Here is a 142,569-nt window from a genome sequence, read left to right as displayed (position 1 = left end):
CTTGGCTCATGTGGTGGACATGACCTCAGCCATGCACGCCCAATTTGTATTCAGATCATATGGATCCATGCCCTACACAACTAGAGTTATCTTACTCCCTTGGTTGCCAGTTTGCTTTGTCGTAATGCTTCTGATGTGGGCTAAGTCCAAAACTTTCTTGGTCTCCTTCTACAAGCTCAGAGGCATGCTGCATCAAACTTGGTCTGTTCCTCGCTTTGGTTTTCAGGTTTGTGATCATTTATTAAGTTCAGTTGATGATATATAGCATTCTTTGCTGAATCCAGGAAAATCCCTGATTTGGGTGTTTCTTTCTTTCTGCAGTACTTTTTACCGTTTGCCGCTGATGGCATTAATAAACACATTGAGGAGGCTATTCTAAGGGCTAATAGATTGGGAGTCAAAGTTATCAGCCTTGCTGCATTGAATAAGGTCACATTGCCCTAACTTTTCGTACAGTTGTTTCACCTTTTTAGCTCATGCATGACAAAAGTTTTTCTGCATGGTGAAAGAAATATCGACTATAGATATGAGATTGAAATTGTTGACATTGCGTAATTAACTAGTCTCATGATCATCACTCATTTGTTAAATGTGGTTTTTTTTTTCTTGGGGCTGGATATTTTGGTAAGCTTAAAATCTTTTATTCCTGGCGTGAAAACTACTAGACCAGCAGGGTGTAGTAGGCTGGTCTAGTGGGAACAAGCTCAATGAAAACCTTTTCTTGTTTTCATCAAACATTTGATGTCAAAGGAGAATTAGATTGTAATATCAATCTCACAAGTTCAATGAAATTTTGTCCATGTGACAAAATAGGGGCCGTTGGGAACTTGTCTGGCATGAGTTAATGTTACTAAGGAAGCCACATGCAATGGCCTGCTGTATCTATGAGTACAGATTGTGATAGCTGAAACTATCTTCATTAGTTGTTGTTTGTTACTGTGGCTTGATTTGAGAAATGGCAAATCCAATTGAAGACATATAAGTATGAGATGTTTGTCCTTATCCCTATAAAAGAAAGGAATTCGTAATTTGGCCCTGCAAAATACAGTACCTATTGTGTCAGCATTGCCCTTCATACATTTATCTGTGATTTCATACAGTTTTGTGTCATATATACTCGTGTCATTTCAATGTTTCCCGCACTGCAGTGTTAAATTAGCCCATTGTAATTAAATAGAAGAGCCTATATTGAACAATTCTGACGTTGTCTTAATGAAGACAACGTTGAATCTAGATGGTTAGATCAGAAAATTTTGATCAAAACAATTTGCAAATTTTTGCAAAGTAATCTCAATCCATTGATAAACAATGTCGAAACCTTGACAAGAATGAGCTTTTTATCTGCAAAATGGACTGCCCGTTTATATTCTATTTGCAGATTGTAAATGAATGCTTGTATGAATTGTAAAAATATGTAATCGTAACGGTTTGGTTTAATTAACTATTCTAGTTTCCTAATCCATCTTCTTGCAGAATGAGGCTCTGAATGGCGGTGGTACACTGTTTGTGAACAAGCATCCAGACCTTGAAGTTAGAGTTGTTCATGGTAACACACTAACAGCAGCTGTGACTCTCAATGAGATTCCAGACGATGTGACAGAGGTATTCTTAAGCGGATCTACCTCCAAACTTGGAAGAGCAATTGCTCTTTACCTGTGCAGGAAAAGAGTTAGAGTTCTGGTAACTACACTTTCAAAGCTTATTATTTCTCTCAACAAGTCCTTATTGTCTCCTTCAACTTCATCCCCCCCCCCCCCCCCCCCCCCCCAACAAAAAAAAGAAGAAGTTATGCTGCGAATAATTTCATTTCCTACCTTTTGACTATGATAATAAGGGTGTTTCATGAACTGAAATATGTAAGAACACCATTGCAGATGTTGACATTATCAACAGAAAGATTTCAAAAGATTCAGAAGGAAGCCCCAACAGAATATCAGAAGTATCTAGTCCAAGTGTCAAAGTACCAAGCTGCTCAGAACTGTAAGGTATGATATTGTAGCTTCCCACAGAATTATCATTTCTATCGATTGCCTTGTGCAGCTAACTATTGCTAACAGAATCCGTGTATGATACCAATTATGAACCTTAAAAACCAAGTTCTGAAAGACCTATAAGCTTGTTACAGGAGTAAGAAAAACTTTTTGGCATCACAATAATGTATTACCATCGTTTTATAAGGTCCAATTCAGTTTCTTCTGTCCTGACAGACATGGATTGTTGGCAAGTGGATTACACCTAGAGAGCAAAGATTTGCACCACCAGGGACGCATTTTCATCAATTTGTGGTTCCACCAATTCTGCGGTTCAGAAGAGACTGCACGTATGGTGATCTAGCAGCTATGAAGTTACCTGAAGATGTTGAAGGACTAGGATGCTGTGAGGTAAGCAGTTTTATGCAAATCCCTCGAATTGATTGCCTAAGTCTTTAATTTGTTCTAACTTAATTCTTGTTTTCTGCTTAATTATCATAAAACAGTATACCATGGATAGAGGTGTTGTCCATGCATGTCATGCTGGTGGGCTGGTTCATTCCTTGGAAGGTTGGACTCACCATGAAGTTGGAGCAATTGATGTAGATAGAATTGATGTTGTATGGGAAGCAGCATTGAAGCATGGACTGAAACCAGTCTCAGGCGTCAGAAAATTGATTCAGCATTAGAACTGAATTGGTTTTTGGCAAAATTATTATGGCATTTCATTTTACAGGTTGCCAGCTATGGCAGAATTTGGCTCAAGTCAATACAACCTAAAATATTGAATTACAAATTATCAAGAAAGAACTTAAGGATTATATGTCTTGTTCGATTCTACCGTTTATACATTCCAGTGAATGAAATAGCATTTCAACCAGTCACTTTCCATTGATTCCACCTTTGCTTTCCTACTAGAATAAATTTACTAAAGCAAATTACACAATTCCAAAATTTTTGTTCTAAATGCCAAAAAAAAAAAAAAAAAAAGGATTTGGTGGATTTAGCTGCCTCCAAGCTATCAGACTAAGAAATGAAAGTAGTGCTTCCAAATCTTCAGAGGAATTAATCATCTTGTGTACAGCTTTTGCAGAGCCATCTGCTAGAGGTAGAGGGTCCATTAGCAATAAATAAATGTCTGAATTTGTCACTAGTAGCAACAGAAGTCCATCAAATTAATGTACAATTTCCTTCTGTAGTAATCCACTGGATTAGAATTGGCAGCAAAGGATCCTTTCTAGTAAACAAATATGGTTGTGATGCTGCACCCCTCCAGCTAATCTGTCTGCCAGCAAGTGGCAACCTTATCAGGGTCCTTAATTAGCCTTGTTCCTACCTGAAATTGACAATTCATTATAGACGAAAATGGAGTGGAAAAATTCCTCTCAAGCATACAAGAAAAAGAACAGAAAATGGTTCGTTTTGAGTGGAGGTACAGGAGAGGGGATAACCATTAAAAAAATCTCTTGGGCTGGAATTTTCCTGGACAGAGCTGGAGCAAACTCATCATAAATGGGACGGTGGGAGGGACTCTGGATTCGCTGGCGGAGAACTTCAAAATCAAAAGAAGTAAAGTGAAATAAATAGGACATACTCTGACTCGTGATAATAATTGAAATTAAATTTACTTAAATATTTTTTTTACTAAGAAAAGGTAAAATAAATTTTTAAAGATTGAAATATTAGATGATTATTGCATATTCAATTGCTCAAAATTCTCAAATAAATATGCAAAAAATTAGTCGTACAAAAATTGGAAGCAACCATGAATTCCTCTTAATTAGGCTCACCTCAGAATCTAAAGCTAATTAGGTCCCCAAATTAAAGATTAATCCACCAAAAAAATAGAAAAGACAAAAAAATTACGACTGAGTAAAGGAATATATTTCCTTTTAAGTTTTACAGATACAAGCAGAAAACAAATATCTTGATTTACTCTTAAAAATCAAAATAAGTGGTCCACTAGTAATTTTGGCAAATTTAAAATAAAAATTATAAATGCGTCTGTGGATAATATCCAAGCAAAGGAGTGGGAACTCAGAGACTTAGAACTGTGCTGCCACCTGTTGGTGGGATTTGCTGACATCTGTTTCTAACCGCCCCCAACTTCCTAGAAGCAGAAAAGCGCAAGGAACTGAATAAACAGAAACCGAATCTCTAGACTTTTAAGCACTAAATTCACGTAATCTACAACTTTGTGTTCGAAAATTCCTTGGAATTGTTGGATATGATCGAAACTATGGCCAAGAAAGTGGTTTCTTTTGTTCCAATTTACAACAAGAAGCTTACAAAATGGGACAACAAGAAGAAGAAAGTGCTGCATAAGCTGAAGAAAGTTTTAGAATTTCTCAAGTCAGATGTTTACATGTTTGCACCCTTAGTTTCCTCTCAGACTTCTGATCATGTTGACTCATGTTGTACTACCTCTATAGGTAAGTTGAGTAATGATTACTTCTTTCTTTAATCTGGAATTTATATATATATATATATATATATATATATATATATATATATCTATATTCAAGTATGGCTTGTGGGGTTGAATGAAATATTATATTGGTGCATTAGGGATTCAGGCATATGAACCCTTTGAGGTGAAAAACGAAGATATGTTTGGAAAGGTTAAGGATTACATGAAGTCTGATTGTTACATGTATGCCCCATTGGTCACTCATCAGCCATGGCTTCGTTCTCCAATTCATGCTGTCAGTCCTGCTACAGGTAATTTTGGTTCTGATGTAATTAAAATGGTGTGTTATCTTGTCTTTGTGAATTTAATTATGTATTATTAAGCGGTACGTGTATACTATTAATAATTTCTAGGGTGTACTGTTGGTACTTAGTGTGATCTCCATGTATACAGGACAACCTGACACCCCAAGTTTAACAATTGATGCTAGACATATGCCAAATGTGCCTTGGTCATCTCCGTAATTGCTAGTTAGCTTGCAAAGTATGGTTTTGAGTTCAAATTTGAAAGTGTGTTAGGAATGCAAAAGCTTTAAGGTGGAGCAACTTGGGGAAATCCATTAGACTGTATGAAGGGAGAGCTGGGTGCAATTAGACATTGAAGCCTCAATTGGATGCTCTTATTATCCTTCAACACTTTAATAACAAATTTTTAGCTTTCTTCTTTTAAGTACTTTCTTTTTTGGTGGGGTTGGGGATGGGGTGGTGTTATTATAAGAACAGATGGATTTATCTATTTGAAATTGGTAGGAAGTTTGTTAAGGATGAAGGGAGAGCTGGGTGCAATTAGACAATGAAGTCTCATGAGGATGCTCTTATTATCCTTCAACACTTTAATAACAAATTTTTAGCTTTCTTCTTTTAATTACTTTCTATTTTGGTGGGGTTGGGGATGGGGTGGTGTTATTATGAGCGGAGATGGATATATCTATTTGAAATTGGTAGGAATTTTGTAAAGGAAATTTTAAAGATATGACCGATATGCTGGTCTCATTTGAAATTGGTAGAATGGTAATCAGGTATGCTGGACTCATGCTTTTAAAGATTCTACCTGTGCCTTGGAAAAATCTTTTTCATGCCGTTTGGAACATTTTTTTCATCAATAGGAAAGTATTGAACCACTGCCTTGCGTGCAAAGATGATTTGTGATGATTCTGTGTTGGATGTACCTTGTTAATTGATTTGTTGGAATACAGGAATTTCATAATTTACTCAACTTCTGTTGGATTACATTGTATTATACCGCAGAGAGCTGTGTTGGCCAATGCATTATGTGGATCTATTGTTGCACTCTACTATGCTTGAATTCTGAAAAAAGTTTGCAATGCAGGCCTGAAAATTTTACAGTTGGAAAAGTTACTGGCAGATTTTTTAACTGAGACATGTTTTTCTGATTAACCTGGCACAGGAATAAGCTTCCTCTGTGGGGACTTGGTCGTTTAAAGTCCCAGTAATGGAGTCAACCTTTCTGCAGATTTCTTAACTGAGACATATTTTTCTACTTAACCTGGCACAAGAATGAGCTTGTTTGTGGGAAGTTCGTTGTTCAAAGTCCAGTAATGGAATCAACCTTTCTGCAGATTTCTTAACTGAGACATGTTTTTGTAATTAACCTGGCACAAGAATAAGCTTGTTCCATAGGAACTTCATTGTTTAAAGCCCAGTAATGGAATCAACCTTTCTGCTTATCCAAAAGCTTGGCTTTAAGTGAATAATAACTTCATACAGTCAAGTGTGTTATATGAACCCTTATGATTGTAATTGGTTTTTTAGGCATTTTAAGATTTTAGTATATCATGTGCCAATTAAGGTGTGGAATTGGTGATGAAACACTTGCTACGCTTTCATTACTTCTGCTATTGTGCTATACTTTCTGCTGCATTTCCTGTCATTGACTGCTGCATCTCGTCCATGATTTCCCCTTGATTGTGTCCCCAGTGTTTGTTGCGTTTATGCTGGTGGAGATGTAACCTTTGAACTTGATGCCATTACTATTGTTATGTATGGACCTTTCAATTATTTTCTCTAGTTCAGGAACAATTTCTTGCTCTGAAATGGCACTTACAGGCAGAAAGGGAGAATCAGTGAAGAATGTAGCTGAGGAGACTAGAGATATAGGACAAAAGATTAAAAGAATCAGCATTGCAGACCAGCATGTAGATGGATATTCTTATCCTAGAAGTACTATCATTAAGCATACTGTACTGCAGCAAGAAACATTGAAGCATGTAATTAAACAAAGTTGCTGGTCTGCTTCTGTGCAAGGTACACATTTTCAATGTGAACTTGTGCAAGGATTGCCTTGGATCAGTTTCCTTTATAATAACAGTTTCCTTTAGAATAAGGAAAAACTCGTCTGCCTTTATCTTTGGGGAGGTAGAAATTTAATTTGGTTCATCTATTGAACAGTTTGCAGTCAATTTTTTATTCTTTCTCTTCTTTTAGAGCTACATTTTTCTGTATCCTATCTTTGAGACTTGTTTCTGGATTTTATCGAATAATTGGAAGAAAACTTTTTTCCTTTCCTTTTAAAGTTGGAATGAATTACTTTTTTCCTTTCCATTCATACATATATGATTGTTTTTTGTTTATAGGAGACATGAGAAAGGAGAAAAAAGGACGAAAGTGGCCCAAACCAGACGGAAGCAACGCTATAAAGTTTGTCTTACTGTAGAAGTACTTTTTTTTTGTTTTTGGTTTTATTGATATTGGTAACGAGTAAGAAAGATGTAATGTTGTTTAATGTTTTCTGATTCAACAACTCTGCTAGAATTCACTGGAAAGGTTACCAGATTAATTCAGAGTTTAAGACAGAATAGGTGTGCTGAGCGCCTTTGATATGTAACTACTAACCTAGTTCGCCTTGGTAAACAATGAGTTTTTAGAATTATAGTGGAGTAACTTTTCATGTTATAGAGCATCTTTGAACATCTTGCCATTGTTCTCCATTCATGTCCATGATGACAAGGAACTTCTGGCTTTCCTATTTTTCTGTTGACCATTAGTAGTCTATGTAACGTTCGCTCTCTCTCATCTGATATTTGTCTGATATTTGGTTGGAGCTAGTGTCACAGTTTCATTTTGTAGATGCATTTGTATTTTGTAAATTCTGAAAAATACTCAAAAATGATATTTTTTTTGGTTCTTGTCACAGGAAAAGGATTGCTCGGGCCTAATGTCAGAAAACTTGTGCAGCAGTGAGCTGCACGTCTACCATAACTTTTGAAGACCGAAGTAGGTTTGATGTGAATTTCTAGAATTAGGTATCTGTCTGTGATGTTTCTGTGGTGGTTTAGGCTGTAGTTCTCAGTTCCTCTGTCTCAAAGCATCTTTCAGCACTGTTCCTATTTCCTTTCATATGTAGTACATGACTGATGATCTATGAATTAATACAGGTTTAGCTTAGTTTCCAACAACGGTTTGTTTAATTGCTCCATCTTTATTGGCATACGTTGCTCTAGCCTTTGCCAGCGAAGGACTGTAGTGGGTTGGTCATATCATATGGGATAACTTATAGGTTAACAATTTCATTAATAGTATTATTTACAATGGTACAGATTTGCGGCTCGTATATGAAGGAAATGAAATTGCTCCATATTATAGATTTGAAGGTTTATACTTGAAGATAATCTGGTCTAAGCACTCCTAACTGTGCACTGAATACCAGTACCTAAATAGTATGTCACAAGGATGGATTCTGACGTACATGGGCAAATAAAGAACACCCCTGAAAATCAAAGAGAATATTGATGATTTTCTGTGGTTAATGCCAAACAAAATGATGCTAACATGCAATGTTACATGTCGGCTCTTTCCAAAAGGCATCAATACAACCCCGGATAAGCCTTGTGCTGAGATGGTCTTCCTAATACACAAGTGACATTTGGCGATAAGCTTGTGCTTGTGGTACCAGAAGAGAGCTAGCTGGGAGTGTGAGCACTCATGAAAGTTGGGAACCATGTTAGGTTTAATGGAAATCTATTGGCAGGCCAGATATTCGAAAGGCAGTGAAAATTTTCAGAGAGAAGAAGAAGCTACGAAGAGAATTTAAAGGATAATGATAAGGGAGCCAAGCACATGGTTTTCAAATGTATCAATCGACTGCGCAAAAAATTTTCAAGCTTGAGAAAAATTACAGTTCTATAACAATCGGAATACTTTGGGATGCAGCTTCAAGTTATAAGCTTCTTATTGTCAAAATATTAATCATGCGTTTAGGACATCGAGTTGTGCTGATATCTCTAGCATACTCTTCAATGTGAAGGTCATTCAAAGGCTCGTTAACCTTCTTGTTGATATGTTTTACTAAGAACTATCAGTAATTGTGGTGAAAGCTGTGAAACTTATTGGACTGTGTTGCAAGTTGTTGCATATGTAAAACCTTAGCCACATTTCGAGTCTTGTCGATTCCAGGATGTTGCATCTTCTTTGTTCGGTTCCGTAAAATCAACATCCTCTGCATGCATTAGGAGGCCATATTCAGTTTCAATTTAGGGAGACTCTGTTGTCATGAAACTTTTGGTATCTTTAGTCAGATAATGATCGCCTATCCAAGAAGAAATTTGGATAAAAAGTCGAGTACATTGGATTTCTTCCTCAGATTCTCAGGAAGTTGTTACCAGACATGTACATTAATTACTGTTACAATTTCATATCTGACATCCGGTGCATCATTGTATCCAGACAGTTGATGTCTTTTTCAAGCGCTTCACTTTCGGCCGTTACTCTAGAAGAAAACCAAGGAAACCAGCAGCCCAAAGGCTGCCGGCCACCACCAATGCATTAAGGCTTGCCTCCTACCAATTTGTCACAATTAAATGTGACCTTGTTTAAAAAATTCCGGCGGGTGTGTAGTGCACTCGTCTGGTCTGATGGTAGTTCAGTCCCCTCTGAGTTATCCCAGAACCTCTTCAGACCGCCCCTCCCCATAAAATATAGGAAGCTATCGTATCGACAAAAAAAAAAAAGAAAAGAAGAAGAGAACCAAGGACACCTAGTAAGGTGCAGACTGAAACGGTACTGCTCAATTATTCATTAGTGAGGCAGAGAAGGGTCTTTTTCTTGAGGGGTCAATATTTAATGAGGCACACGTGCATGGATAGTTAGGTTCTTGATACGGATCATAACATTTTTCCAGTTGTTTTTGTTGAGTTCCACAAGTTGGTGCTGTCTTAGATTGTCAGCATGCATGTGGTTTTGTGGATGTTAGTTGTGGCCTTGCTTCTGTTTGGTAGAAATCCCACGAGGCCCCCATACTCTATTTCTATATCCAGTTGTGGATGCTAAGAATTGGTAATCCCTGCTCATGCCAAATCGTTTTGACCTCAAAACATGTAATAACAGAAAAGATTAAAAAGTTCATTTCTTCTTTCTCTTAGTACATGTCAACTCATCCAATCCCAGACGAATGCATGAGTGGAAGCCCGTGAGTTTTGGGAGATGTCACCTAAAAGCACATTTTTTGTGGTGTATACCGTCGGCAAAGGAATGGTTTATTGCGTAGCATTATTACTATCAGTGGTGGATTGACGTATGAGCGCTCGACATGCTTGGTAAGCTCAGTGGCAGGCAGTATCTAAGGGTCTCATTCATTCACAAATCCACCACTAATTGAGGTTGCTTCTTTGATTTTATCCATAACCATCTTCTTCAGCATCACGACCATTTCACTAGGTCAAAAATAGAGTGTTATAGCTGCAACATCAGGCACAGTTTCCTTTTGCGTTTTCTTTTTTTTCTTTTCATTTCTTTTTTTTTTTTTTTAAAGTGAAGTCTGCAACACAGGAAAAACTGACTGTTAAATTTTATCTATCTAGTTGTGTATAAAGTAAGCTGAGTACCACCACGAATCTCCTCTATCTTAAATTTATGATCAATACCTTTATTTTTAGCCTGTGATCAAGCCCTTTTTTTCATAGTCACGAATATCTGTTTGCGGTGTCAATCTTAAAGAACGACCTCATGTTTTCTGTAATAGGACGCTACCTTTCAGGTAGTGAAAACTATTTCTTTTTAACTAAAAATGTCTAATCGTAAACGGGGTTGATTGGATTATTTTCTTGGTGAAGATATTATTATCATTTCTTTGCTTAAGGTTACAGTCCATAAGGGCTGGTATATATTCATCATGCAAACTACCATTGTTCTTGTCAAGAAAAGACGTTTCATGGTGACATTTGCGTTTCCCCACTTCTTGTTCTTCTTTAAGATCATGCAGTAAAATGAATAGAGAACGACCTCCCTCTTGCATAATAAACAAATAGGTATACATGCATTAACAAATACATTACGCTTAAACGGAAACAGTTAGATCAAGCAGTCTTAAAATACTTTAACTGATTTGTAAAAAAAAAAAAAAAATACTTTAACTGACTTGAGCTGTAGCTTATAATAATGTCTTTAGTGTTCTAGAAGTCTATGCGAATATGGTGAAACGAGAGAAAAGTAGTAGTATCTTAGTTCAAAAAGTGAAACACCGAACAAAAAAATTCAGTAGCTTTTTCGACACCAGAGTTTGTGGAGTCGATGGAGATATTGCAATCGTAAATCGGCCAAATAGTTGAAGAACTAAATAAGATAATTTATCTTCGGGAAAAGCATTTGAATCAAGAGTTGTTACTCAACTGTTAATTAGAAATAAAAAAAAAATATATATAAGAACACTGTTAATAAGACACATGATTCAACATAATCATGATCAGTAGTAGCTTGCATCATTGCATACAGGCGGTCAGTTGGCGTCTCTTTCTACTTCTGTGTATACTATGTGAAATTGATAATACTACTGCTTCTCAACTATTTATTGACAAGAGAAAAATTGAAAGGAGGTTTCTCCCTCGACCTCGAGGGGTCGTCGTTTAATGGGAACGCACGTGCGTAGCTATCCTAGATTAGTTCTCTGGATAATGGATATCGAGCTTAGTACTGGGATTCATGGTAGAGTTGCTTTCATATATGAGGCTGCTGTCCTAAGTTTTTAAGGTGTGGTAGTTAGTTGTGACCGTCCTTTGTTTTTGCTTCCAATACTCTTCCTCTCTATGTATTTCTACTTGTAAGAATGACCTGAATATTTTTCTACTAAGTTTTTTTTTAAAAAAAAAAAAAAATTTGGCTGACAAGAAAAGAGTGGGGTTCAAGAAATGGGGAGGGAGAGAAGAGCATTAGAATTCAGAACCTCTAAATCTTGAGATCTTAATTGATTAGCCATTAATCCGAGGTCTCCTTTGCAATTAAGATTTTCTGATATTATAAATATTGTGGTATATATTTCCTGCCAGAAATATTTTGCTCATAAACCAAAATATTATCCACATTTTGTTTCGCCTGCAAATTATTTAACCAAAAAGATTTTATTTGTCCATCTCTTCCTCTTGATAAATATTCATGGCTCTATATCTCGTGTATCTCAATTCATGTAGCCCAAGAAAATTACATGTGGGAACCATTAGATATGTTATCTGGACGGAACTTTGGCATTGCCATGAAATGCTGTCGACAATGGCCTCTTTAGCTTTCAATCGATGCATAAACTGCAATGTGCTGTGTGATCGGTTGAAATTTATCCAACATCCAGGGCCTTATCTCCTTTGAAAAATCTTTATACATAGACATCAAGATTCACATCTTTCCTTTGTGGATAAACCTCTTATTCTCCTAACAATCTGTCTTAATCTAAAAAATATTTTTTTTTTTGTTAAAAAATGTTGGTAAATTTTCTCAGTATAAATCAATGATCAATCACGTCCTCGTCAATCATGCAAACTAGTAACTGCGTACCAGTTGGCCAAGCATCAAAGAGAAACAGCCCTAGTTACGCAAGCATGGTATCTATAAAATTCAAACTTTTATAATGCTCAAGAACCACCTAACTTTTTTTTTGGTCAATAATCTATTTCTTTTGACGTCAAATAATAACTTCAGTTTATTTCCTTTGGAGGTGCAGAATTGAATTCTAACTTTTAATTCAGTCTGGTCCTTAGTCGGTTAGTTGAACACAAGGAGTCAACAAAACTTTATAGCTCTCAGCTGTCCAATTCTTACAAATACCTTGAAATATTGGAGTCAAGTAAATATAACAACGATGACATACATATGAATTCTCATTTTACGAAAGAACCAAACAGATCTTAAGATCTTTAATGCCCCATGTAAATCCTGTTTGCCACAAGCTTTGACAAAATGGAAGTGTTATCTCGATTGGAGAAAAGTACTTAGCTTCAATAATATGGGATTATTTAAATAGCATTTTAGTCAATGTTCATTTTTGTGTTTGACTTGAGCACCACAAATGCTAATTTTGAGTTAGTAACCAAACATGTTAAAAATACAGTTGAGATTCTGGATGTGCCTTTTTACCATTAGTGGTAAATATATATATGACAATCTCATTGATGTTTGTGGGAGTACATACTAATTTGCTCTCTTTTTCTGTTCTTGTGAATATAACAAGGGAAACGGGTCATAGGAATCAAACGCTTACATTTGGACGTGACAATGAAGAAATGGTCGAACATAAAAAAGGCTATGGAAAACGAAAGGCTGAAAGAAAATAATAAATGTAGAGCAAAATTCAGACTAGTACGTGTATTAGCCGTTCACTGAATTGGTGGAAGAAAAGTAATAAGAAAAGAAGTTCTAAGAGATGCTTATATAATTAATAGAAGTAGGAAAAAAGGACTCATTAAGAAAGAATGGTACCTTGTCCTTATTGGTGTATTAGCAACTAAAATTGTATCCACAAATAAGAAAACAGGAAAAATTAATTGCCCATGTTATCCGTTTGACGTTTTGCAGTTACACCACTACTTCTTTAACTTTTTTTTTTTTTTTTGGCGTTAGTTGTCAGCACATCTTTAATTTCTTTCACTGCTTTTTTGAACAGGAAAAAACAATCAGAAATAGAAAATACCATTTTCTTTTTGAACCAAAGGGTTTCAATTTGTGTTTTTCAACAGTGTGAAACCTTCAATACCCTAGTTTTGATGTAAGTTTGGCCACAGTAAAACTTCAGCCACAAATAATTTGTTTTCCTTCGGTTAATAATAGAAGGGGTTTATGTTGAATTTTCTTTTTTAATCTCTGTGTTAATTAATGGGGGATGATTTAACAAATATGATAGCAAGAAGCTGCTGCAAAATCTTTTAGACCCAAAAAAAGGAGTTGAATGCAGCTGGGGGCTGCCTAATGATTGAATATTGTAGCGCTTGTTTACCTTTCTTGAAACAGTTCAAGGCCCCATCCATGTGTGTCACATGCCGTCTTGTTGATGCTGCCATTGCAATTCTGCTATTACTTCTAGCTGTTCGAGTTCGTCCACAATTGCTCAGGCATACATGGCATGGCATACCCTTCCCCACTTCCTCTGGCCAGGTACTGATCTCATCTCCAAAATCTCAAGACCCAATAGCCTAGTTTGTAGATTATTGAAATTTTTTAATTGTACTTGATTTGTCAATTCCGTAATGTATGGGCCAGCTTTTCTGCTGTTGTACGTCCATTTAATCTAACGGCAAATGTTGTTTAGCTCATTTGTATGTGGCTTGTCTTGTTTCTTCTTTCAGCTTTTTCCATACTTCCGGCAATCAAGAACGCTATAAAATTTAACCAACATGAAATTTCAAAAGCAAAAAAAAAAAAAAAAAAAAAAAAAGGAAACAGAAAGAAGAAGAAGAAGAAGAAGAATTGCATATATTTGGGGTTTCTTGTAGGTTTACTTGTGTTGCATGTAGATGCCACAGCCAACATTTTGGAAGAATGTGTTTTTAGTCCCAAATGTCAATAATATATTTTTTTAATGAGATGGTAGTCAATCGATTGGTTAAGTTGAACACATCCAAAATAAATTAAGGATATAAAAACAGCCTAAAATTTTTTCTTGATTTAGCATTCTTTATTTTAAACTAAAAAAAAAAAACCTTCTCCCCGAATAGGGAAAATAGCCCTCTCTCAACTGATCTTTTGCACCTATTTTTGTTTCTAATTCTAGAATATCAGTTATGTGATGTTCTCAATTAGAGGTGTCAAAATGGGTGACTTGGGCGGGTTTGGGTTGGGTAAAATGGATAATGGGTATAACCCATTTATTTTAATTTTTTGTAAACTCATTTAAATTCATTTTTGCAAACTAAGTTATCAATTTATACCGCTCTTTGTATCCATCATTAGTTTTAAATATTTACTTGTAATGTTCAATAAGCCTAATTACCAATTTTTTTCCATTTATACTTTATGAAGCAAAATTACATATTATTTAATAATAAAAGTTAATATAAAACTTAAACAAAAAATTTTGAATCCTTAACATTATTTTCATTTATAAATTTAAAATTTCATTTTAGAAAGATAAGAAAAGAGCCTAAAATTTATCATAAATTGGTAATGCTGAAAAATGAGCAAGTTAACAAACTAAGATAAAATAAAATAATAAGATAAAACCAACAAATAATAATAATAATGAAACAAAAGTAGTTAACATCATGACAAAATGAAAATTTAAAAAAAAAATGGGTGGGGGAAGAGAAGAGATTTGAGGGAAGAGAATTTTAAATGGGTTAATTGTGTTTAATGGGTTATTCAATAATACCCATTTAATAAATGGGTATTATTGGGTAACCCATTTATACTCATATACAAAAATTTAAGATATCCATACCCATCTATTCATGGACGGGTATGGGTAAATTTAGTTAAATGGGTTGATTTGCCACCTATATTCTCAATTGATTTTTCTTTCAACTTTTGGCTTTATTTGAAGCTTTAAAACAAAGCCAAAAAAAAGAAGTTAATTACAAGAGTTGTTTTTGGATTCGAATTTTAAAATTTCAAAAATCAACTTTTAAAAAATTTAGAAACAAATGAAAACATTACACAACTGATTTTTGCTGATAGACGGCACAATAGATTACTAGTGGGGTAAACTTTTGTTCTCTACATGTCCATTTAGTGGTTGTTAATAGTCATGTGCGTACATAGTAAGTCAAACAATTCCATTGAAGAGCATAATTAAACTCACACCTTATTATTATTAATGTATTAATCTTTCATATACTGATAATATATCCACCATCAAGAGCAAATACATATTATACGTATAAAATTCAAAGTTCGAGCTCAAATTTAATTTACTTATCATGCATCTAAACCTTCTAGTGTATACAATATTAATATAAGAATATTTGATTAATTATTAATTATCCAAGCTACTACTGCTAATAGGTCACGAGTTTAACAGATTTCTCTAGCTTTCATGTGTGCACATTCATTAATCATTGAAGGATGAAAAATTTTCTTTCTTTCGGTGCAAAAAAATTTCCTTTTGTTTTTTTTGTAAGGAGTTTTTTTTTTTTTTTATTAAGGGGATGGGGCTTTAATTGGGCGGAAGTGCGAACGTGCGAGGGGCAGCGGAGTCGTGATCCAGCCGAGTACCAAATTGATAATTCATCAATGCTAGCATGGTACGCTGCTGAAAACGAGTTAAGAACGAACAAAACCGCAAATCACGGGGGTTGACCCTTTCCCTAATTTATTGGACCGCAACCCCTTTTCTGTAGGAGCATGTGAATTTGGAATTTAAGAATAACAACAATTCTAAATCATAATTCTACGGCCAATAAATTTTTGTGTCCCACTTTGGAAAAAGTTAAAACCTAAGGGGAAAAAACTTTAGCTTAATTGAATTGCCATTTTTCTTTCAAAATTTTTTTTTCATTTTTTGTGAAACTCATTTTTCAATCATCTTTTTTTTTACCTTATATATATATATATATATATATCAAATTGTTATAATAGATTTATTTATAAAAAAATTTAAAAAAATAGCAATCCAAACGAACAATTCTTACTGCCCTAAAGAAAGGTTTTCTTTTTCATCCGGATGAGGTCAGAATGAAATTTCACGTAATTTTCCCAATAATAGTTCAACTTTTTCTTTATATTTTGAGTTTCCGTTATTTGTCTGACAGGATTGGCCACGAAAATATACTCACTTGTTCCAAACAAAGTGGAAAGTATTTAAAGCCAAGCAAACTATACGTACCCTTCTAATGACTACTACAACTGAGTTTTCGCAATTTATATGTGTTACAGAAAAGAAACTAATTAGCTAGTCTCTTGCCCAAAAAAGTGAAATTTAAGCCACAAATTATTAAAGGAAAAAGTTTGCATGTACATCTTTTATTGGAATCAATTCGTGTTAGGCTTGATGAGTTGAAAACTAGAATTTTGGAAAAGAAGTCAAAATTGATCTAGAGTAACATATTATTATTACTTTGGAAATGAAGTGCTAGTTCAGAATACTGTTCAAAAGGTTTGCTTGGTAAATTAAGTTTGTTTTTCCTGAAAGATTAGAGGAATTCACCAGAAAGAAAGTTATTCTGAATAAGATATTAAACAATTGTCCATATAAAATTGATAACCAGAATCACTAGTTTTTATCTTTCCTTTTTCTGTATTTTTTCCCAATCTGTTGCTTTGCTGATCGAATTTCTGTTTCTAGTCCACAAATGGTGGAGGGTTATCCACTGATGGTGCCGTGAAGACGGTCGTACTGGGTACATAAAATATGCCTACAAATCCATTTCTTCTTACTTATTTCATGAAAAATTTAGCTCACTCGATTCACACTCGGCCACTGTACAGTCTGTAGTCTGTACTCATCATGAAGAAAGATACCTTCTTGTGCCAATAGCTACTTCATCTGGCAGAAGAATTATTTGTCTGGCTAGTACGTAGCTTTCTACTATTTATTTATTCTTCTAAACATATTTTGCGCACTTCCCTTTTTTTTTTTTTTTTTTTTTTGCATTTTTCTGTCTTTTAAAGATGGAAAATCCAAGTCAAGATTTGAATTAATGACCTCCGTACAGCAACTATATACATATTAAGCCTTAGCTATGTAATCTTACGTCAAAATTAAGATCCTTTAATATTCGGTTTGACTCGCCAAGAGGAACATCATCAGGTGTTTACAAAAGTGTAATTTTTTTTGGAAAAACTGTTTGAATGCAGGGAGAGGTGCAATGATTGTTATTGTACATAATCACATACTAGTAACTTAGTTGTAAATTAACGGCGGCTAGATGAATCCTTTAATTTATTGTACACAAATTTTAATACGTACGTAGTTATGCAATTAAAATTTCTTTCTTCATTCTACCTAATATCTTGTAAGATTTATAAACGCGCGTTACATAATCTCACATGAGAGCTAGAGATGTCATATAATTAATCACAGCATCTATTGGACAAATATTGCTGCTGCTACACTTATATATAATTTTCTCGTTTGGACCCTTCACTTCACCTACCATATGTTGAACTTTAGTACGTGAGCGCTTCATTAAACAGCAGGCAATCCTGATCAAAGTGCTTCGAACCCCAAGAAGAGGAAACTACATATATATGACTGCAAAGCAATCTTTCAGAAAGATTTTGGTGGAATCCACCCAAAAAAAAAATTTATTATTTTTTTTTTAAAAAAAAGGAGAAGTTTTCTTGTGCTAGGTCGATACCTAGTTGGAATTACTATGGAAATTGGAAACCCCACACTCACATGCGCGGACACACTCAAAATATACACTAATTTGCATTTTGATCTCATGACCTTAACATATGACTGAGTGATTCCCATCCGTTTAATTTCTCTCTCGTTTTCCAATTCCAACTTGCCATTAATTAGCTCAATGCATGCAAGATTAATTCTCTCTCATATATCAACCTTATAAATTGTATATCTTCCCCAATTCTAAAAAGTTGTTTGCCCAATTCTGCAGTGCAGGAAAAGCGAAGCAACCACAAGATGGTCAAAAAGTTAATAATTAATATATTATGTTCCTCCTTCCTCGTAACAAAAAAATTAATCTTTTTCCTTTCAAGAAGTCTGTTATTTCTGTAAAAACGCAAGCTTAGATACATCTTTTCAAGTGATAGGAGATCGATCATATGTCCCTAGTCTAATTATTGGAAAAAGATTTGTACCTTGCGAAAGGCTTCAAAGCCACACTTTAGAAATCCCATGTGGAGACCATGTGAGTGATCTCTTTGTTTCTCGCCAAAGCCAAAACCTATGCCCTAAGAATTTTCCTTCTTTTAGGACCCACATTCTCCTCCAACTTCAGCATGTTTTCCGGATCCTGCCAAAAAATTTCCCCAGCGTTTCTTAACCAATTTTCTTGAAAGTCACTGTTGTGTTTTGGCATGGAGCATGTGCTTTTGATATGATATATCAAATGTTCATCATGTTACTATAAGATTTCATTATCGAAGGTACTGAGCTGCCTCGGATGTCCTTTTGCTTGATGATGTTTGAAATTTGACTCAGTACATGGTATATATCAGTTGATTGACTGTTCCCCATTCCATTCCATTCCATGGATAAAAGATACTTCCTAAAAGTGTAATTATATTGCTTACTCGAAAAAGCATAAAGTGTAATTAATTAATTAATTAGGAGCTTCTCTTTTACTAATTAATACTACTTTATTAATTTACATGGAAAAGTTTTACTCCTACTTTATATAGGCTTTTCACTAATCTCCTATCGTGAGATGACCATCAAATCATCATATTTTTAGCTTAGTTACGAGGAAACATTTTTTAGTAATAGCCGGTGCACAAAAATTAGAAGCATCTCATCTCATTGGAAGATATATTTTCTTACATAATAATTTCCTTCGGTTCAGGCAAGATATATAAGAGGTCATGTCAACTAACTTTTTTTTTTTTTCTTTCTGTTTATGTGGAGTATATATATGGAAATTAAGTTACTGTATATGTAAATGTAAATGCGGCATGCATGGTCCATTGTTAAATAAAAGGCAATCTACATATAATATATAATACTCTCGATCGAGGTAAATAGAAAAAACGTTAAAGAGTAATGTGTGTTTCTTGTCCTCATAGTCATAGCCTACATCAATATCAATATACAATAATACATGGGCATTATTAGCTCACGACAATTTTGTAGAAAATATGCATGTTTCAAGAAAAAGTCGTCTATATTAATTATCGCTATTTTCCTTGGTCTTAATATGTGGGAAATCCGGAAACGTTGTTCAGATCAACAATCGAAATTGTTTCCTGCGCTTCTGTTTTCAACGTATGGAAGTTGCGCTGTATAGCTGTTATTTCACGATCAATCTTGCTTTCATGTGAAGAATATTGTTATCTCCGGTAGTTTTCAAGCATTCATGTACGGATACTACAAATTGAAATTTCTGTTGCCGTCCTTCTTCTCTTTTTTTTTTTCTCGCGTAACTAGTTAGTTTCAACTAGCTAGCCAGGTATGATTTTTTTTTTCTTCTTTTTGGGGCTCATTTCCTTCTTTTTTCTTGGTTTCTTTCTCTAGTTATGCTGTTATAGCTCAAAAATAAGTATATATGGCGGTTTGGGCAAATCTTGAACATGCAAAGAAAGTTGTAGTATAAAATATCAATTCTTGAAACTGCACATTCAATAAATCCACGTCCAAGAAATAATAATAATAATAATATATTGATTGGCAGTAGCTACAAAGCCATAAAAGACGCTCTTTGCATAATCTCAAACCAAATGTTGGTTCTTTTGGGGATTCTTGTGGTCATTATCTTAAATCCACATGCGGATTTGGGAAATAGGGCCGAGTCTGTGTTTTATTTGGTGCATTGCAGCCGTATTAAGGTACTGATATTAGGTTTGTACAACGTTTGGGGGACCTTAATCTTGCCTGCAAACGCTTTAATTAGGCATCAGCTATGTCTTTGGGTCTTGTTTGGTGGACCCTTAATTCCATGTGCCTGCATGTGCTGTGTTTTTCCCGTATTGGCCCACCACTTCCCCTCCTTTGAGCAAATAAATGAGCTTTTTGCACATTCTGCTGCTTGCTTCTCATTCCTCTCCATCCTCTCTCTCTCTCTCTCTCTTGTAGTGTGTGAGTGTGAGTGTGTGATTCAATAACCTTCTTGTTCGTGGCCAGTACTGATACACTACTTTTTTATCCCAAGAGAATTGCAATTTGCTCCAACTTGTCCCTAGCCTCATTACCGGCATGATTTCCTCTTCCATTCTATAGAAGAATATCGGAAAGGTACCTGGCATTTTTGCATTGTTTTTCCTTGTCCCCTATCAGCTTCATTAAATCACACACACACACACACACCATTCTTCTATAAATCACCACTCCACTAACATCTAATTCTCCATATCCCGTTTTCTTTCAGTACATATAAACTATATACTTCCATCATGAAATTTACTTGTATTTTGGCCTCATGTTAAAGTTTGCCACAACACAGCATAGATTACTAGTAGCATTATTTGAATTTAAGTCCTTGGATTAAGGCTGATAGTGTAACCAAATTGTTTTATTGTTCCTCCTCAGAATGCGGTCTGCTAGCTCACTCAGGCAAGAGTTCCTCAAGAAATGGTTAAAGGGTCTACAAATTTACAGCGGCAGCAAGAAGGAAATGAGCATTCTTGAGCGGAAAAAGGCCATAAAATTATCAGCAGATATTGCTATGGCTTCCACCAGAATCTCAACATCTTCCTGGAGTCGTGCCCTTATGGCAAAAGCGTCCAATGATGCCACGAATAAGGTCCTCGTCCAGCATGTTTTAAGCCCCGAGGCTCAGAAACTAGTCCCAATAAAGAAAGATCCCAAGAAGTTGATGATCATTTCCAGGAGCACAAGCAGCATCAGCAAGAGAATTAGTAGCAAGAAAATCGTAAGAAGAAGTTGCTATGCTACGAGAAGGATGCGAAAGGCAGCAGCCCAGGTGGTTGAAGCTAGTTCTATTGCGAAAAGGCTGGTAATGAAGAGGACAGAAGTGCTTAAAAGTCTTGTACCGGGAGGAGAATACATGGATGACGTTTCTTTGATCAGGGAAACCCTAGATTACATTCTGTCACTGCGACTTCAGGTGGATGTAATGCGGCATTTTGCCAATGCTACCGAGGAAACGGATCATGGCAAAGGTTACAAATAGATAATATATTGCTTGAAATTTCTTGCTTTAGTTTTCTTTTTTTTTTTTCACTTTTTTTTGCCCCCCGGGGGGGGGGGTGTTGGGGGTGGGGAATCATAATATCTGTTTAAGTTACTTCGTTCTAATGTAGACGAAGGAGAAAAGCTGGCTGGTGTACGAAGGCCTTGTACAGACAAACAATGTCTAAATTAAGTAAATTGCAACTTTTATTAATTCTTCCTAAACTAATTTTCTTTATTATTATTATTATTATTGTTGTTGTTGTTGTTTATAATTTTATTGTTTGTGACAAATTGCTAAAAGCTTGTTCGACTTATATTGCAAATGCAAATATATCTACGTTAAAGCAAAAATGCAAATGGGAGGTCTAAATGGACATCAAAGAATTGAAGTTCTACGGAGAGGACAACAGCACATGCATAAAATGGATATATTTGTTTAAAGTTCATTTCGTTTTTTTTAATTCTAGTGTCAAATTTATGCGCCTTTAAATAGTAACTAAGTCTCCATCTGTTGTTTTGAGTAGCTTATACCATATTCCGACAAATTTGACAAGATTTATTAGATATGAAGTTTACGTGGATATGATAATGAATTTTGGAGTAATATTTAAGGAAATTCACTTCTTAATTTTTGATTAAAGATGGAAAGAACGCACGAGAGTTTGGGATTATTGTGCCCAATCCACGCCACTGTATATGTACTACCGTTATGCGAAATGAAGTAAGTTAGACCCTAGGCTAGAAACAAACTTATATCTCTTAATCAAATCTCTTTATATTTTTGTATTTTGTACAAAACTAGTGATAGTTTTAATGAAAACCAAAACAAACAGAGAAGAAAAGAAAAAGCGAAACAAAAAATGTAGCTGGTTAATTTAGATTTGTTAGACTATGAAATAAGAATACAACCAACCGGTTTGAGTACATACGTGCGTGTGTGTAATATCTCCAAATTAAAGGATCTGGATTACTGTTTTTAATTGGAGTAAAGCAATTATTAGTATTACATATATAAAGCTTTATCGTTAATTTCTCCTACTATTAAATTTAAGATCTTGTTTTAGGACAAATAAATAATCTAGCTAAACTATTTTAATAATGAAAAATGCATTTTTTTCAGTACATTTTTCTGTGATCTAATAGAGTGATGCAATGGTAGCAAAGAAAGTCAAACCTTGTTATGTTATGATATTAAAAATTGAGTTACTTTTGTTAGACAAAATGTACATATACATGTACATAAGCGGAATGTATGTTTAAAAAAAAAAATTACTTCTTACCATTATTGTCAAGAAATTGTTGAATTCCAGAGAGTTGCAATTGTTGAATCCCGTATAGTTGCTCTCTACATTTTAACTATGTAAGAAATATTAGCTGTAGCTTTTTATAAATGGAACTTGTAAGTATATATATATATATATACACTGTATAATGTATGAAGTATCACAGGCTATTCATTTAGCATTAAAAGAAGATATTATTCAATCATTAACAAAATATCAATCAATTCATTAGGATATCAAATTACTGCAAAATCATGTGATTGACAATAGCTTCTTAATTACAACTTTCTATCATTCAATCATTTAGTAGTAGTTATTAGCCACTTTTTAACACAGCTACCTAATTATTTGTTGAAGGATTAATGGCAATTTCTAGTTCAAGACTTACCTAAACCACTTTTGGTAAAATGAAGTTACTTTCTAATTTAAAAAAGGAATCGAGAAACTTGATTTATAATTGGCTACTCACAACTAAGATTCTTCCTACCCAAAATGGTTTCTCCACCACCTCGTAGTGCATCCCAAAAGAATAGTAAACTATGCTCTTCTGTTTTTCATTCTTCAAATGCGAAGAAAAATGTGCACTAGATAACGTGAGTGTGTTTTGACCAAACCAACAAAAAAAAAAAAAAAAAAAAAAAAGAGATTACTTTGGTGTGTAAATAGGTTTCATTCCATGCAAGTGCTGAAAATTCTCTATTGCGGTCATTAGTTGTAATCTTTCATTTGATTTTGTAACCATTTTGAAATCTAACCCTAATGCTTGACTTGACAGAAATGTGGTCGTTATCTTTTCTAAAGAAAGAGAGTTTTTGTGTTGGTGTACCCTGTTTTGATCATGATCATCCTAGAAAATTTGATTGTCATCCTTTATAAGTTTTCTTGTCATCGTGATTTTATGTGCTAGATTTACACCTTCACTTCTGTTTGCACGGGATAGAATTTTTAAACAAAAAATCAAAACGTAACAAAAATACGTCCTTCGGAGACAGTCTATATATAATATCGGAAATCACATAGCTGACTGAGTGCAAAATTGCTAATTAGTCTCTTCAAGTGACTAATTATTGAGGTAACGTGAGCCCACAATATGTGGGCTAGGTGAAAGTAGGCCGATGTTGACAATCGTAGTTCCTAATACAATTATGAATTTGGAACCCTTCCCCAAAGGAAAAAAAATAAAAAAGAAAAGGAAAAGCAAAAATATGCACGATATAGTGTGATGTATACATTACAACCTCAGACAGATTACTTAGCAAAGGTGTAAAGTAAAGGTATGCTCCTTCTTTGAAGAGAAGAGGTATGCTCCTTCTTTGAAGAGAACAGGTTTTATTTGCCGGAAAATATGAATCCAATGTCCATCACATTTTGTTGTTTGACTTTTCATTTCTTCACTTCCAAATGATGCATATATAAGTGAAATGCACCAATTTAGTTATAAAATCTAATTTTAATCTATTCCTTTTTTTTCTTTTTACGAAAAAACCGAGCGTAAGGGACCTATATAAAATGAATTTAAAGGGGTAAAAGAGTTGAATCTGAATTTTGAACCAATCCCATGGCTCGACCCATTTTACTTGATCCAAAAATAAATATTGTACGGAATAACGAATGTGGACAACACACAAACAACAATGAATTGTACAATGAAAATCGAATTTGGACCCATTTTGAACCACCCCCATGACTTCTATGGATAATTGTACAATGAAAACAATAATATTCTTTAATCAATTGATTTCTTCTCATAGATGGCACAATCAATTGATTGACAATTTTCCATCAAAAAGTTTATCTCTCTTATGTGCCATAGTCCATTCACTAAAAATTTATAGGTCAATTGCTTATTTGGGTTTGTCCAATCAATCAACTCAAATGTGATAACCATACTCTCTCTCCCTCAAATAATTTTTTCCTTTTGTTTTTCTTTTCTCTTGTCACACTTTTTCTTCTAAAATAACCTTTGAACTATAGAGAGAATAAAATGCAGCAAGGAATACTATAATGACATGCGGGTAGGGATGTAATCGAGCCAAATCAAGCTCGAGTATTGCTATACTCGAGCTCGACTCGACTCATATATATCTAGGCTTGAGCTCGACCGAGTACAAAAAATCGATACTCGAAGTTTGACTTGAAAAACTCACTTTAAACTCGAGACTCGACTCGATAAGGTTCGACCTTTAGTCAAAACCTTATCAAGTCGAGCCTAATCAAGTTTTTTGACTCGACTCGACCAATCTTCCCTTTTTTAGACATTTTTTCTTTTTAGGTCTTTTTACAATTATATTATTACTTTTTTGCCATTATGAAATTTTATTATAAAGAAGAGTTTATTGTAAATTCGGTAAAACTTATACCCATAATGGTCATTTTATAATTATAATACATATATATTATTTAAATTATAAATATATTATTTAAATACCCCTGGCTCGACGAGTAGTTCGACAAGTCTCGAGCCTTAAAATATTGGCTCGAAACTCGACTCGAATGACAATCGAGTAGCTCGAGACTCGGCTCGAACTCGGTCAACCCGAGTTCAAGCCAAGCCGTTGACCAAGCTACTCGCGAGCTACTCAATTATGACTCGACTCGCTTACATCCCTACATGCGGGTATATCTCTATTCACAAGATTGGGATGCATATACATGAAATCAGAATCTTTCACAATGTTTAGTTCAGGACTTGCCAGCTCCAAAGTTCAAGTTACTTGGCCTACAGCAAGTAAGGAATCAAAAGACTTGATTAATGTCACACTCGCAGCGAAGATGCTTTTATTCCTCGCATGCTTTCTCCATCCTTGTAGTGCATCCCAAAACAGACAAAAAGTAAATTTTGGTCTTTTCATTTTCATTAGCAAGATGCAAAAGAGCGTGCTTTGGGTATCATGTAACTTCAATAATATAAATAAGGTTTTCAAGGGTTAGCCACTATATTTTTCCTTTCATAGTAGCACCAAAACTTTTTCGCCATAATCATTGTAATCTTTCATTAGATTTATTAAACTTTTTTCTTAATCTAATCCCGATTTTTGAAAGAAATTGTGATTGTTACCTATTGGAGATTTTTCAATGAAAATCCCTTCCGATGGCATGTCTCATTTTCAATTACGATCAGAAATATAAAAGTAGGGATAATTTTAAAAGCCTTCGTTGAGATTTTTCATAATATCATTCAGCTTCCCTGGAATTTTTAAAATCTCACTTACCTTCCTTATCAGGCTGACAACACCAAATGTCACAAATTGATAATATTACCCTTGCACTCTTAATATCTATTTAACCAAAAAGCCAGAATCAAAATAGTACTTCTAAACAAAAAAAATATATATATATAAAGCCAAATCACTATCCAATATTGGTCCATATTTTTCTATATCGAGATGATGGTATACAGTAAAAGATGTGAATAAATTAAATCTATTCAAAATCAACCACTTAGAAGGATTTTGGTAGGTAATTAATACCTTAAAATTTTTCCTAGAATAGTTATAAGAAAGTCAAGAAATTATTTTAAAATATATTTTAATATATGATGTAATCTAAGTTATACTAAAAGCTAAAATAATCTCTTCATATGTGTGGTATTGGAATAAAATTTTTTGCTCTTTTAATTTCTTCTAAAGTGGCTAAAATGTTACAAAGATGTCAATCCAAGAAAGGTAAGTAAGATTTTAAAATTTTAAAAGATGCTAAATGACGTGATAAGAAACATCAGAGACGATTCTAAAATTACCCCCAAAAGGTAACATAAATGGTTCTCTTGGATACAGTCTATGTAGACTGAAATCATATCAAATTGAATTCTAATGGCCCGCAGGCGGCAGCTACGTCCTCTTCATGTGGACAGGGTGAGCCCGTTGCAAGTGGGCTTTGACAAGTCCAGCCGGGCACTAACAATCGCAGTGGTGGATTTGGGCATAACCTATTCTGGGGATTGACCAGTTTTGATGAACTTGGTTGTCTTTTGTCCCTAACAAAATTCCTTTTTGAAAGGAACATTTGCCCAATAAACAGAAAACATATGATCCACAATCCACGCTATGTGATGAATATTTTGAGCATAATTCATTAACAGCATTGCAGTTCTCTAGGAAACGTACGAGGATGCAAAAACTGTTGAAAAAATTGAGTGATGTAGTGAACACGTAGTCTACACTTTTTTGAATATGAATTTATTTTTAAGAAAACCAACCCACAATCATTTTTATGAAATATAAACTGTATATCTGAAGGGGCAGTAGCATGATCCCCCAAATTTTACCAGTTTTTAGTACATGAGTTACAATTTTTTTAAAAAAAAAATAAAAAAGAAAAGAAAGAGCCTTTCTTCGGTACCATTCAACCCAGCCTTGTGCATGCGCATATGTTCAGCACGCAATAAACGTATGACATAACTTACTTCCTCACCAGTAACAGCTACACGGAACTCGAGTACTTTCTTTGTTGGGTCAAGCAGCCTCCTGTACTTAATATTGATAAGTCGGTGCCGTATCAACCTCCTGTACCTAAGAATGTTGTGCTAAGTCTTGGACCTAAATTGTAGGCCAAAATCAATGTGAGTTGAGCCTCAAATCATTGGCCTGATTCAATGTGAACTGAGCTTGAATTGGGCTAAGCTCAGCTATACATATACACAGACAAGTGCATGCTCACACGTTGGACGTAGGCACTAAAGGTTAATAATGCATATATTGTTAATGCATGGAAAATTTAAACATGTATGATATGCATCAAAGGTTTACAATGAAGTATATAGAAAATTAATCGATAAACACACATGTATAGTAGAGTTTTGTTACATACTTTCTCTCTTGTGTGTGGCACCTCTAATAGATTACTAATATTAATGGTTTAATTTTTCGTTAAAATTCGAGCAGCGTAGTTTGTTTATTTACTCTTTGCAGAGCAGCAGAAGAAAACTTCTATCCTTTGGGTACTTTTATTATTTTTTTTAACAGTAGTCAAATTTCAGTCATCTCTAATCGATCTTTTCAAGTATATAATCGTTTAACTTAACATTCTTTTGAAATTCAAAAAAAAAAAAAAAAAAATCAAATTAGCTTAGTTCCTTACTATGCTTATCAATTTAGTTCCTTATCGGTTCCATCTTCACGAGTCTAGAGTACTTCATTAATCAACTTAAAAAAGTATCCATTTCATCAAAGGGAGGGGAACATATGTATACAACATTTCCAGGTACTTTCGCAAGTCTGTAATTTTTTTATTTCAGTATTTAATTACATGAATGATTGCTTTGTGCGACCTTACTGTGATTTATAGATTTTCAATTTAATGATTATTTAATGTAAATTTTAATGCCTGTTCTATGTATCCTTATCCTTATACTATTTAAGAATGAGTTGTGGTCAAAAGGAGAGTTTGAATTTCAACCACATGAATAGGGGCTTTTTGGGAAAATGAAATGATGTATAGTTTTTTTTTTAAAACTTTTGGTACAATTGAGGGCAGCATGTGTTTAGGTATATTTGTTGAAATACTCTCATTTTGATACATTTAAAACTTTGATTTATGGGGACATTTAGGTATTTTTGGAATATGGAATTATTTTGCAATCATTTTTGCATCGAGTACAACTCATATAAGCTTATGCGTTGATATAATTACTGAAATAGTGTTATAGATACATTTAATTGAAGTGTGGCTTTTGTTGTGTAATTAATACAAAGACATATTAATACGTTATGTAATTAACACGTTGCTATAACTAGTCATTGGAGGGTATTCTTTTGTCTGAAACAACTTATATCTCTTCTTGGACGATTTTCAACTGACATTTGTAGGAGAATTTTGGAAATGATAAAATTGTAAAAGTATTAATAAAACAAAGTGTATAAGTGTGTGTTGCAATTAGAATGTATTATTATTAATTTTGTTATATTTGATAACTATTTCTTTCCAAAATATACTATTATTTATTCAATGAAAAATCCTTTTTAATCACAAGCACCAAATATCCGAATGATACGCGGGTGCTCCCCTAGTTGTTTCAATTGAAATCGAGTGTAAAGATTCTTTCCTTTTTTCTTTTTTTTTAAGTCATTAATGCCATTGATAAAGAAACGGATAGTGAGCTAGATGCAGTTCATGAAAAGCCCAAACTCAACAAAACTATTGATATGAGATGTGCAGGTAAACTTTATTTTGCATTTCTTGGCAAAGAACCAGCTGTTCAATCTTTTTTGTTTTAGTTTGCTTTTATGTTTTACCCTTTCCCCCTCCTCACACCCTTCGCACCCCTCCCCACACCCTTTGCACCCGGCTCTTCAATCAACTATATTGAATAATAATAATCATGCAAAGAAGCCAACTACACCCTGTCAAGATTCATCTCCGAAACATCTAAGAATGAAGTTACATAGCCCTTAAAAAACAAATCAGAAGGACACAAGTGTGCTTTCTGTCTCGTGTAAGCCCTTACAAGTTACAATTTGTCTTTGGCTTCCAAATTTTCAGAATACACACAAGCTGTACCATCTCAATTATGTACACTTCTTTGGGTTTGCATAACATTTCTACTCATCCTCATTGACAGGTTTGACGGATGGTATTGCAAAGGAAACTACTCTGCAATTTGGGTCAGATACAGTTTAGCTATCCATTTACGTCTACGAATAAGGTACCAACTGGACTGCTATTTACATCTCTCAATGACAATATACGTTAGCAATTTTTTGATACTTGGATTCACCTTTAGTAATTTTATCATTTTATGGGCATACATACTGTATAATTATCTTAGCTTTTTACTGTAATTTATTTGTTTTTGAGTTAAGAATGTAGTTTTTTCTTGCTATTACAAGCTGGAATTTACAATTTTTCCAATAAATCGTACTTTAGTTGGTAAATCATCTTTGGACTTATCATTATAGCGTTGGTTTGAGTCTTTACTTGCATTCCGTAATGCATTATAAGATCACCATTTTCAGATTACATTCTAGACATGATAGTGTATCCTGTTTTGACGATGACTTTAAAGCCCCAGCAACGTTTCCTGCCCTTATGGTTCTTTGATCTATACGATGTAAACATTGAACATTAATCCACTTTCTTGGACTGTGAGGAAATATTATTGATGAGCAAAGTTAACAATCAAAGGCTTATATGAGTCTTTTTTCGGCTACCTATATTGTAACTCCAGCCAAAGTCATGATTTAACTTAAGGATCACTCTTATTGCTGACAATTAAATCGATCTAGTTTCTTCATCTGTGAATGCCTATATGGAAAATTATCAAATAGGGATAATTGCAAAAACCTCCCCTGAGGTTTCTGACATTTACACTGACCTCCCCTGTGGTTTGAAAAATTACACTGACCTCCCCTGAGGTTACTAATCCTTTGCAAATTCAGTCCAAACAATTAAAATATTGTTTTAGGGAGTGATATTATAATTTTTTACCAAATTTGTCCTTTGTATTACATGTCCAATGAATGACAAAATACTACAAATCAATTAACAATTAATAAACTTTAAGGAGTATAGTTTATAGGCAAATATGCATTACTTATTTAAAGTACCGACTCTTTATGGGTATTTTACTTTCAAATATTTAATTTAATACAAATATTTACTCTCAAATACATATTTGTATTTACTTTCAAATATTTAATTTTTGTTAAATACAAAAACTACCAATCTCTCTTTCGTAAAAATATTAATATAACACTTTTTCAATTTTAGTTACAAACATTTATGTATTTAATATAAATTAAATGATTCAAAATAAAATACCGATAAAGAGCCAATACTTTACTCATGTAATGGATGAAAGCCATAAAGAATTAATACTTTATGGGTCATTTTTTTTTTAAAAAATATTTAATTTATATTAAATAAATAACCTACCGATTTCCTTTTTGCAAGAATATTACTGTAACACTTTTTGAATTTTACTAACAAACATTGATATATTTATCATAAATTAAATGTTTGAAAGTAAAATATCCGTAAAAAGCCGGTACTTTAAATGAGTAATGCGTGTTTGCCTATAAAGAGCTGGTAACTATTTAAAGTACCGGTTCTTTAAGGGTATTTTACTTTCAAACATTTAATTTAATGCAAATATTTACGCTCAAATACAGATTTGTATTTACTTTCAAATATTTAATTTTTGTTAAATACAAAACCTACCAATCTCTCTTCCGTAAACATATTAGTATAACACTTTTTCAATTTTAGTTACAAACATTTATGTATTTAACATAAATTAAATGATTCAGAATAAAATACACATAAAGAGCGAATACTTTACTCGTGTAATGGATGAAAGCCATAAAAAATTAATACTTTATGGGCCATTTATTTTTTTTAAAAAAATATTTAATTTATATTAAATAAATAGCTATTGGAACAGCAAGAGGCTTACGATATCTCCATGAAGATTGCAGGGTGGGATGTATAATACATAGAGATTTGAGGCCTCACAACATCCTCCTGACCCATGATTTTGAACCTCTGGTAAATGATTGCTAGAAGCATTTAGTTTGCATAATTTAGTATGCAACTGTGATTAAATCAGAGTAATCTGTTTACAAGTATTTTCTGAATTAGCAAAATCTATTCCATTTGAGATCTTTGAATAGCATGCACCCACCTCTCTACTTTGGCTTTTTATTGACAGTTTGTGTATTTTCTCTGTCAAATAATCATTTTCATCCCAATTATATAGTGCATTCTTTTCAGGTTGCAGATTTTGGTCTTGCTAGACTACATCGTGAATGGGAACTTTGTGATGAGGAGCAAGTTATTGGAACATATGGGTAATTTAATACTTTGTTTTGTCACTATATATTATTCATTTATGACTACCTTAAATTCTAAAAGAATAATGTAGTAGAAGCGTTCATTTTAATCCGTGTGTTGAATTTTCCTCAGTTATATATCTTGACATGTTTCTGAACTTGTTTTGTGAATCAAACTTAATTTGGCTGATTTCTTTGACATCTGTAGGTATCTTGCACCAGAGTACTTCACTGATGCCAAAGTTACAGAGAAAGTTGACATATATGCTTTTGGCCTAGTGTTATTAGAGCTAATTACGGGTGAAAAAACTGGTGCCTTGCCAAATTACAGTGGACAGCAATTTCTGTTCAAGAACTTTCACCCTTTGGGTACTCTGGAAGAAAGCCATTCTTTAGCAGATAAACAGAGGTTTCTGGATCCCTGCTTGGTTAGTTATGAGCTCCAAAGTTTCCCATATGAACTACGGGCAATGAGCAATGCTGCATCCTTGTGCCTACAGAAAGATCCTGATCTACGGCCCCCAATGTCAAAGGTTTCCCCTCCCTGTGTTAATTTAATATGGTTATCACCCGTAGCATTCTCTCCTCTGCACTCATGTTGACAGAACTAGTCTTGCCTTTCTGTCTAGCTATTTTTTCTAATTCGTTTAAGAAAGGTGGAAATTTAAGCCCTGATAACTTTTTCAAATTATATTAGGTTCTCAGAATACTAGAAGGAGGGGGTAAAGTTGTTCCTCTGGTAAAGTTGCAACCTATCAATCCCCCACTCCTAAATTATACTTGTCCTCAAGCATATCCAAACTCAGAAACACAATCAAGATAACAAGAATTTTGTAGCAAAAAGCATCCTATCCTCCTAACAATTTCAGTAAAATCTGAACGCACCAAATCCAACCATTCTCACAAGGAGGTTTAACATATGCACTCATCACTCTAAACTATATAGGGCAAAGTACAATTCTCAAATCGACACCATAGAGTGACATTACTATAGACTTGCTTATATATCACATTTCCACCACCAATATTAAATTTAATACAAGAATCCAAGAAACTTTTATAAGGTTGTAATGGGGTTAGGCTAAAGGCAGTATATAAAGGTAAATTGAGGCGTAATATGTCAAGGGAATGCCAAGAATTCATCCTATGAAAATTCCCTCAAACTCAATCTTCCAAGGCTTAGTATCCACGTTCATCAACTCGACAAGTGTAAATATTTCTCAGCAATTTGTTGCTACTACATAATCATTCATGCACAAAATCACTTCTGGGGATGCGTGTCTTTTTTTTGCCAAAATCTTTCTCATTTTTTTTCATGAAAGTTAGTGCTATCCTTAGAGTACCGTGAGCTAAATACATAATCAGTTGAAATTAATTATCATAAAACTACCTCTTTTAATACAAAATGTAAGACCCAAACATGTAAATTATTTGAGATATTTTTACTGTAGCACTTTTTGTGATATGATGTATGTGAGATAAAAAGATAATTGGGAAGATAAAAAGGTGTGTTGGAAATTGTAATGATGATATAATGAAATAAATTTTGACAAATAATCTCCTGTCCAAACACACTCATAATTATTACCGTATTATATTATCATAAACAAATATTACTTTTAAATGACCCTACATTAGCTTCCAACTCCCACCGCTAACTATATTCTCCTTGGTTTGATTTTCGCACCGCATACCATGGATTTGATACTCACAATTTTGATGTTGTTATTTATTTCATTTTAGTTTCCTACTATGAAAATTCAAAACACTTGATTTTTTTTTTGTCAAAAAAAGGACCTGGCCCCACTTCAGACCCCAACCCTTATTCAGGTTGTTGGGTTATTCTCCATTTTTGTGACAAGGCTCGAACACTAGACCTCGGCTGCCTTAGAGTGGCCAAAACACTAGATTGAAGCACCTGAAAATATTGTTATTCCAGTGTTTAATTGTTTTAAACCCGTAAGCATGACTTATAAATAATAAAATAAGACAAAAGTCTTTGGATTCCGAATGAATGTCCTGATGCATATAAAGATAGAGTAATGTTTATAGAACTAGATAGATATTTTCAAAAAGTGCTAGTGTACATTTTTGTGAACTTCTCTAACATGTTTATCGAGCAACCTATTAGAATTGGACAAGAAACTAAGGGATAATTTCAGAAACTTCAAGGAGGTTTCAAACAATTTCACCTAGCACCTATTTAATTTCTAAAACTTACACTGACCTGTCAAAAAAGCCGACCAAGAAAAGTTGAAAGAAAATTCTAATAACAGATATTATTCCCAAGATTCCCCTAGAGCTCCTACATCAAGTTATGCCACGAAATTTTCTTTAAAATATGGAAAAAAAGGAAGAAAATGGAGAAACTAGTCTGATCCTCTTAGTAGGAAAGCAAGACTGGATAAGCCTCCTATCAGTTGACAGTTTGGACAGTATGACTGTAGTCAGTGCAAAGTTCAGGTTAGGTATAAGCTAGAAACGGCTGGTGATGGAACAAAAATGAACATTTCATATGTCTATTGAAATCAGATGTAAACAACTCTTAACTTTAGATGCAAGCAAGTGAAAAAACATAGGGGCTAAGCACAGTCTTTGAAAGCACAGGAGTGGCTTCATCAAGTTAATCGGAGAACCAAATTGGGGTTTGTGGTTATAAAGCAACAGAAAGAATTTTTTTTCCCGAGAGCCAAAATAATCAATACATGTTATCTCTGTGATTTAGCATACAGCGTTTCAAATATTTAAAGATTTGTTGCAAACACTTCAAAAAAAATTTTAATCCGATGGCCTCGTTTGGCAGACAATTTTTTTATCAAGTTTTTCTGCTACAAATTTTTTAAAAACTTTAGTTACAGTAACCTCAAAAAACTTTTCAAAGTTTTTAAATTATACACTTCAAAATATTCAAAAAAAAAAAATACACTTCAAAAAAATTTTTAAAAACTTTTACAGTAAACTACAGTAAAATTTTAAACAAACACCCAAAAAACTCACTTGCCAACTCAAGCAACTCGAACATAGTGTTCCTCAATTTTGCTGTTTCTGAAATCACGTGGTTAAAGGAATTAAGAAATATAATCTGTATATAACTTAGAATAGACACTCCGCACTGCAAGAAAGATCTTGGAAACTTCAGCCATCGACCGCTGCACTTGTATCAAATAAACTTTAGGAACCTCAATATCATATAAATGATGTGATACGTGCCTGATATACTTGATTTCATGTTTTATGGCCATTAGTAACCCCACTCAATATTCATAGATTGACAATATTAGAAAAATCAATAATCTACCGAGGATAATGGTAAGAGATCCTTGGCCATGTTTTGTAGGATAGATCAGATCAATTGTTCATCATTGCCAATTATCCTACTATTTTGTCAAACAAAAATGAAATGTGGATTGCCAATTTGAGCATGAAGGTTTGCATGAGAGAGAAAAAAAAAATCACAGTAAGGAGATTGTTAAGTGGATATCACTTTGTTAAATAACTCTACCTCATCTAAATTTGTTTTTTCTTTTTTTTTTTTGGAGAAAATTTCAAAAATTATCAGTAAACTATTCAGGATTCCTATTTTCAGTTATTTAGCTTTTTATTTAGTCAAAATGGTCATTCAACTAATTAGAAAATGCATTTTGTGACCAAAAAAATGTTTTTATGGGTCGAGTGACTAAATGTGAAAGTTTGTCAGTTGAGTAACAAAAAATCTTGCCCTTTTATAAGTTAAATAGCTGTTTTGGCATAACAAAAAGTTTAGTGACGAAAATGTAGAATTCTAAATAGTTTAGTAACTATTTTTATCATTTACTTTTTTAATTACCTTTAGATCATATTAAAAGAAGTTAGGTTAGAAATTCTTCAAGGACCAATTCGACTTTGGGTTTCTTACGTTTTCATCAAGATCTTTCATGGATATGGCTTATAAAAATTATTCAGCATTCTCACCCTTTACTTTGCTGAAATCCTTATCATTCCTAAAGCTACAGCTTAAGGTTTGGCTTACAAAAGTTTGATAGTTTAACGCACAAGATTAGTCACTACCACTTTCGTACATGCACAGGCGGAAGATATAACAAACTCAGTGGAATTGCTCAGTATGGCAATCTTGTTGGATTTACTATTGGCTACATCATCACATCGGCCAACAGTATGGTGTAAGTACACCAAGAATTTTTTTGCTACAAATTATACTAGTTATACGTTTCTCCTTCAAGCATCATCCTAGCTGTATATGCAGATTAAGATACTTTGTTTTTTTCCTTAGGGCTATCAAAAGATCATATTGCTTTCACAAGCATGGTCATTCTTTTGGTTGTCATACGCCAATTAATCTCTTCATCATCATTTTCGGGGTTATACAAGTATTTTTAAGTCAAATTCCAAATATTCAAGAGTTGTCGATGCTGTCCCTACTCACAACAGTGATGTGTTGTTGCCATGCTTCCATTGGCCTCGGACTCTCAATAGCTAAAGTTGCAGGTCAGTATCTGAATTTGTCTGTGATTGTATATAATATCTACTTGGCAAGCTTGAGCAGACAGACAATTGAATCTATACAAGATTGTTAGGATTAAAATTTTTAGGTGGTATACAAATTTTAAAATGGAGAAACTTGACAAGACGGCCAATAATGTATATAAATTTTAGGTGATATGTATGAGGTTCTCTTGAATTGACAAAGGTTGAATAGACTATGGTCAAGATCTGACTTTATGCATTTTGTAAGGTTTTGGTGCATTTTCTTTTTTTAACAAGTGGAATTTGAAACCAAGATATTCTCCATTTGTGCTTGAACCAAATTCAAACATCAAGCCACTGACAAGCCTTGCTTCTAATATATCAAAATCACTGATTTTCCATATGAAACTTTTGCCTAGTAAGCTATATCCTTTAGCATTTTCCTTAGTGCATACTCTGTTATATTCAATCCGTAATCAGTGTTTGAGTCTCAAAATCAATTCTCAAGTCTAGAACAAAAAGCTCCATTATTATGGTTACTGTTTTTCTAGTTGTTAGCAATGTATATGGTCAACGAAGATAGCATCCTATTACTTTATGAAATTCTAATTTCTGAAGTAAAGCCGTGTTCTTATTACTGTAAACTATACATTTCAAAAATCGTTCATAATCATATTTGCGCAACCTCAGAAATATTATTACATTTTCTTTTGTTTTTTGATTTTGAGAGTAATTTGCAAGTTCATAAAATTGAATTAGCTTCTATCAAGTTTAAACTTAAACATACAAAGAGCGTCACATGCTATCTAGTATCTTACATAATAGAAAAAGAAATTTAGTATGTTATCTACGTTGTGTCTATTTGGCAACTATAGAGGTCATGATCGCATTGAAGGTAAATAAGATTGGAATAAAGAAAATGTGCTAGGATAAAATGTGTAATCTTACCCAAAGATGTATCACGTCTAAATGAAAAGAATTAAAACTTGTTCTCCAAAATTGACTGAAAGGTTTAGTTGGATGTTTGATTTTCAGGTTTAGGAGGTGTTTGATTTTCAGGTAATGGAGTCTGAGATGGGTTTCAACTTTATTCAAGTGCATATTCACTATTTGGATAACTTCTGTTGTGATTTGAAGGAATGAAAAGTTAAAATATTTGTCCATCATACTTCACTTGAAATCTAGTTCTACGTTAAGCAACTCATTAATAAATGAAACTAACCAATCATATAAATCCATACTGATAGTAGATGTATACGATCACAATTTTACTTTGATTCTTGAATGCAATAAAAAATACTCCTTAAAAGTTTGCAATGTAACATATTTTATATCAATTTCTATCATCTCAAACCATCTACTTATATAATTTTCGGCTTCCATTTCGAAGGACGACCACATGTTAAGACTAGCTTGACCGGAGTGTTCATTGATGGAGATAAGTCAAATACCAACAACTTATGGACCACATTTACAGCCCTTGGGAACTTAGCATTTGCTTATGGTTTTTCAGATGTGCTTATTGAAATTCAGGTACTGTTTTGACTGAACATTTGCATCAATAACCATATCCGTGTAGTATGTTGCAATATGCATCACAGAAAAGTAATTGATTTTTGTTTTATTAAATTTTGTACTTTGATTAATTTGCAGGACACTCTAGGGTCATCCAAACCTGAGAATAGAGTAATGAAACAAGCTTCCCTGGCTGGAATTTCTATATCCACCTTATTTTATATGTCATGTGGGTTGCTGGGATATGCAGCATTTGGTGATAAAGCACCAGGCAATATATTAGCTGGATTTGGTTTCTTTGAGCCATTTTGGCTCATCGACCTCGCTAATATTTTTGTTGTGATTCATCTCACAGGAGCTTACCAGGTAAACAATGAATGCGATTTGTTTGTTTAATTTCTTAACCATGGATATCAGTATTAGTAGGCCTTATTTCTCTAACTATCAGTAGTGGTAAAAGTTCTTGTTATATGCATACATGATGGATTATATGTTTGAAACTAGAGGTCTCTTTTGTCACTGTTTTATTGAAAGGTTCAAACTAAAGATGGGGCTTTATTTCATATATTTGTTTAACTCCAAAGCTATGGATAGCAGTTATAGCTGGCTTTATCTCTTTTGATTATGGACATAGGTAAATGTCTCTGTTATATGCGTAACTTGATGGACTATGGGATTCAAACTATAGCTTTTCTTTTGGGATAATTTTAGAAACCTCCCCTGAGGTTTGTCATAATATCACTCAACTCTCCTAAAATTTTTAAAATCTCACTTACCTCCCTTGTCAACTTGACCAAACTAAATATTCCTATCAAAGGTCACAAATTAACAACATTACCCTTGCTCTTAATAACTATTTAACCGAAAAGCCAAAACAAAATAAAATTTTAAAACCAAAAAATGTAAATTAAAAAAATAAATTGCTAGCTAATAATGGTCAATATTTCTTTATATTGGTGGGACAGCAAAGGACGTGGATAAAATAAATCTAATCAAGATCAACCACTTAAGAGGATTTTGGTGAGTAATTAACACCTTAAAAAATTTTGTGCACAGTTACAATTAAGGAAGTCAAGATATTTTTTGGGAAAATATGTTTCAATCCATGGTATAGTTTAAGTTGTATTAAAAACTAAAATAATCTCTTCATACTTGTGAAATTTTCAAGGCATAAATTTTGTTTTTGTTCCAATATAACTAAAATAAATAGTTTACGTCAAGAAATTTACACCTTATAAAAATTTAACCTTATTTTATTTTTTATTGTTGTTATAAATTTCATAAGTAGGATAACATAAGGGTAGTATTTGGAACAAAAGTTTTATCTGTCTTGTATTTCCTCCAAAGGGGTTAAAATGTTACAAGAAATGTCAATCCAAGGGAGACAAGTGAGATTTTAAAAACCTCAGGGGAGCTAAGTGATATTATGAGAAATCTCAGGGGAGGTTTCTGAAATTATCCCTTTTCTTTTTACAATTGCTGTAAGTTTATTAATAGAGCACATGGTTGTACGTAGAAAAAAAAAACTTATGTAGTGTAAAATTTCTTATATTAAGGGTCTGTTTGGTTGGAAGTAAAATATTTTCCTTGGGAAAATATTTTCCGTGGAAGTAATTTTCCATGAAAATCATTTCCCTTTCATCATTTTCAGGTGTTTGGTTAGCTTATTGAAAATATTTTCTTACTTCATTTTTCTGGTGTTTGTTTAACTTTTGAAATATTTTCACTTTTATCTCTATCTTTACTTTCTACACATTATAACTACATACTTCTTCCCATGCAAAATAAGAAAATTTATCTCATTGTTTAACTTAAAAAAATCTTGGAGAAATGTATATATGAATAAAAAATATCTCCTTAAGCAATAAACAAATTGCTGGCCATTTAGTGTCAAATATCAATCACATGCAATGCTTATTGTGACATATATCTTGCACTCTCACTACCGAAAGTTTCTCTAGAAAAGAATGTCCCTATTATACATAATTAATTACTAGCATAGAATGAGCAGGATGATGTTTTTTTTTTATTTTGAATATACTAGGGGGAGGGTTGGGCTGGGTTGGGTTGGGTGGTACGGGGGAGGGAGTGTAAGGAAGATGTCTTGGGTTCGAGTCCTCCTATTTACACTAAAAAAAAAGAAGAACATATTACAAGATGTTTTCAGTAAGTTTGAAACATATTACAGGCGGGATGCATGCATTTCGGAAAACAACTTCAGTAAGTTTGGAAGGGAAGTTGTTTTCCATAAGATGAGTGAAAATATTTTACATAAGAAAATGTTTTCAGTAACTTTTGTGCAACCAAACACGGGAAATTAGGAAAATATTTTCCTGGAAAACATTTTCACCCGAAACAAACGGACCCTAAGATACAAATTAGAAGTCCTACTACAATTTTAAGAAAGTGTATCCAATTTTGCTCCTAAATAATTCATTCTCATGCATTAATCTTCTACAGATATGTGGTCAACCAGTCTTTGGTTTTGTGGAAAGTTTTACAAGGCATAGATGGCCGAATACCGGGTTGGTTAACCATGAATATGCCATTAACATGCCTGGTTACGGTGTTCATAGAGTCACCCTCTTCCGGATGATATGGAGAACGACGTATGTCATAATAACCACGGTCATAGCTATGATGTTTCCATTTTTCAATGATATTGTGGGACTAATTGGAGCTCTTTCATTCTGGCCCCTGACGGTATATTTTCCTATCAAGATGCGTATTGAAAGGAAAAAAATACCCATTTTCTCATTCAAGTGGGTGTGGATGCAAACTCTTAGTATGTGCTGTCTACTAACCTCAATAGCAGCAACGATCGGATCTATTCAAGGTATTGTCAAGTCCTTGCAAACTTTCAAGATTTTCCAATCAATAGCCTGACGTGGTCGCTAAAGTGTTAATCTGCTAATCAATTATGGTGTAAAAAACAGAAGTATATATGTCACTGTTGAATTAGTTTCTTGTACTTGTATCTCTTCATAATTTTGGGATGCTTGTATCTTTAGTACGTGTTGTAAGCACTATTAATATATAAATACATGAAATAATTTAGTGATGCACAAATTTCACGTGTACTCTTCCTAGTTCAATAATTAACGCAATAGATGGATAGATAGTCCACACTAAACGCTAGCACAACACAAAATCAGTTTTGCCTTCTGAACACAAAATCTTAATTTTGCCCATCCTCACAGCTGGTGCGGTAAAATTTTGACATTCTTTCTTTCATTTCTAGTTCAATCGTAATTAATCTCGAAAAGTAGTGAGGTAAAAAGGTGATTGATTCACGAAGAGTGTAAAAATTTTATGAAGTAAAAGGGCAATCCAAACATGGCTAGTTTTGGAAATTTTGAGTGATATAGTGAACAAGTAGTCTACACTTTTTTTGAATATGAATTATTTTTAAGAAAACTAACCCACAATCATTTTTATGAAATATAAAATTTGGAGGAAATACTTTTAATTTTAGTCCTAATACAACAGTATACAATTTCTGAAGGGACAGCAGCTCGGTCCTCCAAATTTTATGAGTTTTTAGTACATGAGTTATAATTTTTTTTTTGAAAAAAAAATCCTTTCCTCTTTACCATTCAACCGAGCCTTCCCCAAGTCAAGTTACAATTAGATGATCTGTGCTGATTTACTTCCAATCTGAGCGGAGTTTCCGGGCAAGAACATATAGGAGTATCTAAACTCAGCTAAACCACCTGTACCTAAGAATATTGTGCTGAGCCTCATTTTAATGTGAGCCAAGCTCTGTCTTGGACCTAAATTGTAGGCCAATATCAGTGTGAGTTAAGCTTGAAATGCACCAACATCAGAAAAAGTAGGTTTAATGTGAGACAAGTTGAGCTTCAGTCTAACTCATTGGCTTGATTTCAATGTGAACTGAGTTGGAATTGAGCTAAGCTCAGCCGTATACATACAAACATATGCATGTGCATATGTTCAGCAGCACATGTGACATGCATCCAATTTAAGAATATATATATATATATATATATATATATATATAACTATTATATTAGATTGAATTGATTTTTGCTGTACCAACTCTAAGAGCTGCTATGTGGCACAATGAGAGGCATATGGAGCTTTCTTTGTTTCCTTCTTTTGCTTTTGATACTTTTGGGTCAATGCTGATATATAAGATTTTCTGCTCCCCTCTAATTATTATGTAGACCAAATAAACCCACCTATTCAAGGATAGGTCCATAATAGCTGATTATTTATTACCTTTTTAGTCAAGAATAGGTAATTAATTGAGAAATATTTGATATTAATATATTTAATTCAAAAAATAAATTTATCAATTATTACTATGAATAAATGTATAAGCATAAAAATTTAAGTTTAAATGCAAGGTTAGTATTTAGAATGCAACCTTATTTTTCTATAGATTTTTAAAATTATTTGGATTTTGAGGGAAAATAAAATACCAAAATTGATTTTTTTTTCTAATGAGAGTAGACACATCGCGACAAGGGGTTTAAATGCTAGATTAATTATTTACAAAGCATATATAAGTGCACTGCCTACTTCAATTTATAATTTTATTTAATTTTATAAACACTCTCCTTATTCTTTGGGATTAGTGGCAAGAAGAGATACAAAAATTGATATATTTTTCATATTACAAAGAAATTGGGTAAAAGATGATTTAACTGATCGCATAAAAATAAAAACAAATATGCCAGTCATGAGCTTTATTCATTTAGAAAGCAATTTTTTAGGTTTTTATTTGTTTGGGATTTATTGGAAAAAATATGATAAAACATATATTTTTACAGTGTGGGGAAAATATTGAGATATATAAATCATATCTCTAATAAATATTTAAAAAGGAATGTGGAAAAAAATGATATTCTTTGTAATAAAACTATAAAGCATTGTGTTAGGGAAGATGTATATAATTTATTTTACATAATTAAAATGAAACAGTCAGTCTAAGAATTATTTTAGCCAAGCCATATTTAATCACAAAGCAAATTTTAAGGTTTTTATTTATTTGAGGTTTTTCACTTTTTTAAAAATAATTTTGATATCTTGCTTAACTTTGGACCATTAGATTTGCAGTGGTTGATTGCTTTCCTTTTGTAATCGTTAGATCATTAATGGTCAGACAACTTATCTATTTTGGTAAAATTCAAAACAGTTGACCGCTCTTTTATACGTATCGTTCCTGGTTTCCATTTTCTTCTTGTACAAATAATTTTTACAAATTATAGGCCACTGTTTTACTTCCTTCAATGACTTGTTACGATTAGATGTTTATCATTTACTTAAGAGTTGGGTGGTTCTTTGTATAAATTTCAACCGCTTAATTAATTGTTCTTTATACTTTCATCATACATTCGCCATTAGATTGGACTATGAATCAATGGAGTGGTTTACTTATCATTGACTAATTTTTAGATGAAAATTTTGACAACAATAAATCAAGGGGCTACATTTGACAAAGTAGATTAAAGTTCAGAAGCTTTTATTCATTTTATTTGTTCTCATAGCTTCCTTCCTAGTAATTTTCATAAAACAGATATCACAAGGTGTGCAGCTTCTCCTTCAATAACTTATCACCAATACGACATAATTAAAACCAAAAACATTCTAAAGTTTATAGAAATCAATATATTTTTCCAACAATACACATTTGTATTTACAAGTTAAACAAAAAGAGACAAATGTGAATTTACTTCTATACAATGCAATTACTAATAAATTCAACAAAACAACTTATTATTTCCTATGAAAAATATAACTACAACTACTACAAAGCTATTGTTTCATCAATTACTACCAATGAATTCATTCCAATGGATGCTAGCTATGCATAGCACAACCCACCCCTACTAGTTTATAAATAAATTGATGTATGTGTGTGTAAATATATACATACACATATACATACACATCCAGAGTTTTTGTTACATGCTTTCTCTCTCTTGTGTGGCACCCACTAATAGTTTGTTTACTTTGTGTAAAGCAGTTAAAACTTCTTTTGTTTTTTGGTTACTTTTTTTTTTCGGTACCATAGTGGAAATTTCAATCATCTCTAATCTTTTTAAGCGAAAGTATACAATCTTTTATCATAACATTCTTTTGAAATTCAAAAAAAAAAAAATAGAAATCAGTCACGCTGCTTAAAGACTTCACTTGCTTCCTAGGATACAATTACTGAACAATACACAATAAACGTATGACTTAAACTTACACACACAATAAAAGTATGACTTCACTTGCTTCCTCACCAGTTCCAGCTTCACGGGACTAGAGAGTACCTTATTCATCAACTAAAAATGTATATACTTCATCAAAGGAGAAAAAAAAAACACACACACACACACAGAGAACAGAAGATATTTGTATACAACATTTCCAGGTACTTCTTTTGTCCATTAATACTTACTTTTTTTTCATTTATTAGTAATAATATTCACAATTTTCCATGCAAGAGAGAATGAAATCATAAATTTTGGAGAAGCATGTGCAAACGAGGATACCAATTGCAGTTAATTAATCATACAAATTAAAGAAAAAAAATTCTCCAAAAATGATAGAAAATTGTTAGTTTTTAAGTTGATTTGTGGTCTCTCCATTGTTTTTAGCGCAATATGTCTTACAATTCGCTTTCGAAAGGTTCACATTATTTCACCATAAGTATCTATTGTTAGCTTAAAATTGCTGGTGGACTAATATTGTTTATTTATGTTTCCAGTGTAAGTGGATTTTTGAAATTCCGCAGATAAAAGATTTGTTAATATTCAGATGATAAACTGTTCAATAAAATTATACTACGGCATTAGACTTTAAGAGCAATTGCTTATATAATTTACAGCAAGAATATATGTATCTACATTGATTTCAGAAAATAATAAAAGGTTCGTGTACCTTTTATACTAACCGAATTTCAAGTCAAGAAGATGAATATATCCATTCTGGGATGTATATACTCAAATACTGCACCAAGTTTTAGCACATTCATATATTTACCTTTTCTTGCTTACTCAATACATACAATATATAAATGAAGAGTCGTTATAAGCATTTTAGCGTTAATTTTATGATTCCTTTTTTACACTTTCGATTAACTTAACCAATAACTAAGTTTTTTTTTTTTTCCAATAGCTCAAACACAGCAGCTGATCATATCATACAACTTCTTCTCTTTCTCTATAACAAACTACTTCACTAGAACCTAATTCTTCAAGTTTATGCACTCAACTGAGCAGCAGATATAAATCCAAAGGATCCTTTTGCATTATTCAACAGAAAATAGAAGCTCCCCTCCCCCTCTCCCTCTCTCTTCCCCTTACCTTCCCTTTCAACTACAAATTAGTTGTGAACCTGTGCATTCTACGGGCATATACTATTTATCGTATTTAGCTCTTACTGATTTTTGGTAATTAATCTTATAGGTATGTTAAAGTAAATATGTTCAATCCTATGCACAAAAATAAAATTGTCCGCATCTTTTTACATTAAAAAATATTAGGTATTCTAGATAACTTAATGTCAAAAGAGAAATATATTGAAAATAATCATTGAGGTATTAGTCTAAAAGTAAAATTTGTGATAAGTTACTGTAGTAACAGGGTAAAAATGCTGTCAGCTTAAACAACAGATCTAAATCCATAGGAATCTTTTGCACCAGCAAATGTAAAATAGTAATGGTACGTTTGCTGTTCTTTTTTCCCCATAACTATAAATGTCATGTGCGGTAGAAAGTATGACGTACTGTTCTATCTTCCACAGAGTTAATTAGAAGACAGGGTGTTACATATTTAATTTGTTCTTCTCAACTGCACTTGCACGGCTAAAAGTAGTCTGTTTCCCTTGAAATAACTTCTACAAATATATTGTTCTCTTAGTTGCACAAGCCATAGTTACTACCGTAAGCTAAGTAGAAGGAACCTGTTAGTCTTAACACGTCCTGTCATTTTATGTTATTCAAAATATTGGTCTTGATATTAAACACCCATCAATTAAAGCAGTATTAGTTTATATATACACAATAATAAGATCATTACTTACTCCCGTAAATCGCCTGTCCTTCTTCAATTTGTGTCTTCTTTTTGGTTCTCTCTCCCGCTCTCTTTCTCTCTGTTTTTTTTTTTTTTTTTTTATTTGGTTTAAGTTTCCACACACACACACACACACACCACCATAATGTTAAACAATTATGGTATATGTGAAGTTTTATAAATCCCAAAACTTAAGAGGGCAAACTGTGATTCACTCTAACAAGGGTATTGATTATAACTATAGGGTATTTTTGCCCGTTAATTGCTACAAAAAGAGCAATTCAGTCTTGACATGCCAAAAAAAAACATTTTGACTGGTCTTAAGAGGGGAGCAAAGCATATATGCTTTTGGTTGTGGCGGCAAAGTGGCATAAACCCCATAGTTAGGGGAGCAAAGTGTTATTAACCCTTATATTACAATGAACGGCCTGAGTGCTTTTTGGTTTTTTCAACATTATTGGATAAGAACAGGACGGACTTCTTGCAAGAGGATGCATGTTTTTTCCTTGAAGCATTAGTGAATTCTAATTTGTACTATCCCCTTCCCTTTTTGTTTAATTTGCTTACTATGGTAAAAAAAAAAGTTAAAACTTAAAATCAACGGATTCTTGCTTGAGGATGGTAGCTGCATGTGACCATTTTTTTTTTTTGGGGCTAACTTCAGACTACAATTTACAAGGAATCCCATCCTTTATCCTTCTTAGTTTTGGTTCAGAGGAGGGGTTGCGTTTCTTATTCTCTGTAATCAATCTGTGAGCCATATTTTATGAAGATTGAAGGAGGAACAAAGGGAGACCGAACAACAAAGCATTAGTAAGGGGGGGCTTTTAACTGTCTGGAATTTTCAATCCCTAAACTATTGTTAATGAATATTTTTGAGCGATGTTTTAATTTTCTTGAAGTTTTACTTAGATAATATTTCCTGCAACAGAATACTCAAAGTCTATTCTGTTACCTTTCATCACTGCTGTCCAGCCGTCCGGCCTTTGCTTTGAGACTAGCAGGTATGTCCTCCCTGACTACTGTTCGTTCCTTTTTTTTTTTTTTTGGTTTGAAACTTAACTATTTTCATGAACACGAGATTAGTTATTTTCATGAACACGAGATTAGTTGGATCTAATTAGTTGAGCAATGGCTATATGGCACCCATGATTTATGAGAAATGCTGGTCATAAACCAGTTGTATCAAATCCATTTTCAACCTTCTTTTCCCCTAATTCAAGGAAGTATACGAATTACAAAGTGAGAGTAAATTTATCGTTATACAAATTTGGAAATGCTGAACTTTCTTGAGGAAGCCAAGAACCTTAAATTATCGCTCCGTGTCAATATGTATGTTGATTTGGGTATTGTATCTACCAATTAGAGGTAGGTTAGGGATTTGATCGGAACATTCTTTTTTTTTTTAAAGAAAAATGAGGAAAATAAGGTTTAATTCATATATATAATTAAAAGTTTACATAGAGTAGTTTCCTTAGCAAAAATACATATCAGACCGCAAGACAGGCAAAAGAATGGAGTAGGAACTTAATTAGAGTTGGAGGCTTGGAGCCACGTTATGGCAGGATGCGTTACATATTTAATTTATTCTTCTAACCTATATTTGCATCAGTAAATGTATTCTGTTTTCATAAAACTAATTTCTCCAAATATACTGTCTTTTTAGTTGCGTAAGCCATAATATACACTAGTGTAAACTCGGTAGCTAGGAGGAACCATTTATTGTTAATTTACACTTCCTGTCATTTTATTTTATTTAGAATATTGGCCTTGATTATCACTTCATTATGTTGATACGGCCAAACTCATCCATTAATAAGTGGATTTGGATATATAATGAACTTTGAATGGGTGTAGATGGTGACTTGCACTACTCATTTATTCCTATTTTAAAATAATTATATATTTAAACTCAATTTTTGATTGATGTTAAGTGGATAAACGTGAATTTCTTATCAATCCAATAACAATAAAATATTAGTATTTCTTGTTAAACAACATGAGAAGAAAAGGTAAAATTTCAAGCGGGACATAAATGGATAATTGGGCATACTCATACCTATTTTTAAACGAGTATAAATGAATGACCCATTTTAACTAATTTATTAAATAGGTATAAATGGATGTTATACCCATTACCTATTTATGACCAACCAAACCTATCTTAACCACATATTTTGACGCCTCTACTTTTGATATTAAACACCCAATAAAACATACACCCATATGAACACCGGGACAAGGGCAGGAAATCCACAGTCCTCTCCTAGTCTTCAGCAATCAATCGCACAAAAATCCACTCCCTCTTACTGACTCTCCACCAATCAGTATTGGTTCACTTTCTTTCAAGCGATCACACACGAAAATCCACTTTCCTTTCTTATTTACTCTCTACCAATCTCTGGTTGGTTTTCTTTCAGCGATCACCACTTAAGTTTTGTAGCCATGCATGAACTGAGAACAGCACCCACTGACAGTACCAATGGAAAGGACGATGTTGAATGCCCAGAACGAATAGGTTTGGTGGATATTTGAATTGAATTTTATATCCCCAAGGATAGCAACTTAATTTCACCTCCGAAGCTAATTAACCCTTGTTTTTTTTTTTTGTTTGTGATGATGAAAGAACATTTTATACCACTAGTGTTCATATTATCACTACTGTAGTTGGTTCAAGGGTTTTGTCATTGCCATGGGCAATCTCTCAAATAGGTTGGATTACAGGACCTATGGCTCTGATTAACTTTTCTCTAATCACATTATTCGCATAGACTATTCTGACAGATTTTTATCCATTCTCAGATCCTGCCGAGCAGAAGAAACTATATCTACACGGATGTAGTCAAAGTAAATCTTGGTACTTTGACTACGTCCATGTAGGTATAGTTTCTTCTGCCGATACTGAATCTAGGAATCGATAAAAATCTGCCAGAATAGTCGATGCGAACAATGTGATTAGAGAAAAGCTAATCAGAGCCATGGGTCTTGCAATCCAACCTATCTGAGAGATCACTCGCGGCAATGACAAAACCCCTAAACCAACTACAGTAGTGATAATATGAGCAGTCGCGGTATAAAATGTTCCTTCATCATCATAAGAAAAACAAGGGTTAATTAACTTCGGAGGTGAAATTAAGTTGCTACCCTTCAGGATATAAAATTCAATTCAATATCCACCAAACCTGTTCTTTTTGGGCGCCCATGGTCGTCCTTTCCATTGGCACTGTCAATGGGTGCTCTTCTCAGTTCATCCATGGCTACAAAACTCAAGTGGTGATCGCTGAAAGCGAACCAACCAGCAATTGCTAGAGAGTAAAAGTGGATTTTCGTGTGTGATGGCTTGAAAGAAAGTAAACCGGTACCAATTGGTGGAGAGTTAGTAAGAGAGAGAGTGGATTTTTTTGTGATTGATTGCTAGACTATGAGAGGACTGTAGATCTCTGCACACATTACCCTTCAGGATAGAGTAATGTGTGCAGAGTGGAATTCAAGTGCAGTACGTAATATGTGCATGCTCGCGACTTTGTTCCATATAATTAGAAGAAAATTCCGCCCATCGAAAATCGTCTAGCCTAGGCAAGAGTTTGTTTGTTGTTTATATGAAGCTCACTCCCTCTTTTACAGACGCCAAATTGAAACCATCTTGGGTAGCTACGACTACTGTTAGCTAATGCAAGTAACTTGGGCAAAAGCTACGACTGTTTCACCTAGTGGTACGTGTGTGCAAAATTTAACCAAATCAATAGAGAGAGAGAGAGAGAGAACGAAAAAAAGAGAAAAATTGAAGAAGGACAAGGGAATTATTATGTATACATAAACTAACACTCTATTGAATTCATTGGGTGTTTAATGTCAAAGCTAAAGTGTCAAAATATGTGTTTCGGACAGATTTAAACGAGTTATAAATAGGTAATGAATATAATTAGGTCAATTCACTTGTACCCATTTAATAAGTGGCTCAAATGGATCAACCTATTTATATTCATTTAATAAATGAGTATGGATATACCCAATTAATTATTTATGACTTGTTGTTTGAAATTCTACTTGCTCTTTATTTCTTCAGGTATTATTTGATAAGAAATAGTGATAATTCAAAAATCAGTGAGAGCTAAACACAATAAGATAGTCGTAGGATTTAACATATTTACTTTTAACATACCAATATTAGCAAAAATAAGTAAGATCTAAACACTATAAATAGTACATGCACGGGTTCACAACTAATTTATAGTTGAAAGGGAGGGTGAGGGAGAGGAGGCGCGGAGCTTCTATTGAATAATGCAAAATGTTCCTTTGGATTTCAATCTGCTGCTGTTCAGTTGAGTCCATAAACTTGAAGAATTAGGTTCCAGTGAAGTAGTTTATTTTAGAAAAAGAGAAGCAGCTGTGTTATGAGTTATTATTTAAAAAAAAAAAAAAACTTAGTTATTGGTTAAGTTAATCGAAAGGGTAAAAAGGGAATCATAAAATTAACACTAAGATGCTTATAACGACTCCTCATTTATATATTGCATGTATTGAATAAGCAAGATAAGGTAACTATATGAATGTGCTAAATCTTGGTGCACTATTTGAGTATATACATTCCAGAATGGATACATTCATGTTCTTGACTTGAAATTCGCCCGGTCTTTATTTGCATAAAAGTGTTTGAAATCAGTATGAAAGGGGCTAATTTGACATCATTTCATACTGAACTAGTTGATATGAAAGGTACACGAATCTTTTATTATTTTTTGAAATCATCAATGTAGATACATATATTCTGGTTGTAAATTATATAAGCAATTGTTCTTAAAGTCTAATCGTAGTACAATTTTATTGAACAGTATATCATCTGAATATTAACAAATCTTTTACTTGTGGAATTTCAAAAATCCACTTACATTGGAAACAAAAATAAACAGCAATATTAGTCCACCGATAATTTTAAGCTAACAATAGATACCTATGGTGAAATAATGTGAACCTTTAGAAGTGAATTGTAGGACATATTGCGCTAAAAACAATGGAGAGACCACAAATCAACTTAAAAACTATGATTTTCTATCATTTTCGGAGAATTTTTTTCTTTAATTTGTATGATTAACTAACTGCAATTGGTATCCTCGTTTGCACATGCTTCTCCAAAATTTATGATTTCATTCTCTCTTGCATGGAAAAATGCGAATATTATGACTAATAAATGAACAAAAAATTTAAGTATTAAAGGACAAAAGAAGTGCATTTTTATTTGATAATTTTCCATATAGGCATTCACAGATGAAGCAACTAGATCAGTCACATGGATTCAATATTCTTTTCCCTAAAATTAACATTGAGCAACAAGAATGGTCATTAAGTTAAATCATGATTTGGGTGGAGTCTACAATATAGAAGAGCAAAGGAAAGGCTCATATAAGCCTTTGCTTGTTAACTTTGCTCATCAAAAACTAATATTTCCTCACAGTCCAAGAAAGTGGATTAATGTTCAATATTTACATCGTACAGATCAAAGAACCATAAGCGCAGGAAACGTTGCTGTGGTTTTAAAGTAATTGTTAAAACTGGATACACTCTCATGAGTCATGTCTAGAAAGTAATCTAAAATTGGTGATCTTATAATGCATTACGGAATGCAAGTAAAGATTCAAACAAACACTATAATCATAAATCCAACTAAAGGACAATTTGCTGGAAAAATTGTGAATCCCAGCGTGTAATAGCAAGAAAAAACTACATTCTAAACTCAAAAACAAATAAATTACAGTAAAAAGCTAACATAATTATACAGTATATATACCCATAAAATGATGACATCGCTAAAGGTAAATCAAAATATCAAAAAATTGCTAGTGATAGTCTTTTATGCCACATTTTCATATACCACCATTTGAGAGACGTAAATACCAGTTCAGTTGGCACCTTATTAGTAGAGGTAAATGGATAGCTGAAATGGATCTGACCCAAAATGCGGAGTAGTTTCCTTTGCAATACTATCTGTCAAACCTGCCATTGAGGATCAGTAGAAATGGTAGCAACTCCAAAAAGTATCCAATGGATACTATCCATAGTTGATATAGCACAACTTGGATGTATTCTGAACACTTGGGGACCAGATACAAGTTGTAAGGGCTTACATGAGATAGAAAGCGCATATATGTATTCTGATTTGTTTGTGAGCCTGTTTAACTTCACTCTTAAATGTTTCGGAGATGAATTTTGACAGGGTATAGTTGGCTTTTTTGCATCCTTTTTTTTGCCGGATACCACTAATGTGGTTGCCGGATATATATTGATATGAATCCGGAAACTATTTAAGGATGATGATCGTGTGGAAGTTACATTGAAGATGTTGAGGATGGATCCACCTAATTCGTGGAGAAGATGGTTCGCGGGTTCAATGAAGCACGGATCAAGTTTGCTGTCCAATTTAGTTGTTTCTTAGTTGTTTGTGTTTCTTAGTTATTCCCTAGATTGATGTCTGGCAATGTTTAGTTGTATCGGGTTCGATGATCACCGCCCACGTTTGTGGCTCTGCAAGCTAAATACGAACTAGAATATGACGGGTCATATGATGGGTCTTAAATTGGACGCCAGTCTTGGTTTGACTTAGTTTTATTCACGAATTTCCTTAGTTAAATTGGTTAAATTGGTCTGTTTTTAGTTAATAGGGTTGCTAGTTTCTTAGTCATTTGGACCATTATGTAGGTTTAGTTATTCGGCCCGTTTGATTTTGTTATCCGCTATAAATCATCTATTTTTACTTTGTAACGGGAGATAGTCGTTGATGAATAAAAATTTAAAAGGTTTCTCTATATTGTTCCTTTGTGAACACTCTTATATGAAGTGAATGTGTCTCCTTTGTCTTCAAGTTTGGTTTATCAAGTACTCAAAAAAGTTTGGCTTATCAATCAATAACCACTCAAAAAAGGTACAGATGGTTGAGCTCGGCCCAAATACTCCCATATGTGCTGAACATTTTTGTTTTTTATTTTCTTTGGTTCGAAGCCTAGAAACTCCTCTCAGATTGGACGTAAATCAGCAAACATCATCTAATTGTAACTTGAATTGGGGAGGCTGGGTGGAATAATGATAAGGAAGAAGGGATTTTTTTTTTCTTTAAATGTAACTCATGTACTAAAAACTTATAAAATTTGGGGGACCGAGCTACTGCCCCTTCAAAAAATGTATACTATTTTATTAGGACTAAAATTAAGAGTATTTCCTCTAAAATTTGTATTTCACAAAAATGATTATGAATTAGTTCTTCATGAATACGTTTCTCAATCACTTTTTTTTTACCTGACTAAGTTCATGTTTCTCTTATAACTGTACCAATCATTTGCTATATTGGTTTGTTCATTAAAAGTTGTTCTTATTTTTTCATTGTCTGTGTTGATCCATTACTTTTTTCAAATAAAAATGTCAATATTTCATAGGTCCAACTACTATGAATAGGCAAAAACCGATTCTGTGTCGTACCAGTGCTCAGAACCACTTACTATCACCTGGTCTGGAATGTTACGAAAATCATACTACTTTTCGAGATTCATTACACGATTGAATTAGAAAATTAAAGAAAGAATGTCAAAATTTTACTGCACCAGCTATGAGGAATAGGCAAAGTTAAGATTTTGTGTTCAGAAGCACTCGCCAGGGCTATTTTTATGCGTGCAAAGTTACTAGTCTACAAAATATATATGTTTATGCTATTAACGCTCACATCATGCATTCATTAATCCCTATATCACTGACATATGATTAATCAATGCATTATTATCAGCTATATCATCAACATCCATCAGCATAAATTTTATTAACGCATGTACTTATATATTAATATATAGTGCTTACGAACACTAAGTATACCAAAATCATGAAGAGATACAAGCACAAGAAACTAATTCAACAGTGACATTTCATAATTGATTAGTATATTAATTCTTTAATTCGGATACATCATGATTTTGAACTTGATCACGTCAGTCTATTGATTTGAAAAGCTTGAAAGTTTGCAAGAACTTGACAACACCTCCAACAGATCCGACCGTTGCTGCTATTGAGGTTAGTAAACAACACATACTAAGAGTTTGCATCCACACCCACTTGAATGAGAAAATGGGTATTTTTTCCTTTTCAATACGCATCTTGATAGGAAAATATACCGTCAGGGGCCAGAATGAAAGAGCTCCAATTAGTCCCACAATATCATTGAAAAATGGAAACATCATAGCTATGACTGTGGTTATTATAACATACGTCGTTCTCCATATCATCCGGAAGAGGGTGAATCTATAAACACCATAACCAGGTACGTTAATGGCATATTCATGGTTAACCAATCCGGTATTCGGCCACCTATGCTGTTAGGACCGGGCCAGGAATAGACAAACTCAACTTAGCACAAAGTAGGCGGTATAACCGACCATATAATAGATAGGCGGTAGATACCAGCCATATAATAATTAGGCGGTAAAACCGACCATATAAAGACGGATAACAAAGCAAATAAAAGACACAGAAGATTTACGTGGTTCGGTCAAATTGACCTACGTCCACGGGCGAGGGAGGAGCAATATTTCTACTATGAAAAAGAAATACAAAAAGACCGTAGGAAAGTGGTTCCTAGGCCAATAGGCACTTACAAAAGAGTTTAGAAAATATTCCTAAACTCAAAATAAGAGAGCCTAAAATATTTGACTAAATGGGCTAAATGACTCAAGAAGCTAATAGCCCATATAACTCTCTTAAGTGGTGCAAGTTAAATCCTTCAATGGACCCTTCTATTTATAGGCCTCGAGTAGCCGACTTCTCTTCAGCAGGCTCCGATGTGGGATGAGAAGGAAATGAAAAAATTATGCCACAAGTCAAAGCTTGCGGCTCTGACAAAACAACAAATCTCCACCTTGGCATAATTTTGAGTCTTATCATCGACAATAGCAAAATTGCTCCACCTTCTCCACATAAGCCCCAATGGGCGTAAATCACCAACAATGAACACCAACCAAATCCAAGCACTGCTTGAATTTGTAAACTGGAAGAGGTTTCGTAAACATGTCAGCTGGATTGTCCTTGGTATTGATTTTCTGAATAAGGACTTTTCCCTCAGCAATGATATCCCGAATGAAGTGATACTTCACATCAATGTGTTTCGTCCTCTCATGATACATCTGATCTTTAGTCAAGTGTATGGCACTTTGACTATCACAGTGAATATCAATAACACCTTGATATAGACTTAGCTCGCTAAATAAACTCTTCAACCACAAGGCTTCTTTGATTACCTCGGTCACAGCCATATATTCTGCTTCAGTAGTAGACAAAGCTACGACAGGTTGTAGAGTAGCTTTCCAACTAACAGCACAACCGCCAATGCAAAATACATAGCCTGAAAGTGATCTTCTCCTGTCAAGATCCCCAGCGTAGTCTGAGTCTACAAAACCAACCAAAGTGTTATTATTTCTTCCAAACTCCAAACATGCATTTGAAGTACCTCGCAAGTATCTGAGAATCCACTTCACAGCCTGCCAATGTGTTTTACCAGGGCAAGACATATATCTGCTAACAACACTGACTGCTTGTGCAATATCTGGACGAGTACAAACCATTGCATACATAATACTGCCGACTGCACTGGAATAAGGAACCTGTGCCATATAATCTTCCTCTTCATCTGATTTTGGTGATTGAGCAGCAGATAGCCGAAAATGGCTAGCAAGAGGAGTAGATACTGGTTTAGCATCTTTCATGCCAAAACGCTCCAAAACTTTCTCAAGGTAATTTTTCTGGGTCAAGAACAACTTCCCTACTCCTCGATCTCGCTTGATATCCATGCCAAGAATTTTCTTAACTGCTCCCAAATCTTTCATTTCAAATTCACTATTTAACTGCAGTTTCAAAGTGTGAATTTCTGACAAATTCTTGGCAGCAATGAGCATGTCATCAACATAAAGCAGCAAATAAATGAAAGAACCATCATTTAACTTCCGGAAGTAAACACAACTATCATACATGCTCCTCAAATAACCATGACCCAACATAAAGGAATCAAACCTTTTATACCATTGTCTTGGAGACTGCTTCAATCCATATAAGGATTTCTTCAATAAGCAAACATGATCTTCCTTACCTTCAATCTCAAAACCCTGGGGTTGCTTCATATAAATTTGTTCTTCAAGTTCGCCATGTAAGAAAGCTGTCTTAACATCAAGATGCTCTAACTCCAAATTATACATGGCTACTAAAGCAAGCAAAACACGAATAGAGCTATGTTTAACAACAGGTGAGAATATATCATTAAAATCAACACCTTGTACCTGACTATAGCCCTTTGCAACTAATCGTGCTTTATACCTTGCATCTTCAACCCCTGGAATACTTTCCTTCTTCTTGAAGACCCATTTGCATCCAACAATTTTCTTAGCTGACGGCGGCTTTACAAGAACCCAAGTTTCATTACGATGAAGAGATTCAATTTCTTCATTCATCGCAATCAACCACTTTGCAGAATCATCACAAGAAACTGCTTCTGAATAGGTGGAAGGCTCACCAACTGCATCAGTTTCTTCTGCAACAGACAAAGCATATGCAACTAAATTTGCATATCTTTGTGGTGGTCGAATGTCTCTCCTTGCTCTATCTCTGGCTATGGAATACTCTTCTTCTTCAGAACTATCTTCAACAGTAGATTCAGGTGCATCTACTGGCATTTGAATAGAAGATTTGGTCTGAGAAGGACCAGAACTGCCAATATCAAGCTCCACCTGCTTCTGTGTACTATCAGTAGTACAAGGACTAGAAGACTCCTTCTTGGAAGATAACATAGACAATTCATCAAAAGTAACATCTCTACTGATCACAAATTTTGGAGATTTGGGATCAGGAAACCATAATCTGTATCCTTTCACCCCAGAAGCATACCCAAGAAAAATGCACTTTTTAGCCCTAGGCTCCAATTTTCCATCATTCACGTGCATGTATGCTGGACACCCAAAAACTTTTAAATTGGAGTAATCAGCAGGAGTACCTGACCAAACTTCCTCAGGAGTTTTGAAATCAAGAGATGCAGAAGGAGAACGGTTGACAATATAACAGGCCATATTGATCGCCTCTGCCCAAAAGTCGTTTGTCAACCCTGCATTAGAGATCATACACCTTGCTCTCTCCAAAAGAGTTCTATTCATACGTTCGGCCACACCATTTTGTTGAGGCGTCATCCTGACGGTGTGATGCCGAACAATTCCTTCATTCTTGCAGAATTCATTAAATTCACCTCCACAAAATTCCATGCCATTATCTGTTCTCAACCGCTTAATGTGTTTTCCTGTTTGCTTCTCAATCAAAACTTTCCATTGCTTGAAAGTTAGGAAAACATCATTTTTATGCTTAAGAAAATATACCCAAACTTTCCTTGAATAATCATCAATGAAAGTCAACATGTACCTGGCACCACCTTTAGAAGGAGCACGAGAAGGACCCCATAGATCTGAATGAATGTAATCAAGAGTACCTTTTGTCTTGTGAATTGCTGGTGAACTGAAACTGACTCTTTTCTGCTTCCCAAAAATACAATGTTCACAGAATTCCAATGGCCCGGTACTTTGACCACAAAGAAGTCCCTTTTTGCTTAGTATGCCTAAGCCTTTTTCGCTCATGTGCCCCAAACGCATATGCCATAATTTGGTGATGTCTGTATCTGACAAAGATGATGTTGAAACAGCAGCAGCACCTGTAACAGTAGATCCCTGCAAAATATACAAAGTACCAGATCTGTGTGCCTTCATAACAACAAGAGCTCCTCGAGTAATTTTGAGAACTCCGTCTCCACCTGAATACCTGCACCCAATAGACTCAAGAGTGCCCAAAGAGATGAGATTTTTCTTCAAATCTGGAACATGTCTAACATCTGTGAGCGTCCTCACAATACCATCGTACATTTTAATCCGGATTGTGCCTTTGCCAACAACTTTACAAACAGCGTTGTTGCCCATTAAGACAACTCCACCTTCAGCTGATTCATATGTTGAAAACCAGTCCCTATTGGGACACATATGATATGAACAACCCGAATCTAAAATCCACTCATTGTTAGACCTAAAATTATTTTCCGTTGCACAGAAAATGGTTCCATCATTCTCATCAGCTGCTATACTAGCCTCAGCGGATTCAGTATTTTTCTCAACAAATTTCCCTTTTTGCTTTTCTTTATTTTTCAATTTAAAGCAATCAGAGATAACATGGCCCTTCTTTTTACAATAATTGCACACCACATTTTTATGTCTGGATTTGGATCTACTTCTATTTTCTGTGTTTCTCTTTTCAGATCTACCCCGAACAAACAAGCCATCGGCTTGACTCCCACTAGTTTCCCCAGTAATATCCCTATCTATCTGCTCTTTAGATTTTAATGCAGATTTAATTTCCCGATACGAAATTGTTTCCTTTCCATAAATCATAGTATCGCGGAAATGCTTAAAAGACTGGGGAAGGGAACACAAAAGTAATAGGGCTTGATCTTCATCATCAATTTTCGAATCTATATTCCCCAAATCCATAATAATGGAATCAAATTTATCAAGATGGGAGAGTATAGATGTACCTTCAGACATCCGAAGCATGTACAAACTCTGCTTCAAATATAGCCGATTTTCGACTGTCTTCTTCATATACAAGGCTTTCAATTTATCCCACATAGCCTTGGCCGAAGTCTCCGTTGCTACCTCACGCAATACCTCATCGGAGAGGTTTAAGATTATGCTGGATCTGGCCTTCTTATCCATATCGGCGAAATCCGCATCCTTGACATCTTCTGGTTTGTTCTCGATTCCGTGAATCGCTAGATCAACTCCGTCTTGAACAAGAATGGCCTCCATCTTGAGCTGCCACATTCCGAAGTTGACATTCCTGTCGAATTTCTCGACAACCGTCTTTGTTATCGTCATTGTTGCCACAAATTCTGTAACTTGAAGTTTGTCTCAAAAAACTGGCCAAACAAATATGCAAGTCTCGTGAGCGGGCCCCACAGGGTGAGCGGGCCCCACGAGATAGGCGGGCCCCACGGGATGAAAGGACCCCACAAGGTGAGCGGGCCCCACGGATAAACGGACCCCACAGGATGAGTGGGCCCCACAGGATGGACGGACCCCACCAGATGAACGGGCCCCACCAGATGAACCTGTCTTGCAAAATATAATAACCAGCTCTGATACCAGTTTGTTAGGACCGGGCCAGGAATAGACAAACTCAAGTTAGCACAAAGTAGGCGGTATAACCGACCATATAATAGATAGGCGGTAGATACCAGCCATATAATAATTAGGCGGTAAAACCGACCATATAAAGACGGATAACAAAGCAAATAAAAGACACAGAAGATTTACGTGGTTCGGTCAAATTGACCTACGTCCACGGGCGAGGGAGGAGCAATATTTCTACTATGAAGAAGAAATACAAAAAGACCGTAGGAAAGTGGTTCCTAAGCCAATAGGCACTTACAAAAGAGTTTAGAAAATATTCCTAAACTCAAAATAAGAGAACCTAAAATATTTGACTAAATGGGCTAAATGACTCAAGAAGCTAATAGCCCATATAACTCTCTTAAGTGGTGCAAGTTAAATCCTTCAATGGACCCTTCTATTCATAGGCCTCGAGTAGCCGACTTCTCTTCAGCAGGCTCCGATGTGGGATGAGAAGGAAATGAAAAAATTATGCCACAAGTCAAAGCTTGCGGCTCTGACAAAACAACATATGCCTCGTAGAACTTTCCATAAAACCAAAGACTGGTTGACCACATATCTGTAGAAGATTAATGCATGAGAACGAATTATTTAGGAAGCAAAATTGTCATACACAGCATGTGATTTCATGCATACAAAAAAAAAAAAAAAACAGAGACTAGCTCTCTTCATAAGACTTCTAATTTCTGTCTTATAAGAAAAAACTTTACATTACTTAAGTTTTTTTTTTTTTTTTTTTTTTTACAACCATGTGCTATATTAATAAAATTACAGCAAAACAATGGTAAAAAAAAAACTATAGTTTGAATCCCATTGTTCATCAAGTTATGCATACAGCGAAGACATTTACATATGTTCGTAATCAAAAGAAATAAAGCCAGTTATAACTGCTACCCATAGCTTTGAAGTTAAACAAATATATGAAATAAAGCCCCATCTTTAGTTTGAACCTTTCAATAAAAACAGTCAATAAAGAGACCTCTAGTTTCAAACCTATAATCCATCATGTTATGCATATAACAAGAACTTTTACCAATACTGATAGTTAGAAGAAATAAGGCCTACTAATACTGATATCCATTGTTAAGAAATTAAACAAACAAATCACATTCATTGTTTACCTGGTAAGCTCCCATGAGATGAATCACAACAAAAATATTAGCGAGGTCAATGAGCCAAAATGGCTCAAAGAAACCAAATCCAGCTAATATATTGCCTGGTGCTTTATCACCAAATGCTGCATATCCTAGCAACCCACATGACATATAAAATAGGGTGGATATAGATATTCCAGCCAAAGAAGCTTGTTTCATTACTCTATTCTCAGGTTTGGATGACCCTAGAGTGTCCTGCAAATTAATCAAAGTACAAAATTTAACAAATCAAAACTCAATTACTTTTCTGTGATGCATATTGCAACATACTACATGGATATGGTTATTGATGCAAATGTTCAGTCACAACAGTACCTGAATTTCAATAAGCACATCTGAAAAACCATAAGCAAATGCTAAGTTCCCAAGGGCTGTAAATGTAGTCCATAAATTGTTGGTATTTGACTTATCTCCATCGATGAACACTTCGGTCAAGCTAGTCTTAACATGTGGTCGTCCTTCGAAATGGAAGCCGAAAATTATATCAGTCGATGGTTTGAAATAATAGAAATTGATATAAAATATGTTACATTGCAAACTTTTAAGGACTATTTTTTATTGCATTCAAGAATCAAAGTCAAACTGTGATCGTTTACATCCCCTATCAGTATGGATTTATATGATTGGTCTACGCCAGGTTTTGATGATATGGGGTCAGTTTCATTTATTAATGAGTTGATTAACGTAGAACTAGATTTCAAGTGAAGTATGATGGACAAAAATTTTAACTTTTCATTCCTTCAAATCATAATTGTAGTTAACCAAATAGTGAATATGTACTTGAATAAAGTTGAAACCCATCTCAGATTCCATTACCTGAAAATCAAACACCTCCTAAACCTGAAAATCGAACATCCAACTAAACCTTTCAGTCAATTTTGGAGAACAAGTTTTAATCCTTTTCATTTAGACGTGATACATCTTTGGGTAAGATTATTCTTTTTATCCTAGCACATATTTCTTTATTCCAATCTTATTTACCTTCAATGCGATCATAACCTCTATAGTTACCAAATAGACACAACGTAGATAAAATACTAAATTTCTTTTTCTATTATGTAAGATACTAGATAGCATGTGACGCTCTTTGTATGTTTAAGTTTAAACTTGGTAGAAGCTAATTCAATTTTACAAACTTGCAAATTACTCTCAAAATCAAAAAACAAAAAAAAAAGGAAATAATATTTCTGAGGTTTCAAAAACAAATGATTATGAACTATTTTTGAAACGAACGGTTTGCAGTAATAAGAACACGGCTTTACTTCAGACATTAGAATTTCATAAAGTAATAGGATGTTATCTTCGTTGACCATACATTACTAACAAGTAGAAAACAGCAATGATAATAATGGAGCTTTTTGTTCCAGACTTGAGAATTAATTTTGAGATTCAAACACTGATTACGGATTGAATCTAACAGAGTATGCACTAAGGAAAATGCTAAAGGATATAGCTTACTAGGCAAAAGTTTCATATGGAAAATCAGTGATTTTGATATATTAGAAGCAAGGCTTGTCAGTGGCTTGATGTTTGAATTTGGTTCAAGCACAAATGGAGAATATATTGGTTTCAAATTCCACTAGTTGAAAAAAGAAAATGCACCACAACCTTACAAAATGCATAAATTCAGATCTTGACCATAGTCTATTCAACCTTTGTCAATTCAAGAGAACCTTATACATATCACGTAAAATTTATATACATTATTGGCCGTATTTTCAAGTTTTTCCATTTTTTAAATTTGTATACCACCTAAAAATTTTAATCCTAACTATCTGTTAGCTCAAGCCTGCCAAGTAGATATTATACATAATCACAGACAAATTCAAATACTTTGGTTTAATTTAAGAAATTACTGACCTGCAACTTTAGCCACTGAGAGTCCAAGGCCAATGAAAGCATGGCAACAACACATCACTGTTGTATGTAGGGACAGCATCGACAACTCTTGAATATTTGGAATTTGTATAACCCCAAAAATGATGATGAAGGGATTGATCGTGGTATGACAACCAAAAGAATGACCATGCTTGTGAAAGCAATATGATCTTTTAATAGCCCTAAGGAAAGAAAAAGTATGTTAATCTGCATATACAACTAGGATGATGCTTGAAGGAGAAAAGTATAACTAGTGTAATTTGTAGCAAAAATACATTCTTGGTGTACTTACACCATACTGTTGGCCGATGTGATGATGTAACCAGTAGTAAATCCAACAAGATTGCCATACTGAGCAATTCCACTGAGTTTGTTATATCTTCCGCCTGTGCATGTACGAAAGCGGTAGTGACTAATCTTGTGCGTTAAAATATCAACTTTTGTAAGCCAAACCTTTAGCTGTAGCTAGAGGTGGCAAAATGGGCGGGATGGGCGGGATTTGCTTGGGTTTGAGATAGAACCGAGTTATATGGGTTTGGGCCCAACCTTACCCATATGTGTTTTGGGACTAACTTGGGCGGGATCACTTTAGGATGGGTTTAGATTGATCCCGCCCAATACCCAAATCCATTTTCTACATATTTTTTTTCCTTTAATTCATTTTTTTATTTTTTATATAATTTTAATATTTTTGATTTATTAAATTTCTTTTAGTTTTATTAAATAAACATGCAAGTGCTTTATACTCAAGATTCCCATCAAAAATTGGATTAACAAATAAAGGAAAAGATAGATATACAACCATATTCCAATATATATCAAGATGGCCAAGGTCCTTAGGATGTTGAATATTTACCCTCATCATTGTCCAAGGATGACAGGTCTAAACTGACTAAAATGCTGGAAATTCTTGTGGATAATGACTAGGAAGACTACTAGATTATATTCGCTGGTATGACCATAAAAATTGTTAAAGATAATTTTTGAATCTAAGACTCCGTTTGGATTGGCTATTTTTTCAAAAAATAAGTTTTTCAAATACAATGTTACAGTAATATACAATAACTCAAGAAACATCCCATCCATATTAGTATATCAAATATTTCAAAAAAATTTTATAGTAAAAATTTTTCATATACACTACTACAATAAAATATTTCAAAAACACTCCCAAAAAACAGCTAATCCAAATGGAGCCCTTGCTATTTGAGCCCAATGGGTACCCAAGTATTTCCCACCCTTTCCCATTCATTAATGGGTATAGTTGGGATGTGTCCCAACTTAAACCCAATACCAAATTATAATACCCATCCCGCCCAAAGTTCCTTTGGGCATGGGTAGCCCATTGGGATTTGGGACAAATTGCCAGCTCTAGCTGTAGCTTTAGGAATGACAAGGATTTCAGCAAAGTAAAGGCACTTTTTTTTTTTAAACTGAAATGATTTCCATTGGATGAAGTTGTATCTTGAAAAGCAAAAGTATAACATGTATTGATTATTTTGGCTCTCGGGGAAAAAAAATTCTTACTGTTGCTTTATAACCACAACCACCAATTTGGTTCTCCGACAAACTTGATGAGGCCACTCCTGTGCTTTCAGAGACTCTGCTTAGCCCCTATGTTTTTTTCACTTGCTTGCATCTAAAGTTAAGAGTTGTTTATATCCTATTTCAATCGACATATGAAAACTTCATTTTTGTTCCATCACCTGCCGTTTGTAGCTTATATCTAACCTGAACATTTTACTGACTACAGTCATACTGGCCCAAAAGTCAACTGATAGGAGGTTCGTCCAGTCTTGCTTTTCTGCTAAGAGGATCGGACTAGTTTCTCCATTTTCTTCCAAAAATTTAAGAAAATTTCTTGGCATAACTTTATGTAGGAGCTCAAGGGAAACTTGGGAGTAATATTTGCTATTAGAATTTTCTTTCAACTTTTCTTGGTCGACTTTTTTGACAGGTCAGTGTAAGTTTTAGAAATTAAATAGGTGTTAGGTGAAACTGTTTGAAACCTCCTTGAAGTTTCTGAAATTATCCCTTATTTTCACGTCCAATTGTAATAGATCGCTCGATAAACACGTTAGAAAACTTCACAAAAATGTACACTAGCACTTTTTGAAAATATCTATCTAGTTCTATAAACATTACTCTACCTTTATATGCATTAGGACATTCATTCGGAATCCAAAGACTTTTGTCTTATTTATTATTTATAAGTCATGCTTATGGTTTTAAAACAATTAAACACTGGCATAACAATAGTTTGAGGTGCTTCAATCAAGTGTTTTGAATTTTCATAGTAGGAAACTAAAATGAAATAAATAACAACATCAAAATTGTGAGCATCAAATCCATGGTATGCGGTGCAAGTCAAACTAAGGAGAAATATTGTTCGCGGTGGGAGTCGGAAGCTAATGTAGGTTCATTCAAAAGTAATATACAGTTATGATAATATAATACGGTAATAATTATGTTTAGATTTTACATTTTGTATTAAAAAGGTAGTTTTATGATAATCAATTTCAACTGATTATGTATTTAGCTCACGGTACTCTAAGGATAACACTAATTTTCATGTCATTCCTATAGTGCAGCAAGGATGGAAATAATAATTCTTTCAACCATTCATGATTTCTGTCAAGTGTGATAACATATCATCACTTGAAATTTATTTTTTCCTAATGGCAAGAGGCTATATGAGGTTTTTTTTTTTCATAATAACAAGTTAGTTACTAGAAAGGTTATATGAGAAGAACTTACCAAGATTTACTTTGACGACATCCATGTAGGTATAGTTTCTTCTGCCCGATACCGGATCTGGGGATCGATAAAAATCTGCCAGAATAGTTGATGCGAACAATGTGATTAGAGAAAAGCTAATCAATGCCATAGGTCCTGCAATCCAACCTAATTGAGAGATCGCCCACGGCAATGACAAAACCCCTGAACCAACTACAGTAGTGATAATATGAGCACTCGCGGTATAAAATGTTCCTTCACCATAAAAAAAAAAAAAAGGGTTAATTAACTTAGGAGGTGAAATTAAGTAGCTACCCTTTGGGGTATAAAATTCAATTCAAATATCCACCAAACCTGTTCGTTTTGGGCGCCCATCATCGTCCGTTCCATTGGTACTGTCAGCGGGTGCTCTTCTCAGTTCATCCATGGCTACAAAACTTAAGTGGTGATCGCTGAAAGAAAACCAAACCAACCAGCGATTGCTAGAGAGTAGATATGAGAGGAAAGTGGATTTTCGTGTGTGATCGCTTGAAAGAAAGTGAACCACTACTACTTGGTGGAGAGTAAGTAAGAGAGAAAGTGGATTTTTGTGCGATTGATTGCTCAAGACTAGGAGAGGACTGTAGATTTCCTGCCCTTGTCCCGGTGTTCTCCAGCATAGAGTAATGTGTGCAGAGTGCAATTCAAGTGCAGTACATAATATGTGCATGCCCGCCAAGGAATCTGTTCCTTATAACTAGGAGAAAATTCCGCCCATCGAAAATCGTCCAGGCTAGGCTAGAGTTTGTTTGTTGTTTATATGAAGTTCTTCTCTTACAGACGTCAAATTGAAATCATCTTGGGTAGCTACGACTACTTTCACCTAGTGGTACGTGTGTGCAAATTTAACCAAATCAATAGAGAGAGAGAGAGAGGGAGAACGAAAAGAAGAGAAAAGTTGAAGAGGGATAAGGGAATTATTGTGTATTGTATGTATTCATTGGCTGTTTAATATCAAAGCTAGAGGTGTCAAAATATGTGATTCATTGTATTGTGTATTGCATTCATTGTATTTGGATGGATTATAAATAGATAATGGGTATAATTAGCTCAACCTATTTGTGCCCATTTAATAAGTGGATCGAATGAGTCAACCAATTATATCTATTTAATAAATAAGTATAGATATATCCAATTACCTATTTATGACTTGCTTGAAATTCTTCTTTCTCTCTCTTTTTTTTTTTAATTTTGTTGGGATGTTGTTTGATAAGAAATAATGATAATGCAAATATTAGTTTGTTGTAGAGAAAGAGAAGAAGTTGTATGACATGATCAGCACCTGTGTTTGAGTTATTAAAATAAAAAAAACTTAGTTATTGGTTAAGTTAATCGAAAGAGTAGAAAATGAATAATAAAATTAACACTAAAATGCTTATAATCCTCATTTATATATTGTATCTATTGAACAAGCACTAGAATGATAAGTCCAAAGATGATTACCTACTAAAGTACAATTTATTGGGAAAATCATGACTTGGCTGGCGTTACAATTAATATAGGTTGCCGAAAAAAGACTCATACAAGCCTTTGATTGTTAACTTTGCTCATCACTAATATTTCCTCACAGTCCAAGAAAGTGGATTAATGTTCAATATTTACATCGTATAGATCAGAGAACCATGAGGGCAGGAAACGTTGCTGGGGCTTTAAAGTCATTGTCAAAACAGGATACACTCTCATGTCTAGAAAGTAATCTGAAATTGGTGATCTTATATTGCATTACGGAATGCAAGTAAAGATTCAAACAAACAGTATAATGATATATCCATAGATGATTTACCAAACTAAAGTATAATTTATTGGAAAAATTGTAAATTCCAGCTTGTAATAGCGAGAACTCAAAAACAAATCAATTACAGTAAAAAGCTAAGATAATTATACAGTATATATGCCCATAAAATGATGAAATTACTAAAGGTGAATCCAAGTATCAAAAAATTGCTAAACATATTCTATTATGCCACATTTGAGAGATGTAAATAGCAGTTCAGTTGGTACCTTATTCGTAGACGTAAATGGATAGCTGAAAAAATGTATCTGACCCAAATTGCTGAGTAGTTTACTTTGCAATATTATCCGTCAAACCTGTCAATGAGGATGAGTAGAAATGTCATGCAAACCCAAAGAAGTGTACATAATTGAGATACTACAACTTGTGTGTATTCTGAAAATTTGGAAGCCAAAGACAAATTGAAACTTGTAAGGGCTCACACGAGACAGAATGCACATATTTGTTCTTCTGATTTGTTTCTTAAAGTCTATTTAACTTCAGTCTTAGATGCTTCGGAGATGAACCTTGACAGGGTGTAGTTGGCTTCTTTGCATGATTATTATTTCAATATAGTTGATTGAAGAGCGGGTGCGACCGGTGTGGGGAGGGGTGCGAAGGATGTGAGGAGGGGGGAAGGGTAAAAAATGAAAACAAAAAAATATTGAACAGCTGGTTCTGTGCCAAGAAATGCAATATAAAGTTTACCTGCACATCTCAAATCAATAGTTTTTGTTGAGTTTGGGCTTTTCATCTAACTCACTATCTGTTTCCGTTTCTTTATCAATGGCATCAATGGCTTAAATTATCATCTTTATACTCTATTGTATAGGGATGGCAACGGGGCGGGGTTGGGGCGGGGGAGGGGTCCCCCGCCCCCCGCCCCGTTGCCTATTAGTTCCCCCCGTCCCCCGCCCTGCCCCGCCTTGCCCCGCTTCTCTCACGGGGGCACCCGCGGGGTTAATAAAATTTTATTATATAATTTTATTATAATTAAATTTTAATAAATAATCAAGTACTAAAATATCAACACATCACCAAATTATTATTCATTGTAATTTTACAATTGAAACTCATAAAAACAATCAAACAGAAGTTATTTGAATATAATCCAATATGATGAAATAAATATAACTAAAATAGTCAAGTTTTCACTTTTAGTAGAAATGCAATCACTAATTCTTTATTGTGTTTGTGCTTTTTTTTGAGAAAAAAGTGTTATTCTATTAAGTGTAATTAGAAATTTAGTATAAATGCATTAGTAAATTTAGTATAACTAATTAATAAATTCTATTAGTAGACATGCATAATTATTCATATAATTGATAATATCAATTATATTACATAAACTAATATACATTATATAATACATCTAACTAATAATATCATTATCATAAGTTTATAACTAATTAACTTACATATTATATATATTTATATATATATTTTTTTTTTGTTTTGCGGGTGGCGGGGCGGGGGATGGGGCGGGGGTATACTCCCCCGCCCCCCGCCCCGTTTCTAAGCGGGGGGAAATAATTCCCCCCCGCCCCCGCCCCACCCCCCGCCCCAAGAGCTCCCCGCGGGCACCCGCTCCCATTGCCATCCCTACTATTGTACAACACACCCAAGAAAAAAAATTTTTTTTTTTTAAAAGAAAGAATCTTCACGCTCTTTTTCAATTGAAACAATACATCGAACAGGCATTAAAATTTTCATGAAATAAACATTAAATTGAAAATCTATAAATCATAGTAAGGTCGCACAAATCAATCATTCATGTGATTAAATACTGAAATTAAAAAATTACAGACTTGCGAAAGTACCTGGAAATGTTGTATGCATATGTTCCCCTCCCTTTGATGAAATGGATACTTTTTTTAGTTGATTAATGAAGTACTCTAGTCTCGTGAAGATGGAACCGATAAGGAACTAAGTTGATAAGCATGGTAAGGAACTAAGCTAATTTGATTTTTTTTTTAAATTTCAAAAGAATGTTAAGATAAACGATTATATACTTGACTTGAAAAGATTAGAGATGACTGAAATTTGACTACAGTTAAAAAAAAGTACCCAAAGAATAAGATGTTTTCTTCTGCTCTGCAAACAGTAAATAAACAAACTACAGAGCTCGAATTTTAATGAAAAATTAACCCATTAATATTAGTAATCAATTAGAGGTGCCACACAGACACGGGGGAGAGAAAGCATGTAACGAAACTCTACTATACATGTCATGTGTGTTTATCGATTAATTTTCTATATACTAACAATATATACATTGTTAACCTTTGAAATGCATATTATATATGTTCAAATTTTTTATACACTAATAATGTATATATTATTAACATTCATGCTATAGTGGGGCCAATCCGCAGGAGCCACGTGTCAATTCGGACAGGTGGCACGTCAGCTCGCGGAAGTCAGCTCGAGCCTTTACAAGGGCCAATTCGGGCAAAAGGGGCGCCAGTTCGCGCATGGCTGCCGCCTCTCAGCTGGATGGGCCTGGTGGACCGCGGCTCCCGAGTTTTTCGGAGCTAGCAGACGAAACCCTAGAAGGACTCCCTCTCCAAAAGGACTCCTACTCTCATGAGGAAACTTCTACCCAAAAGCTTATAAATACACCACCACGAGACAAAGTAAGGTACGCCATCTACAGTACTCTATACTGTTGCTATACACGTAACTATCTCTAACTTGATCGTCGGAGCTATTCCGGGGAACTAGCCCCGCCGGTCGTCTCTTTCGCAGGACAGTTTGCTCGCTACCTTCCCGTCAGTTCGTTCCCTTCACTCACCTCGCTGGTACCAGTTCGCTCAACTGCAGTTCGCTCAGCTCGCAGTAGCTCAGTTCGGACGCGCTCTCGGCAGTCGCATCACATGCCATACATGCTGAACGCGTGCATGTATACGTACATGTATAGCTAAGCTTAGCCCAATTCAAGCTCAGTTCATATTCAAATCAGGCCCATGATTTAAAGCTCAACTCACGTTGATATTGGCCTACAATTTAAGCCCAAGCCATGGCGCACTTTAAAATGAGGCTCAGCACAACATTCTTGCGTACGGGAGGTTGAGCTCAGTTTAGCTCAGCCTAGATACCTCTATCTTCTTTTTCTTTCTTTTTTTTTTCTTTGGGGTGGTGCTCGGAGCCCCAGGCTGTCGTATATCAATCATAAGAATTAGGAGTGTAAAAACGCAATGAATTTTCTATCTCATTCCGTGTATCACTCTGTCCCTTTTAGTTCTCTTTTATTTCCTTCAAATCCAAAGAACGAGACAAAAGATCTGTTATAGGGTAAAAGCCTATCACACAAAAAAATAACTCGACAAGGGACATGAATAAACTCCTCTATAATAGTCAATTTGGAAGTAAATCAAAAAAGATGATCTAATTGTAACTCGACTAAGTTCCTGTTTCTCTTATAGCTACACCAATCATTTGTGATGGTGGTTTGTTCAATAAAAGCTGTTCTTATTTTTTTTTCATTGTCTATGTGTATCCATTATTTTTTTCCGAAAATATGTAGGTGAAAGAATCAAGAGTCGAGGACTTCGGGCCAATAAATTAAGTAGAAAATGAAGAAATATTCCCAAATTAGAGTAGAGAGGGGGAAAAAGGAGTAATAAGGTCTCAAATGAAATAAATGCAAAGAAATGCGTCAAAAATTGGGTATTGAAAAAAAAAAAAAAAAGGCAAAGCAAAGTCAAGTCTAGAAGTTATCCGCGAACTACATAACACAAACTACCTCTCAAAGCCAGAAGATATCTCATGAAACACAACATTAACAGCAATATCAGTGATATAGTTCTTACCTCGTATTGACAAAATAAATAAATAAATAAAATTCTTACCTGGTGTTTATTTCTCCAGTGTGGAAAAGGAGACCCAATAGTCCTTTCTTCTCTTGCCTGCAATATGCAACTTCTTTGGCCTTTGCCTTCTTCTAGCCTACAAAATTATTCACTGATCGATCATCCTCCTCCCACCCCCCACAACCTCCCACTTTCAATCCAAGAAAATTTTAGGGTAGTTTTAACTAGGGATATATTTATTACCCAAGAGAAAGTAGCAACTATATTGCTTACTCAAAGCAAAAAAAAAAACCTTTACAAGCAATAGTTCCTTTATTTATTTATTTTTTGGTTGGGTTTTTGGCAATCCTGTTACGAGAACAATGTTTTATTAGGGTGAGAGTTTTACTCTTCTTGTTTGCAATTAAAAGGATTGATGCAAGGAATGGAGACTACAACTTTTGTACTCTTCACTTTCTCAGTGTAATATCTATTTCAGTGCATTATAAATATAGGTTAGAGAGCTTGCTATGAATGAACTTAGGAAAACCTTAATACGTCACCGACTTATAAATATTTTTCTTTCCCTAGTAAACATCTTTATACTGTGAATCATGTCCTTATTAAATTGCAAAAATTATGTGACATGCATAATTCTTTATGTGGTATGTGGCATAATTGTTTATGTCCTTACTAAATTGTAGAAATGTGGCATGCATAATTGTATGATGAAAAATAAGTTACAGAACTATGTATCAATTCTTGCTTTTCTAGAAAATCATCAAATTTTCAATTCTTGATATTCTAGAAATACATTAAAATTTCTGCCGGCAGAATACAAAAGCTAGGGAGTTACGTAAAACTACACGATATTCTGAAGTGGTATGATCCTATATAATTCGAGATGAAAAGGAAGTCAAATTTATTTAGTTACATCAGCTAAACAACCTAAAGGATAAACTTGTGATAAAAAAAATGAAGAACCTATTCAAGTAATACTACTGTTTAAGTGAAATTGAATAGGCTGCTTGTCCCGACAAAGAAAGATGCCTGGGTGACAATGTAATAGACAACTTCTAAAATGGTCGGCTAAACATATCTTGTCCCAATTCATTCATTCTTTGTCTAGGAACTTGTAAGCTGGCCTGAGGTTCAGGGGAGCATTTCTGACATAAGGATCACCAGATAGATAACTAAGCCCCATAGCCTTTCAAGTATAAACCACCCATCATCCTTTTGGAGGACTTCAATCTTGAAATTAATTTGGCAAAACTTGTCCCAAATCCCAACCTGCAAGAAAAGCAGGCCAGCTACAATCCCCCACCATATTAGTGACCATATTAATATTCTTAATCCCATGCTTTATTCCTCCTTTGCTGGTTAAACCACTTGTTCCTCAATCAGTGGTTTTGATGATCAATTTCTAATTAAACAAATATCGAGAGATTAGAACCTCATTAGTTTTGGTTTATTCGTCTTAGTTCATTGGACTAATAAAACAATCCCTTTTGAATGTGTTTCAAGGCTCAATGACTCAATCAACTGATTGGGGACAAAGGAATATATGCATTCAACTAGATACATGTTGCTTTATGTTGCTGATTAAATTCTCTGCTTCAATTAGTGTTGTGGTCCTCTTCTTTATAAAGATTATCAAAGGAGATCATAAAAATTATAGTAAGAATCTATCTAAATTAACTTAAAAGCCTCTTGTCACATGAGCCTAATGAACGCCAACCATTAATCAAATGCAAGGCCACCAAATCGTTGTTCAGAAAGGCATAATTAATGTGAAGGTTTAGCTTATATATATTATTATTATTATTATGAGATTATTAGTAGCTAATCCAGCATTGATGGTTAATTTCACCAGAAGTCTCTAAAATTTTTTCAAAAAGTACAATTTGATCCCGGGGTTTTTCCGTTGATCAATCTAGTCTTTGGGACCTTGGGTACCTGATTGGGACCTACAACAGGATTCAATCATACTTGATTTATTTGGTTGCGAAATGCTTGTGCACTTAATCAGGATTAGTTAAGTTACATTGCTTTGAGTCCCTAAACTTTTTTTGAGTTCGTTTACACAGCTTTTAGTGCACCTAACGTGTATAATGTGCTTGTTTATGCAACAACATAAACTTTCTTCAAAACGTTTATCCAAAAGCCAATTAAAGCTCAATTCACAACTCTTAGACATTAATTAAATAGAAGAGAAGATTAAAAGTTGAAAGACAGAATTATTGCAAAACTTCTGGGACTTCATTACTTTATTAATCATAAAGCTATTCATTCGGTTGTATGTCATCTTTCATACACTAAAAAGTCTAGTCTACTTTTACTTGTTAATCATGCAAATCCCAATATAATATGAAGAGCTCAGCTTCCATGATAAATTCCTACTTTTTTCTTGTGTCCCATTGTTGGCCCGTAAGCGCATGCTTGCTGATTACCCCCACACTGCGAGAGTTTTTGTTTGATAAATGTATGTCTCTGAGTGTTTGGTTTGGTTTGAAATTGGGAAGTTTTGAAGGCACTAGACAACTCTAGCTGGCAGTTGATCCCAACAATTATCCATTTTATTATCCTACAAAACGCGAATTTCTGGTTTCAAATTAAAGGAACAAAAAGAAGGGTCCTCATGCTTCTCTTCTACATTTTATCCTCTGAGTTTTGATGCCTCCGTAGTGGTTAGCATGTTTTGGCCATTTTTCAACAATCTTGGGGGCTCTTTCCAATCAAAATGACAATATCTGCCAACATAAGCAGTTATAACTCCCAATGGGTCCTCTTGCTTCCATCTCCAAGTATATAAAAGATAGCATAATAGACCAAAAAGACTAGGAGCTTCTATGAGCCTATCCAACTGTAATATCTCGTCACTTTTGTGCATTACAACTTTTGCAAATTTGGTGGACCTCTGGATGAGAGGACATAAAGAAGCTACACTCGTTTGCTAGGGGTTTACATCAGGCACGAATAAAATTCAAGAAATTGTTTAGTGGGGGGTGATACAACCTACCATAATGATGCACCAGTTTAATTATCCCCTAATTTCATATTGATTCAACAGCATAAAAGCACCATACTAGCCACTTTCTACAGTGTTCATGGACCACACATTGGTAACTCTTCACAAAACCAGAAATTGCTAGGAATGTGTGTTTTTCGGTTGTATATAAACATATTTCTGTAGATAATTACTTTGTGTTTACTTCTAGCTAAGTTAGTCCCTTGTGTTTCAATCACAGCACATTTGATCCCTGATCTTTGGATTTCATCCTATGTTTTACCTTACATTCCAATATTTTTTCAGTTGTGCATTTCCGATCTTCATTGGATCTGGTTTTGCTAGGTGATAGTATACGTTTACTTGATGCATTTTAATAAAAGTTCACTAATTATCTAAAAAGATTATGATATACTACATTGAATAATAAATCATTGAAACAGCTAATGGCATGCTATTATTATAAATTATTCAGACAAAAGGAAGAAAATGTGTCCAAGCTAAATATTATAAACTAAATGGGAACAATGTATAGGAAATAAAGGGACAAATGTTTCAAAGCTAAAACTTCAAGGACTAAACTGAAACTAGACCAAAGATGCATTTCTCCAATTTGCTATAAATTCATTGCTTGTCTGAATGTATGTATATATACCCGCATTTTGAGGGCTAGCCTTTTCATATTGTTAAGCAACAAAGCTGAGGACAAGATAGTGTGAATTATCTCTTAACCCAATGGATCCTTGTGAGCTTAAGCCAACAATATCTCAAGCACATCCCGAGACTATGGACTTCCTTTCTAGTGCTTGGTGCAACTTTGCTGTTCAAGCTTTCCAGCCTGAGCTACAAGACCAATCACTCATTCTCCACGATAGCTCGATCAAGAAACTCGATAATGATACAAAACCACCTTTTCTGGTAAGTTATTTTGGTCTACCATTACTATTTCTCGTGCTTTTCTCCAGCCTAATTTCATTTGATAGAGAAAGAATTAGAGAGGCATATTTGATCAAGGCACTTTGTTTTAGCAGAAACTGGACAAGAGCATGAAGATGGATGATACCGACAATTTTGTACCCCCATGGAAATCCAATGATGTAAAAGTACGACATACTTTTACCCTTTATCCTGAAAGAAGCAAGTACTATTATTATCATTCTTACCATGATTGGAATGCATTTTTTCACGGTCTTTTTTTTTTTAATGGGTGCATAGTCATGGATATGGATGCAACAAGCAATGCATCCAGAATTGAACTATAACAGCTATTTCAAGAAGAAATGGGTATGCACATCTCAAATTTTTTTTTAATTTTTTTGCATTCAAGAGCTTGTTGATTTTGTTAACTTTAGATCAATCAAAACGTGACATTTTCCATGCAGATGCCATGGAAAATTGGGCAACAATTTAAGAATGTGTCTATCAAGAAATGGCTCAAAGAAATTAAGCAGCGGAGCAAAGATGATAAGAGGCTGCAGAGAGCTGAAGTACATGCAGCAGTATCAGTGGCAGGTCTAGCTGCAGCTTTAGCTGCCATAGCTGCTGAAAATTCATCAAAACTTGATGATAATCCAATCAACGCCACCAAGGACACCGCCGTGGCATCGGCGGCTGCGCTGGTTGCTGCTCAGTGTGCCAAAATGGCAGAAGCAATGGGAGCAAAGAAAGAGCAACTCAGAAGTGTGATAGGCTCCGCCATGACTGGCACAAGTACCAGTGACATCCTAACACTTACCGCTGCTGCTACAACTTGTAAACACCTATCCTCTCTATTTAATAGTAGCATTTGAAAATTCTGTTCTTCCTTTTTTCTTTTAAGTTGAAACATTTTCAAGAATTCTTAAATTGTAGTACACCCACCACAACCCCTCATCCCCCCTCCAAAAACAATGTAGGTTAAATCAAATTCAACTCCCTTTGAGGTTTTTTACAAGTACAAGAAACTCCAATCTTTTGGAACTAATAACCATGATAGACAAATAGTCCCCGCGTAATCATGCTAGTGAAAAGTTTATTTGAGCATCTAGTATTACTCAACATAATAGATACTAAGAGGAAAAATTCTGTAAATCAAATATAAGGGAAAATAAATAAGAAAGACATGCATAAAAAACACCACATTGAAAGTTGGTGTTACCGTGAAAACTAAATTTGAGTTCTTTATAATTGGGATTAACCTTAGGAGAAGTCGATGTAATTTACCCAGATTCAGCTCTAGATTAATTATGTAAAGATTCCATTGATTACCAACTGATCATGTCGAAGATCCTTTGCAGACATATCAGTTCTTGTATCTAATATAGAACAATCCCACGAGATTGTATCATTTTGGGCATGTAATCAAAGGATGCATACTTCACATTTATCAGTGAAAATTTTATCTCATACCTTTTTTTTTTAATAAGTGAGAAGTGTTATGTTATTCACTATTCATCATTTATTGTTAGTATTGCTATTTTCTTGGATGTTTGTTGTAGCACTTAGAGGAGCTGCAACGCTTAAAGTCAGGGCAGGGTACAAGAACAAGCTGATTAACGGAGGTGCACCAGTGCTACCAATTGAGGATCTCAATTTTGACTTTGAAAATTGCAGATCAATTATAGCCAAAGGTGCCGAGCTTAATGTCGAGACCCCAGATGGTAAAAAAAAAAAAAAGTCCTCTATTTCTAACAATTATTCTTTTCCTTGATTTTGAACTAAACAATATGGGATTATATGGGATTCATAAAAGAACAATAAAGAAATATTACACGGTTACATTATTTTTTTATTTTTTATTTTTTGGCCTCATTGCTTGTTGAACTGGAGTTACACTCGTTTTCTTAATTTTCAAGTTATTGTCAATTTATATTAATCTTCGAAGTGCATCTAATTGGAGCAGGAAGGAATGTCTTGAGGTCAGTCTCAGTCATCCTCAATGGTGAATCCAAGGTAGGGAAAGAAAATTTGGGTTACTCAGAAATTCTTATCTTATCAAACTATCAGAATTTTCATTCATTTAAAAATAGAGATAGTATTTGTTTCTTAGAATAAATATCTCTAGACCATCAAGTTTTGGTTAACATAAAGCATTTCTGTGAAAAGTGGATCTAGAAGGACAATATGATAAGATATAACAGAAGTGGTATAGTTAAACAAAGCCATCAAAGATTAGCAAACGTAGTCCATCCTAGTGGCCCTAATCATACATTCATGTTCTCATACTTATTCTCAAACGTTATCAATATAAAGTACAAATTGCTAGTATGAAATAAGAAAGAAAGGCAATTCTAACAGTGCATCATTTTGTTTGGTTATAAAATGGGAAAAAAGGGGGGGATTGGGATAAGTACTAAAGTGCAACTTTTTGCTTTTAGCCTTTTTTTTCGCTTTACACTTAAGCATGCACTTGTTCACTATAAATTAGAAGAATTATAGGTGGATTTGTCTATATTTTAGCTTGTCTTTCATCTTGTTTGGATAATATATAGCTACTTTACAGCTGAAACTCGACTCCTGTTGTTTTCTTGTCTTCAATATATAGGTTATTCTCAGAATAAGGAAGCTTAATCTACTGAATGCCTTTGCAAGAACGCATGAAAGTAAGTTCCTGAACATCAAAAAAACCAATCATCTTAACGACCTATATGGCATAAGTTTTTGCAGAAATTAATGTTTACATAAACATGATCAACTGTCAAGGACTCACAACTCAATATCTGCTTTTACATGGTCCTCCTAGGCGTTGTGCTAGATCTGCATGTCGAATTGTACAAGGATTCAGAAGCTGGAGAAAATGATAATACTTGCTATCTCCTGGTATTAACGACAAACAAAGGAATGATCAAGCTAGACATGATGGATGACTATAAGGGATTCGAGACATGGTCAATTACTATTAATCAGATGCTGATGCTATCCACCTCATTCACAAAATATGAGCTGCAATTTTACAAACACTGAAGTTGGCATAAGTTTTGGTTTCTTATATCAGCATATTTCTACCTGAAACATGTTATGTAATTACCTCAGACAATATATATCGTACCTTGTCATGTTTTGTAATTACTGGCAATAGGGAACTTGGGAGTGATTTGGATCATCCAAAGTTTTTATTCTTGTCTTTGAATAATGTACTATTTGTGATCCATTGAACTGTATTCCTTACCTTCTGGTAAGTATGCCAATGTTCTTTTTCTTCTTGAATCCTGATCAACTTTGGCAAAATCCTTTTTTCCAATCATTCTCTAATCTTCTTAAGCTAATAAGAGAGGATGCTGGTAGCAGCAAGTATTAACTACTTCAGAGCATGCTTCAGAAAAAGACGCAGACCAGTGAGCCAGCCTCGCTCAGATGAAGCACCTGGTAGCATACATTAATGCATTAACCAAAAGAAAATTGAGTATAGGAAAGATAAGCCAGCACATATTTACGTCTCTGCATCTATGTATTCATGAAACAAAATGACATCCAAATTGAACTGCTGCAATGTCTCTGCTTAACAATTACTATAAGACTTCTATAGGAACATCCCTGAAGGATTATTATCTAAATAACAGCTACACGAAGTGCTAAACTCACTTCATCTTTAAACTGCCATCATGAGATTTAGCTACATGTCTTCGCCTCTTCTAATCATCTTCGCCTTTCTTAACTCCATATACCCCCAACAAAAGGATTTTCTTCTGCAGTCAGCCAACTTTGCACATCAAGAAAGTTGGTAAAAGATGTCACACCTCACATAGTAGTTGGACGGCAAAGTTTTGCTAAGCAACTTAACTAGTCCTATAATATATCTTGTCAAGAATTCAAGTTTCTATTATTAAGTTAAGAAGGAAAAACCTGCAACAAAGAAACTTACAGCCAAAAGCTCCAGCTTGTATCATTATTAGTTTAAGCATCCTAGAAGCTATACCATGTAAAGAAAACCATGATTAACCCGAAGCCCATCCCAATAACATTACATGCTACTTGAGGGATGAAAACCCAATCCCATCATCCTGAACTTGCAAAACTGCTACAGAATACAACTTTGGTCAGTTAAACAATTATCAATGAGCAACCGGAAACTACACAAATATGTGTAATCAAATTTTCTCGGTTATGCTTCACTCTTACTGTACCCTGTTTTACTTCTTTTATCTTTCTAGAAACAGATCAATACTAAAAATAGGCTGGAAATACCATAACCAGTGGTCCAGACCAAATTTTCACGGGCGGTATCCGACTCTCCCAGGGTTTTCAGTTTGGAACTTGGTAAGAGGCAAAAACTCAGGGTTCAGAACATAATAAGCTGATATCTAAATCCATGAAGATCTGTAGTACATAATCAAAACAAAAGACATAAATATCATGTTTTTCCTCTGATACCCTACTTGAAGAAATGAAAATTGTTAAAAAAAAAATCTCCTAAATTCTCCAACAGCTGAACACTAGGAGTTCTTCGTCCCAAAAAGAAGAATACAAGCACAAAATAAAAGTAAATACAATGTTGGCGTCACGCAATAAGGTTGAGGTGCAACATCCTACAAATTTAGTGGGGTACAAAATCTACAAAATCAGTGGCCTCTAAAAGCATATAAAACAACGGATGCCTGAAGATCCCTATCGACCTTGAAGTGAGCGTGGAAGAACCTTTTTATCTGCAAACAAAATATTAAGGTGAGCCAAGAAAGCTAAATGCATCATAAAAGAAAAATCACAAGCTTAAACTCGTCGCACGAGGATATGAAAAGGCAAAAATCCTGACCTCATGAAATTGATGTGAAGCTAGAAACTCCTTTAATAGCTTTTCCTGTGAATCGAATAGGATGATGTGACTTGGTATGGACCAATTCTTTGCAAATTCTGAAGTGAAACCAACTGGATCCATCATGAATTTGTCAGACTCGTCAAGATATCCTTTTTCCTCACTGTTAAAAAGAATTCAGAAGTAAGATAAGGGACTTATGTTCAGAGTAAATTAAGCCTATACAAAGAAAATCAAGGAGTTTTCAGTAGTATTAGCCATGCATCACATAGTACCTTGGCGTGCAATCCAAGAAACGCATGGGAATGTCATGGTGTAGGGTTGAGTAGTATGGTGTAGCATGGCAGGGTGTCAGGAAAAGAACACTTGTGATTTCTCCATTGACAGCCTCTCTCGAAAGATAGTACATCACATCCTCAGATCCTCGCTATGATACATGATTGAAAGTAAGATAATAGCAAGAAAGTACTCTTCCTGCACAATATACTATGAATATATTCTTATTTGAAAAATAGCAACAGTCAAAAAAAGGAGTATAACCCTTTTTCTTTCCTCATATAATAAGTGCTGAACTGAGCAAGTACTGAGTAAGTAATGAATGTACCTGATGAACCATGCTCATATAAAGTGCCATTGGAAGATTGGTACCAAGAAGGAAAAGTACAGCTAGTTTTGTCTTTATAGAAGATCTTGTAGCAGCACTTTGGGAAGCTTTATTTTGGCCATATGACACATTAGTCTTGCCCAATTTGGCCAATGCCACAGCAGAGAACATCAAAGCTATTGGAAGCACAGGGAGTACAAACCTATGATTCAAACAGGTTAAAAAATGAAAATGCTTTTTGACTGAGCAACAAAAACATAGTAACCAAAATATGAATTCGTTTACCTGAATTCTTTGTGACCTAGTATACTGTAAATCCCTACTACCCAGGCAATAAGCCCAGACAGCTTCCATTCCTTAGAGATGACAATGCCAGCTACCACAAATGGTAGGAACGTGAAAACCATGACTGTGAAACCCTGAGTGAAGTACCAGTGCCATGGATGAGTTCCATAATAGTCTCCACCGGAAGAAAGAATATTGAACTTAAGAAAATTAAGAGGCACAAAAACCCACGAGCCGTACATCATACGATCCAACAGAAAGGTGAGTCCAAGCACCAACCCCCTGATCCCAGGTATTATTAAGTAAGCACAGATGAAACAAAAGAAGTATTCTTGCATACTTTTGGGAAACATATATGTTAGAAACTAAAATAATAGAAATGAACAAACAACATATACTGGATATTTCCAAAAGGCAGCTGCATGGACTTTCCTCATTTAGCTACAGAAATATGTAGAACTCTGAAAAGTCCAGCTAATACAGTAGGATGTCAGCTAATACAGTAGGATGTCAAGCATGTCCCTCGTAGTCATCATCATGCATGCTTATATAATGTCATTTTATACGCTTTCTACTTCTAACACTAGAGCAAACGGTGCACACTTTGATATGAACCACAACTATACCATTTATTAGACTCTCTTTCCCTCAAAATGTATTCATCAAGTGAACATAGTCACCAGCTCACAATTAGTCAATTACGGGGCCTCAATTTGCTCCTGAATGTGGAAAATAGTGAGTTGAAATATCAACCGTATCTCTAATAGTTGAACTCCTGGTTACCATTCGGAAGAGATGAACTATGCACAGACTCCAACCAGTCACAGAGAGTATACATACACACAGAGCTACACGAGCTTGTGTAGAAATTTTACAGCCAAAACCTATTATAGAAATTATCAATGCATTTGTTAACATGTGTAATGCCTTCCAAGTAATGGCACATAGGTCTTTTACAAATAAACAGAGGAAAATTTTCTTCAAGTGTCTCAGTGATGCCAAGGCAATATTTCCCAAAGAATGCCAATGAGAAGAAATATTAACATGCAAGATCGCACACAGCCTCTAAAATTCCTGACTATAACAACATATTTATGAAATAACCATACGTTGGTGGAACATTACAAAACATGTCATAATTTGCAAGGATCAAAAGAAAAATCTACTTGCAGTATTTTCTGTCAAAGATAAAGCACTTTTGCAATTTCTAAACCAACCCTCATAGTTTGGCAAGCTCTGGTAGAATTTGGTCCAGGATTTAGCTATGCTCTAACCAGCTTGGTTCTACTCTTAAGCAACAATTAGTCCATCTGACCAGCGACAATAGAAGTGATCTTCCCAGGAGACTTTCTACCTAATCACTAGGTTGGCAACTTTAGGACACAATAGGTTCTACACCTAGCACGAAAAGGAAAAAAAATTCCATGTACACATTATCCTGTCTACTTAATTTAATTTGTCTATAGATTTAATAACGATTACCAAAACAAGCAGCATGGATAGTATTGGAAAAATTCCATCAAAGAAAGGTTGCAAAATACGTACCCAATAGGAATCACCTCCACAAAAATGAATTTTACTCTATGGAGTGTCGAGAACAGCTCTAGAAGGCCAACATAAATCCATATAATAGCACTTGTAGGGCGAATAGCACATGCTAATGCAGCTAGAGCCAGCCCCCAGCTTCTTGGTGCCAAGGGATCTTCGCCGGAAGAAGTGCGTATGCAGGGCCAGTAATAAAGGCTCACCAGTGTAAGAACGGTCTCCAAAGTATTAGATAGCGTGCGTGTGATGCAGAAAAATATGAACCAATTTGCCAACTGTGCAAAGAGCTGCTGTAGAATTAAGTACCACATAGCCAACATTTGAACTGATTATGATCCTTTGGGGGTGCTCTCTACAATTAGGGGTCGGTAGGTGGGCAACAGTGCATAGCAACTTAAGAAATCAATTTTTTTCTTTTTAAAATGCTCACAAAGCAGAGAACAAAAAACAAATACAGAAAGAATTCTGAAGTCCATACAGAAGGATACAGCCCATCTTGCAACATGTTCACCAAACAAAATCTTGGAGAGCTTGTACAAGTAAAGGTCACCAACGGCAGAAAATATAGACTGTAATAATCGAGGAGCCTTCATCTGTTGAATGTGGACTTCATTAGTGACAACAGAAAGGGAAGGAACACAACTATTCTCCTAATTTTTCAGTCATCAACAAATTATAAGCACATACCGTTGACATCAAGTGCCAAGATTTTTATCAGAGTCAGCTCAATTATTGATTCTGTAGCCAAATTAACATGAGCCAACACAAGTTTGGGACCATAGCAGCAAAACGGTTTCTATAAGTACAACATTTCTTTTGAGAGGGGCAAGGGATGGCTGAAGATATGAGGATAGTTAAGGCGACTAGAGGTAGGATGTGAGATAGGAATCAATCAACCAAAAAGCCTAACAGCCAAACTGCAAGCACTCACTAACAGGTTGATCATTGCAGAAACCAAATCCACCAAGAGAGAATCAAACATTATTGGACAGGCAAGGTCATTTTGAGACTGATCTTGAACTTCGATGCCAAGAGTATCGCGACTATGGGAATACTTACAACCCAAATTCATTGCTATTCTAATTAAATTAATTACTTTCAAGAAACCATGCAAAGTGAACTTAATGTCAAAGAGCTCATGTCATAAAACTTCTAACAACTCTAAGTTTATAACAGAAACTACATGTAAACAAGATATATAGTCCTGTGTCCAAGTATTCCACTATTTTTGGCCTTGGCAAGAATAGGCATGCTTTCTACTCTTACAAAAAGTTACTTGATCCATATTGTCTCAACGCAAAAGCATGGATAGCCTCGGGTTGAGAAAACAGATACGTATAACAACAGGAAATCTACTTCATGTCCAAAGCTAATCTTAATGTTCCACCTCAGAGAGATTCCTATTGAGCATGATGATCATATATCCAGCGGCTTCACCACTAGTAAGTCACAAACTGACAGCAAAGCAAATTACGAAATAATGCAATATCTTCATATAACGTGCAATATAACTTCTTTACCAGAAATTTTATACATTCTAATGTAATCTAACTCTATATGAAGCATAACCTCCATTAACAGTCAAACTTATCCCAAGTAATTGGAACAGAGAAAGGAAGATAGTTTCAGCCTTTCAGGGACAGCAAACTTTATTCAAACTTGTCATGCTGTTTTAGGAATACTCAGAAACAGAAATATACACAAAAAGCAACTTAATATGTTGTAAGTTCCATTGTTTTCTGGAAAATCATAGGTCTAAATTCTAAACTTCACACACTGGAAATGCACATTACAATTTTGACAATCAAGTATGTGCATGCCTAACCTTCATATCCCATAGGGATTGCACTTAAAATGCACCCCAATCATTTGCACGGCTGAAAAGCAACCTAAATTTCCAATTCAAAATCTGAAAGTTTCTACTGTGTATTCGATAACTCGTAAATGAATTTATCTAACTCTGCAGAGAAGTAGTTTGCATTCTAGAATAGTTGATCAATTATTATCAGCCCTTCTTGAGGCTGAATCCCACTAGTTCATCGGAAAAGGGATTTTCAACAAGGAAACGGCATATCTAGGAACTCCCCTCATCATGCAATTTAACCACAAAATTGAAATGGACTAGCTCACATTTCAACCAAAAGTGGGAAGAATAACGTCATTAATCGACCTAAATGGTGTACACACTTTAATCCTTCAAGGTACGTATTAGATTCCATTTTCCAATTATAAAAAAATGATTTAAAAAAAGAGCTAAAGCCCAAAAAAAAAGCTATAATAAATCATGCATTATAAATCATAGAAAAGAAAAAAAAAAAAAGTAGTTACCATGAACCAGGGGGTGTCAAGATGCAAAAAAGCGAGAACTTTATAAAGAAGAGCAAATATTGAAGGATGCAGATAACTTCTGATACCCCTATTCCACTCCCATGTCAAATGCCCATATCTGGAGTCATTCAAATCAATGAGAAAACCTTCACACAATGATATGAAACAAAATAAAAAGTAACATAAGTAAGAAAAACAAAAACGAATACAATTTCGATAGTCAAAAGCTAAAACTTGAAGCATTACCCAAAAGTGAGCTTATGAGCAACTTCAAGAGCTTGCCAATGTTCATCCGGGTTGAAATATGTCTGTATCAATAAAGCATTGACTACTCTTGTAACCAGACATGCTAAAAATACCTTATTGAGTGAAAATCTCGATTTTGGGATGTGGGTTTTCTTCTTCTCATTGCCATCTTGAGAAAGACTCAGATTTTGGGTACTGTTGTTTGTTCGTGAATTAGTAGTAATAGGCGTGTTCTTTCTTAGTTTCATCACTAATAATTTGTTGAATTTGGACTTCTAAAATATGTTGATATTACCAAATGGTGGACATGCGACGGTTTTAGCAGGAGAATTCGAAAAGGGAGAATTGAATGTGAGATTTTGAGGGGTTTGTTGTTTCAGTTAGTACCATAGGCAGGGTGGATGAAGAGTTGGAATATGCTAAACTTTGGGGTCTGGAGTTAATTCAATATTCCACAATGGCAAATTGATAAAATAGACCGTCAGATTTTCGTAAAATCTCATATGGGTCCTAATATATAAACCAAAGCCTATTGTGCTCAAAATTTTACCTTTCATGAATTTGCATGATTGCGTTGTTTCGTCAAATCACTCTGGAGAGAGTTTAGAAAAATTTTCCAACACCTTATCGGAAATAATATATGTGGCAAAAAAGTGATTGAAGGGCCAAGGGGGCATGGTGCCCTAAGTTTGAAAAATTTTAATTTATAGTGTGAAAATATATGAACAAGATAAAGTTGGCCTCCCTAATTTTTGACAATTTTAGTTTATATTATGAGAGTTTATATATATATGAATTAGCAACCTTTGAATTAATTTTTTCTTCAAAACAAGTTATTTATTTTTATTGTGCTAATTATTTAACTTTCAAAAAATTGAACATATAATTTGATGATCCATAGTAAATTGACCCAATATGATATATTATTTTTTCAATTATGAAGATAATCAAAACGAAACTCCAAAATAAGATAGAAGATAATTTTTTGATTGATTGCCTAAATGTGTACATAAAAAAGAAAATTGCTAGAGAATTTAGCACTAATTCAATCATAGATAAACTTAATTTTATAAAAGAGCATAAAGCTCAATTTACTTTTAAGAAAAGAGATTGGAATTTCAAGGTATGTTAACATAACTTTTATCCTTCTTTAAAATGAAAATAGTTATATTTTGTTTTTGCACAAGTAACATATTGGAGTATCTTCTCATAATGTGCAATTGATTTGTGATGTTATAAAATATTTAATCAGAGGTTATTTCTTGTCTTAATTTTCGTTATGACTATTCTGCATATTTAGGAAATAGACATTCCTTTATAATAAAAGTTAATATTTGATATTTTAAGATGTCATATATTTAAATTGATGGAAATTATTTTGAATATAACATATTAAGATAATTTGGTTAGAAAAAATTTTGACCCCCTAAGAAAAAAAATCCTGACTCCGTCACTAGAAAGACATGTATGGACTTTTACATTATCAGATTAAAAGGCACACGAGTTGAACAGGCTAGTTTGTTCAAAAAATCCTTTAGAAATGAGGTCATTTAATAAGAGCTTTTCTGTTCTGTTTTGTCGCCAATGTTCATGTCATCAGGAAACGGCAGCTTTTGAAGTGGGAGTCGACTAGACGAAAATGACTAGGAATTACTTGTGTTGGGTTACATGTTGCATTCTGGCGCATTGCAGAAAGAAGTATTTTCATGAGCATTCACAGTTATGGTCCCAACTACCATTGAGAAGTTGGCTTTGCACGCTGGATATTCAATACTAGCCAAGTGATATGCAGTCCAAAATGCATCATCTCATAGTCCCGAAATGCAATCACAATCTCGTCTTTTTCTTCAGTAAAGAACTGGATCAGTTTGCTATTGTGGGGTTTTCTTGCCTTCCAAATGCATAGACAAGGTTCCAGTAATGTCAACGGCATACTTTCACAGACTGATGCCTAACGATTGAATAACCTGCAGGCATTTCCAGCTAGGAATGTAATGTGAGAAGGCAAGTTGAGAATCATTGCAGGAACTATTATCTTCTTTTCTTTTTGACCATTCAACAAGCGACAGAAAGAATTGACATCTTGAGTTACATTCAAATTGAGCATAGTACATGTACAAATTAAACCAATCACATTCCGTTGCCCTCCTGTTGTACCCCGAAATAAGGGGGAAAGAATCGCTACGTAGCAAATTATGGGTCACAGAGCTCCGCTAGTATACGACTATTATGGTACACGGAGTTGGAGAAGAAGAGGGAAAGGTATAGGAACAATGATAGCATTACAACTCAAACGTGATTGGAAGACCTATCCACAGAAGAAGCCTTCTAGGTCGATCAAGAAATCTTGCTTGCCATGCAGGTTCCTCATTCTCCCGAACAAAACCACTTTTGAGGTATAGATTCTTTGCTGGCTCATTATCAACGGCAACATGGACATACAAATCACTTATACCTGAAAAGTATGACAGTTTATTTGAAGTCAAATGAAGTACATCAGCTTAAATCTATAAAACGTAACATCACGAAATTAGACAGGAAGTGGTTTCTTAAGAACCTAATGTGGACAAAATACAAACATCCATGCACGTATATTCAAACACAGAACAGCTTTACCAACAGCAATACTTACACTTGTTACTTTATTGTTTTAATAGAAATAACCATGCACATGCAGATTCACACAGAGCACAGCTTTACAAACAGCAATACTTACATTTGGGCACTACTTTATCATGTTAATACGAGAAGTACCAGAAAAGAGAAAGATGCACTCATTCAGATGTAAACAATATTTTTCGCAGTCAAATCCTCACTTGTAATCAAGAGTGCTTTCTGATAATCAATTACTTCCTTGCATTTGAATAGAAGTTTATGTACATATTGGAATAGGTTGTATCTACTGGTTTAAATTACAACTGTAAGTCAATCTCACATATGTATGTATGTATGTATGTATGTATTCAGCTCTTTAATGATAAGGTGACCATGGAAAGAAACCAATCATTATATGCAAAACTGAGGACAAGGGAATATAAATCAATAGGAGACAAACAGAGGTTACCCCAATTTCTAGCAACTATCTTTGCTTTTGCAATGACATCATAACCCAAGCCATTTCTTTGTAGTTCCTTGGCAACACATACATTGGTCAGGTATGCCCTAGCAAAATCAGCTCCAATTCCCTGTCAAGATATAGAGTCAAATTCTTAACTGCTTTGCCTTTACATTTCAGCCATATCTCCAAAGAGACTTAGCTGGTGGACTTTACCATTGCCCAAACACGAAACTAGTGTAATAATTACCTTTGGCTTCATTCCTGTTATTTCATCTGGAAGCCTGATACACTGGTTAAGGTCTAAGGTACCAACAACCACTCGTTCCTCTTGACCTTTTGAAAACTGCGAAACCACAACAGCATAAAACATCTAAATGCGCTGCAAAATTATGCAAACAAAGGGAGACAAAAATAGGTCATAACCTTGTGATGAAGCAATGAACTAAACATCATCAGCATGTTCTCAAAAAGATTCAAGTTAATTCCAAAATGAGCAGCAAACATCATGAATCTGAAGGTTCCTCACTAATCCATTCATTCATCCCAAAACAGAAAACAGCAACAACATAATTTTATAAACAGGTAAAAGTACTTGTGCCCTTTAATACAGAACAGATCGTTGACATTTCTCTTATTAAAATACTTCCCCTCCATCTACCACGTTAAGTTATAGCGTAAAGATGGCAAAATATACAAAATTAAAGAAGATCTTAACCACAAATTTAGCTATAAACACGGAATCCAGAATGTGACAAAACATGATTCCGCCTTCAATGATAACTAATTTAAGATTTGACGTTATGAAATCTGTTTAGCAAAGATAGTTGCTTGAAAACTCAAATTACAAACAAATTTCTCACAAAACCAGTTGAAGGATGTATAAAAAATTCATAGGCACACTAGCCCATTGGACTGTTGGTAAGCCAAGTCCAGCTCACATTCTGACACCTTTACCCCATTCTGAATGCTTACACAACCATATGACATTATGTATACCAACTTTTTGAGCAGATTTTGCACAGCCTTCTGAACTTATGATCATCAGATAATATACAGGAAAGCCTTGTTGCCTTTTTTCTTTCCTTTTCTTCCTTCTCTTAAAATGTATGAGCTAAAATTTAAAACTAGATGGGGTATCCTGTGGCCAATAATGTCTCAGCATTTGAATGTGCAGATTGAGTGAGACACTGTCAATCTTTCAGTGCAATAGAAGGGAACAGAAAAATGAAATAACAAATTGAAGAATAAACACTTGGTCAACCATATATTGCCTTCCCCAATGTTCTTCTACTTGGGAACAGACTGAACAGTCTAGTGTTAGCAAGGACTGTGACCACAAATTAGAATTATCATCGTCAATCAAAAGCATCAACTCATACTCAAAATATCTTGTGCACAGCCAGCAAACCAGTCATACCAATCTTCACACAACCAGTAGATTGTGACACAGCAATGGTGACAGACCATTTGAACCAGAACTTGAAACTATCTACTGAACTCTAACAGACAAAGCAGACCATACAAGATAAGCCTGCAGTCTAAAACTAACAGAGTAGGATGCCGACTCATTTTGCAAGTAATATCTACTGAACCCTGATCTTCCAAGATTCAAACCACGAAATCAACAATAACGAAAGCTCATAAGTTTACAAGTTAATCACAACTGAGGGATAAAGCCCCACTAATGAAACAAAGAAGAGAATGGGAGAAAGAAAAAAAGGTACAAGCAAAAAAATGACAATTACAAAACATTCCAAATCCATTAAATGTTTATACACATGGATAAAACTGGCACTGCTAATATACCATTTAGAGATGACAGTATTTAAATTGAGTATTAGGAACAAGACAGAACAAGAATTACCTTGCAAGACTTGCATAAATCATCTGAGATGGTTGCTACTTGTGACCATGGTAATGTAGCATTAATACAAGAGACCTTTTTAAAGCCCAACCGTGTCCCTGCTATGCGTTCCTTAAGCGCCTTGTATTCATGTTCGGCCAAGTACCTTTTATGATCCTAATAATACTTGACAAGTAGAACATACTATCAGCATTACATTGATCATTTTACACATACATAGTACTGTCTAAATGTCATCAAAATCATTTCACATCACTTGTAGATTATGTATTTTAATAGAAGCATTACATACATGGCAAAGCACTCGAATCAAACAGTTCAGCTATGGCTTCTTTTCATCTGAATCAAATCCAACTTACTCTATCAGCATGAGGTCATATACAGCCAATAAATCATCTTGATTACCAATCCGCTTCCCCTGTTGCCAAGTTTCTATTTTTAAAAAATCCCATAAGTTTCTTATCACTCTTAACAAGAAATTAAGCAAGAACAACTAAATCACACACAAAAAACTAAGATAAACAAAGAACAAGAATCTAGAGTTAAAAAAAAAAAAGAAACTTTTTTTTTTTATCAAGGCAACGTGAAGGGATTTGAGGTTGGAATCCTCAGACTCACTTGAATGCCAAAGTCCTGGTCTTGGAAGTCATAGAAAGTTCGGACGCGGAGACAGGCTGCAGCCCAGAGCTCAGTGTCCGAAGTGGCTTCAGAGACATCTAGGAATGACTTGTCAATTCTTATTTTTTGTGGTGCTGATTCCTTTGTGGTTGGTTGTGGTGTTTGCTGGTGGTTATAAAGTTTCGAAGAGATGGACAGTGACAAAAATGGTGGAGGTAGTTGGCGGTGACAATGGGTGCCGATCAGGGCGGTGGTGGTGGTGACGACAGGGTGGACTTTTGAGTTGAGCGGACAAGGTGATCTTAGGATAGCCATTTCCAGTTTTTCTCCGTCTTTCATCCAACTGCCGGGTTTTCTTAAAATACCATTCTTTTGGTTGGAGGCAAAAGCAAAGGATCCACGATGGAAAAAGAAAATTTGCAAATTTAGTACCAAACTCAAAAAATTGGTGCTTTTCAGCCTCATTTGATGTCTTTTCTTGATTCTTAGTACATCCAACAAAGGAACCCAGATGTTTCAAAAGTGATATATTTCAATCTAGAATTTTTTTTTTTCATGAAATTTTCGATCTAGTTAATTACCAAAGAAAAATAAAAAAATTTAATTAAGTTGTCAAATTTTACAGAGAAATTATTTTAAAAAAGTAGAAAGAAAAACATATATTACTAAATTGTGCTATGATAGTTTTTATAGAATATCTTGTTTGGATTAAAATTTATTTTAATCATTTGTTTAATATATTAGTGTAGAATTTTTTCTAACGCAATGTACTTGAGATCGTTAGAAATATGATAATTAAGTGCAATTTTTTTTTCAAAGAATGCACTTGCAAATAATTTTTTCAAACGAAAGCATAAAAATAAGAAGTACGTAAGAGACAAAAAATATAGAAAAAGAAAAGAGAAAAGGTATCCAAACAAAGAATGAAGCCTAAAACATAGCTTAACCTCCATTTCCAACTATATAAATATAATTAAACCTCAATAAAATTTTTAAGTTGAGTGTTGTACAAATTCTCGAGTCCAAACTAGGGGTGATCAAATTTGATTCATACCGAATTCAAATTCAATTCGGTAATTTGAAATCGGGTATTTGGTAATTTGGTACAAATTCGGTACATACCGAATTCATCGAATTCTAATATGGTATAAAATAGGTAATGAGATTATGAATTTGGTAATAACCGATTTCGCATTCAAATTCGGTAATTGAAATAGGGTACCGCATTCGAATACCAAATTGGTATATAAAATTATATAATATATAGATAAATGCTATTTATTATTAGTATATACTACTAATATATTATTATATTATATAGGTAAATGCTATTAATAATAATTAGTATATCATGTACTTATAATAATAATAATATATAATAATGTACAATATATTATTTTAGTATTTGTTAATTGTTATATGACTATAATAATACAAATATATAGTAATACATAACAATCTAAGATAACTATAATACTTATTATTTTATACATGAGTAACATGAGTAGAATTAGATAATTAATACATATATGTATAATACTAAATATTAAACAATAAACATAATTAGTAATTAGAATTTAGATATTGATAATTTGATACATCATTCATGTTTGAATTATTGAATATTTGAATGCGTAATCTGTAATTTGCAAATATTAGTGTGCTCTAAATTTACATTACATATTTAACATAAAAATTCATATTATCTATTCACTAATTTTAAGATTTTAAGTATAGATAAGACAACTAAGCAGTGTAAGTGAATGCATATGAATTGCAAATCAATGTATTAGTGTATTGACTTTCACAATAACATATGTAAGTAAATAAGTTTTATTTTGATTTGAAATAAATTATAAGTTTATAACTAATATAACTTATCACTAATCATTGTAATTTGTAAGTTTGTAACTAATATTACTTATTATTAATCATTGTAAATTATAAATTCATAAATTATCACTAATCATTGTACAGTCTAAGGTTTATTCTAATTTAAATTAATCACTTTTTATGTATTCCTTAAATCATAAACTAAGGATTCTAGGTATAAGTGATCAAATAAGTTAAAATTCATATTATCTATTTACTAATCTTAAAACTTTAAGTATAAACTAGACAACTAAGCAGTGTAAGTGAATGCATGTGAATTGCAAATCAATGTATTAGTGTATCGACTTTCACAATAACATATGTAAGTAAATAAGTTTTATTTTGATTTGAAATAAATTATAAGTTTGTAACTAATATAACTTATCACTAATCATTGTAATTTGTAAGTTTGTAACTAATATTACTTATTATTAACCATTGTAAATTATAAATTCATTGTAATTCATTGTAACTACTAACTAATATTACTTATTATTAATTATTATAAATTATAAATTCATAAATTATCACTAATCATTGTACAGTCTAAGGTTTATTCTAGTTTAAATTAATCACTTTTTATGTGTTCCTTATAAAAAAAGTAATAAATAAAAGATATTAGGGATACAATTGATATTATATATGCATCAGGGGAGGAAAATGAAATTATCCATTTTCACAAACAGGCGCCTTAGGGTAAAGCCCTTCGCTATCACTGAACCCACCCTGGTCGTCACTTTTGTCTAAGCTTCCACCACCGTTACTCCCACCACCTCCCTCCCGACAGCTCCACCGCAAGAAAACGTAATCGGTCTCTCTGAAATCATCAATAGGACTCCACTTGAGGTAAAGCTTAAATTTTTTCCGTTTTCTTTAATATGCTTGTATATATATGTCACCGGTGCTTCGAAATATTAATTCTTTTTGCAAGCTTTAAGTCGATATACTTGTTATTGAGCTCTGCAATCGGAAAATCATTATGTTGAATTATAATTTTGTCTACTACTAGGTTATCTTGTTGAATTTTCACTGGATTTTGAAAATATACTGCTTGATTTCGTCGGCCTTATGAACAATATACTGGAAATCTTGACCTTGACACAATTGAGATGCATGTCATCCTTATATGGTAGAGATTTTACTTCACTTTTGTGTGGTTCATATGGAGCAGACTCCGAAGGTGTTCTATCAAATTTTTTGGCTTTTGCAGGAATGACTCCTTAAAATATTCGGGGAACTCACCAGCATGTTTACCACCAAATTCCTCTGAAGCTAGCTAGTCGTTTCTCTTCCATCTTTCCCGCCTGCAATTCGACTTATTCTCAGACAAGGTTAATCACTTTCTTTGTCTTAGCTTTTACGTTGTAAAGTTAATTTTCTGCAATTCGACTTCGAGCCTCGCTTTATTGAAGTCTTTTTTTTTTTTTAAATTCCTCACTTTATTGTTCTCTCTCTCTCTCTGGAATCATTTGAACTAATGGATGCTCCGGTTGAGTTAAGAAATTGCATTATGACTGAATTCGGTTGGATTACCTGCTCAGGAAACGATTTTCCAGTTGCATGGGTTTTAGTTTTAGTGGGGGTTCTGGAGCAGAATTATGTATTCTGCTAGCATAGTTTATATATTCTGGAGCAGGATTACCCCCGGTTGCTGCTTATTTCCCTCGGTTTTGCTTAATCAGTTTATATATTCTGCTAGCATAGTTTTTTTTTCCTGTGAATTCTTTTAATCATTTTTTTTTCAGTTTGTTTTCTAGTCAGTTTTGTGTAAATTGCTTAAAAAGAATCACAGTCATTTCCAGTTGTATTTGTTCAAAATCTGTTTGCAAACTCGAGAACTAACATATGTACATGAACATATATTTGCAAACTTAATCTACTTATTTGAAGGCCATTTAGTTCTTTTCCTGCTGTATATGTAATTTTTTGGGTTATTTATTGGTCCTGTAGGTTCTTCTGGGTTTGATTGGACTTGTCGGTAGTATAACCTGATGAAAAAGCCGGGGCCTGTTGCCATTTACTGTGAATGGGTCTCTCGTAAACTTCAGGGAAATAAAAGTGCATTTTCATTATTGCAACCTAATTCATATGGATTTCTCTATTGGTTTCTGTAGTTAAGTGCATTTTCATTATTTTCATTATAAAGTCAAGGCAAATGGGAATTGGTTTCCAGAAAAATTGTACTAGTATCTATTTCCAAGAGAGCATTGTCGATCAATGTTAAGTGCTGTAGTTAAGTGCTGTTTTTTTCCAGTTAAGTGCTATTTTTTTGGGGCTGTTTTTGCACTTTTTTTTCTTGGCTGATATTTGGCTGCTTGGGATGATTTAATATGGAAAATTTGATAGAATGTTTTGAATTGAATGTTTGGGTTGATATTTTGCACTTATTGAATTTTTGAGAGTAAGAGATGGCTGTCTAATCATGACTTGTCCAGGTTCAATATGTTTCTGTTTCTGATCAGAGGAAGAGAAGAAGTTCGTGGCTTCAATGATTGTGCTTAGTTTGTACTTTGTAGTTCAATATGTTTCTGTAGTAAGAAGTTCTTGGCCTGCTTTTGGTTTATTTACTTATTTCTGATGTTGAACTATGTGACCGAGAATGTTGAACTTGTATGAAGTGCTGGGCATTTAAATTCTAGATTTTTATGTGGCATGGATTTCTAAATTTATGATTGTATTTAGTGAAAAATTTGTAGGTCTTTTTCGATTATGATCACGTGAAAAATTATGGTCAATTGTAGCCATGAATTGTAGGCTATTATTATGCTCATAATTTGGTTAGGAATAAGTTGATAAAATGATGTTTTTGTTAGATAAATTTCCAAAAATTCGAGCTAGTGAGCTGCTTACGAGTCAAAAATTCGAGCTCACGATTCGAGTTGCTCGCGAGCCAAAAATCGAGCTTCAACTCGCGAGCCTTATTGAGTCGAGCTCGATCCTAGCTTTTTTTAGTCGAGCCGAGCTCGAGCTCAATTTCTCTAGGCTCGTCGAGCTTGAGCTCGAACTCGAGCCCACCTATTTTTAAGTCAAGCTTGGCTCGATAAGTCCAAAACTTGACTCGACTCGGCTCGTTTGCAGCCCTACCTCGAACGGCCGTAAAACCCCTTTGATTCGTTAAGTATTTTCCTCGACCAAACCTCCCAGACAAAAAGTCGCAAAGAGCAAATACCCTCCCCCTTTGTTCTTCTTTCTTCTTTGGTCTTCCTGATGGTGGCGACCCATATCTATCTGTCCGTAGATAGCAATATTTCCAGGTATCTTTATATATTTCTGTTAGTACTTAGTAGTGTATATTAAATTTCCCATACTAGTTGCCTGCTTCAGGTTTCATGATTTTTTGAATTCATATTCCACTTTCCTTTTTTGCCGTCTCTCTTTTGTGGTAAATGAAGAATATTTTCATGTTGGTGGGTTGTTTAATGGTGTATACTTTCACTCAGCTTAATAGATGGGAAAATTCTTTAGCTGAATAATCATAATTAGTTGTGCTATGTAATTGCATCTGAATAGTTGTTAAACTAGGACAAAGTTTTAAGCTTTTTCGGTTCATCGGTTTTTCTTTTTTCTTTTTTTTTTTTTCGATTCTGGCTCAAGGACTGGTAGTTTTGTTTCTTAGTTGGATTTTTTTGACTTTGAATGGCAATGTACATAATCTCTTTTGGGCATTGTGTGTTATGCTGTTGTATGTATGTCAATGGATTTAATTCAAGGGAACTAAGACTATTAGCTTAGATTTTGTGCTGGGTAACGTAAATAATGGACATTTTTGTTGTAGAAGTTTAACCTTGAAACACTTTAGATGAATGACTGGCTGCTAAGTAGTTTTAACTCTTCCTCGAGTCAGTCCAGTGAGTGCTGGAGGAAGTGGAATTAGATCCCACGATACACTAAAAGAAACAATGGAGGAATATTAGTTTTTCTTCTAACTCAAACTGCTGCATGTCAAACACTATAAGAGATTTGCTTGCCATTTTTACTCTTGTTTCTGTGAGTCTTGATTCCACCGCAATGCCTCAGCTCGAGTTCTATTGGTTACTAATTAAATGGACATACAGGACATTTTCATAAGGAAATGCAGAAGTCAAGTGTTAGGATTTTACCTAACTTTTTTGGTGCATAAGAAAATATACTGCAAATCTTAAGTCAGAAAAATCACAATTTGGGATGGATTTCAATTTTCTTGTTTGTTATCAATGTTCTCATGTTGATTCATTATTTTTCTTGTTGTTGATAGATGAGAGTAAAGAAGCAGAAACGCCATCGAAAAGCTGTCAGATTCTATACAGCTTGCTTTGGTTTCAGGGAGCCTTTTAAAGTTCTGTGTGATGGAACTTTTGTGCACCACCTGCTTCTCAATAAGATCACTCCTGCTGATATTGCGTTGGCTAATGCTTTAGGTGGCCCAGTAAAGATTTTTACTACCAGGTCTAATGGCTTCCTTTTGCTGCAGAAAATGTTTAGACAAAATCTTTCAGATGATTTGCATTGTTAGTTTTTTAATTTTCTGGTAATACTTTCAAAACTGTGTTCCAGGCCATGGCTTCTTATGTATTTTTTTCCCCCTGTTAAGGTAAGCGGCTAAAAGAAATTGTAAGCTGAAGAAATTCACAAATTGTTTTGTTGTGAGTTTTGGTTGTAACTAAATTACATCAGAATAGATTATAGTTAGCGAGGGACCCGAAAGGAGATATCTTTAAAACCAAAAAAGGGCCGAGTTTTCATGTGAAATGTAGATGAGATAAAGAGACATGGAGAAGAAGAAAAGGAGAGAGTGAAAACTTCCTTTTGAAGTTTGTAACAACGTATTCTTTGGAGAGTCTAACTTTTGGTAATATGTAGATACCATAGACACTTATAGGATTTGTGCAAAAAACAGTTCTGGTATTAAAGCTGAGGCTTTGTGCTGAAATCTGATTATCAGACAAAATAGAAGTTTGCAGAGTAAAGAAGTACTCTTGATAGTGATGGTACAGAAACTTGAACTTGTGGTGATAAAAATGCATCCTGCTGAAGGCAATCATTAGCTTATGGTTTCATTGTACTACTGTGTGAAAATGCATTTAAAGCATCCTTAACACTTGTGCTGTTGCATCTGTGACTTGGGCCATAATAACAACTGCCAAGGGGGTTGCCATAGCATTTTTTTTTTTCAGATAACATTTTCATACACTGTTGGTGTAAAGATTTATTTACACAAGCAGGTTTAGATCATGCCACATAATGTGAATTCAAATTTGAAATTCAAATAATGTACATGTGGCATACATTCAAGGCTGCTAGTGTAAAAAAAAAAAAAATCACTACAGTGTCCGTGCATAGAAAGTTAATCCTTTTTTTTAATGAAAATTCAAGTTAAAGATGTCTTGGCACAAAAGTGAAGTTCCATTACCATTTTTGGTATGCATTCTGGTGGCATGAGAAGTGGTAAAATGGCGGGATGATGCAATGGTGGTACAGATTATAGGCATTTGGTTGGTACTCTTGTAGGGCAGTCAATTTGTACAAAATTAAAGGTGGTATAGGATATATATTTTCTTCCTCAAGTGGCCTTAAGGGATTGTATTGTAGATATGGATCTAGGTGGTGATGAAGTCCATCACTGTGGTGGTAGTGGTCGGATGCCTACAACAAAACAAGTTGTGTCTGTGCAAATAGTGACTTTTATCCTAAGTTTGATTTATTCTTTTCCCTTTCAATGGAAGTTAAATGCAATAATTCTTTCTCAGAGCACTTTGTGAACTAAATATTGGATTATCCTAATCTTGCTACACTTGAATGAAAGGATTTCAATGCTAGGTTGTTCTTTTCACATGTGGTTCTGTATGATGTGCTAGATGTTTGATGAGCATAACCTTTTTGTTAACTACTCATTTAAGGTTTCACTCCTGGTTTCAGATGTGTTCTTGGCGAGTTGAGAAGCCTTGGTGACTCCTATGCTGAATCTCTTAATGCAGCTCGTAACCTTTTAACCGCAAGGTTTGCTTTTCCTTGCGTACCTCTTACTTCTCTGAGGAGTTTTGGAAGTTTTTTAAATACAGAGTTCTACTGACTTGATTTTCTAATTGGCTCCTGTACAACCAAACATCTGTAAAAAAAGTGTTTGTACAAAAATGGGTGGTGATCATGTAGCATCATCTTTCTCTTTTTAGTTTGTTTCTGTAAGGAAACATTGATGAACTTTTTATTCAGGTGTGACCATGAGAAACGGAAGAGTGCTGTCAGTTGCATAACTGATGTTATTGGAGAAAACAATTCTGAGCATTTCTTTGTGGCTACTCAGGATGCTGAATTGCGGAAGAAATTTCAAAAGGTTTGTTCAATGTTTTCTTCTCCACAACACCATAGCATCTAGTCTCTCTCACTTTATGCTAACTCTGTTGGTTGAACATTAGACAGCTATCTGATTTTTTTTGCATTTTAAAGTCCAAGTATGTGCCTCATGTAGTTGCATATGGTTTTGGTTTGCTTAACTTTCATAGGCAAGGTATAAGGTGTTAATATGATGGGAATGGCAGGCTCCGACTTAGTTTGATAGTTGCCATGAATATAATTAGTTATATTCCCGTGAGTAATTGATGAGTTGTCTGACTCTATCATCAATAATCCCAGTTGATTGGTATTCCACTTTGCTTAGGTGTTGCATATTCTTTATCAACCTTGTTTGTGACTTCCCAATAAGTGGATGATTTTGGGTCCTAATGTCTGAAAGGGGCTTAACCTTTCTAACTTTTTAGGTGTTACTCAATATAATGGAGAGTGGAGAAGTATCAAACTGTTGATCACTCTTTTTAGAATCTAAAATAGACATATTCTCTTTAGAACTTGCATAAGGTAGCAGGCATTTTACCTCTTCAACAAAATTTTATCTATTTCTACCTTTTCATTTTCCTTAATGTCTACTTGATGCAGGTACCAGGTGTTCCTCTTATTTATGGCCTTCGGAATGCCTTATTTCTTGAACAGCCGTCAGCTTTTCAACACCAGTTTGTTAGATCTGCTGAGGAAGATCGTTCACATATGACTGACTTGGAATACAAGTTGTTGAATGTAAAGAAAAAGAATGTAGCCTTTGAGGAAGCAAAGGATTCTTCTGATGCCAATGAAGACAAGAATGATGGTACACTCACGGTTCAGGCCATCCAAACAAATTTTAGAAAAAAGAGAGATTTAAAGGACACAGTTCAATTCAAGAGAAAGAGAGCTAAGGTAAGAATCCATCATCTGGCTTCCCCTTCATGTTGTGATTGCTGCAAGTACTTTTGATTGGCATGTGCTTCTCTAATTTTTCAATTTTTTGAATCTCTGTTGAGTATATCTTTTCTGAGCTCCCTTCCCTTGTACATTGCAGGGTCCAAACCCACTGTCCTGTAAGAAGAAAAAACCATGTGATAATACAAATAATGCTGCTTCAGTAAAGGTTGGTTTCATTTCTGAATTCTTGACCTGTATTCTCTGCTTGTAATTCTTGGATTGCGTTCAGTATTATTGTGTTTTGCATTTTTCTGGTTGTACATCTATGCAGTTAATTGTGGTTAATAAATGCTCTTCTGGATGTTTCAATGATCCCTTGCTGTTTTTCTTTCTCATGAGATGGAGTTGAGTGCAGGAAAATGGGAATGGAGATACAACTGTGAGAAGCAGGAATAGAAAAAGGAAGAGGTCACGTAAGAGTAAAAATGTTTCAAAAGCCAACGTCTAGTACTTTTGCTTCTCTTCGTTTTTGTTTGCCGGGTTGATCGGTGCTTTTAGTTACAAGTTACATTTGCCGAGTAAGGAAACACCCAACTAGAGAGTATGCAGTCTATAAAGGTCAAACTTCAGCTTCCTCACCAGATAAAGTATAATGCAGATTACCATGTCACAGACCCTTCGCTTGCATTTTTCTCCTTTTGGTGGTTGTGGACAGGCGGCCTTTAGGCTTAGAAGAGGGTGGTAGGAGATGATGAGAATTATAGGAAATTTTGGGTTAGTAAACATTCTACTGGTTGATGCCTTCAACTTTGGCATGATGTACCCCTCTTTTGATATTGTTGTAGGTTTCAGTTTGACTTCTTTTCTCCCCTCCTAGTGTAAATTAATTTTGCTTCTAAATCTCCATATACCAATTGTTGTATTCTCATTGTTCGGAAATTCTATTGATGGTGTTTGTTTATTTACCCTACAATGAATGTTGAAGGGGCGCAAGTTGTTTAACAACCCTCCAAGCATTTCTTTTCCCTTTCCTGTCGTTATTACCTATGCCTCCTTGGCCTGGTATGCATAGCCTCATAAAGCTTCAGACATCCTGGTTAAATAAGCAGTGGAGCGACTTGTTGGAGGAAGAATCTTGACTCGAACAGAAAACAGTGGTCCATCAATAGCGGTTGCATGGAAGCACGACTCTCATTAATTGGGTCTGCAATATTCCGTCTTGATTTGCCTGTGCTGTGTAGATGATTAGCCAGTTTGCCTTTGAAGTTTTCTAATATTGAACTTGAGCTATAAAGCAGATGTTATTAAAACTGTGTGAGCTGCCCTCGCAAGAGTTTTGAAACCTCAGAGTCCTGCAAAAGAACCTCACACCAAAGGAAAGCCATTAATATTATAGCTCAGCAACCATTTCTGGTAGGTGTTTTGGTCACATTTTCATTCCTTGAGTTAGTACCATGATGTGTTAAATTTTGAACCACTAACTCTACGTAGTAAATAGGATCCATCAAGTGTTTGCCAATATCATTTTGCCTGCTGCATATGGCTTTTGATCAAGATGGCATGTATGGGCTAGAGGTCATGTTCAACCTAAACTCATCATTCTTTAACTGCCCTTGGAAGAATTTTTGAAGTTATAAACACTTGAAATGATGGGTGAGATTTCGACAACAGCACAACTTTCGAAAACAGCTTTCAAAAATTTGCAGACCAAAGAGAACCGTTTTGTCTAAGTAGAAGGAAGGTCTTTATTCACAGCCACATGCACCTACCAGTCCTGTGGATATTCATATTTGCTTATTGTACCGTGTCCGAGCACACACACAGCTATTAAAACAGCAGTTTCAGTTTCACCGTTGGGGAGCACTGCTTTGGCTTTGCTTGATGGGGATGGCCACATGCAGATACAGACAGGACTAACACCAAGTGAATTCATCCCTCCTCTGTCTTACGTAGGCGGCTATAAATAAAGGGCAGAATATATTATACGAAAGATGAAAGACAGAACAGCACTGACGGATGGATTGATGGATGGATTGACTATGTATTGTCACATCCTCATCTTCAATGTGGTGATGATTACACGAATTGAATGCCCCACCACCCAGAATAACGAAAAACGCCCAAAAATATATATACAACAGATTTTCTTCAATTTCTTGAAATGCTGAAGAAATGAGTTTGTCAGCAACAATTATAGAAAAAAAAATAAAAAATGAAACACACTCACACACACAAAAGATGTGGATGCCCAATTTTGCAAAATTTGATGAAATTATTGTTGTGTAGAAACATCCATTTAGACAATGAGGTTCAAATAGACTCATATTTGTATTACTTTGCGTTTATGTACTGAATTTGCATTAAACAATGATATATAATACACTACTATTCTATAACTTTTGGACCAACTCCTTTGTGTACGTTACTGTTACTGTTGTGGTCTGAGAGGAGCAGTGTCCTTGGCACAGTGGAATAATTGCCTATCCCAAGTCCCAATTCCCAATTTCCAAAACTTCTCTGCAGTTGATAGCTTGAGCTGAGGCAAGAAAATCAATGCAACAGAAACCCTAATGTGAAATAACTTTTTCCCTAGTCTGAATGAGAGAGACAACACATGGATTTTCAGAAGGAAGAAACTGATTTACAAATTACAATGTCTGATAATCCCACTATGTAGCCCAGCTTTAATTGTAAAGTTGCTCATTAAAGTTTTCCTCACCCTCCAAAATCATCACAATATCTTCCCTGGCAGTGTGTAGTCTGTCCAGCATCAAGAGTGTTCACCAGAGGGTCAGCTGCAGAAACCAGAGAAGAGTCCGTCCTTAGTTGGACTCACCTTCTGATTTCATGGCCTTACCTTGTATGGATATGTACATGTCTTGACAAATTATTTCATTATTATGAATATCATTGCCTAAAATCAAGATTTAACTCTCATAATCTCTTTGTTATAAGCTTGCTTGATTAACATATATGTACCCTTTTGGTTGGTATGTTTACAGTACATGATTTTTCCAATCACGCTTTTCAAACTAATTTCTTATGACATGTATACTTCAGAATTACGTAGAGTTAGAATTTTCTAACATATTTATTCTGAAAGTTCCCATCAGAAAGACGAAGATAAGTTGCTGTAGTGTATCGTAGGAAAGAATTTTGATTACCAGCTGGGCTCGTAACCTCTCGTGCCACTATAACCAAACGCATTACTACTAGGCTACAAACAAGAGGCCTTGATCAACGAATCCTTGTACTGGCAGTTTTATCTTGCATCTTGTTCACTAGCGGCTAGCATAATTTATGTGGCAATAATGGCTGCAGAATTGAGCTTTCTAAGCCCTGAAGCGGGCGAAGCGAAAGAGACAAAAAAGAAAAGATGGAACTAGGAGGTCTCTTCTCAGGGAATTATTTGTCACCATTGACTTGGCAACTTTACCCAAAGAAAGGTCACTCGGCTATTAGTTGAACACAGATCGTGATACTTAACTACCCATGTATGCACATAAAAGATTATCAAGTTACAATTTTTGCACGAAATGTGGGGGTAAAAGCTTCATAAACTACTGCATTTAATATTTTGTCATACTCCAATTACTCAGATTAGTAATCATCTTACTTGGCAGAAAAGGGAACTGGAAAGCAATAAGTAACATATCCGAACACGGTCAATGGCACATGTATTAACAAAAGATGTGAAAAGGAGCCTTGAATGAGAAAATGAGGGAACCTGGGGAGATGGATAGAGAAAAAGAGAGATTGGGGACTTAGGAGACATGAAAAATATATAATGTCGACTGTTTTTCTCTCTTTTTTTCCTCTGCTGTGTGCTTTTATTCTTTGGTTTACTAACTAGTACTACAGCATGCATTTAATTAACGTAAGTGAGAAGGTAAGAGATGTACAAATATGACAGATGCTCTTTAGAGCACGCAGTGATTAGTGTGATCAGTCACATTACTTCCACTGCTATCTCTGCTTTGTACCTTGCCCCTCTTCTCTTCTCACATCACTCGTCTCACTGATCATGCCAAAGAGTATGCTAGGAGAGAGGATAGGCTGAAATATTAATGCACTTTTTTTGTAAGTGTTCTCTTACTCTTCTCTTTCTTCACAAGCTGGATCACTTCCATAGTACTCATTCGGGAATGTCAGTACTATTTCTGTTCCATTTTCTCTATATAACCTCCATCCATCTGTTCAGTTGGCATCTTCTCTTTCCGTCTTCTATCTTTTCACCCTTCCCTTCATAATAGACATGCACATTCTTAACTCTTCTAGTTCGTTTATGTCTGTCCCCGTCTTTTCAACCTCTTCCTGCTCACAGGCTGCCTTCGGGAACCCAGAAGCAAATTCCGTCGGTAGCTCGTGCATGAAGGTTTGGAGCCTGAAAGTCTTTCATCACCGGTGGAGAACAAAAAGCATAGTATAAGATTTGAGCGGTGCTATCTTATCTGAGCTTAACTTTAAGTATATTTAAATTTAAATTTGCATGGTTATTTTTCTTGACCTTGCAAGACTTTGTTCGTATTAATTATTTTTTTTATTATTTTTTTATTAATTTATTATATTAAATTATGTAACTTATCCCGTTCAAATCTCCCATTTTTTTTCCTTTTGTTATTCCTCCTGAGCTTGGTTACAAAAAAAAGTCTTGCTAAGATCATGCAGACTTCAATTGTTTGTATTAAGAGGGTTCTATCTAGTTATTCCTTTGGTATGACGGGGAGAGCCTCTCATTCACCCTTCTTCTATTTTTGTGGCTGTTTCTTGTTTTTACAAAATATGGATCTCTTTTTTCTTGCATGCATGTAATGTCTTTCATGCAAGTGCAGTGGAACTAGTTAACTACATTATCTGTTCAGTCTCTGATGAACTCAATCGAGGTTCGACAACTGCAATTTTATGAGAATTTGCTATCAGATTTTGACTAATCCAACCCGAAGTTTGATCTGTTATTTTAGTACTACAAATCATCTCAGACGTATACAAAATACTGCATATCCACCATTATTCCCTCAATAATTAAATTACACTTCGCAGCCAATGAGAGATTGAGATTTTAACTTGCTTTTGGTTTTACTGAAACAACCATGACAGTTATTCAATCTATGAGGCATGAGGCTTGAGCAAGCAATTCTATTTATTTTTTGGGAATTCCGACTTTGGTAGGAGAAAAATTAATCAGGATCTTCATAGAGAACGCAAAAGCTTGAAGCCAGGTCATATGTTCTACTAATCATAAACTACGCAGGATGTTATAGTTCTATATACCCTATCAACTTCTGAAATGGTCAGTTTGGAGGAAGATCTGCTGAGTTCTGACCAGAAAATCGAAGAGAAGGAAAATTAAAAGTGAACAAAACAAGAGAACAAAAGTCTTGTCACATTCAGCTTTAGCATGCAACAGACGTTTTAGGGCCAAATTCTTTTAATTTTATGAAATCACTTTCCCTTGAGTGAGGGAGGGAGTGGATGGGCTAAACTCGGTTAATCCGATTTTAATGCTTTCTTTCTTTCAATGATTATGTTAAAATCTTGTCAAAGTATCACATTATTACGTTCGATATTGTTGATTGAGGAGAGATTTGTGCAAAAACTTTTAACAACCCCCCCATTGGATTTTTGCCAAAAAGTTAAGGAAGGGAATAAAACAACGTGGCCAAAGAAACAACCAATCTCATCAACCTCATCCCAATGATGTCACCCTTCAACCCTTTACACAGTTTTCCAATGATGAAGTTCAAATACTCTTGTTTAATGCTGAGGTTCGTGCATGTTGCACGCTAGCAGCAATACGTCTGGACAAAAATTTTAAGGTATATCTAAGTTCAAACATAACAATTCAAGACACTTGCAACAATTTACGTTACTGATCATGGTCAAGCTTGTTGCATTTTCCTTCGCAAGTCAAGATTCATTTCCTCCATGGCAAAAGAACATTTCCAGTTAGTCTTCTTTATCTTAAACTGTTCACTAAGAAGTGGATAATTGAAGTTATTTTGGCAAGAGTAACGGCAGAGAGTGTGCCCGTTTGACTAATTAAGGTGAGAGTGACTGGGGGCATTCACACTGACTAGTCGCTTTCTTTGTATCCTGATATGCTACCTGCACTAGAATTAATCATCCTCTTGCAAGTTGCAATGATGTTGGCGACGTCTACGGTGGAAAGTCACTTGTCTGCCCATGGTAGGTAGAAGCAATGCAAATGCAAGGAGGCCAACTGTTTATTAATGCAAGGATACGCTACCTGCCCACTGATGTTTCACCACATATACACATTCAGCTGCACATAGGCATTGATCCTTTGTCTTTTCCAGTACAATTGTCGTTGGGACAAACTAAAGCCTGAAGCCAGTTCTTTTGCAGTTTAACTCTTTCTGTGTTTTCTTGTGTTGACTTTCTAATTCTGTGGCTATTCAACCCAAATAGTTGTAAAGACAATTTGAATTACTGACAAGGCCAAGGCAAAGCAACTCAGGCTTCAGTTTTGAATAGAAAGCATGTAGTGTGGCCTTATCCAGCTATTAGCTCTGAAAATTGAACTGCAATTACACAATTGTTTGAGCTGAATTTTGCAGCCATCAAGTGGGATATGCAGTTGCCACTAGGCCTCTGACCTGGTGGTCACCACCAGTCTTGTTTCCTTCAATCCTTGCCTCCCACCAATTTACCATTAGATGTGATGGCTTTAATTGACTTTCTTCGATGGAATCTCTACTCATATCGAGCCCCCCTCCCCCTTTTGTCTAGATTAGACTAGATTAAATTATAGAAATTCTACCATTGTGACCAAAAAAAAAAAAAAGTGGGAGGCGCAGTTGCCAGAGTCTAAGAACTTATTTCAGTTTAGTCATACCTGGGAAACTGATGGACAAAGTAAACTAGCTATTGCTCTGACTGGGAAAAAGTAATAATATTATTAATAACGGGGAAAAAAGCAACCCATAATTTACTATTCGAAAGCAAGAATCGGCCTAGGTGATTAAAAGGCCCCATTTGCATAGATTTGATTCTCATAGTTGCATTGTCATGACCCTCTTCCCCTAAAACAAGCCAAACAGAAGTTCATCATGCACATTGTTAATCATCTAGTCGGCCATGTTATCGTCTTGTACATAATCAGTGAGAACCGTGATAATGGATTTAATCATATCATCCTTGAGCCAACTTCTGAGACGTGGGTAGGGCTACTGGAGTGCATAGTTCATCCAGCTCACATTGAATCCAGAGAAGCAATACTTCCACACTTGGAGAAGCTCCTGCACATTCGCTGCAAACAGACTACTTTGAATCCCTGTACAAGCAGTGATTGCTTCGATCTCAGCCTTATTTCCTGTCTGCAAGCAAGGGTGGTGGTATTTTGTAGACCAGCTTCAGATAGACTGCAGTTGTCTGTATTGAAGTGATTAACATGACTGACCTCATTCTCTACGTGATAAGAGCATGTCATGACAACCAAAATCCTTGCATAATGAGAAGAGTCTTTTCCATGTCAAAAACCTAAAATTTCTTGTTCTGAACGTTTCACCTTTCTCCTTCACGCAACAAGTATCAAATATCTCTTTCTTTCTCATTTCTGGATGAACCGTTACAGGAGATATTCCGTATACAGTATATACAAAACCAGAAAACAAAAGATTGAAAACTATATCCCGGACGAAAAGATGGGTGGCGAGATACCAACGCTTTCGCCAAGTGAAAAAAAACAATGAAATTCAGCCTGCAATGGTGCAATAAATCGAAAAAATCTGAGCCTGACTTTGTAGAATAAAAATTCCATCTTCAGAAGGAGCTTTCAGTCGCTATACATTGATTCAAAGAACAGAACCAGCTCCTTCCATCAGTTTGAGAAGTTGAACGCTTCAAGTTCAATCTTGAACACCTAACCAAGTGTTCCCTCACATTACGGTCAACAGACCTAGGAACCAAAGAAGGACTTGTGTCTGGAGTCCCCATGCAGAGGCCAGGGCTGAGTCTCATTGACGGAAACCTTTGGCAGCTAAGCGAGCGAAAAGAAGAACCAAGAGGGGTTATTCGGACACAGTAGGAGTCAGGCTTACAAAATGGGGTTTCCAGTGAAGCTATTTCCGGACCATCAGCCGAACAAGTGCAAAATGGAAGGGATAAACTAGTTCTTGGAATTTCTTTCCCAATTGGCTTTAAGTCCTTGAGTTTAACAAATGAAACTATGCCATGCCGGCAGAGGGGGCAAGCAATTGAGCCTGGGGGTCCATGAGCCACTGCTGAGGTGCGATTTGTGGAACATAGATACAAGGCACAGCGAGTGCAGAACTCATGGAAACAACCTGCATGAGAGAAGACCTTTCATGTTCTGACAGGTTGAAGAATAATTTCACGAGGCTATGCTGCAGCTTAAATGTTAGCCTATAAAAAGCTGAAGAAAGTGAAATTTTAACAGTGCTTTGAAGATCCAAATTAAACCATAATAACTTTGCTTTTGTGGTTAAAACATGAATAAGAAAGTGAAAGAAAAATAAAGTAAAGGTTAGTGCTGAGAAATGCAACGACAAGCCCATCCTCATAGCACAGAAAGAAAAAGAAAGCTTAAATACATCCATTGCCAAACTAAACTCATGCTTTTTCTTTTAAAACTGACTCAAATAATTTTCCGTCACGAGAATGAGCAATTATACATCTCTCCTTGAAAACATGAAAGCTAGACCTAGTCGACATGAAAGTAAAGCATGTTAAAAATCTCTAGCATGATGCTGACTCAACAACTATATTTCACAGCAATTAGTAATCTAAGGTGCTCCTTTCTGTCTCAGCACAGAATACACTAATAAGCAATAACACCGATCTTATAAATCACCGGCGTCCTGAGATTTTATTTTGGACAAAATGTACTTGGGCTCAAAAACATTAAGCCAAATAATTGCAATAACTACACATCATAATAGATTAGTCACATGTGAAAGTTACTAAGATGGGAATCAGTCGAGTGATCTGATCCTGATGTGTTTAATTGTGCTGAAAGTTTTTTTTTCAATAAAGTGCTAGTCCCCCTATTCTGTCTGCCACTCAGTGCTTTTCTAACTAGTCTACCATAGCTTCTAGCGTCTTGAAGATAAGATAGCCTTTGCCACTCAGGAAAAAAAAATTACAACAATAATAAAAGGGCAGTAGAATTGCAAATGACTTAAATCTTTTCCACGTATTTATAACAGCCAAAGGTGGGTTACATCATGATTTACAGTCCTAGGTGCTTGCATTGTTCATATCCATGTGATATACTTTCTTGGATTGCAACAACCTCAGTTTGAGTTTATATTTTATTGATAAAATTCCTGTCTCCAGATGCAATACAGTTTTATTTAGCCACTAATTGTCATCATTACACAAATAGGAACTCATTTTGGTCAACAAGTAATTTGATTATTATCTTCAAACTTGGGTATTATTCAACTTGGGTAATTTGGTTATTATCTTCACCAGCAACATTGCACAATATATTGATTTAACAAAGAAGATACATCTTCTTGTTTTGGTTATACTGCTTTCAAGGTAATCATCCCAGCTTATGTGATTGCGTAAAAGAAAAATAAAACCTCAGCACCCGTCCCGTCCCATCCAAAATCCAGGAAGGAAAAAAATTACATGGGAAAGCGAAAAGAGAGATGAGCAAAAGCCAGTTGCTGTTATGTACACATAGAGCATACCCAACTGTCTGTCTTCATATCTAGAAGCATATGAACTCTTTCATGTCAGTAGCATCCAAGTTCTGAAACTACATACCTTCTGCAGCCACTGTGCACCTTCTCTCTAAGCAAACAACACATGGGTCTACACATGTATTATGCGAATCACAGCTTTTCCACCCACATTCTCTGCAAACCAGCCAAAACAAAATGTAAATATTTTAAACTAAAATGCAACTTCTTATCCCATTATGGCACCTCGTGTATATAACACAAATGGTCTAAAGCATGAATATATGAAAGCATAACAAGAAGTGAAGAAAACTTCTAGCTGTTGGTTAGCTTTACAGCCTTATCCAAGTCTGGCACAACTAATTCTGATGCCTCAGAAGCTCTCTCTTGATAACATGCAATTAATCAAAACCACAAGAATTTCTTGGAACTCAATGTCCAACTCATAACTGTAAAAAAGAGGAACCTAACAACCAGAAAGACGAATAACAGTACCACTTGAGGAGACTAGGGAAGCATTCAAGTGGGTGGAGAGAGAGAGAGAGAGAGAGAGAGAGAGCAAAAGAGAGTGAATTAGCTAGAGTTGTACCAACTAGTTTATTTGTTTTGGATGCATCAGTTGTTATACTACTAACCAAAAGAGGCAACTAAAGGCAAAATTTTGTTAACAATTTTGTACGAGCAATGGTAAACAAAGAACTTCTTGCTACAAGTATTGGCAAATTTTCAAACTTCATAATCTTGACTAAAATCCGCCATCAATATCACCCTGAAAGCCACAAACAACAAAATCTAATGAGAAGAACTTTATTAGCAGTCTCCTAAGTCATTCTAGAAACAGAACAGAAATTTAAATCAAAGAATAGGTAATACATCAAGGATCGAAAGCATAAGAGCAAATGTTGCAACATATTTTTTTATGACCAATGATCCATTTGATGCATCAAAATATGTGCCTTGAGAAGGTATATTTGAATGCGTGGAGGCCTGTGCATGTGACATGGTATACTACTGAGCATGGATTGGAATCATAAACCTTAATGAAAGCTCATATACGTAAATCAAGAAAGCACTACCCTTGGCAACAATAGTACAGAGTATGGTGTTGCGCTCAATTAAGTTTGATAATTAAACTATCCTACTAATAGTTCACCTCACCTAGCTATATTGACAATGCTCATAAGAGGAAGACAGATATATGGTGAAGGTTGAAGCCGTGGCTGCCCTTCTGGTCGTCTGCTAAGGATCTCCTCAAGCCATTCTCTATGCCATGAACGAGCAACCATCAAGGGACTCCATCTATGAATAGAAACATACAAGCACCAAAGAAGGGGGTATCATTCACTGGCATTAATCAATGAAAATCTAAGAAGGAATACTTAATCGTGTTAAAGACAATATTCCTGATAATTCCCAAAAGCAGCATCCGGATAATTGTATCACCACCATACATACTTATAGATAATCACCCAAATCGAGCACTAGAGGTCCATTTCAAGTATGTTATGAGCTCTTATCAGAGAGCACATTGGAGACATGAATGTTCAAGTCAATGCTATCACTATTTTATTCTTACCAAGATTATTGCATACACTAACATCTGCTAATCAGATAACTTTTCAGGAAGCAAATTAGTAGCGCAGGCAAGTCACCGGCAACAAAAACTTGGAAAAATGGTAGGAATAGTAAAAGATAAATTTGATATTGGTGCATACACTGAATTCATTTAGCAAGATTTGGTTCAGAGCACATTTCTGAAGGAATGCGACAAGCAACCACTATTAAGAGGCTCATTCTTTACTATGGCAAGTCAGAAATACAGTAGCCACCTATAGACGATTTCCATGGAACAGTAGGTTCCTACTGCTCCGAGAACATTAACTTGCAGTGTGATCCTAAATAATTAATGACTTTATTCTGAAACATGGCCCGTTAAGAAATTTTTTTTTTTCCGAGTAATTTCTCCTTTGCAGTCATAAGGAGTTTGACATATTCAGCTGCCTGACCAGGATAACTAGCAAATGATATAAGCAGATTCTTGAAGAAGATTCAATCATTTATTGTTCTAATAAAACCACAAGTCCAATTAAGTAATTGAAACTTTTGTGCCACGTTAAATTTCGCTCGACTATCAGGTAACAGACTGGTAAAAGCAGCAGACATAATTAATGAGCCAAATCATACATACCCATTTGCATTTTCTGTTGTGAGACTGGCCCCCCTTGCAATCAAAAGCTGAAACCAAACAAACAAGAATGATCCAATTAACTTACTGACTATAAAAGAAGCTCCCAGGCATCATCAGAAAATTACCTGACAACATTGTGCATTGCCTCCACATGCAGCATAATGAAGTGGCGTGCTTCCTGCACCTGCAGATTTAAATTCAACCTAAAGTATCCCAGATTTGATAGTTTCGTCATGATAATTGAAATGACAAAATCACAGCTATGTCAAAACCTACCAAAGCATGACAAGCGAAGACTTCTATATGTGTCTATTCTAAATAAAGCACGGAGATCATGGGCCAGAATCCATGAGAAACTTGAAAAGAGAAAGAAAACCAAAACTTTGTCACACCTATTAAATCAATTGTAGTTCCATCCTCCACAGTAATATCACTTACAGAAGCCCCCAAGTCCAAAAGCAGTTGAACAGTTTCAGAATGCCCATTTAATGCAGCCATATGAAGAGCAGTGATGCCTCCATCAGCTGGTCTATTGATAACTTGACAAAGTGCACTGGTGCAATAACAGGCATGGCAATTATCAGCATAAAGAAAGAAAGAACTGGACTGCATACTTCACAAACAATTACTTGATATGGCCATTACTCTTCATCAAATCCTGATACTGAGTCTTCGTTCTTCACTCGTTTTCTGAGGATACTGCAGAAATTAGGAACACTAGGAATATAATCAGCAAGGAGAAGCCGGATGGATTGAGAATGTCCATTCAAAGCAGCCAGGTGAAGAGCCGTACCCCCATTCAAATAATCGGCTTTGTGAATCTACAAACCAGTACAAATATAAGTTTGATAATCTTTTTTCTTTCCTGTACAGAAAGTTCAAACTATGGATTATGACAAATAAATGTATACAAAAAGATTCAAGGAAAACGTTGCCATACATTAGCTTTAAAAATAATCAAAGTCTGAACAACCTCCCAATGACCATACTGACAAGCTTGCATCAAAGCAGTCTGTTCAACAGATAGATAAACATCAATTTTTGGTGTCATCTTTCAGTTTAGGGAGATTGAAAATGTGAACACTACCTTACGGCCTAATATCAGAAAGTATTGATCTTGTAGTTACTGTCTAAATTGTACAACCATAGAAAATATCACGAATGCAGAAAAATATGTTTTTAGAACTAGGGTCCTACCTGGCCACGGTAGTTCCTTAGATTAATATCAACTCCAGATTCAATCAGGAGAGATACAATCTAAAAGACAAAGAAAAATCAATTAATTATCATCGCATAGGATTGAAGCACCTGCTCAGTAACATCAAGAAATTCAGGGGAAAGTCAAATTGAATTTTGGATATATATTTACAAGAAAAAACTAAAACTGCTATACCTCATGGTGGCCTTGAGCTGCAGAATAATGGAGGGGGGAATTACGAACACCAAAGGTTGAGTACCTCGCCAGGCGGGGATTATAATCCAGTAAAGCCTTAGCTTCCTGAAGATCACCATCTCTTGCTGCAGAAACCAGTCTCTCTCCAGATGCAGAGCATCCAAAAGAGTTTCCCACAAGGCTGAAAAATCTCATAATCCTCAAACTTGACCTTAATTCCTCAAAGTGATCTCATAACAATCAAACGATCCCCCAACACGGATTTAAATTTTGCTTGTGACAGCTCAAAGTCCCAAACGATCATAACAATCATGTATGACTACTTGAGGATGCAACAACCTTAATCTTCTCTTTGCAAATCAGATTCCTCGTTTTCTACCAAATTAATGACAACCCAACAACCAAATTTTACTCTCAGAAACATCCATAAAACATCTGTTACTAACCCCTCATCAAGAAGACCATATATCTCTTCTATAGAAACATAAATGCCCTTTCAATACCACCAACTCTTGTGGCTTTCCAACTTGATCATTATATAAGCATCTACGTATAATTTTGTTTGTGTGTGGTACACAATTGATGGAGACAGACTTTCTATACAAATGAAAAGAACTTTTCAACACCAACAAACCCAAAAAGTAAAACAAAACTGACCATATTAATATTATAAACAAAATAAAATATGTGATCAAGAAAGTTCTGATTTTTACCAAATGATTACAAGCTTCTTCACAATTTTCCCCTGAAGATGACAAAAGTTGGACAACCCTCTTGAGAATTCTTCTATACAAGTCTGATTTCCCAACCACCACCTCAAAATTTTCCCCACAAATTTACAGAACTAGAAAAGCCCACCTCCAAAATTTCCTGAAAAGCAAGAATGTCCAAAACCCAGGTCCAAATTCTTCAGGGAAATTGTTATAATGAAGGATAAACGGGTAGAGCACAGATCACAGTGTGTTTAGAGAAAGCTCAAAAAGAAAAAAATTTCCCATTTTTGGAAACTCTATGTAAAAATGGAGCTTCCACTAAAAAGATCGTCCGTCTCAGGAATAAATACAAGTAGTTAGACACAATGAAAATGATCCAGCAAAAAAGGCTCTTTTCTTTTCCTTTTTTTTGCTGAACAAAATTATATCCAAATGAGGTGGATATAAAGCTGAAAATTCGGTGTTTTATAAGTTTGTGCTGTGAAAAGGAGGATAAAACGTGGAAGGAAAAGAATATACAGTTATTAATAAAAAGCCAAAAGGGATTACAAAATTATTTGAGCAGATTAAAAGAGGAACAATGTGGGGGTTGGGGGCAGCGGGGTTCTCGCCAAATTGGATCAAAATTAAACCAAGAATCATAAGCCTGCAGGAAAAGCGTCGATTTCATGATTGGCTGTTATTGTTGTTGTTGTTATTAATAGGAGTCAAGTTTGCTTGTTGGCTTTCCTTCTTTAATTTCTTCCATTTCAACATCTACTTTGTGTATCTGTATTTATCTCTTGCTCCTCCTCTCTGTTTCTTTATTTGCTGGCCTCCTTCATTTCCTTTTCCTTTTAAATTTCTTTCCTTTTCATTCCTGGGGACCTGAGTTTTTCCATTGGCTTGAGTTGATTTGGTTTGATGCACTTGAATATTTATTCGAGCGGAAGCCTTTTTTTTTTTTTTTTTTGGGGTACGAAAGATAAGGAAGCCATTAATTTGGTAGTGGTCCATGTACAAATTTGGGTTGGAAATTGGGATATGTGACCAGACCAGTTAGTGGATAACTGGATAATGGACAGAAGTCTTTTGGTTAATTGTCAAATATACAACTCTGGATTTCCATTGTTATACCAGATGGTACCATAATACTTAGTAATACGATTGAAGGAAAGCGAAGAAAAGGAAAGTAGAGGATTCTAGTAAAAAAGAAAAGAAAGGAAAATAGAAAAAATTGGAATCCATCCATCTTGCTTGGATTACGGAAAAAAAGGGAAGGAAACTATCATGCATTAATTATGTTTTTATCCATAAATCTATCATGCATTAATAGATTTTTTAGAAAATTTTAAAATTTTTATTAATCTTGATGTCCTTTCCCTCCGTTTCAGTCCACTTTTGAAGGAAAGAAGGATTCTATAGTTTTTTAAATATTATAAAAATTTTTAAAAAGTACTCTAAAAAATAGTATAAATTTTTTTAATATTTAAAAATATTCCAAAATATTTTAAAAATTCTACTACTCATAAATATTTTAAAATATTTTCTAAAAATATCCCAAAATACACTTTAAAAACTCTACTATAGTAAAATTTTTTAAAAACACCCCCCAAAAATAGCTAATTCAAACAGAGCCATATTTTGTCTACTCCTTTAAATTAATTTTTCCAGTTGGTTTCTCCTGTTAGAGAAACCCTAACACAAGATCTAATGCTTGGATTTGAACCTAGAGAAGACATGACCAATGTGTGGCCAAATTTGACCTCAAGATTTTGAGGTACTCCATTCTAATTCCCAAGCATTCTCCAAACTTCTTAAATCTGATCTCTTCTTGTTAAAAAAAATTCAAAAAAATGTAGCCAAATTTGATTTGAAACTTTTTTTTTATTTAACCTCACAATCTACTCCGCTCCTATATTATAGGAGAGGGGGAGTCCAACTGAACTTGTATTGAGTTGGACGAATTTGATCTGATCATTTTGTGGTAAAATGTACTAATAGTTTTGGTATCCCAAGTGATTGGGGACCAAAATTACAATTCTCCCTCCTGTCAAAAGTAAATCATGTCACTTACTAAGTGGGATAGGTTGCTTTGAGGACATGACGGTATTAGTACTAAAATGCCACTCGACCTATAATTAGTCATAAACTTTTTCGCAATTATAATACGAAAGAGTTTACAAAAGCCAAGAATGTACAATTTTTTATTTCCATGTTTTGCGTAGATATGTGGCTTTTGCACAAATGTTTTATCCATCGAAAATTCTATTCCGATCAGTAGATAATCCAATAATTCTGCCTCTAACTCTTCACGGAGGATACGATTTATTTATTTGTTGAAATGTTAGGATACAACTCTCCTAGTGCAAAGAGAAAAAAAAAAGAATTTTTATTATTCTTATTGGTTTTTTTCAAATGAATAGGCATGAATTCACGGCCTTTTTCACTTGAATTAGAATATACTTCTTTTTGTATGTAAAAAAAGCAACCAAAACTGAGGTTATGGACCACTGCAGTACAAACTTCGAATTGTTTAAAGAGAACGAAAAGGAAACAGACACCTTAAAATGGTGGGAAACGTAATATGATAGCTTGCTTGATATTTAGGTAAGAATTGATAAATGGGATTAAATTTAGAGCAACATAATGAATACTATCACTTAAGCTCACGTGTCATCTATTCAACCGTGATAATGTATACATTGATAGTATATATAAAATTTACTCTTTTTGTAATGTGTACACGGGACAATCATTAGTATACTTAAATTACACATAATGTGAATGCAAGTTCACAATTATTGCACCTTTACATTTGAAAACTTTTTCAATTTATAAAAAAAATTAACACCGGAAACCTTTCTTAGCAAGTGCAGGGGACACTCATTAGCCAAACGTTTTAGCAATAAAACATAATCATAGTCAGTTAAAACTATGCTAGATCAGAAGTGTCTTTATACAATGAAAATACTAATATACGCTTGCGAAAATGTACATGAAAATACTAATAACGTTTTTTCCTTATTTTGTCAACCAGCAACTATTTCTTGTCCACAGAGATGGTTAATTTATAGATCATGTTGAAGTTTGAAATGAAATTCCAGTTTAAGCTTAATTTGGAGAGTAAATTGTCCATAATCTTACTGAACATCACCTATGCAGTTGTCCTGTCAAATTTCGATGAAGGCTGTAAATTACTTAAATCAGTGTCTTGATTTAACTGACCTAATAATTGGTAATATTATTGAAGTTTTTCTTAGTTTTTTGCTTTCAAGGTATAATAGTTGATTTGCAAAATCACATTCCTTTTTTTTTCTTTTCGTTCTTGTGTGCTTCTTTATTCTTTGTTGAGTAAAATCTCCCTTATTGTATATTATCAAAGAGGAACCAACAATGCTGATTCATATTTCCAAAAAAAAAAAGAAAAATTGTTCTCTCTTTTGTCATTGACAACCGTCAAACTGGCCTTCTTAATTTAAAGAAATGTGATTAACCCTAATCATGTGCATCTTCAATTTTCTTTCCCTTTTATTTTTCAGTGAAAGGAGTAACAATTAGTATTATTATAGGTTATTTAGTTAAACTATGCGATTGTCCAGGCTAACAGTCTAAGGAATCTTTGGCGATTAATTATTTGTACGTATTATTATTATTAATCAATGTGCTTTTCTCATCTAATACTTTTCTTCCATTTGTATACACCAAAGTACTCACGCTAGCTAGTAGTGGGATTTCACAAGATCGGACAAGCTTCTTTAATCATATTGAATAAACTAAAGTTGAAAGATTTTGTGGTTGCAAAGTGAGAATCTTTTCGCCAATTGTAAATCATAAATGAAAAATGATTAGTTGATAGGGTTGGCAAAGGCAAGTCTTGAGAAGATGCCGACCATACAGACCTCTTGTATTGGGAACTATTATGTGTTTTTAGTTTGTGCGTACGAGACGAGGAGAATTGCTTGAAGGTGTGTGTTAATTGCTCTTGATATTAGTATTTAACTTTAGGAGGAAATGAAATTGAACATGTACATGGTTTAGCCAAGCAGGCTAAGGTCTTTGTATGAGGTCTTGTCTGATTTGCTGTGCTCTTGCTTAATGCCTTAATCTAATAATCTTAATGACAGACTTTGCAGTTTATGACTCTAATTTTCTGCAGTTCTTTTCTACAAAAGCAAACAATAATAATAAAAAAAATGGAAAAATATCACTTTATTTCATCCCACGCATGTCTTTCTATCTGCCAAAATTAGAATGCTTTTCGATATGGATATAACTGAGTAAGTAAGAAGATCTTGTTAGGAAGTAAGTTGATTTATTTGATAACTACGTAGTAGTCGGGTTGAAGCATCAGGATATTTTCTTGAGATGATCGATTTGCTCTGACAACTAAAATCATAATTAGCATTTTGAACTTCATTAGTTTCCTAATGAAAAGGACTCTTTCCGAGTTACCAAAGTAAATTAAACAAGTCATGCCTATAAACGTGTGCACTCGTTAATATATTTAAATCATATCAAAGTTATCATATAAATACACATACGTATATTTATTGTATCCTCTGAATTGCGACATTCTATTCTTTTTTAAATATTTCATTTAATGCATGCTCAATAGACACATGTTAGTCAAACAGTAGATGAGTTGAATCATTGGATGGGCAAATAGCAGATATCTTTCAAAAAATCTCTTGTCAGTATTCATCAAACAATGCAGCAAGTAGAAACATAATTTCTTAACAAACAAAATATTGATATGCAAATAAAAAAAAATATTGGTAGGCAAATAACATGGGCTGATGAGACACTGAATGAAACCATCAATGGTTAATCACCAAGTGAAAAGCATCAAATAACAAAAACCCTTATTAGCATTATGAAAAAAGAAGGCCTTGGATGGTGGTATCCTGCTTTAGAGATCCGAAAATTGTAGGCACATTGTCCATTCTGAGGAACTGCTCCAAGTAAGGAAGTATTACTTCTCCATTTTCAACTTCGTACTCCCGCAGGCCTTCCATCCATGCTCTCAAAAGTTGACTCAAGAACATGGCTGCAGGTCTTGTTACCTACATCCAAGCCCCTGCATGAATCAAGCCAACTAGATGATGATCTTAAATTTTGCTCCATCAAGTCTAGGCCACACTAGGAAATTAGCCTCAAAACCTTAGTAATTTTGGACAAAAAGCGCAAGGTGCAAGTATAGTAGAAAGAAAAGCAGGGGAAGTGTATGTACCATCGAAAAGCCTTGAAAGTTGGAATGACATTGACGAGGTCAGCATAGACCTTGATAAGTTGATCAATTGTTTCTTGAAAGACACCGTCTTCGAATTTAAGTAAAAGCCAAGTGCTTTAAATCTCCTTTTAGGCTTCACTCGCTTTTGTTAGTATGATAATTTCCTACTGGTCCGTTCTATTAGATATAGAGTATGTGGGAACATGGTTGGTTAGTGCCCTTGGATTTGGCTGTTTGCCCTGCTTCGTCATGGATCGAGCATGGGATGATTTGTTGCTAATTGGGCCAATTTCTCCACATAAACTTGAGATGATGCTACAAATTTCAGAATATTTAATTTTTAGTATAAACCAAATTAAAATCCACCTACTCCGGAAGGAGGATAAGTTAACTTATTTGGCTGTGGATGTTTGCAATAATCCTTGTATTGTTGTCAAGTGGTTGTGGAATCCTTTTCTAATCAAGCATGGAATAGTTATTGCGAGTTTCATTTGGACCTTAATCGGTCGATTTCTTTTTTGAAATAACGAGGATCAACAGTAATTATCCACTTATTTGCTCGACTTGCTTCCTAAATTTTGTAGGGTAGAAGTTTAAAAATTTTAGCACATGATCTCCATTATCTAAAAGGGTAATTCATGTGATTTTTTTTTTTTATAATAAATCCAATTCTTCCTACTCCCGAGCCTCCCCACCCTGTCTTAAGTTTCTCTGGTAACCCACTCTAGATAAGTTCGAAACGAGCTTGGACCTTTTTCACAAAGTAAGAAAAAAAAATTCTGCAGTGGAACTCATTGGGCTGATGATGTTTGTGCAACATCACCTTGAGCCCAGACCAGCATAAACCAACCCAACCCAGACTGTTTAAGATGTTAAAAAGTACTGGATTTACTTCTGCTTCAATCGGAAAGGAAAAGTTGAATGTAAGCAGAGTTTTTTGGTCTGACCCCAGTCCCAATCCATGGCGTGCAGAATTTTTTATTTTTATTTTTTAAGTTATGCAGAATGGGAGGAAGTGTATTATGCTTACAAGATTGCTGGACTACATGAAATATCATAATTTCTTGAAATAGAAAAGCATTGTGCTACTCGAATTGATCAATTCTAGTTATGAAAATAAAAAATAAAAAAATCAAAATATGGGAATCCTTGGTGTGTATCATTTTGTAATCATCGTGTTCGTCATTGTAAGTAGTATTTGTCTTCCATTTGTATAGACCAGAGTTAACTTGCTTACTAGTAGTTCCATTTGATTAAGAGAATGAAGATTGGAGAAGCTTCTTTAATCATATGGAATAAACGAATGTTACAAACAAATGATGATCGCTTGATTATGTTGGCAAACGCAAGGGTTAAGAAGATAACAACTTTTGTTAGCATTTTTTTTTCAAGGACAAGTAGATGTGTGTTTTGATAACCCAAAAAAACCTCGTTATGCTGAACCATCTTCATATTTTCTTGAAATGGAATCAATATGCTTACGAGATGATGGAAACTAATGATGTATATATGCAGCTTTCTTCATTAATTTCCTCTTGACAAGGACTCTTCGTGATTTCTCATTTTCTTTGTAGATGAATTGAATCACCGGACGGAAGAGGAGGCGATGTAATTAACATCTCTAACATCATCTCCTGTAAGTTTTACCAAAGATTTGGAGGTGAATTCAATTCTAATTTACCCTCCAAGTTTGTTTGGTTACCTAAATTCCAATACAACTATTTGGGACTCATTTGCCCATTCTACAATATCGGCTATATAGGTGGTTCATCAGCTATTAAAATCAGAGTGCAAATGAGTCCTTAAGTATAGTTGTTAGGATACAAATTAAGGAGGATAAATGATCCTGAAACCATGTACTAGCTTGGATGCGGTAGTATTTACAACGCCTAGCGAATTGGTCTTCTGTTCATTTAAAATTGGCAAAAGGTCCAACTCTTGCGATGTTTGGTCTATTGAAATTTTCCTCACTTTATATTATTATGTCCCTATGTCCTCTCCCTTTTGGTCATTACAACTATGACTCTTTGACGTATCATACTGTGTAAATCAATAAGAAAAATTCACCAGAAAATGAAAAATTAATAATAAAGTAGAATTGGCTACATCATTGACTATGGACTTAACACTAAATGCAGCTGGCCAGCATGGGCTGGGCATGGCGTTTAAATCCTAAACAAAATATCTACTCCGGTTTATATTTGAGAAGTACGTAAAAAAAAAAAAAAAATCTTTCAAGATTTATAATCTAGGCCTGAAAACTGATTCTCAAAAAAAAAAAAAAGGATCTTTTTCGGTAGTGCTTCTAGTATGAAGCTGGATTAGCCCGTTCTATTAGGTACTAATTCAAGGTTTGATTCCTATTGATGTTAAAAATGGAGAAAGGGAAAAGTGTTCCACCTAGTGAAGAACTACTAAAATCAAGATTTTTTTATGTCTTTCTTCCTATATTGGGTTATATTGGATTAGGCAAATTAACCAATTGAAGAACTTGTTTAATTATGTGTTTGAGTAAAGTGACACTCATAATCATTTCCGAAAATAACAAAGTTTTTTTTTAATCACGAAGTTCAGAAGAGGTTTCTCCATGGTAAGTAAAGTTATCCTCGTTATCATTTCCAACTATTTTCATCTGCTCCCAAATGGACCTAAAAGGCTTGTTCAACAATGATCATACAAATGTGAAGTCATTCTCTCACACAACACCATCCATGGATTCCATTTTCCAGAGTTGTTAGCTTGACAAAATCAAACCCCTCCAAAACCTTGGACATTTGGTTCAATTATTGTAGAAGGTTAGGCACGGAAGACTAAATATCCAGAGGTAGTTAGCATACTTCATTCTTGTCAAAAATATAGGGATCCGGTGAAGACCATTTCATGATTGTTGAAAGTCTCAGGATCTGCTCAAAACTAATTGATTGGTACCCTTAAGATCCAAACCATGTGGAAATGTTCGTAAAGTTAAAACATAAAAATTATTTTGGGAGTCGTAGTTTGTATTGGACTTACCGAGATCTGCAAATGTTGACAAACAAGTATATTTATTTTCCAACTTAGTTGTGGTAAGGTGGGGACGTTGAACAATAAATTTGCATGCCACATGCACATGGAGTTTTCTGTGGTTCAATTTGCAAAAGGTGTACATCCACTTCATATCTGTTACTAATAAAATTTTATTTTAGCTTTTTGGTAGGATTAATTCATGGGCCATCCAAACTTTTTCTCAAGACCCTTTTGACGATATAATCACATGGGATACAGGGTTGTTAAAGAACAAGTGAGTTGGATTAGTTGTGGCTAATCTTTTCTCAGAGCCTATTCATGACTCTGATCAAGTGTCATAATCTCATAGTATATGAGAGGTTTATAGACGGATATAGTGAACAAACATATTGACTTGATCAAGATTTCTGAACCAAAAAAAAAAAAAAGATATTTATGATTGTTAGCCATATAAATGCAGATATAAAGTTGTTCATACACACGTCATTTCATCAGTTCATACAAATGTAAAAGTAAATCTTAATTATATGCATTTGTTGTCTAAATTGATGGTTTTTAATTGTCAGGGTAGTAAATGTGCTCTTCCTTTAATCGGATCACATTAAATTGAAGAAATGTAGGTTTCAATTGTTGCTGCAACATAATATATATGTATATATGTCTACACTCTTTGGTTTGGTTTGTCTGATAAGTAGTTAAAATAGGAAAATCTTTCTCTAGAATTGAGTGCTCCACTTGATTATATGTGATTCTAGCAAGGGGCTATTTTGTGCCAAGACAACAAAGTTTTTGATGTGCTCTTCGGATTCTTTGTTGTTTTCGTCTATACTTGTTGACTTTATCCCATATTCTCGACAATATTAAAGAGACTTCATAAATATTCCACCCCCCCCCCCAAAAAAATAGAAAAAGAAAAAGATGTAGAAGAAAATAGGGATTGTCAAACAAAATTTTGATTTTAAACATTTTAGGTACAAACATGCTAAATTCAAGAACTTAATTTAAAAAAAAAAACGACAAAGGCCGGGCCAAAATGAAAAACAAAGAAAACTTGAGCCAGCATGTGTTAAGTGCCAACAAATGAACGAGTAACCAAAATACAAAAGACTCACAATTAAGACAAAATCTATATTGTCCTCTTATCAACTCAAACAATGACATCCATCATTTTCTCATGGTTGGAAACAGAAAATTTACCAGAAAGAAAAGAAAAGGTTTCGTGGAAAGAGGGGCAATTCAGATTAGATAGAAAGCCATAACGGGCACCACACAGGAGGTCAATGTGCCGATAAAATCAATACATTTGTGACTGTAGATAGAGAGGCCTACGCAGTGACAAATTTGCTTACATGAAATGAGGTGTGATTCTGACCAGAAAACAACCGAAAAAAGTATAAGAAAAAAAGTGGGAAGTCCCTCTGTCGACATTAGGAATTGCCCAAAGATACATAGGGTTAGATTTGAAGTGAGGTGGCCCCCTGTCCTGGTATGGTACTATGGTCAACTCGTCAGCAGATCTCCTCCTCAGTTGTTCTAGTACAAATCAGATTATCGCTGCGAAATTTTGTTTGTTCTGTCTGGATGAGGTTCATATGTACAGATTATTACAACTATTTGTTTTGTTATAGTAGAAATTAGAATATTCTTCTAACAATAGTCTGATTGATTCACTAATTCATAGTTCTTTTTAAGAAATGAAATGAAAATACAAAAAAGCTTTAGGCTGAGTTTATCAGTGTCTTGCACAGTTGCATGCCTATGCCCTTGGTGACGTTGGTGTAGTAGGATGCAGCTTATTGTTTCAATCTCTTACCATCACCCTTCATTCCTCATACCAATATATTACCATGGCAATGTGAAAAAGCCCAATCATGACGATGACACCAAATTGCAGAAATTTGTTGAATGAAAAATATTTGGAGTACGTGTGGTCTTAGCTGAATGGAAATCTTTTTTTTTTTCCTTAAAAAAAAGAAAAAGAAAAGACCTGTTGTTTAATTCGAGTTTAGATTGGTATTGGCTATAAACTTCAAGTATACTTTTTTTTTTTCAAAAAAAAAAAAAGAGTACATTCTTGGACACCCTGTCAGTCAACCTAGAGATCAACACCTACAAGATGGACAATCTAATTGTGTGGTCTAATTAATTAAAATTCATATACTACTAACAACTACTAATATTTAACTACTGTTAGATTTCAAATTAACTACTGTTGGAAGAAGAAGCTATGAGTATACACTAGTTGTTGTTGGGATTGCTTATCCGTAGGCTGTAGTATTAAACCAGGCATGGAGACTTCTAATTCATTTTGAGCAATGTGCCATGCACGATTGCATTTTTTGTCTGTTAGCAGAAAACCCCGTAGTATCAAAGTCTTTCTTAATGACTTTTTCCTTGCTGTTTAGGATTTGTAGTCATCCAATTAATGGAAGAAATTTAGGTGGCTCACGTCACATAAGGACAATTCAAGTAATTCATCTCGACACGTCTAAAAGCCAAGAAATCTGAAGGTGTTGTTTATCAAAACTTAGGTTAGAGGAAAATTTTGAATATGAAAAGGGCTTGTGCTCCCCTGAATATTTATCTTCTTGATTTGGTTTCCATAATATTTTTCTGGGGTCTTCCTGTCCCATCATTAGTTTGTTTATAGAAATAGTGATAGATGTAGACTGGGTCTTAATATCTATACCGAAAGCAACCTAATTCCTCTTCTACTCTCAATAAACTCACCAACCACTATTGGAAGAAATGACAAAAATAAGTAAAGAAATAAAACCTAAATAAAGAAAAAGTGAAAAAAAGACCATTGCTAAGTAGGAATCTATAGCCCGAATGCAGCACAAAATGGGATTGTCCGGTTTTATGGTGCCACTTGGAGAAATGGCCTTTAATAAGATAAAAATGCTTGAACTTTATTTTGCTTATTAAAAGATAGGCTTTATCCAAAATTTGGCAGAGTTTGTGTATATTAATTCTTCTAGAAGTTTACTAATCCAAGTCAAAGTTATTGTGTCCCTTTTTATGGTACTAAGGAAAATCAAAAAGTATGGTAACGAAAGTAGTTAGAAGCTGAGCAAAAATTTATAAGCTTCCTCCCAATAATTTGGTTTGGTTGATGTACAAACTGCAGAAGCATTGAGATTATATTTCATTATTAACAGTTGCCAAGAAACAAAGTTATGTACCTTGACTTGTAATTAAGCTTCCACGCATGACATTCTGAGTATTAAGGTCGTGACTACTAAAGTACCATCGGCCACCTAATTCTTGGGACCATATTGGTCCAGTGTCCTTCATATACTGTCCAGTCAAGGATACCATTTATGTTGTTTCTAAATTCACGAAGCATATGGAAAATTTTTTTTTTTTTTTGGGGTGGGGGGATGCAACAATTGCTGTGTAGTTCTTGCTTGCCTTCGTGAACAGGAATTCATGGATACTGTTGTTGTAATTGACGCAAATTTCTGTACATGCTCATTAATGGCCCCAATAATTTTCAACATCAATGGAATTGGTCTAATCTTGAAGTGCAAAATACTACATGGACAGAATTGGGGTAATCAACTCCGCATTCCCCGTCCAAGGGATGATGACAAATATTCAGTTTTCTGTACCATCAAGGAGTTAGGAGGGTGAGCTTCGTGCCACTCTCTGGTGTGAGCCCCTATGACTTGGTATATGGAGACTAGACTTTTTAGTTCATACTTAGAAACAAAAGAAAATTAACTTCGTAGAGCTTATTACCTATTTGAACTTCTCAAGCCAAAAAGCCCTTTTTGAGGGCACAAGTCAGACTAAACTGTTTCAAGAATGCAAGATTTTTTTTAGAAATTTGTGTTATCGATAAATGTTCAACTTTATCTATGTACTTAGTACTAATGACAACTAGAAAAAGTTAGAAGTACCAAACTTTCGAGTCTGATCAAGGAATTATTGTCTAATCAATTACTAACAGTTTTCTTTTGTCTAAACTACATTTGCCTTGTCCTTCAAAAGCTCTGCATCTTATCAGGGATTACAAAATAAATCATCAAAATCTGCAATATAGTATTGCTTTTTTACACTTTATTTTACTGAAATCAGGATTTTGCAGTATTTGTGATTGATATGTTTTACTTACTTGTTTTTACATTTGCCTAATATCCTTTATATGCGTTTCAAATTTAAATCATCTCGCATTTCATGGTTGCTAGTAGTATAACTTTATTTATATTATTGTGGAATGCTGGTTCACTAAAGCCAAAAGATTGGCGGATCATTGTGGAGACATCAAGCGGACGATTCTTCTTCTATTTGGGTTTTTGGTTCCATGGCTGACTGCTCTTTAGGCAGCACAAAAAGTTGGGCACAAAGCTAAGGCTAGTAGAAAAGTGAAGATTAGTGTCACTTCCAAGACAATGGCTCCAGTAAAGGCATTGACTTTGTGATTTCGTTAATTATTTCCTTGCACTACTTCTTAATTACATGTACACTATGCCTAATTGCTATGGTTCCCCTTTTTACTCTGCCTAGCAGGCTAGCCATGGTTTTGACTTTGAGCTTCCAACGTTTGTCCTAATTAAGCTCTAATTCTCGGACTTGCACGTAAAGAAAAGATTTAGAATTGGAATAGAAGCATTGAGGCCAGAATGTGATCAGAAACGGGATGGAAGATGACAAGAAAAGTAGATTAAACTATTACTAACACGAAATGGAGAAGGACTGTTTGAGTTCACAACATTGGTGTAATTGTTTATTTACAGAGAGTCCTTGATTTTCTCAATTAGGTGACTTAAATGTGCATTGGAGTTGATGTAGTCTTGCAACTTTCAAGTCAACCAAATAGGCTTAGCATTTGATGAAATCGCAGAAGGGACACCTGTTTTCTCTCTAATCTTTAACTGAATTTTTTACCACTCACTAGTATATGACCGAGAAAATGACTGTTTTTTTTTTCTAGTCGTATTGGATCCAATTGTATTAATGCTTGCTCTGCTGTGTGATTTATTGCACAATTTAAAAGCTTACCTTCTCTGCATGACATTTACTACGACTACTTCCTCAACCAATTCTCTCTCACTACTCCCCATCTCTAAATTTGACTTTACAGATCCTTTTCCAGTTAAATTTACTGGGAAGTTCCTGAAAGTCTATTTCAGGAGGCCTTCTTATATCACACTACACTTCTTCAAACACGTCTTTGCTTGTAAGGTTTGAACACTTAGCCGAGTTTCTTCATTTAGCTTAAGTTTGGAATCACTTTTCTGTCAGATGGAATTATAGTGTATCACATGATTCAAGTTTTAAAGTTCCAATCTTGATGCTTTTTCACCCAAATTTCTCTGTGAAAATGAATAGAATTCTCCTGGATATGAAGGGAAAGAGGTTCAGTCCTCCACCAGAGCAGCTATATTATGTTCTTGAGCCACCTCCATCACCATCGCCACCGCCACCACCATCTTCTCTTTCTAGTGTCCATAACGGTGGTTTCAATTTGAACAACAAGGTAAGCCCAAGCATACTGCTGATCATAATAATTCTTGCCATTATCTTCTTTGTTTCTGGCTTGCTTCATCTCCTAGTTAGATATCTCCTGAGACCTCCAACGAGGGATCCTGATGAAATGGACAATGTAACTGCCCTTCAAGGCCAGTTGCAGCAACTTTTTCACCTTCACGATGCTGGTGTTGATCAGTCCTTTATTGATACTCTCCCTATATTCAACTACAAAGCCATTATAGGTGTGAAAAGTCCCTTTGATTGTGCTGTTTGTTTATCTGAATTTGAAGCTGAAGATAAGCTCCGATTGCTACCAAAATGTAGCCACGCTTTCCACATGGAGTGCATAGACACTTGGTTGTTGTCTCACTCCACTTGCCCTCTTTGTAGAGCTAGTCTGATTCCCGATTTCTCATCCAACCGCCATTGTTCTCCTATAGTCCTGGTTCTTGAATCTGGAAGTGAGAGTTCCAGAGAGATTGTACCAGATTTAGGCACTACTAATTCAGTTGCCAGAGTGAGTTCACACTTGAGTTCCCGTTGTGAGGATGAATTCAGGCTGCCTAATTCAGGGACTCTGCAGAAATCTTGTGAAATTCAAGCTAGAGAGGATGATAATCAGCAGGTTCTAGTGGGTTCAGGGGAAAAGGTTGTTCCCGTGAAGCTTGGGAAGTTTAGGAATGTAGACGGAGGTGGAGAAGGTAGTAGCACTAATAATGCTGATGCAAGAAGGTGCTTTTCCATGGGATCTTTTGCTTACGTAATGGATGAGAACTCATCCTTGCAAGTTCCAATTATGACTCCAGCAAAGAAACAATCTAGCAAGAAACCGGCTTTGCCGTTGACGCCAGGTCACAGGCCTGCAATGTCTGAATGTGGTTGTGATTCAAGAAGAGAATTCATTGGTTTTGAAGCATTTAGGAATGCTGAAATGCAAGATACTGGTAATGCTAATTCTGCTAGTTTGTGCAATAATGGAATTCCTAACAAGGCTGTGGGGAGTAGCAGAGGAGAGAGCTTTTCATTTTCGAAAATCTGGCTAAGGGGGAAAAAGGATAAGGGGAATTCAGCCCCAGAACAATCATCAAGAAGGGCATTTTCATTCAGATTCCCAGGGCAGGGCAATGTGATTAATGAAGAGGGTTTGAAGCCTAACAAGAATGGTGGTCGGAGGACTATTTCAGAGATTGATATTGGTAGGTGGGAAAATGGTGGGAGTGACGTCGTTGGTGATATTGAAACTCAGAGCTGCAATAGTTTGGATTCTATGTCTGTAAATCCACCTTCTTTTGCAAGAAGAACTCTTCTATGGCTAATGGGGAGGCAAAACAAGGTGGTTCATACACCATTTTCTGGCAATCTTTAGGAAGTGCAATTTTTTTGGTTTTTCCATTTGGAATGTTTCCTAGATTTAGTCTCTCTTTGAAGGGAGAGCATGACAAAACGAGAAAATAGAGAACGAGAAGCCTAAAGAAAGGGAAAAGTGAAAGAATTTTTCCATTGTGCATGGCTGCCATTTGCATTTTACCAGAAAATATTTGAAGCAGTTGATTGATCAGTATTCTTTCGCAGAATTGATCGATTCTGAACTTTTGGCCCTCTTTTAGCGTCATAACTTTTACAATTATTTGCCGATTGCCCAGATTTTCCACTTGATATTGCTATCACATTTTTTTATGTTAGTGTTGATTTCTAGCAATAATTGCCAATTCTCATTTCCTGGCTTTTTTGTGTTTGCTGATGATTCCTTGTTACAGCCCATTGTTACATTTTTTTCATCATTATCTTTTGCAGTGAAAATTTACACATTTATTAGTAGCTTGAAAAGCTGAAACCGCCACCGCCATAGTAATTTTCATTGTCCTCTCGCCCTTAATTCGGTGTATGCATGCCAGGTCCTTTATTTCTTTCTTTCTTTAAAAGATGAAAGGAATTTTTGTAGAACGTTACGTTTCATTACTTAAATTCCTACTGTCACCCTAAAGAATAGAAGCATGTAAATCAGACAATTTGAATGCCCCGACTCGTGGTATATTTCTTGCATTTTCCGCGATAGCATAAGAAAGTAGATATCAAAATAAATATATCATCACATATTCCACAATAGAATATGAAAGTAGTATCAAAACAACACTTTCATTACATATTCTAAAATAAAATATTCATCGCATATGCAGAAAAATTTACGGAAAACCTGAAAACCACCTCCCTCCATCAACTAAATAATGATAATTACATTTTTAGTGGTTTATCCCGAAATGAAAAATTTATCGATTAGTAACTATCATCCATGCTTACGCTTTCAAGTCTGGTCATGTTTAACCTAGGATATAGGGACTATGAAGTATGAACTTAAAGCTTGGTCAATTGTCAAGATTAATGAGCTTAAAGTAGCCAGATCAGATATTCTAGTCGGTATTGTTAGATTCAAGTTAGAAGAACTAACTCGATTATTGCTTTCCCATTCCAGATCAACTCGGTTATTATTTTATGTGAGTGTAGGGACTATTTCTTTCAAGCAATGTGTTCTTGTGGATATAATTTTAATCTAATGATGTCCATACAGCTAAACTCGTGCTAAGGTCTGTGAGTGGGCTGGAAGTATTAACGGACAGATGGGTTCATATGCATATAAAGACGTTTAAATAATTTGGGTGTACCAAACTATGTTTATAATCCTCCAAAAAGATGTTTATGTGCCTGTATAATGCCTGTCAAATGGGATTCAACTAGTCAAACTACATTCATAAAAAATTCACTTTTTTTTTTTTTTTTTGGTAGATATCATATGTATTCCTACTGAAAAATTTTATACCCAACGTAATAGTGTCGAGTCTGAAATTGTAGTTCAATTGGTCAAAACACCACCCTATCAAGACGGAAGCTGCGAGTTCATGCTCCGCCAGTCCCGACGGATCCAATATGAAATGGGTCGGGGCATAAGTTCATTCTGAAATCAAAAAGGGGTGGAGGGAGGCAGGAGGGTTAAGTTCTATTTCTTTAATTTTGGTAGGACTCAGTACCATCTTTTTCATGCTCGTTTCCATTGATATTAGGTATTCAAGTTCGAATTCAAATTTGTCAAGTACCTTGTTTTAGAGCTCGACCTCGATTCAGTACTGCTCTAGCTCGACTTCAAGTTGAATTAAGTCTTCTTATTAAGTAAAAAAGTAACATGTTTAGTACTCAACACAATCCTTTGGTCTTCTAAACGGGTGTGGAACAAGTTTGGGGTTAAATTATACATATACCCCCACAAAAAGATGAGATTTTTAATATCTCCTAATCACAAATTCCGTTTCTAACCGAATATGGTCCATCCGGATACATTTTTTGAAACCACCAATTTATTCACGAGAGTAAATCAATCCAATCACTATTTTGATATAGATGTACTGAAAAGTACAAAACATATCGTTGATGTAGGATAGAAAGCTTCATTTTCTACCAATTTATCCCCAAAAAAATGTTGAATTATCTTCTCATATACCTCACCAAAGAGCAAAGGCACTAGATAAACTTCAAAGTCTTAATGAGTAGTTGGATGATGCAATCAATGAACCAAAGAGAATTCAAATTCAAATTCAAATTCACCTAGTAAATTCTCCCATGTTTTTCTCTCTTTTTTTTTCTTTATTATGAAAGAAACTTGTCTCATTTTCGTCATTACACTAGAGGCATGATGTAGCAACTGGTCAAATACATATGTCAAGAAATTGTTTGCATTGATTGAGTGGCATTTTGATGTGCAGATGGGGCTATAGAGTTTGGACAATAAAAGATCAAATGGACTTGGAACATATTAATGGCTGATGTTATTACTCTCACGGGAACGTTGCGGGCCGTTGTCTGTTTTTATGTGCAACCTAACGCCACCTCATGATAGTGTCCTATGATTATAGATAGATTCATGGGCATTGAGATTTCTGGAAATGGATCCGATATGGTATATATACTTTTACTGTATATATTTTCTTAAAGAATTAAGTTTAAATTTTCTTATGTGAAATAACAAATCATGGTATTTTTGGAGAAGAACAACTTGGGGTAATATTGACATATGAAAAAGTCTGTATTCTAAAAACTCTTATACTGTTAAATATTTTAAAATATTTTCTAAAATATATTATAAAAACTCTGCTACAGTAAAATTTTTCAAAAGTATCGCCAAAAACAACTAATCCAAACGGAGCCAAAATTTTCGAAAAAGAAAAAAAATATAAAATATATTGTAACGGGATTAGGGATACAAGTGATGGGCATAACTAGGCGCGCATATAACAGATGTCTAAATTTAAATTCAATTAATTGTAGGCTATATATCATATTCCACACTCTTGTAAGTTCAATTAGGCAGTACAGGTCACTATGAAATCAATTTGTACCTTTTGGTTTAGCTTTGCAATTATCAAATTATGACAATTCAGCTTCTTTATTTTTTGGGATAAAAAAAGAGCAATCCCATTAACCTTCAAACATATCAGTCATTAATGTGAAAATCTTGATTCAACTCTAAAGCATTTCCCTTTTCCCCTCCTTTCTTGCAAAGTGTAAAGTCTGCCTTGAACGCACCCAAAAACAAATATAATACAAAAAGACGTTGAAAATAGTTTTACGCTTCATTGGGATGGTTAAAATATGCTTCGCTGCCTCCTACTAAAATGTTGCCACACATAGGATGTGCAAACGAGTTAATCCACGGTCCTCCCATGCGCACTGTTATGATGTCAAACAATACACTAAATAACGAGAGCATTCCTGGTCACTTGTATTTTGTTTTCTTCCACATAAATAATGTTATCATTACTGGTACAGTGTCAAATTGTGAGGCATTTAATTTGTGCCATTTAATGACACATGACTTGACTGGGATTGGGTGAGGAGTTATAGGAGTAACTAGGGATTCAAAGAAACTTAAAAGAGTGATGGGTCTAAGAGGTGGTCTTCATGGGTGCGCTCGTGTCAAGGTTGATCAAGTAACTCCCGAGCTTGTTCGATCAAAACTCGAGTTTAAACTCATATTAATTAAATTTGAGTTTGAGTTCGAATAGTTCGAATTATTTGACGAATCGACTTCGGATTTAACATATAAAGTTCAAAAGCTCGTCAAACTTAATTGAATTTCATATACACATATATGGTTTTTTAATTTTTATCTATTTATATAAATTATCTATTTTGTCCCTTATTAAAAATTATATAAAATATGAATTTATATTTTTTAAACTTAATTAGGTTCGATTGGGATCGAATTATGCTCGATTGGCTTAAACTCGAGCTCGAATTCGAGCTTGACTTTCAAGAGTTTGATGAGCTCGAGCTTTGAGTCCAGGTCTTTTAATTCAAGTTGAGTTCGAGTAATATATTATTTGAATTTGATTCAACTCGATTGCACCTCTAATTTTGGCGTCTTTCTCCAATACTCCAAATAAATATTAGTATTTTTTAAAAAATAAATTTTATATACACTGACAGTATATACACTATCACTATTAGATGCATGACACATATATAAAATTTAAATTCAAATTAATTATCATGCATTCAATCCTTACAGTGTATTAATTATTAGTGTATAAAACATCAATTCTTTCCCACAGCTTTAAGTCTTTACTTCTATTACGTAATTGGGAGGGCCCCCTTACAGCTTTGGACAATTTCTTACAAATCAGTCTCCTCGTTGTTCGACAGATCCTGAAGTAACACGAAATTCTACAAAGCCAACACCATTGGCCATTTTCAAGAAAAGAAAACAGAAATATATTGCCAAGAGTCCAATGCCCAAAAATCTGTCAAGCCTCATATTCCTGTTTGTTAAGACCACCAGGACCCATATTAAGCCCACTATCAAGAACCCAAATGTCACATACACTGAAGGATCCTTGGTAAGTACAAGAGAAGATGGAAACACGTTCCAGGATGAGAGCGTAAGCGACAGGCCCAATCCCACGATAATGTTAAAAATTGGCCCTGCATAGCAGCCTGAAATTGCCGTCTGAGCTCCAGCTGGACCGCCTCTTCTGGCCATTGTTACATTTGACACCAAGTCCCCTAGGGAATTGCCCCATGCAAGAACAGTCAATCCCATGATAGAATGGCTTATTCCTAGTATAATTCCCAGTGAAACTAGTAGTGAAATCAATTCTTGTGCCAAAATATAAGTCCAAATGATGCTCAATAAAAATGCTTCTGCTAGCCAGAGGAATTGATACTTTCTTGGTGGATTAGACTCATCGCTGGTACAAAATAGCAGCAGGGCAGAGGCAATTCCTAGTGATGCAGCAATTATATAAACCGGAAGCCATGATTTTTGATAATGGAAGTTCCATATTACTGCCAATAGGACAGGGGCTAATGCAGTTGACATAAGTGCAATTGGCTTGGACCATCTCTCCTCAGAAATTATTGGAATTGTTAATTTCCTAGGCAAGTCAAGAGGCAATTCTAGTATGAACAAAGTTTTCCAGAAGCAGCACCTTACTGTATCTTTGTGTTTAAGAATTTGCAAATTATCCTCGTCATAGTTATTCAAGATTGGAGAATCATCATCTGCAAATCCCAGCAAAGGCGTCTGAAGTTCTGTTGATACTTCTTGGCCGTTTTTCACAAAGCTCCTGGTCAATGGCAACCGCCAACTTTCAGTTTTCGCGGCAGATTCTGCTTCTTTTTCCCCCTTTGCAAGAATTTCTGATGCAAAAATGGAACCAGCATATATAAAATACAGAGCAAGGAAAGAAAGAGCACCCCACAAGTTGATCTTGCCCATGATTATAATCAGCAGAAGGCAACAGAGGCAGAAAAGCAAGAAAGAAACATTCCTTGTAAAGCTTGAAGAACTAATTTTTCTGCCTTGATGGCTGATTGAAATGCTTATGATTCCAACCACCACACTGGATACAAAAAATGCACCGCCCAAAATGCTATTCAGGCCAATATCCTCAGTATTTCCATCTCCCATGAAAGAAATTATGCTAGAAAAAACGTCCGGTGCGCCATTTCCAAGAGAGAGAAGAGTTACACCAGCAATTGTCGGGGAAAGCCTCAAACATCTTGATAAGCCCTCCAGTGAGGTACAAAAGTAACTGCTAGCAGTATCACCAAGAAGGTAGAAAAGCAATACCAGCCAAATAGCAAGCAAAGTATAGCCAAGACGGGGGCTAAACGTGCAATGGAACAGTTCCAGATAGGAAATGTAGCCTTGTGGTTGGCATCCCTGGTGGGATTTTACATATAAGCACCGCTCGAACCTGCTATTGTACTTATGAAGACCTTTACAACCACTGTCTTCATTCAACAAGATGTCGTAGTTCTTGATTAAAGGGCTTTTTGCCCTGACGAAGTTGTTTAGGAAATTTGAGTTCGAAGATTTGAGATTGATACTAATGCATAAAATAAGAACAAGGAAGCTTATGTTGAGAAAAACAATGAGACACTTGGCTTTGTGCATGAAGAGGAATAATCCCATAGTTTAGCAACCATAGGGAGAGAAAAACTAGAAAGAAATAGAGAGTTCTGGGTGGGGAAGAAAATTAATTAGCTTTGGTGTTGAAAGAATCAAGCATCTTAACAACTTCCTCGTATAGCGGAAAGATTGAAAAATTAATATCATAAGGGATTTCTTGAGGAATAAAGAAGGACTTAAAGAATCACTATATAACTATCGATGCACAGGTTTATGAGTCGAGGATATTCTTATTAATAATTCGTGTCCATGCCAAAGACACTTTAGTCCTAGGCAGCTAAGGTTACCGTTTTTCAGATGGTGCTTGCCCCAGTTGGTACAATGGACAAGTAACATGCGATATTGCTCTAGCTAGCCAATACTCATTTTCCCCAGTTATGCCCAAAGTTAAGTTGGCCGACGGGTGGAGATGGGGAGATGTGCTACAATCATACAAAATGTCAAAAATAATAATGCGGATGGTTCCAAACTTTTGGATGAAGAGAGCAAATTGTTGATTTCCTAATACTATAAACTGAAAATGGGCTTGAATGGATAGACTTCCTTCCACGTACGTCATACTTCAAAAATGTTATACATATCGAGGGAAGTTTTCCACGTCATTATTAAAAAGCTTATATTATTGAGGGAAATATTTTGCTCGAATTCATGATGATTATATTAGAAGATTCTTTGTAAATTGATTTAATAATAAAAATTAATTCTCTCTTCCCTCTCACGCCAAAAAAAACTCTCTAGCTAAAATTTTCTCCAACTCTCTCATGGAAGAGAGATTAGATTTCTTTGGTCTTTCCCCATGGGAGTAGCTTTCTCTTATTAGGAATTTCTAGTGAGAGATTTTTTTCTTTCAGGATTACCTAGCAAGAGTTTTCTTCTTTGCTAAACTTTCTAGTGAGAGTAAGGATTCTTAATGAGACTTTTAGGTATTTTTTTTATTTTTCTTTTATAAGATTTGAATTTCTTTTTTCAAATTTTTTATTTTGATTATCAGATCTGAAATTTCTTGGGTTTATTCTATAGATCCCACTATAATATTTGGACTATTCTATGGATCTTAATATAATATTTGGATAGAGATCTGGCAATTAAAAACATGTACAGATGTTCTGAGGTTGAAGTTATTTTATCTCATTTAAAAAAATTTTTTTTGTTAAAATATTTTTTTTGGAGCTTTACAATGTAGCTTATATCTGTTCTTTAGATCTATACTATCCTACTATCCATTTTTTAGATGTGTTCTTTGGTATCCGTGTATATGTTTGATGATATAACTTTTGTCATTAATACATATTTTAATCAAATTACAATGTAAATATTAATAAGGATTTTCTTTGACCACGAGATATACATTAAAAGAGTTTTGTCTTGTTATAAGATCTGGCATTAGTCTATGTCTTGTTTTTGTCTATTTGAAAGAGTTGAATTATCAAAAATTTAAAATTCACCATAGATAAAATGCAATTTCAAGTAGCAAAATTTATGATTAATTTTTGAAGAACATATTAAATAAAAACTACTTACTTTTTTTTGAGATCATATATACTTTATACGAATGAAGTAACTTGACTTGTTTTTCGCTTTCTAATAAAATGAAGGCAAATATTTAAGTTCTTATATAAAAAAAAAGGAGGACTATGTATACATGCAGTTTTTTTTTTCCTAGAAGGCTGTCTGTTAGAATATTTCTATGACTTATATGATCACATATAATATTATCAAAATATTTATATGACTTATAATATTATCACATATAATATTTATATGACTTATATGATCACATATAATATTATCAAAATAACATTTTGTTAATTAAATATATTCATTGTGTTTTATCTGATGATTATAATGATTATTGAGTTATATCTTATCATTTAATTAATGTAATAGATTAAGTATGATTTACGCGACGAGGGTCTATCTTTAACGAGAGTGAGGTGAGGGAAGGAAGGCTGGACTGCATATTCAAGGGTTGTGGATACTGAAGGAAGGAAGGCTAGACTTCATATTTCAGATTGATTGTGGATAGTGAAGATCTTGTTTTTATGTAACATAAAGAGAGTTAGGCGAAGGAAGGTTTTATGTAATATAAAAAGAGTTAGGTGAGGGAAAGCTAGGCTGCATAATTCAAGATTGTGCATAATGAAGATCCTGCTTTTATGTAACATGTGGTAGACATGTGGTATCAAAATTTAGGTGGAAAACATGTGGTAATTTGTAAAACAATTATGTAAAGCAATTATGTCATAGTCTACGGAGTTTGAGATAAATTTACTAGAAATCAAGAATTCATTAACATACATGAAGATATGTATAAATCCGCTATTCAGAATTGAGAGTACGTTGAATTTGGTTGCGACTTGTTTCGGTTGTGATTTATATGTGATTAGTTATCGTCACTTTGGTCTTACCTGTATGACGACTCCGTTTATGTGACGTGGCTTCACCAAAGTTGATATCCAAGCCAGAAATAGAATCAGAAGATGTAAATGTGATGACCGATTATATTGATCACACTGATGTATGCAATAGGATACAAATAAATTCGCAGAATCATTGGATCTTTGAACTCACTTCTATTCTATTCCGTGTGCATTGCGTATTTATCTTATTGGATGATTTGCTCGTGGATTACTCCTTGTCCAACTTGTAATCAAAATTGGATAGAATAGAACTAGAGTATTTAGTTATAGACTGGATTTCTTGTTGCACTCGGCTTCGATCCGGACTCAGGAGTTGATTTTGGCATTTATTTAACAAGTTTTATGAGACCTTGTAGATAGGCCTGTCAACGGGCGGGGTCCGGGCCGGAATTCATTATTCTGGACCCGGACCCGGCATACCAAATCGGATCCGGATTCGACCCGTTTATCCGACGGGTCTTCTACTCTATGTTCCGGATTCGGATCCGACGGGTCTCGGATCCGGGTCCGGGTCTACCCGAAAAAAATTATGAAAATTTATAATTTCTAATAAAAATGAGAAAAAAATATATTTGTACACTAATTTCCAACTAATACAAAAAAAATAAAATAAGAAAATAAATCAAATTGACTTTACTCAAATACATCACCCTAATCAAATTATATTGATAAATATATATTTTAAATTATTAATCCATTTATATCCGGATCCGAGTCTAATACGGGTCGGAATACTATATTCCGTATCCGATCCATTTTTTTGTTTGACAAAACAGATCCAAATCCGGGTCCAGGTAACGAAATTAAATCCCTACCCATACCCGCAATAATTTCACGAATCGGATCTAAATCCGGACCGTTGACAGGCCTACTTGTAGATGATTTTGCTGCCCATATGGATTTGACTTCACCGTCGCTTTTACGTTAGACAGACGTGGCTTTTGTTTCCCCATTGCTGGTTTGTACTTAAGACACGTGGCTTTTTGCAATCGTTGGTTGAACAATCACATGAAAGCAGGTTTAGCACGGAATGTTGTTTTGGGCTTATCATGTTGTCACCAATTTATTTTAGAGCAAATTAGTTGGATGGCCATCAAACTTTTACAATTATCGAGTTTTGATCATTGAATTGTTAAAAGTCTGGTTCTGTTCACTGAACTACTTAAAGTTTAGATTTCAAGTCATTTCATTAGATTTAATCATTAAACATGATAGATCTGAGTGCTCACACGATTCACGAGATAAAGAAATGAGGCATAGTTAACGATTAATCTGACGGAATGGTTTGAAATATAAATTTTAGATCACAGTTTTAATAATTTAGTGATTAAAGTTCAACGATTTCAAAAGTTCAGTGGCTATCCTGATAATTTGTTCTTTATTTTAATATTTATTCTTATGGTAAGCCTTTTATGTTTGGAGTTCAAACGCCTAAAATCTACATTTAGGACATGTTTAAAAATATTGTGCTATGAATATATATGTAAATGAGCCTAGTAATGATGATAGTTACATGCGTATTAATAAGTAACGATCTGACCTGAAGAAAAACTTCAATTGCCATACCTTGATCTCATCATTTATCAAAACAAAACAGAAAAGAAATTTTGAGAAAAAGGATTCATGATGGCAATAAATTAACAGCAAAGAATAAATGTCGATTCAACTACTTACAGAGCGTTGAATAATTTCAGAGCAACACACACATATACACTCTCACAATCTCTCATTTATTTATGTTCACTCCTTTCGTACTTTTCGATCCATTCCTCCCCCTTCGCCCATGTACCTGGATCTGCAGTACTCTATTGTTTTAATTCGATTAAAAATTGTAAGCTAGTACGATAAATAATGCTTATAAATAAATGTCGACAAGAAATAACACATATAACAATGTCATGTAGCCTGCGGAAACAATAAATTTTAGTGACTGTCAGAGAAATTTTCTGACAAAAGTTTTTGGAATTCGTTGGTAGAAAAGAGCTTGGATGTACCTCAAATACTTAAAATAAGATAGCCTGCACTGCACGAACAAATTAAGGACTCCATTATTCTGAGCATCTGGTTTTGAACTAAAAACACCGAAATTTAAAAGCATAACAGTCGATCGTCATTTTCCATTATCAACACAACAGCTCCGAGGAAGTTACCGAGCTTGTCGGATGCAAATAATTGGATGTCTTTCCTCTTGCGTTCCATCGTTGTAATATTTTGATGTAACCTGTTTTATATTTACGAGTTGAATATTATTTGTATATTTTATTTTAAATCTATTACTTAAGAAAAAAATAATAGTAACAACATTTTTTCCCCCATGTAGTGAGAATAGTACAGACAACAGAGCGGCAGCGAACACCGCACGAAGCACAAAACCCATTAATGACGGGGTCAGTCACTCGACAAAAGTCCAATTATATATTCCTATATCATTGGCACAACAACCATGAATGATGAGTTCACTGAATAAATCTGATCATATTTTCCCATAACATGAGCTATGGGCAGGTATGAGGGACTTGCTTATTCGGGAACGTGGAAATTTGCTTGGAACATACAAGTGGTGATTAATTGAATAAATGCTAATACTAGGAGCAACATATCATCTCCAGACTTTAAAGAAGGAAAAAAAAAAAAAGACAGAAGAATTAATCATCCATTCCCCCAAGATGAGGAACCGCAGCTACTTGGAACATGATCATCCCTGGCGCCTTTGTATCCTTTAAAGAAGTTCCAGTGGACTTCAGACCCTGAGATTAGCAAGACGAAAGATTGAAGCCCGTAAATAATTGCAGGCCAATAATAACGTAGTGTTAGGAATTTCGTGAGAAAATAGTAATGCACATACTGGTCGTATTCAATCAAGATTTTGCCAGCATTAGTGTCTGCGATTACGGCAAAGGCATCTTGGCTGAGATCAAAGGTGCCTCGACAGTTACGACAGAAATCAACTATCTCAACTTCAACACTCTGACCAGTGCAAGGGCGTGGGGTGCCGAGGTTCGTACCATCAGTGCAAGTTATTCTGTATCTTGTCCTACAGGCAGCACCATCCTGCCATATATCAGCGCTGGCTGCGGCAATCAGCCCTGTAGGGGTATTGGTTCCAAAACATGCTGAGGCTGCAAATTAAACAAAATCCTATCAAGAACTCAGTGTTTGTAGCACAAATGCATCACACAAGTGGAACTCTGAAATTGGAAAAATATTAGTGGAAGATGTGTCTAATGTTGATCTAATATTCCTAGCTACGCTTCTGCTTGTGAAATAAAGGAAATTTGATCTAACTATTATTATGTGAAAGACGGAACTTACGGTCATATTGTGCGTAGAAAGTAGCGGTGCCATCATCCGCATGTGCAGTAAAAAAGAGGGTCACCAAAATGCCTACAAGCACCATATTATTGTGCAATGCTGCCATTTGTCTCCTCTTCCAAGCACGTAATTCTGTTGCTTGAATTGGTAATTTGGTGATGAAACTCATTTGGTTTTCCACACATTTATAGTGAGCAGTCTCGTGTATACTTCCAACCCCGGCCGACCAAAACATTGTGTGCAATGAAGCTGAAAACTAGTGGAAGATATATTCCAAAATTAAGTTCTTATGAAGAGGGTATAATTATATTTATTAATGCAAGATCCCGTATAATAAATAAATAAATAATGTAGCCTCAACTACTAGTAAACAATGCTCAGTCCCCGACTGATTCTATTTTGTGTTTAATATTTGATTTAGTTACTTAATGATGAAAACTAAATATAACATAAATATGTATTCTTTGTTTCCAAAGACACCTGTTGTTAAGAAGCAAATCTCATAGAAATCCGGACTTCCAAATTTTGTTTTTCATCTATATATGTAACACAGAAGAATTTTGCAAATTAATAATAACAAAATATTGATAATAGTTCTTAATTAAGTGTCCTCAGTTCTTTTTTGTTTTTAATTTTTCCAAATCAACATAGAGATTGTTGCATGGCATATAGTTTATTTTTATTTTTTCCATGTATAGATGTTAGTTAGATGGTGGCTAAAGTTAATGATTCAGAATTTAAAGATCTTGGGTTCAATTCTCCATTTTCCCCTCCTGCTTCTTACACCTCACCCCTTCTCTACTTATAAAAAGATTATTTGTAATAAAATTAAAGCTAGCCGGACAGTAAAATGTACATATTAGAGCTGCTTTTCTTTTAGTTAAAAGAATGGAAAGATTCCTGAACAATATAACCACAGTGAATCATGAGAACTAAGGGTCTGTTTGGTTGGAAGTAAAATGTTTTCCTTGGGAAAATATTTTCCGTGGAAGTAATTTTTCATGAAAATCATTTCCCTTTCATCATTTTCAGGTGTTTGGTTAGCTTATTGAAAATATTTTCTTACTTCATTTTTCTGGTGTTTGTTTAACTTTTGAAATATTTTCACTTTTATCTCTATCTTTACTTTCTACACATTATAACTAAATACTTCTTCCCATGCAAAATAAGAAAATTTATCTCATTGTTTAACTTTAAAAAATCTTGGAGAAATGTATATATGAATAAAAAATATCTCCTTAAGCAATAAACAAATTGCTGGCCATTTAGTGTCAAATATCAATCACATGCAATGCTTATTATGACATATATCTTGCACTCTCACTGCTGAAAGTTTCTCTAGAAAAGAATGTCCCTATTATACATAATTAATTGCTAGTATAGGATGAGCAGGATGAGGTTTTTTTTTTTTTTTTTTTGAATATACTAGGGGGAGGGTTGGGTTGGGTTGGGTGGTACGGGGGAGGGAGTGTAAGGAAGAGGTCTTGGGTTCGAGTCCTCCTGTTTACACTAAAAAAAAAAAAAGAATATACTATAAGATGTTTTCAGTAAGTTTGGAACATATTACAGGCGGGATGCATGCATTTCGGAAAACAACTTCAGTAAGTTTGGAAGGAAAGTTGTTTTTCATAAGATGAGTGAAAATATTTTACATAGGAAAATGTTTTCAGTAACTTTTGTGCAACCAAACATGGGAAATTAGAAAAATATTTTCTTGGAAAACATTTTCACCCGAAACAAACGGACCCTAAATGGCACCTTGAGTTCGAGTTACTTATTGTGGTAAGCACAAATCTTCCAAATTAACGTTCTTGAAACAGCTTATGTATAACAAAGAAATGGTGCATGGCAATCATCTTTGTTTGAACGAAGTTGTAATCATCTTAATCATGACTGCCGTACATAGGCAATCTGAGTTTGCAATGAAAAGACACTTGTAACTTCGTGATGGTTGAAATCGTCGAAAATTGTATTAGCAAACATCAATCATTACAAGCGAAGCAGGCTGAACCAATATAATTAGGTCAAGACAAGAGTATGCACCCATATTAATTACTGACAAAAAGCATAAAAGGTATCATCAATGATGTGATTAAAAAATTAGCTTCGTTGGAGGAAGATCGTGCATCCGGCCCGAACGGAGTAATAAGCTGATTAATTAGTTTCAAGTTTCAAGTTGCACATTGTTCTTCTTGTTCCAATAAAACAAAAACAGAGAGACTGTATATAGTGACAGTTCTCTGTGTGCATTGCAAAATAATAAATTTTAGTTTATAGATTATGCGTTAGAGATCAAGTAGCTTGTTTTGAACCTCAGAATTCTCGAATTTACTTCCTCTCTGTATGAACTTTGGCTTTAGTTCCTTTTTTGGGTACATCAAAGAAGTAGCCAATAAAGTTCTTGTTATCCACCAGTAAATGATTTTTTTAAAAAGGAAATGTATTCTTTGTATTAACTCATGATGGGATTGTTTCATCATACTCCTATAAAGTGAAGTTAATCGATCCAAGAAATTTTAAGAATTGGAAAAAGGGCTAATGATAGCACAATCACTAGCATGCCTAAGCTAAGTCATGAAGTTTGGTTGTCAAGACCAAACACTAAATTTACATGCATATCTATAGAGATATCTAATGGTCATAGCCTAGGCATTTTTAAGATATAAATTCAAACTACTTTAGTAGATCTACTTGTTGCCTAGTACATTCACAAGTGAATAATAAATTAATTGGGTCGTTTGCTCGACCTGCAGTAGTTTTGAAAAAACACATACTCAAATATATTTATATATATATATATATATATATATATATATATATATATATATATATATATATATATATATATATATATAAGCCAATAACTTGTAAATGGGATGGTCATTACAAGCTGTAGATTACCTGATATTGGGATGGTCATTACTTGGATTGAAATTTTGACCCAAAAAAAAATTACTGGGATTGAAATTAATTAATTTTTTTTTAATTTCCAGTTCAAAGTTTACATAAGTTAAGAGTCATGGAAAACTCTAAACCGTTGATTGAAGAGTGACACATGACTCCTTACAGCTTAACCCTAGTACTACCCACACCATTGCAAAGAAATTAATGGGCACTTTTTACCTGGCAAATAAGTAATTAAAATTGAGAAAAATGAATATATTGATTTTGGGAGGGGATAACTCCACACCCTATCAATTAATTTAGATCAAAACTCTAAAAGTTAGCATTAAATTTTTAGTGGTTAATAGTATTACTTGCAACATCTTGCAATTCTAAATTTACACTCCAAAATTACTCCAACACTTGGTCTTGTGGCG

At 34.7% G+C, this 142,569-nt stretch overlaps 13 protein-coding genes and 1 non-coding gene across 23 annotated transcripts in view; 8 read left to right on the top strand and 6 right to left on the bottom strand.

Annotated features, from left to right (window-relative positions):
• Nucleotides 1–2,850, top strand: part of LOC113697317 (very-long-chain aldehyde decarbonylase CER3) — a 5,471-nt gene extending 2,621 nt beyond the window's left edge. Inside the window, exons 6-11 of the mRNA XM_027216896.2 lie at nt 1–226; nt 322–429; nt 1,474–1,680; nt 1,875–1,985; nt 2,208–2,381; nt 2,477–2,850. The exon at nt 1–226 is cut by the window's left edge and continues 31 nt beyond it. Coding sequence (XP_027072697.2) covers nt 1–226; nt 322–429; nt 1,474–1,680; nt 1,875–1,985; nt 2,208–2,381; nt 2,477–2,659 — 1,009 coding nt within the window. The 3' untranslated portion in view covers nt 2,660–2,850. The remainder of the gene's footprint in view (nt 227–321; nt 430–1,473; nt 1,681–1,874; nt 1,986–2,207; nt 2,382–2,476) is intronic.
• Nucleotides 2,851–4,055: 1,205 nt separating this feature from the next.
• Nucleotides 4,056–7,855, top strand: LOC113694938 (uncharacterized). 3 transcript variants are annotated; one of them, XM_027213857.2, is made up of 5 exons: nt 4,056–4,402; nt 4,539–4,691; nt 6,507–6,704; nt 7,034–7,097; nt 7,594–7,855. In XM_027213857.2, exons 1-5 carry the CDS (start codon nt 4,198–4,200, stop codon nt 7,613–7,615), a joined length of 642 nt encoding a protein of 213 aa, XP_027069658.2. In that variant the 5' UTR covers nt 4,056–4,197; the 3' UTR covers nt 7,616–7,855. The 3 variants fall into 3 exon arrangements, with proteins under 3 accessions (XP_027069658.2, XP_027069657.2, XP_027069659.2); XM_027213856.2 differs by having other exon boundaries at nt 6,474–6,704; XM_027213858.2 differs by lacking the exon at nt 7,034–7,097 and having other exon boundaries at nt 6,474–6,704.
• Nucleotides 7,856–20,361: 12,506 nt separating this feature from the next.
• On the top strand, nt 20,362–21,430 carry LOC113694817 (transcription factor IBH1-like 1). The gene is made up of 2 exons (XM_027213701.2): nt 20,362–20,502; nt 20,797–21,430. Exon 2 carries the CDS (start codon nt 20,798–20,800, stop codon nt 21,398–21,400), a length of 603 nt encoding a protein of 200 aa, XP_027069502.1. The 5' UTR covers nt 20,362–20,502; nt 20,797; the 3' UTR covers nt 21,401–21,430.
• A 7,823-nt stretch (nt 21,431–29,253) lies between these two features.
• On the top strand, nt 29,254–40,318 carry LOC113696360 (amino acid permease 6-like). Its single transcript, XM_072056006.1, has 11 exons — nt 29,254–29,371; nt 31,054–31,169; nt 31,395–31,471; nt 31,662–31,986; nt 32,151–32,192; nt 35,468–35,613; nt 35,724–35,938; nt 36,043–36,045; nt 37,308–37,450; nt 37,571–37,798; nt 39,893–40,318. The coding sequence occupies exons 1-11, from the start codon at nt 29,254–29,256 to the stop codon at nt 40,316–40,318; spliced, it is 1,839 nt and encodes a 612-aa protein (XP_071912107.1).
• A 13,108-nt stretch (nt 40,319–53,426) lies between these two features.
• On the bottom strand, nt 53,427–67,851 carry LOC113696359 (amino acid permease 6-like). The gene is made up of 10 exons (XM_072056005.1): nt 67,829–67,851; nt 64,802–64,842; nt 64,469–64,702; nt 62,004–62,097; nt 61,694–61,893; nt 60,149–60,291; nt 59,801–60,028; nt 59,205–59,238; nt 57,162–57,172; nt 53,427–53,807 (listed from the first exon to the last, which is right to left on the bottom strand). The coding sequence occupies exons 1-10, from the start codon at nt 67,849–67,851 to the stop codon at nt 53,427–53,429; spliced, it is 1,389 nt and encodes a 462-aa protein (XP_071912106.1).
• Nucleotides 67,852–73,724: 5,873 nt separating this feature from the next.
• Nucleotides 73,725–77,240, top strand: LOC113695368 (VAN3-binding protein). Its single transcript, XM_027214427.2, has 8 exons — nt 73,725–73,973; nt 74,087–74,158; nt 74,271–74,339; nt 74,438–74,807; nt 75,533–75,694; nt 75,937–75,986; nt 76,579–76,636; nt 76,777–77,240. Exons 1-8 carry the CDS (start codon nt 73,791–73,793, stop codon nt 76,995–76,997), a joined length of 1,185 nt encoding a protein of 394 aa, XP_027070228.1. The 5' UTR covers nt 73,725–73,790; the 3' UTR covers nt 76,998–77,240.
• A 1,071-nt stretch (nt 77,241–78,311) lies between these two features.
• On the bottom strand, nt 78,312–84,220 carry LOC113694914 (mannosyltransferase APTG1-like). 3 transcript variants are annotated; one of them, XM_027213834.2, is made up of 9 exons: nt 83,792–84,220; nt 83,546–83,663; nt 81,706–81,810; nt 81,218–81,504; nt 79,673–79,954; nt 79,388–79,589; nt 79,059–79,210; nt 78,784–78,946; nt 78,312–78,676 (listed from the first exon to the last, which is right to left on the bottom strand). In XM_027213834.2, the coding sequence occupies exons 1-9, from the start codon at nt 84,037–84,039 to the stop codon at nt 78,593–78,595; spliced, it is 1,641 nt and encodes a 546-aa protein (XP_027069635.2). In that variant the 5' UTR covers nt 84,040–84,220; the 3' UTR covers nt 78,312–78,592. The 3 variants fall into 3 exon arrangements, with proteins under 3 accessions (XP_027069635.2, XP_027069636.2, XP_027069637.2); XM_027213835.2 differs by having other exon boundaries at nt 83,546–83,691; nt 83,792–83,984; XM_027213836.2 differs by lacking the exon at nt 83,546–83,663 and having other exon boundaries at nt 83,792–83,923.
• Nucleotides 84,221–85,859: 1,639 nt separating this feature from the next.
• On the bottom strand, nt 85,860–89,752 carry LOC113695119 (GCN5-related N-acetyltransferase 7, chloroplastic-like). Its single transcript, XM_027214096.2, has 5 exons — nt 89,332–89,752; nt 88,714–88,869; nt 87,097–87,192; nt 86,856–86,976; nt 85,860–86,246 (listed from the first exon to the last, which is right to left on the bottom strand). Exons 1-5 carry the CDS (start codon nt 89,668–89,670, stop codon nt 86,074–86,076), a joined length of 885 nt encoding a protein of 294 aa, XP_027069897.1. The 5' UTR covers nt 89,671–89,752; the 3' UTR covers nt 85,860–86,073.
• Nucleotides 89,753–91,910: 2,158 nt separating this feature from the next.
• On the top strand, nt 91,911–99,565 carry LOC113697501 (rRNA-processing protein utp23-like). 3 transcript variants are annotated; one of them, XM_027217149.2, is made up of 8 exons: nt 91,911–92,049; nt 92,414–92,534; nt 95,438–95,628; nt 97,099–97,179; nt 97,393–97,513; nt 98,113–98,409; nt 98,552–98,620; nt 99,380–99,565. In XM_027217149.2, exons 3-8 carry the CDS (start codon nt 95,438–95,440, stop codon nt 99,464–99,466), a joined length of 846 nt encoding a protein of 281 aa, XP_027072950.1. In that variant the 5' UTR covers nt 91,911–92,049; nt 92,414–92,534; the 3' UTR covers nt 99,467–99,565. The 3 variants fall into 3 exon arrangements, with proteins under 3 accessions (XP_027072950.1, XP_027072949.1, XP_071911362.1); XM_027217148.2 differs by lacking the exon at nt 99,380–99,565 and adding an exon at nt 98,810–99,367; XM_072055261.1 differs by lacking the exon at nt 99,380–99,565 and adding an exon at nt 98,794–99,074.
• Nucleotides 93,197–93,329, top strand: LOC113697651 (small nucleolar RNA snoR74). The gene has a single exon (XR_003449936.1). It is a non-coding gene; the product is annotated as a small nucleolar RNA snoR74 (small nucleolar RNA).
• Nucleotides 99,566–105,943: 6,378 nt separating the features above from the next.
• Nucleotides 105,944–113,230, bottom strand: LOC113696195 (probable E3 ubiquitin-protein ligase XBOS32). 4 transcript variants are annotated; one of them, XM_027215583.2, is made up of 11 exons: nt 112,360–113,230; nt 111,647–112,243; nt 111,451–111,510; nt 111,194–111,265; nt 110,899–111,074; nt 110,646–110,806; nt 110,379–110,437; nt 110,254–110,300; nt 109,224–109,364; nt 108,151–108,242; nt 105,944–106,700 (listed from the first exon to the last, which is right to left on the bottom strand). In XM_027215583.2, exons 2-11 carry the CDS (start codon nt 111,839–111,841, stop codon nt 106,177–106,179), a joined length of 1,527 nt encoding a protein of 508 aa, XP_027071384.1. In that variant the 5' UTR covers nt 111,842–112,243; nt 112,360–113,230; the 3' UTR covers nt 105,944–106,176. The 4 variants fall into 4 exon arrangements, with proteins under 4 accessions (XP_027071384.1, XP_027071385.1, XP_071911360.1 ...); XM_027215584.2 differs by having other exon boundaries at nt 111,647–112,021; XM_072055259.1 differs by having other exon boundaries at nt 111,647–113,230.
• A 12,351-nt stretch (nt 113,231–125,581) lies between these two features.
• Nucleotides 125,582–127,757, top strand: LOC113695464 (RING-H2 finger protein ATL13-like). Its single transcript, XM_027214578.2, has 2 exons — nt 125,582–125,767; nt 125,915–127,757. Exon 2 carries the CDS (start codon nt 125,928–125,930, stop codon nt 127,419–127,421), a length of 1,494 nt encoding a protein of 497 aa, XP_027070379.2. The 5' UTR covers nt 125,582–125,767; nt 125,915–125,927; the 3' UTR covers nt 127,422–127,757.
• Nucleotides 127,758–131,642: 3,885 nt separating this feature from the next.
• On the bottom strand, nt 131,643–133,977 carry LOC113695426 (cation/calcium exchanger 1). The gene has a single exon (XM_027214524.2). The coding sequence runs from the start codon at nt 133,518–133,520 to the stop codon at nt 131,724–131,726; it is 1,797 nt and encodes a 598-aa protein (XP_027070325.1). The 5' UTR covers nt 133,521–133,977; the 3' UTR covers nt 131,643–131,723.
• A 4,400-nt stretch (nt 133,978–138,377) lies between these two features.
• Nucleotides 138,378–139,392, bottom strand: LOC140009214 (EG45-like domain containing protein). The gene is made up of 3 exons (XM_072054101.1): nt 139,250–139,392; nt 138,783–139,056; nt 138,378–138,684 (listed from the first exon to the last, which is right to left on the bottom strand). The coding sequence occupies exons 1-3, from the start codon at nt 139,353–139,355 to the stop codon at nt 138,678–138,680; spliced, it is 387 nt and encodes a 128-aa protein (XP_071910202.1). The 5' UTR covers nt 139,356–139,392; the 3' UTR covers nt 138,378–138,677.
• Nucleotides 139,393–142,569: the final 3,177 nt, after the last annotated feature.

Source organism: Coffea arabica, chromosome 6e (genome assembly GCF_036785885.1).
Source record: "Coffea arabica cultivar ET-39 chromosome 6e, Coffea Arabica ET-39 HiFi, whole genome shotgun sequence".
In the NCBI taxonomy this organism is placed as follows: Eukaryota; Viridiplantae; Streptophyta; class Magnoliopsida; order Gentianales; family Rubiaceae; genus Coffea; species Coffea arabica.
The sequence above is the reverse complement of the archived record's forward strand: the minus strand, read 5'-3'. Positions and strand labels throughout refer to the sequence as shown.

Bases quoted from the DNA above. Each gene is read 5' to 3' on its own strand.
- LOC113694914 (XM_027213834.2), bottom strand. From the start codon at position 84,039: ATGAAACTAAGAAAGAACACGCCTATTACTACTAATTCACGAACAAAC. The intron at 79,590-79,672 runs GTAAACGAATTC...TTTGAATCATAG, and splicing joins CTAGGTCACAAAGAATTCAG to GTTTGTACTCCCTGTGCTTC. The intron at 78,677-78,783 runs GTCAGGATTTTT...TTTTGTTTGCAG, and splicing joins CTTCACATCAATTTCATGAG to ATAAAAAGGTTCTTCCACGC.
- LOC140009214 (XM_072054101.1), bottom strand. From the start codon at position 139,355: ATGGCAGCATTGCACAATAATATGGTGCTTGTAGGCATTTTGGTGACC. The intron at 139,057-139,249 runs GTAAGTTCCGTC...TTTAATTTGCAG, and splicing joins TTTCTACGCACAATATGACC to CCTCAGCATGTTTTGGAACC.
- LOC113695464 (XM_027214578.2), top strand. From the start codon at position 125,928: ATGAAGGGAAAGAGGTTCAGTCCTCCACCAGAGCAGCTATATTATGTT.
- LOC113696360 (XM_072056006.1), top strand. From the start codon at position 29,254: ATGGTATTGCAAAGGAAACTACTCTGCAATTTGGGTCAGATACAGTTT. The intron at 31,987-32,150 runs GTTTCCCCTCCC...AAATTATATTAG, and splicing joins TACGGCCCCCAATGTCAAAG to GTTCTCAGAATACTAGAAGG. The intron at 37,451-37,570 runs GTACTGTTTTGA...ATTAATTTGCAG, and splicing joins ATGTGCTTATTGAAATTCAG to GACACTCTAGGGTCATCCAA.
- LOC113695368 (XM_027214427.2), top strand. From the start codon at position 73,791: ATGGATCCTTGTGAGCTTAAGCCAACAATATCTCAAGCACATCCCGAG. The intron at 75,987-76,578 runs GTAGGGAAAGAA...TTCAATATATAG, and splicing joins TCCTCAATGGTGAATCCAAG to GTTATTCTCAGAATAAGGAA. The intron at 76,637-76,776 runs GTAAGTTCCTGA...TGGTCCTCCTAG, and splicing joins CTTTGCAAGAACGCATGAAA to GCGTTGTGCTAGATCTGCAT.
- LOC113696195 (XM_072055259.1), bottom strand. From the start codon at position 111,841: ATGAGATTTTTCAGCCTTGTGGGAAACTCTTTTGGATGCTCTGCATCT. The intron at 110,438-110,645 runs GTGTGACAAAGT...TTAAATCTGCAG, and splicing joins AACTACAATTGATTTAATAG to GTGCAGGAAGCACGCCACTT. The intron at 110,301-110,378 runs GTAATTTTCTGA...GTTTGGTTTCAG, and splicing joins GCAATGCACAATGTTGTCAG to CTTTTGATTGCAAGGGGGGC.
- LOC113697501 (XM_027217148.2), top strand. From the start codon at position 95,438: ATGAGAGTAAAGAAGCAGAAACGCCATCGAAAAGCTGTCAGATTCTAT. The intron at 97,514-98,112 runs GTTTGTTCAATG...TACTTGATGCAG, and splicing joins TGCGGAAGAAATTTCAAAAG to GTACCAGGTGTTCCTCTTAT. The intron at 98,410-98,551 runs GTAAGAATCCAT...TGTACATTGCAG, and splicing joins TCAAGAGAAAGAGAGCTAAG to GGTCCAAACCCACTGTCCTG.
- LOC113696359 (XM_072056005.1), bottom strand. From the start codon at position 67,851: ATGGGAGCGGGTGCCCGCGGGGA. The intron at 64,703-64,801 runs GTTTGGTGGATA...TTTATGGTGAAG, and splicing joins TGGGCGCCCAAAACGAACAG to GAACATTTTATACCGCGAGT. The intron at 59,239-59,800 runs GTAAACAATGAA...AATCTTCTACAG, and splicing joins ATCTCATGGGAGCTTACCAG to ATATGTGGTCAACCAGTCTT.
- LOC113694938 (XM_027213856.2), top strand. From the start codon at position 4,198: ATGATCGAAACTATGGCCAAGAAAGTGGTTTCTTTTGTTCCAATTTAC. The intron at 4,403-4,538 runs GTAAGTTGAGTA...TTGGTGCATTAG, and splicing joins ATGTTGTACTACCTCTATAG to GGATTCAGGCATATGAACCC. The intron at 4,692-6,473 runs GTAATTTTGGTT...TCTCTAGTTCAG, and splicing joins TGCTGTCAGTCCTGCTACAG to GAACAATTTCTTGCTCTGAA.
- LOC113695426 (XM_027214524.2), bottom strand. From the start codon at position 133,520: ATGGGATTATTCCTCTTCATGCACAAAGCCAAGTGTCTCATTGTTTTT.
- LOC113694817 (XM_027213701.2), top strand. From the start codon at position 20,798: ATGCGGTCTGCTAGCTCACTCAGGCAAGAGTTCCTCAAGAAATGGTTA.
- LOC113695119 (XM_027214096.2), bottom strand. From the start codon at position 89,670: ATGAAAGACGGAGAAAAACTGGAAATGGCTATCCTAAGATCACCTTGT. The intron at 88,870-89,331 runs GTGAGTCTGAGG...AAGTATTATTAG, and splicing joins ACCAGGACTTTGGCATTCAA to GATCATAAAAGGTACTTGGC. The intron at 86,247-86,855 runs GTAACCTCTGTT...CATACTTTTCAG, and splicing joins GATAGTTGCTAGAAATTGGG to GTATAAGTGATTTGTATGTC.